At 38.8% G+C, this 144,179-nt stretch overlaps 1 protein-coding gene across 3 annotated transcripts; it reads right to left on the bottom strand.

Moving 5' to 3' along the window:
• Window positions 1–42,660: 42,660 nt before the first annotated feature.
• LOC309584668 (transducin-like enhancer protein 1) lies at window positions 42,661–114,524 on the bottom strand. 3 transcript variants are annotated; one of them, XM_082300830.1, is made up of 20 exons: window positions 114,449–114,524; window positions 113,762–113,862; window positions 112,119–112,182; window positions 111,980–112,024; window positions 92,967–93,029; window positions 91,999–92,073; window positions 72,792–72,996; window positions 72,032–72,048; window positions 63,918–64,034; window positions 60,774–60,827; window positions 59,050–59,202; window positions 58,120–58,219; window positions 57,177–57,367; window positions 55,666–55,742; window positions 47,781–48,030; window positions 45,864–46,111; window positions 44,034–44,181; window positions 43,525–43,675; window positions 43,037–43,113; window positions 42,661–42,874 (listed from the first exon to the last, which is right to left on the bottom strand). In XM_082300830.1, exons 1-20 carry the CDS (start codon window positions 114,470–114,472, stop codon window positions 42,767–42,769), a joined length of 2,268 nt encoding a protein of 755 aa, XP_082156956.1. In that variant the 5' UTR covers window positions 114,473–114,524; the 3' UTR covers window positions 42,661–42,766. The 3 variants fall into 3 exon arrangements, with proteins under 3 accessions (XP_082156956.1, XP_082156955.1, XP_082156954.1); XM_082300829.1 differs by having other exon boundaries at window positions 58,075–58,219; XM_082300828.1 differs by having other exon boundaries at window positions 58,075–58,219; window positions 91,969–92,073.
• Window positions 114,525–144,179: the final 29,655 nt, after the last annotated feature.

A 144,179-nucleotide genomic window follows, 5' to 3' on the forward strand; every position in this document is an offset into this window, starting at 1 on the left:
TGGGACTCAGGTCAGATTAAGATCCAGGTCCATGTGATCTAATTTTCTGAGGTCAAACATCACATCACACTAACAATAAAATAATTTTTTTAAAAAATTGTTAAAATACAGAGGTTGTCCTCTCTATCAAAAACCTCCTTTCCCTTCACTGTCTCTATTACTGTCTTCTGGATCAAAAAGCTAAGAAACTTGGACAATCTGAGAACGTATTTTACAAGTACTTTGGTTTGAAAGACAGGTGTCTGCTAAGGAAGGCAGAAGCCCCCCTTGGAATGGCAGATGCAACCCCCCTTCCCTCCGAGTTATTATAATTTTGAAATCAAGGGGCTTTTAGGCAAAGATGTGGGAAATAGGAATAACAGTTCTTTACTATTATATATCTATATGTGTATAACCAGTCAAACCAAACAACAACAACTCTGGCAGTAACAGCACACACAAACCCAGTGCCAGCCTTCTCGGCTGTCGGGCCCTTTCCCCTCGGGTGCAGTTCCGCTCGCAGCCGGCAGGGGCGCTGGCGGCTCCCGGTGAGCAGGGCAGGTGCGATGGTTCCCCCACGGCTGCAGGGGGCGCTCCGGAGCGAGCTCGGGGAGCACGCGGCACCGGTGCCCTGGGATCCCGGGAAGGGATGGGACAAAGGCTTCACAAACCCCTGGGCAGCTGATCCCAGTGTCCAGCTGGACCCTCGGGAACAGCAGCTGGAACAGCAGCTGGAACGGCAGGGACGAGCACAAATCCCGGGTGGCAGACGCAATGTATCGAAGCGGGGAATCCCCCGGAGGTCTGGGCAGGCAGGGCGAGCACGGCTACAGCGCAGCGAAGGCTCGAAGCAACGGCGGGGGCAGGGCGGCCACAGCCCGGCTCCCAGCGGGGCGGGGAAGGCGGGCTTTGGGATCCCGGGGCTTCTCCAGCGGAAGGAAAAGTGGCCAAAGAAAGCAGCCTCCCTCTCTGTCCAAATGCTGGAGATCGACTGTCCACACACCCAGGTGAAATAAAAGAGTAGCCAGCTCTTTTGCTTTTCTTAATTACCCAGCCATTTGTCCCCCCAGCAACATATATGGGGGACATTCATTTAACAGAAAAAAAAAACAAACCAGGAGAGCTCCTAAAACCCCAACAACAAGTAAGCACTCATTTTTCCTCTCTCTTTTGCTGGGTTTTTAAAAAAAAATTTGGCGTTTTTTTTGGTTGGTTGTTCCTTTTTATATCTGTGTTTTGTAGAGAATGCTTACAGTTCAAGTACCTATTCAAGGACACCAAAATTACTCATTTTCACCTTCCCTATATACATAAACCTTTCCTATATATGTAAAACAGCATTTAGACAAGGGTGCTGACATGCTTCAAAAAACAAGGGAAAAATATTTGTCATTTTTCAACTTTACTAAGAAGAGCATCTCTTTCCTTGCAAGACCTCATTCTGGTGAATATTAGGGACAGACAATGGAGCATGGACATTCAGACACAAGTTTCCTCAACAATTACATTTTCTTCTCTTGTACACAATCCCAGTGTTATTAAATTTTTGCAGACCATTCACTGCAGGAGACAAGGGCACAGCCAATTCAGACCAAAGCCTGGAACACGGATAAGCACTGAAATTCTGAAACTCACCTAACAGCCAAGGGTCTGGAGCCAGGGCCAGAATATAAGCCAAGGCTGAAGCCAAAGACAGGAACTAAACAAGCTGCCAACAGGCAGACCCAGAGCCAAGATAGGATCCAAGGGTTGTGAGCCAGAGCCAAGATACAAGTCAAAGGTCAGGAACAGATGCCAGGGACTCGGATCAACAACAGGCTTCAACCGTTCAACAGCTGAAGAGAAAATACAGACACCACTTTAACACCCAGCAACTAACTACATGGGATGGCCACACATGTGACTGTGCTGCTGAAAAGCATCAGCCCTCTCTCACCCAACAATCTGTAACAGGCTCCAGCTAGCACTGAGCTCAGGCCAAAGCCAGCAGTCCAGGCTCAAATAAATTGTAAACTATTGCATCACAGCTAAGTGATGGGGTACAAGCTAAGGTCTGAAAGTGGCATCACAGTTTCCTTGCCCCCACAGACCCGAATCAGACTGATAACATAGTTCATTACACCACATGCATGTGGTGCTGAATCCTTGTATCTTTGGTAGGGTGAGCAAGAGCATCCACTACTGTCAGCGTGCAACAGGAAATGGGATGCCTAGATGACTGGAGATCAGAGCACAGAAGAGTTACAGGTACAAAACTACTTTTGGGGATAGTTTTATCAACAAACTTGTTGCTATAAAAACAGATATTCCAATAAAGCCAGATGGCAATCTGGACCTTTTTTCAGTAATCAGACTGTCATACTTGCTCAGACAAAATTTAGAAAAAAAAGACAATGAGTAAATACATCCTTTTGCACAGATACAGACAACCACAGCAACATAATTAATTCACTTTCTCCTATAAAGTCTGAAAAGTCTGAAATGAGAATTAGAAGTTTCAGAAAAGAGTAGGAGAACAGCATGAACTACCTTATCACAGTCTTTGGCTAACTGGAGGAAAAGAAAACCAGTAATTGCATGCAAGCTGCAGATGTAACAAGAGGGCTTATCTAACCAGTAAGCTAATAAGCCCAAACAGTGGAAGAATGAACTAAGACAGATAATCAGAGCCCATTGCACTGATGCATCCAAACCTCATTCAATTAGAATTAGAAGCATTGATAAAATAGTGTTGTCTAATTTGCCTTGATTAAATACCTGGCATTTCCCCAAACTTCATCCTCTCTGTATCATGTTTGAAATAAGTTTTAATGAGATACATATATTCCTTTAATTTAGCCGTCAATATTTATTTTTCAGATGCAAAATTTCAGGCTTTGTAGCAAGAAACAAGTTGTATATTATCAGCATCCAAAATCATCAGGAGTCATGGTCTTCAGGCTCTTCCATATTTGCATTAAACATCCTGCTGGCTCAGGTCAGGTCAATGACTGCTTATGAAAGCAAAAGGTGATGTTTTTCACTCCATTTTCTTTACAAATAGTTTGTCAATGCATGAAAAGGTGAATAAAGTTTGGTTTAGAGCTTATAGTAGTTTCTATAGTAGCTCCTTAGGCAGGAGGACGAGAGGTATGGTAATGAACAATATTATTCTTAAAAAGGTAGGATAAGGAAAAGAAAACCAGAATGATACATGTTTTGAAGTATGTTAGAAAATTCAATTGATAGGATGTATCAATCTCAAACCCCTCAAAGAATGGCTGCTTCTCTTGTTTGCTAAAAAAATCCAAAACATAATTCTCAGACTTCAGAACATTTAAAGCTTTAGGCTTCCATGTGGCTGTTGTCACTAGAAAATCACCACAATACTCTAAGAGAAGTCTTCTCAGTGAAAGAGGCTGTGAAATGATTGCAGAGAGGTTTCCAGCTAAAATGTGGGGGGTGGGGGGGCAGAGGAGAAAGACTCATCCCTTCTTTCATTTTTGTTGTGAGACTGTGCTGAGGAGATGGATGTAATTATTCTTGCCAGTGAAGTGAAACTGCTCAGATACCATTACTGAAACCCCTTTCTCTCCTATCCTTGAAGGCCTATATCTTTCTAGTTAAATACTGAAAAAATATCTACTATCAGGAATGCTAATATCAAAAATGATCAAGAATTTGTTGCGTAGGTGTCAAGCATCTCCTGAACAGTACCGTTAAAACTTTATATGGAATTTTTTTTTCAGACTAAAGAAATATCTACGTGTTGATAGGGACAAGTCCTGTGGAGTGCTAATACACTTTGGAACAGCTAGAAAGGATTTACTTAGGCCACCCATAATGCGAAAAAGAGTAAAAGTAGCTTTTAGCTTGTCATTTCGCCTGAGGTCTAAAAATAGTTTGTAACAAGGTTATGACACATGTCCTATAGGCAGAAGATCACTTCTCTACAGGGGAAGTACCTGGCTGCTATTAAAGCTGGACGGGTTATTAACAACACGGGTGCCCCTGTAATTTCACAGCTGCCTGGAGGGTTCATCAGGTATCTCTTCATTTAAACATCAGCAAGTTCCTGGAGGCAAAACCATATGGGGTGAAAAGAGCTCTCCCAGTAAAGTAATTTCTTACTTGTAAATCCTACTAATTTATGACCCTGTGTTAATTCCTCGAGCCCTTGAAGAACTGTTACATAAATCTTTTTAACTGCATTATCATCTCTTGCACACAAATCATAATTTATTCTAAGGACTTCAAAGGTCATCAGTTATCCTGGCTGCAGCTCCAGCCTGACACAGTAATCCATTAAAAACAGAGAGACTTTTACCAACAAAGTTTTTCACTTTAAATTGCCAGATGACTGAAACTGTTAAGAGGTCACTTTCAGACAAATAGTCATCATATTTTTATCATCTTTAAAATCCTCTGTTAAATTCTGCAGTCTACTAAGACACCAGCTATCTTCCCCATGGCCTCTATTATTCAAGAATTATTCAACACCCTCATTATGATATGTAAATGTATATTTGACCTTGATGAGCTCCATCTTCAGTATTATCCCAAACAAACTCTTAGAATGGAGCACACATCAGAGAATATGCTTCTGCTTTGTAAATGTATTCAGAAGAAAGGCACTCTTTTCGAAGTATTTCAAGCAATATTTCTTTGGAGTTCAAAACAGATCTTCCTGTTTCACATCTGTTTATACCCCTGGTTTGAATATGCTCTCTGTATCAAAAGAGTAAAGCATTTGTAAAAATATTTTGAGTGTTTATCATACAAAGTCCAAAAAACAACTCCAGAGGGACTGGAAAATGTAACAATTAAAAAAAAAAAAACAAAAACAACAACAACCAACGAAAAAACCCAAAACCAACCAAACAAACAAAACCCAAACAACCAAAAAACCCCAACAAATTAAAAAGGCTTGAAAGCAAATCAAACAAAGAGGGATTTACCAAATGGAAAAGGCAGCTGTAATGGCTGAACTATTTTTATCAGTATTCTAACAAATAACACCTCCTGTGCTTTAAATATTTAATGTGAAATCCATGGATTTATATAGCTTACAAAATGCCAGAGGCTTATTATCTTTACAGATTGCATGACAGGAATATTCATATAATTTGATTCCACTTTTTAAGACAACAGGAATTCCTCCAGGTGCTAATGGTAGATAACTTGTGCGCTGCTTCAATAATCTACTAATTATAGAATCCCTCAGGTAGAACAATGTCATTAATCTGATTAAATTATTTATATTTCTGGAAAGTAAAATCTTATTAGGTCCTTGGCATTTGACTGTGTATATTATGCAGTTGCGTTTGCAGTTTATGGTGTGGAGGAAAAAGATCTATATTTTACCTAACCATCAGCATATCTGGAAAAGGACCAGAGTCTCTTACAGCCTAACATTGCCGTTCATAAATTCCAGGGCATAGCCTGCATTGCATAGGTTGTCCATTTAGAGCACTATAACACTTATGAGAATGAAGGTTTGTTGTAGGCATTTATTAGACACCTTGTCTTCAGCAATATAACAACAGATATGGATGGATTCTCATCCACCCACTGCATGATAAACATGTTAAGACTAGTGAAATTATCAGACATTCTCATGTAAGATCAGAATAAAGCCAACTGCCAGAATTAAAGTGAGGGTTTTAGTTTTCTACTAAATATAGCAGAACCAACAAAAGCAACATATGTTTGCAGAAAGCACAGTCTGATCCCACTTCAGTAGCTTTGATTTTAAAACAGGAAGGAGAGTAGGGGATTGAGAGCTGGCATTAACTTGTAACTTAGCACGTAATAATGACACTAAAACTGGATTCATTTTAAGTTAGGGAAAACAGAAATTTTGATTAGTTCTTGCAGCAGATAAGATACTTCCTGCAACAAGCATTATCACATCATATGGGATAGATAATGTGTTTTTTAATAGAGAAGCAAAAAATTCCACTGTCATCTCTGTACACCATTGTGCAGTATATCTAACTTCTATTCTGCCATGTGCCTCCATTTGAAATTTATCTTCCTATATTTGTATGACAATTAGACAAGTGTAACTAACATAAATATGTTCCCATAGTAAAGAAATAAAAACAACAATAAATTTTTAGTAATTTAAATATTAATATATTTAGAGATTTCTTAAGGATGTGATTTGGTGTTGCACCTGTTTTAGCTGCTATATCGGACAACTTACAGGTACAATAATTTACTGAATAATATAAAGGTGTCTCAGTAGGTCATTATTCTGCTAACATTTATTTACAGTCAACATAAATTCACATCCAGTTATGGATACAGACAGGCTTAAATGTTAGCAGTATCCCTTCAAGCAAAAGATTGCTGTGCTGCTTTTATGAAAAATATCAACTCATGATCATTTATCTTCTTGCCCTTCTAAACTTCTAGAATATTTAAGTACAACATAAACTGTATAGAAAAAGTTGAGAACACCAGTGTCCCATTTGGTGTCTATTAAAATATATGATCTAACAGTTCCTTCTTGCGTTAAAAATATATGAACTTTTACATTTCATATTTTGCCAAGAAATTCTGTTTTGTTATTGGAAATAACTTATACAGTACATACTGTATGTAGGCAGCCACTCTAAATACTATAAAGCATTATTATAAAACATTACAAGTCCTAACATTACCAAATAAAGTAGAGGTTTTTATTCCTTTATATGAATTACCAAGGATTCCTGCCAGGGCATTACTGTCCATCTATCAAATGTCTGAAAAGGGATTAGAAGGAGCACTTCACATATTCAGCTGATTCCTCTAGCAAAAAATAGTTTCAGTTTGTGAGTCATCTCACTTTCTGGCAACGATAACCCAAAAAAAAAGCGATAACATATTTCACCTCTGTACTACGCAAATCTGGTCCTATAAAATGTAGGATGTTCATGACAGTGAAAGTGAGAAAATAGAGTTCTCTTCACCCTTCTATAGCAGCTCCTGCAATGTGTCATAGCAAAAATTCTTCTTGCATAAAACACAATCTTTCTCTCAGGCCAAATTCTCTCCTAGTTGATCTGGCACAGTATAACTGAAATTAAATAACCATCAACCATTTGTACCATAAGAAAGTTCAGTGCTCTTTTTATTAGCAGGTTTCTGATGTGCCTCTTGAGAACAGACTTTCCCAGGGGAAGCTGGTTTCCATGTCACAGATCTGAATGACAGCACATGCCTGCTGATTATCACCATCTTGGTAGACTTCCTTAAAGTCTCTTAAGTGACATAAATGCCCGTTTTTCAGACACATCCACTTGAGTGATTGCCATAGGAAGTTTACAAGCCATCCTGAAGAATGCTAAAGTGATGAGTCTTCCATCTGCCTTAAATCACAGGGGTACTAAGTATGTTCCCACAATCAGTTCACTGCTCAGTTGGACAACATGCTCAAGGTTTGATGCTTTCTTATGCTTAAGAAAGGCCTCTGCAAAGAATGAGATACATAGATACAAGCACACTTTTTTTGTGACTGTCCTCATTGTTCCTCAGGCCAAGAAGGTCTGATTCATGTTTACTAGATAGGGCATACATCTGCTAAATAGCCAAGTTAATAGAGAAGAGAAAAAGCCTGCAAATCACCTTCAAGTTTAAAGACCTCATTTTCTCCTTCTCTACCGCTACTGTGGTATCACAACGCATTATTCAGCATATATAATGTTTCTGCAAAGTCTACTATATGGAGTGATAAAAATCCAAGTGGGTGGAAAAACAAGATTATTCAACTCTGAATGTGCAGTAAATGCCTGTTAAAAGCTCTCTGCTGAAGAATTTTAGAGTTTGCTCTAACAATGCTCTTATTTGTTTTCCTAGGTCCACTAGCCATCAAATCCCAAAACAATGACTTTTTTTTACCTCTAAGATGTTATATCACTTGTCAGAACACAAATCTAGATTCAGAAGTCACTAAAACCAGCACTGGTTCCTATATCTGTTAGTGGGAAGGAGAAGATTACCAGAAATGACAGAATCAGCTGTAGGTAATGCTGCCACGTTATTCATAGTTCTCAATGCAAAAAGGCTTTTGGCTTAAGCTATCATGCCTTCTCATCTAATGTGAATAGCTCTCTTTCAGTCTTTTGTAGGAAAGATAATGAACTTCACCAGGAAGATAAGTGCAAGAACCCTGCTATTTCAAAAAAATTCTAAGGCTCCACTTACAAAATTAAATTTGCTTTTGCCCTACACAAAGGACCATTTTTACTTATCCTCAAAAAATAGAAAACTAGTAATAGAAATTTTTAAAGATTTAATTAATGCATAGTATTCTTTCTCTTTCACTACAATTTAAATAGGTCCTAAGCTTTCATGCAGGTGCACTCCATTACTAAAAGTTAAACTGCAAAAAGCAGACCAACAGTTCTTCTCATCTGAATGCAAATAGACATACTAATAGAGTGAGCCTAGGGCACAAAAAACTGAGGGAATGCAAGACAGAATGCCATAAGACAGGACTAACAGATAATCTATTGTAAACTGCAGAAACTTCTCTGGCTCTGGTACACTACAGTGGCTTGCACAGCTAAGAGCTCTCCTGGGATGAGAGACGGGAAAGAGGGATGAGACAGAACAAAGTGTCACAACGCCTTGTCAAAACTGGATTTCAGATTTTAACCTTTAGTGAGAGATCTTTGATATTCAGGCTATCCAAGATGGTAGTTCAATGGTGGTGACTAGAGAGGTGAACAATCAAAAATATCTGCCAGGCCAAAAATATCCTTTTGCATTACTAAATGTCTACTCACAATGGGTATTACAGTTGCATTGTTTGTAGGAGGATGAAGGTTACTATTTTGCTTTTTTTCTATATCACTATGTACTTGACTATGGTTTCATGGTTGCCATTAATTTTTGGCAGATTAAATAATTGTGTGGTTAAAAGAAGAATATATAAAGTTGTGAATTTTTTAAAATAACTATTCTTGCAACATCAGTGACATGTACACAATTCTTTAATTACTCATTAAAAATGACAACCTCAGGTACAAAATCATTCACATTTTAGTCACTGAAAAAAATATAAAATCTGATTCTCAGAATTTAAATATGCTCAGGCAAGTCTGCTGCCTCCAGCAAAATGACACCTGATGTCCTTTATAGGATTTAACAACAAATATCAGCAAGTGTGAAGCAATGTACTAGATGTCTGACTGTTCTTTTTGCCTCCATCATTCTTAAGTCTTCATTTCCATCCAGTAAAACAATGATACCAGCATCACTCAGATGCACTCTTGGCTTTGTGTGGTTTTTTTAAATTCATAATGAATATTGTCCCTCCATCTACTTTATTCTCCTGATTAAACTGGTGTGAAACTCAGTAAAAAACCAAACACTGGTAGCCCTAACTAAAGAAAGCTGTCATCTCAGATACCTATAGTCCATTACCTGAGAATCCACCAGATCATAAATTCAATGATCATTTACAGTAAAATCACTATATCACAGAACTACAGACTCATGTAATTCAGAGAAAATGCATAACAGCATAAATTGTAAGTATATCTATATTTATGTATATAAATTGTGTATGGTGGGTAAGATGGGGCACTTAATTTAGTTCTAAAAACTCATCTCAAACATGTATTTTTATTGCTTGGTTTAGTCCTCATATGCTAGCTGAATGCAATGCTTATTAGGTTTTGGGAAAAGAGGGACTAGTCAGCCACAAAAGATAAAGATAAAAGAAAAAGATAATTCTATAGCAGTAGGAATGTGGACTATGTGTATTCTTATCACTTTTTCTATCTCTAGTTTTCATGGTTGGATGGTCAACTATTTATAAATATTGTCTTTCCTCAGAATGCCCTAAGCAACATGTAAATACAATTTCAATGCTATAATTCATTCTTGGTGCTTCAGATGATTCAGCAATACTCCAATCCCCAACCCTTCTTGTGTCACTCAGAAATATCCACCAGTACATATATACAACATATATACAACATTATTCAGGTTAGAAAAAAACCTTTAAGATTGTCACGTTCAACTATTATGCCAGCACTATGAAGTCCACCACTAAACCATGTCCCTAAGCACCATGTCTATATGTCTTTTAAATACCTCCAGGGCCGGTGACTCAGCCACCCACTTGGGCAGCCTATTCCATTGCTTAACAACCCTTTTTGTGAAAGGGATTTTTCCTGATATCCAATTTAAAACTTCTCTGAGGCAACTTGGGGCCATTATCTCTCACCTAGTTGCTTCCTGCTTAGGAGTAGAGACCAGCCTCCACCTCACTACACCCTCCTTTCAGGTAGTTTTAGAGAGTGGTGAGGTCTCCTATCAGTCTCCTTTTCTCCAGGCTAAACAACGCCAGCTCCCTCAGCCACTCCTCACAGGGCTTGTGCTCCAGACCGTTCACCAGCTCGGTTGCTCTGCTCTGAACACACTTCAGCACCTCAATGTCTTTCTTGTCATGAGGGGCTCTAAACTGGACGCATAATTCAAGGTGTGGCCTCACCAGTGCTGAGTACAGAGTGACAATCCCTTCCCTATTTCTGCTAGCCACACAATTTGTAATACAAGCCAGGATGCCACTGGCCTTCTTGGCCACCTGGGCACATGCTGGATCAGGTTCAGTTGCTGTCAACAAGCACTCCCAAGTCCTTTTCCCTCGTGCAACTTCCCAGCCACTCTGCCTCCAGCCTGTGGCACTGCCTGGGGCTGTTGTGACTCAAGTCCAGGACCCCACAGCTGCCATGTTGAACCTCATAATTTCATTCTCGGCCTGAGTCCAGATCCCTCTGCAGGGCCTTCCTACACTACAGCAGATCAACACTCCCACCCAACTTAATGTCATCTGCAAGCTGACTGAAGGAGCGGTTGCTGATAAAGATAGTAAACAGAACTGGCCCCAACACTGAGCTCTGGGGAACCCCACGGGGGACTGGCTGCCAACAGAATGTGGTACCATTCACCAACCTTCTGTGGGCCAGGTCATCCAGCCAGTTTTTAACTCAGTGAAGAGTTCACCAGCCTAAGCCATGAGCAACCAGTTTTTCCAGGATAATGCTGTGGAAAACTGTATTGAAGACTTTACTGAAGTCCATGTAGACACATCCACAGCCTTTCCCTCCTCTACTGAGAAAGCCACATGGTCATAGATCAGGCTGGTCAAGCCAGACCTGCCTTTCACAAAGCCCTGCTGGTGGGACCTGATCCTCTGGCTGTCCTATATGTGATGCATGATGACACTCAGGATGATCTATTTCACCACTTTCCCCAGCACTGACAGACTAACAGTTCCCTGGATCCTCCTTCTGGCCCTTCTTGTAGATGTGGCTAAGACTGGCCAACCTCCAGTCAAACTGGGACCTCCCTGTATAACTGGGACTGCTGATAAATGATGGAGCATGGCTCAGTGAGCACATTCACCAGCTCCCTTAGTACCCCTCAGGTGGATCTATTCTGGCCCCATAGATTTGGGAGCATATAAGTGGGCAAGCAGGTCCCTGTCCATTTCCTCCTGGATTATGGGGCCTTCATTTTGCTCCCCATCCCTGTCTTCCAGCTCAGAGGGCTGGGTACCCTAAATATTACAGACTGAGGCAAAGAAAGCATTACAAGCTTTCCCCATCTGTAGTCGCTGCATTGGCATGGTATTTCTACATGGCATCCTGTAAAAGCTGATCACCCTGTGCTACAACCTAACACAAAGTCTACACCTCACCACGGGAGTTATTTCCTAGTACTTCAACTGAAGTGAAGAAGCATAAATAAGGATAGCAAATGAAGCTCAGATAAGAAGTGAGGTCTAATTCTCTGACACTAACAGTCCCTAAGGGGGCATTATCACCACTTAAAATAAGTGTAATTAATTCTAATTCTAATCCTGCTCAGAATTTGTGTATCAGGGACAGGCCTAAAGCCTCTCTAAAAAAACGTAACATGCCATATAACTGTTGGTCACTTTATGTCTAGTATTCATCACATTATTTTTCTGGAGTACTTGCACTGTTTGGGATCATTTCTGAATGAAGACTTTGTTGTAGGTCTAGTTCAGAAATATCCTGATTAATTGTCTGCTCCATAAACCACCAAAATACCTAAAAGTTATCTTGCCACTTACTAAAACTGATGGCCATTTCTGAACGCTTCTCAATATCCACCCAAAGGACTGGAGCATGGAGCTCCCAGCCTTAAGACCCCCTGAATTCTCAGTGAATCTACTGACCAAAACCACGAACTAGCCAGTTTGCAGACTGCATGGCTGCTCTGCACAGCCTGCAGTGGCCAAGGACATCCCTTATCACTTGCCACAGATCAAGAGGTCCATGTAAAATGTCCAGCCAGGACCACAGACACTTTATGACTCCACAGAACTGAAGGCATGCAAAAACTGTGGCCAAGAGGATAATTTAGAGTTTAGGTGCTCTCATTCCATTTCATATAGAATTTTCTGAAGTAAAGTCACCACCTGATTTTTAAGTATTGCGGTTTAAAAGACAGGTGTCTGCCAAGGAAGGCAGGAACCTTCCCGGCAAGGAAAAATATGACCCCCTCCCCTCCAAATTATTGTAACTTTGAAATTACAGGGCTTTCAGGGAAAGATATGGGAAAAAGAATAAGAGTTCTTTACTAGAATATATATAACAAGAGAAAAACAACAACTATGACAGTAACAGCACACACAAACCCAGTGCCGGCCTTCTCGGCTGTCGGGCCCTTTCCCCTCGGGTGCAGTTCCGCTCGCAGCCGGCAGGGGCGCTGGCGGCTCCCGGTGAGCAGGGCAGGTGCGATGGTTCCCCCGCGGCTGCAGGGGGCGCTCCGGAGCGAGCTCAGCTGCCTCTCTCCACACGGTAATGGCGGCTCGGGCGAGGGGAGGACGGGAGGGGGTTGCCCTTGCAAAACTCACAGGGAGCAGCAGGTCTCAGTGCCACTCCAGGTGGCGAGCTGGACTGTAGCAGGAACCACGGAGCAGCGGTCTGGAGCAGCAGAAGTGAGCAGATCTGGGGATAGCAAATCAAAGTGTAGCAATAACCCCGGTCCAGCTGCAGGAGCAGCGGCAGGAAACCACGGGGGCCAGACGCGAGGGGCATCTAGCTAAAGTGTGGCAAAAGACCACATAGCAGTGGCAGGAAACAGCGGGGGCAGGCAGGTCTGATCGGATCTGGTCTCAGAATGCACCCCGGCGTCACTCACTGGCAACTGGCAGCGATGGTGAAGGCAGGCAGGTCCAATAAAGCAGCTGTTGATGTCAGCAGTCGGTAGAAACGGGAAAAGAAAGAGACGCCGGGAGCAAACAATAACGCAGCCTCCTCAAGGGAAAGACAGGCTTCTGCTTCCCACATCATACGTGGCTGCCATTGCGGAGAAAAGAAAGGGCTGAGCCCAGCCCCTGAGCGCCAGCCAAGTCCCAGTTAGACCCCGACCGCTGGAAGTACCGCTGCACTTCCCAAGAGAACCTCCCAGCCAGAGAGCTCACTCCCCGGCTAAGACATTGCCACAACTGCGCCCCTTCCCCCCCCCTCCCCCAGGGTCATCGAAGTGGAATTTGGAGACACCCAGCCATGTTTTTTGTCTCTTAAGTACTGTCTGTTCACCATCTCCAGGGCAACAAATGGGAAGAAAAGTCCCTGAGAGAAAAAAAAAGAAAATGCCTAACGCCCAACACGAAGATATTTACTTTTCCTTTCTGTAGGAAAGTTTGGAATTTCTACTTCTTGTTTCAGAAAGCTAGAATTTTGACTTTTGGACCAGATTTACCATCTCATGTCTGAAGTAGACAAATCATCATCATAAAGAAAGGAGCACCATGGAAGAGTATTTTCGGTGCAATTCACCTTTCTGTGTTCTCCTACGGGTCCATTTGATGTTCTCAACCTTAGAATTTTAACGTAGTGGTCAGACCACACCATTGCCATGTTCTTTACTTCCTTCTAAAGGCTGCCTGAATGGTGAAGGCAGCAAAGACATGAGGTGGTGCCTGATGCAAGGGGGAACTAGGACCTGTTGAGCTGTCACAATGAGTGTGAATGCAGAGGCAGGTTTTGCCCAAGCTAGTTGGCTCAAGCAAAGCCAGCAGCAGCACCAGCTGCAGCTCAGGCAGCCAGCACTGGTTCTGCCAGCAGCACCATCACAGGGGGACCTGCAGATGATTTGCACAGCTCAGCTCTCAGAAGAAGGAAACATCTAGCTTATCTGGCTGTACTACCTATTCCCCTTTGGAAAAAAGAGGGCATGCTTCCTCAAGGCTTCCCATAGCTGCTCAGAAGAAGCTGATGCAATCAGTACGCTAACCTTTTTTGGCAGCAGTCACCTCATGCATGGTGTCACTTTGCTGTGAGGCAGAGACTCCCAATTACATACTCTGGTCCCAGTTTATTTTCTGCAAAAGAAAATCTTTTTGCTGCTCCACTGTTGCTGTCCATTGTGCATCCAAGAGGGGACAAGACAGCTGCCAGCTGGAACTAAGCTGATTTATATCCAGTGGTGGACATCAGTGGGGGGATGAGAAGATTCAGGGCTAACTAGATTCAGTCATAAGACAATTTTGGTGTTTGTGATCATGTCTGTGATGGGCATTACTCAGAGGTAAAAACTGTGCCAAAAGGAGAGAGAACAAGATTATTGCAAAGCCCCAAACAGTAAAAATAAATCTAAGTTTGTGGAGAGAGATGCACACATTTCATCCTTGCCTAGACATGACTCATTAGTACTCCTCTCTCCATGCAGCCTGAGGAGCTGCCCCAGAGCTTCCCTCCGTCTCCCTCACTTACAAACCATGTTGGCCATGGATTTACAGCTGTATCACTGCACACAGGTGGGCATATTGTGCATAGAAATTCAAGGACTACTGTTAAATAACTTTTTGTGAGCAAATCAGGATGAAATCAGATTAGCCTTCACTGCCTGACCTTACAGCCACACTACCCATCACTTAGAAACAGTGCTTCATTTTCATCATAACATTAATGCAACAAGGAATTATTATAACCATTTTATAGAGGTACAGAGTGGTTAAGCTGCTTGCTCACAGTCAGCAGCAGATTCCATAGCCAAAGTCATAAAACTGAAAATCCCACAACTTAAAAAATACAGAATCATCCATCATCTCTCTCCTTGATTACTCTGATGCTACATGAGAGAGTTTCCATGGATGGTTCCACTGCTTCTTTCTAAACGCAGTTACCATTTCCGGATTTGCAAATAATAGAATGAGAGAGGGGAAACACTATAGGATGAGTTTATCTTTAAGCTTAAGAACAACATACAGATTAGTTGATTGCACAATAAAACCTCAGGGAATTACACAAACAAGTACCACATTGTATATGTTAAAGCAGAAAGATAATATCCTAGTACAAAGGAAAAAACTTCAAAAGTACAGCTGTGGTCAAAGAACTATAAATAAATTTATTTAGAAGTATCTATCGGAAATCTTACTGAGAGATTTTGATCACCCTGGACATAGCCTCCTAGGGGAATCTTCATGCTCCTCTAGCCTTTAAAAGCAAGTGTATTATCATTGCTTCAAATTTCCCCACCTCTCACTCCTGCCCTTGACAGTACATGTTCTATAAGACATCCAGATCAGAACAAGATGCCAACTCACTGTATAACTTCCCTCTCAAAAGAGCTAGTTTAAGCACTAAGACATCTAGTTTCCAAACAGAATTTTAACCCTGGAGAAGGTATTTCCTAAAGAGAAAGGCATAAAAATTCAGCCAAAAGGTTGTTTTTCCAGATATACAGGATGTAACTTCAAGACTTCCGCTGTTACACCACATCCAAGGAAAAACACTTTTCTTCCTCCCATTCACTTTACAATTAGAAACCGTGTGAAATGAGAAGGAGCTACACATGAGCTACACAATTTCAAAGTAAGTATAAGGTAAGCAGAAGAATTTCAATGCTCTTTTCCTGCCTTATTCTGTATAGAGATGTTTTTCTCAGATTTGTTTAATCCAGATCATTTTCCTTTTATTTTTAAGGGGCTAAACTTTTGCCTTGTTTCAGTGCAACAAGTACTTTGAAATGTTATTAAAAGTTTGCACCATTTTTAATTGTTGCATAGGTACATGAGAGAAAAATATAATCTTCTCACCATTTATAAATTCTTTCCACCCCTCTACTCTACCCTGGTGAGATCCCACCTGGAGTGCTGTATGCAGCTCTGGGATCCCCAGCAAAGGAAGGACATAGATCTATTGAAACAAGTCCAGAGGAGGCCACCAAGATGATTAGAGGGATGGAACACCTCCTATGAGGAAAGGCTGAGACAATTGGGATTGTTCAGCCTGGAGAAAAGAAGACTTCGGGGTGACCTAATTGTAGCCTTCCAGTGCCAAGGAAGCTGGAGAGGGGCTTTTTGCAAGAGCATATAGTGAACAATACAAGGAGGAATAGCAAAACTGAGTAGGTTTAGATCAGATATTGGGAACAAATTCTTTACTGTGAAGGTGGTGAGGCACTGGAACAGGTTGCCCAAAGAAGCTGTGGATGTCTTATCCCTGGAAGTGTTTTAAGGCCGGGCTGGATAGAGCTTTGAGCAACCTGGTCTGGTGGAAGGTGTCTGTATCCATAACAGGGGGATTGTAACTAGATGATCTTTGAGGTCCCTTCCACCCTAAGATATTCTATGATTCTATGATAAAAATAAGTAAATTATACTGATAGGTCTGTCATTTTTACATACATATTATTGTGTTTGGTTTGTATAATAAGAAGATATTTCATTTAAACATTGGGTTACAGTGAATAGTGTCACTGTTGGGTGAACTTTAATGCATGGAGTTCAGCCTGGCTGATCTCTAGTGATTAATGAAGATGAGCTCATTATAACTTCAATAAGGAAAGCATATATCACACAAAGGAACAAAAAACAAAGGAAGATGTAGCTGGAGTGTCAGCGAAAATTGCTCTAAGTATGCAGAGTTACTGCATCACATCCTCCAGAGGAAGAAAAAATAGCGAAGGAAAAATACTTTTTTCCATTAAAAAACCCTGCCATTTTTAAGATATTTTATGGGCTTGAGAGCTAGAGGGAAAAAAAAAAGATAGAAAGAAAAGAGAGGGAGATAAATAATCTATTTCAAGGCTAAGTGAAATTTTGGCAAATAGGATTAAGGTTCAATATGTCTCTCCCTGCTTCTTTGTAGTTATTATCTACATAGACAACTTTTAATTGTTTGTGATCTGGAACCCAGAAACCTTTTTCTATGTCTAAATATCTACAGAGAACAAATTTCTGGAAAAACACTTCACAATAGAATAACCTAGAAGGAACAGTGGAAAAGATACCATAATCACTGTCCTTTTAGTGAGGCTTCTTACATTGCTCTAGCTGGGAGATGAAAAATATCAATGTATGAGATCCATGATGGGAAGGATCACCATTCCACTGCTCTGAACGAGCTCCACATGGTATAACTTACACATCCCCGGTGTCAGCTTCCTTCTTTTCCTGTGTGGAAGAGGTTTCATTGTACTCTTTTTCAGCAGTTATGAACAACCCATGTTTTAACCTCCAAACCCATCACAGTATAGCTGAGACTCTGCCTTATGGTTTGCAGACTGCTCACACACCTCATCTTTCACTTTTTTCTCACTGACCCGTGCTTCTTCTGCAGTTGCACAATATTACCACCACCCCACACACCTTTTAGTGTCGGTCATACAAGTGCCTTTCACCTTCTTGGAGTCACTAGTACTAGCAAGGTACTTGTTTGTTCAGTGATTCCTCAGGCCTTGGCTGACATCTTACACTTTCTTCTAATTTGACATCAGGCTTTTCATTATTTTAACATCTTTCACGTGGAAATCCCTTAGGCAAAAGTCATTTGAAGGTGATGCAGTTTGTCTTTTTCTGTCTCATTTTTAAATGAAAATTTCCAAATCCCCTCAATTGTTATTGCTTTCACTGGGTACTGATGGAGCCACCTTTCAGCACTATTGTGTGCAGATCTTCCCACTCAAACCAAAAAAGGACATCACGTCATTCTGATAACATGTCAGCTGAAGAACAGTTTTCTCTTCCTCCTCGCATGAAGATCTCTTGTGTCCATGACACAGACTCATCAGGAACATCTCATGACAAGGGACGGTCACAAATGAAGTTGTGCTAATGCGTGTCTTGGTTCTTGGGTATTAGCTTATTTGTTTTCCCACAGGGAGATCAACCTATTCTTACCCTACAATTTCCTTCACTTTGTCTGGAGAATAAGAAATGTTTGCAGATCTCAAACATATGCATAGCATTTTTCCCCTAACCTCTTTTAAAACAAGCATTCATCATTTAATCTCGAATCCTTAATGTAACATTTTCATTTTTCAGGTAAAAGCAGCCTGAGATGCTCAGGTAAAAGCAGACTGAGATGTAACCATAGACCTCAGATGTCCTCAGGAAATTCAAAGAGCTTTAGCTAAGCTGTTCTCAGTTTCAGTATTGTGGGTGTTTGGAATTAGCACTTGTCACATTTATCTTAGAGTGGTTACAAATGCATCACTAAAACCACGACATTTTAACAAGCTGCCACTACAGATTAGTGCTTCCTAGATTTTACATGGCATTTTAGATGTGAATCTCAAGCATAATACAGAAGATGATAAGCAACATGTCATTAGGCAGACAAATAAGAGTGACAGACAGTGTGGTTAAAAAGCCTGCAAGAGGCTTCTCGGGAAAGCAGTTCCTGACAACTTAAACAGGGATCAGTAACATCCTGAGCCAGAGCGGTCTCTCCCTGCCTGCCAGCAAAACTTCAGAAACAACTTGGAGACACAGGTCCAAAGAGTAGAGTTTCCATGCCATCCTATGGATCTTGAACCCTTTATGCTGCAAAAGGGTAAGGGCAAAGCACAAGGTACCTTGCAAGACTTCATTTCCACAGGTTGGCCTTCTCCTAAAATGTTTTCTCAGTTGCTTTTTCACCAGGAGTGCTTCTTCTGTTCTAGCACACTCCAGTTCCATATTTTGAAACTATTCAAACTAGATTCCACTGCTGAAACCACTTGAAATCTTCCCAATTTGTACTTGAAAAACAAAGAAAGACTCTAATCAAAACATGCTTCCATATGAAAATGTCAGCAACCATCTAAAACTGCGATGTATTTCTTTGGCAGATGATTGAAAAGAACCAGGCTCTTAGCCAGCCATTCTACTCTGCTGTGCTGTATTGTACCTTCCTTCACTAAAGAACACTGAAGCTTTTTAAACTCTAACATTGATAAAAAACAGGTTAAGCAGCAGACAGAAAAAAGAAAAAAACACATTCAAACATCCTGTTGATAGAATAAAACAAAGGTAGTCTATGCCAGTTAAAAAAGCAGGTGGCAAAAGTAGCAAACTCCTAGTTTTTAAAAGCCAAAATTTAAAAAAAATATATATTTTAAAACATCCATGGGAGAAGTCTGGCTTGAATAAACAAAATTCCAACTACATCTTTCAAGAAAGAGAAATCTGTGATGCAGTGCTGGATATCCAAACCTGAACTTCTTGGTTACTTGCAGTAGGAAGCAAATGCATAACATGCATGGAGGACCATGCTTAAGCATCTATGAATCTCTATATATCTGACGTGTTTGAAGACCACTCAAAAGGCATCTCAGAGAGAACTGCAGCACTAACACTGTTTGCACCTGTGTGCCTCAGCACCACATCTTCTGTCTCAGCGGCAACTAAACATTTGCCAGTGTTGGCAAAGGGATTGACATGACACACCATAAGTTTTCTGTTGTGTATCCTCTCTAAGTCTTTTTCAACACTTTGAAGAGTGGATTCATGCTGCTTCAGCCATATAATATGGTTTAAAAGTAACTGGAAGGAGAATAAATTGTAATTTGCATACCTTGAGTACAGCGCTCAGAATGAAAAACACTTTCAGAGCTACTTTTGAATTGTTGGACTTGCATGGCAACTTCAGGCTTCCAAAGAAAACTTACGTTTCCTGCTTAAAATTACTCAAAGTGTTATGAAGAAAAGGGCAAGATAGAGATTAACTTTCAAAGGACAAAAATAAAGTTTTAAAGATATGTTTCATAATCATATTACATGGGGCTTCTAGTTTGAAGATTTCATGTTCATATTCTTGTAGGTAAATCTGCCTAGTTAGCTCATGTTCTCTTATGATGCATTACTTGTATTCAGGGTGGTTGTATTTCCTCCAGTATCCCCACAATGAAACCCAGTCAGGAATTTTGAGCATTAGGAAGAAGAGGAACCTGGGGACACAGAAGACTGCAGCATCTGAGAACAGAAGGAATTGTATTTTCAACAACAAAAATAGATTTTCTGTGAAAAAGATAACGCCGTTCTTGAAAAGAAATTAGATTTTCAATTAGCCTTAGTTACAAACAGCAACCCCCTTTTTATTGGTAGAGGACCAGCAGATATTCTAACTGAATTTCTGTAATTAATCATTACAACAACAAATAACAAATTATCTAGTTAGATAGTGATATGGAAGCAATACACACTTCTAAAGGAATTACTTTACAAATGAGCCGATTAATATATTTCTATATATATAACTACAATTTTCAATTTGCTGGCCTGACAAATAATGCGTACTGAGAGAAAATTATGAATTTTAATGTCCGAGCAATTCTGTTACAACCTTGATATTTAGTGTATGTACACACAAGGGCATGGAAGAAGTGGAATCATTCACTAAATCACACTTATATTCGTAGACCGGGTATTCAGTGTGTTGTATTAAGCAGTAGCTGTAAAAAAAGTAGTAAAGATACCTATTGATATTTCTATCCATGCATTGGTAACTTTATGCATTTGTTCCTGGGTGAAGGGCTTTTTGTTTTGATTTAATACCGTATTTTTTTTTTTTTTCAAAACGAAGAAACTGGCAATAATACCATAGTTTTTGGCTAAGAAAGGATCTCTGTATTGTCTAGAGGAAGAGCTGAAAATAAAAAAAAGATTAAAGCAAGAATGTGATATTCAAAACCTTTAATGGTACATAAGGGGGTACTCATACCACCCCACTCAATTTTATTTTTTTTAAAAAAAGGGGAATGGAAAAAAACCCCAAAAGTAGCCACAAGGACAGTGTAGGATTGTTTATTTCAGCAAACACCGGCATTCACAGCCATCTTATTCCCTGGGCCAGTATTTGGAAAACAGTGTATTCTCAAAGCAGATTCTAAAGCCCCCTACATCTTACAAGACAGAAGAGAGTAGGGAAAGTATCAGTCAGTATTATGACCTATATAAAAGAAATACAGTAAGTAAAATTACTAAAATGATACTCCAGGGGTTACTATACTGAATAGATGTTAGATTTTTTTTCTTAGAGGATGATGGTTAAGAAAGAGTGGTTTCAGGCTCACAGGATAACATTCATGCTACTCTCTCAGTTACAAGCTTCACTTTCGTTTGTGTGCCCTATATCCTGTTCTACAGATATGCTCAATTTTTCATTCCTAGTTTCTTCTTCATAATGTCAAGGCTGCTTCCTCCTTCTTATTCTTTTACTTACCAGTTTCTTCAAATCTTATTAGAGATGATTAGAAAGAAATTATTTTTCTGTTGAACTGAAAGTTGGAAACATTATTCCATAGAGAAACAACAAATTTACTTTCCTCCACAAAGGAAAAAAAAAAAAGGATTAAGTTAAAACATAATTAAAACATAATTATGTGCACTTTGCCAAAAATAGCTTTTTTCCTGTGCTTTCTTAAAAAAAAAAAGATTCTATGCATGCTTTCCATTGAAGTGTGTAGCCTTTCAAACAACAAAAAATGCAATCATTTCCTACCAATCCTAAAAAGTCTCAATGCACAAGAGACTAAAAAAACAGGATAACACAAATCCCACAAAAAACCCACATGAATCAAAAACTTGGCTTCATGAGAACATAACAATCTAAAAGAGCAAAGTAGCCAACATCTCTCTCCTTCAGTTTCTCCCCACTGCCTGCATAAAGAAACCTAGTCCTCTGCCTCTAGTCTTCTCTGGCTCTCTTCCCATTGTTTGTCTTTTCCAGAGCCATTCAGTTCTAGCTCAAATGTGTTTAAACAAAGCTTGAGGTGGGCTGCAGGGAGTCACCTCTGAAGCTCACTGCCTCCAGAAATGTAGATAGGATAAGGTGAGCATCTTTCATGTTCAAAATTATTTTCAAAGCCGTAACTTTTAGATGGAAATGAGGATGGGTGGCAACAATAGAGGTGACCCTTTGTTCATATTTTCCCCCTTTTTAAGCCCTTACCCAACCCTGTGAAGGGATGTATGTGGGTGAGGAAGCTTTGTGGCACATGCCTGTGCTCTCTGCGTAGGCAGTGGCTCAAAGCAAACACAATCACCAAAAGTGGAAGATGTTGTATTTTGGCTTTTTGGCCTCTGGGAAGGGGTGTTTGGCAGGATTCTGGTCATTTCCATGTCCCCTGCTCCTTGGTCATTTTTAGGCAAGCTCCTCTGATTTGCAGAAGAGCAGTTTCTAGATCCTGGAACTTCTCCTCTTCCTTCATCTCCCAATGTAGCAGTAGTCACATAATGAATATATTAAAAACAATTTTCAGATTAGGAAGAGTTAATAGAAGTATTTACACAATTCACATTCCTATTGAGGCTTGGAGTGGCACCCTCCTAGCTTGCTTTCAAATATTACTAAGTACAACCCATCCGGTCATTTCTACATTAGTTGTAACAATGAAATTTTAATGTGTTTTCATTATTTTAAAATTGTTATATATTTCTGGCATTACTTAACCTTGGTTTTGTCAAATGCACCCAAAATAACATACACAATCCCTATCATATCCTTGTTCCCCAATTATCACATATTTAATTCCCAATAACAGGCCTTTTGCCTTACGTTATCTTCAAAGAGCAGTAGAGTTGCAATTAGCAAAAACTTGTGAAAGCAGAGCCATACCCATTCAGCTTTGGAAAAACAGAGCTAAAGTTGTACTGATGTGATTCAGCTTCCATTCTGGAGGCTGACAGCTGTGTAAGATGCCTTTCAACACAGTGAGAACAAGGATTTCCCCTCCTCACTCGTACTGAGTAACCTGGAGATGTAATTTATGATGAATTCACACACAAAATGGTCAGTGGTTCAGTACAAACCAAACATAAGCAGACACATTTCTAAACCCATCCGTCATGCTGCTTACACAATCTGTTGATCCATTGAACAAATATATGTTGAAAGATTAGGCGGGAGTTGACTGCCATTCAGTAAAATAAATGTGGACTAGACTCATTTTCTGCCTGACTTAACAGTTAAGGATTTGTATTAAAGGGGAGGGGGAGGGAATTCCAGCCACCTAGATTTTTGGAATGAGATTACCCTTCCAAGGACCTCACACAGAGGTCCCTACCAGCCTTCTTTCACTTACTGAATCATCTGGTTTTTGAATAAAATTGCTAGGCAAGTGAACTGGTACTAAAGGAGCACTAATTCTGGCTATTCAGGGTTTTTTCTTGGCAGAAGAGAAAAAAAGCAGAAGGATTAAGTTGTATGGCATACACTTGTAAGTTAAAAGCGCTAGCTGTGCTGTCATGGTCTTTGTTATACTGTTGTTTCGCAACAGAATTTCGGAAAACTGAAGATCATTAAGTGGGGAAAAGCACTCATGCTGCCTAGGGCCATCCCCTAGCATGAAATAACACAGTATTTACTCAGCTTCTTTTTGGTGACAGTCACTCTAAAAGCAGCAGAGTTCCTAGAGGAAGACTCCTTGGGTTTTGTCATAAAAATCCTTCACCAAAAGACATACTGGTTTTTGGAAATTGTGTCCAAAAACCGTGTTTAAATCATGATTTGTTGAGATTAGAAGTAGTGCCTAGAGGGAAATGAGCTTGTTTTAGGACTCAGGTTTCCCAGGAGACTTGGGAAATACTGGCATCTCCAGAAAAGAGGGCTACTGAAGGTTTAGGTGGGTGAGCTGACAAGAGCTCCAACAGGCTTAACCCACCTCATCACAAATTCATCATCACAAAGCACTACCTTTTCTGACAAACAAACAAACAAAAAGAAACCCAACAAAAGAAGAAAGTTTCTCATATGTTCTTACAAATCTCTGAGATGCAATTCTGAATATTTCCGGCAGGTCTTCAATAGACTCCTGAAGAAATATTGAAAATAAATAGATACATCTGTTTTGTGGAAACATTGCATAGAAAAATGTGATAAAATTCCAGATTCACTGCAGTCAATGACAACATATCTGCAAGTTTGAATGTATGTATGTTTTCAAAAGCTTACCGAGAAGCCCTCCATCTTTCCACTGTGTGTCTGAAGTTTGAATCCCACATGCTTCTGGGAATGTGTCTTACTGTAATGATTCCAGCAACCTGTACCAGGTTGTCTCTCTTGTGGTCCTAGGTCCCCTGGCAGCATCTCAGAGCCTTCTATCCCATGATACCTGAAAGGCATTTCTAAAGATTTTGGAACAGGTGACAACTTTTTAAGCATCTTGATTCTAACCTCTGATGCTTGCTGCATTCTCACATGAGGCAAAATTCGTCAGGCTGGATATGAATATCATTATACAATCCCTTGTCATGCAATACTCTTTTGGGCCAACACTGGCACATTCCCTTGAGTGTTTTGCTACTTCACAAATAAGAGCAAACACCTTGCCAGCATCAGTGCCTGTTTCTCTTGTCTTATAAAAAAGCTACCCCTTCAGGTTTTTTGTTGTTTTTTTTTTTGTTTGTTTTGTTGTTGTTGTTGTTGTTGTTGTTTTCCAGTTAAAAAAAAACAACTTACAGTTCTTAATCTGGTCTACCACCACCTTTCTGCCAGTTAGTTTCATTATTCTAAAGCAGATCCTATAGCCTTTAGCACAGGATGCCTTTTTGGTTTGCTTGTTTCAAGAAGTGGAGCCTATTGAAATGCTGATTCCTACTGGACACTACTTCAATACTGAAAGCAGCATGTCAGCAAAATAAGTAAGCCCATTGTACCAGGTACAGCAAACACTGTCCAAACATTACTATGGTTGATTGCATCTCACTGACTCATGTGCAAACACTAGTCTCTGAATATTAAAGTTCAAGTTCACTGCAGGGATGGAAGCATCTTCGAAAACAGAAAAGGTTTTGTTTAATAATCGCCTAATACATATGATAAAAATCCCAGGCATACTCATGCATCAGTGCTAGTAGCTTGGTATTTTCTTGGGGTTTTTTATTCAGATGGAATTTTTTTCCTCCACTAGCAGTAGGTATTAGAGTTCCTTTAAAGACTTAATTCTACCAGGATCAATTCACATAACAAAATTTTATTTAGTTCTCAGAATTGCTTCAGCTTTAGCCTACTTTGGTTAATCAATTAAATAAGAACTTCTGTCCCAAATTTTGGATACTTTTGGCAAATCTTTGAAATAAGAAAGAAATCCAAAATAAAAAGAAGGTATAGGAAGAAACAGTCTGGAAGCATGGGTAAAGACATCTATCTTATTTAGAAGCAATGTTTCTTAGTCAATAACTGATCCAGCCATAGTAGGGACAAGGCAGCGACATTTGCTGAATACATTACACTTACAACTTGATGTTATTCAAACATCTAGATTAATCCCAGACAAAACAACATGTATTAGCTATCTCTAGATACCCTAAACCAATTCAGTGTTGTACAGTGGTGTACTTAAAAAAAATAGAAAGGGAAAGAAAAACTAGAGGAGAAAAAGGGGGGGGGGGGGGAAGAAAAAGATTAGTTGAGTAGTTTAAATCCTTCAAAAATAAAATAATCAGGCACTTGAGATTAGTTTGGCAGACCCAGGCTTTTTAACCTAGCTGCTAAAATTATACTAGAAAAGAAAGCTACAATATGGTTCTAATGAATTCACTGGAGACAGTTTGCATTTTAAAGAAAACATAAACTTGACCATCTGGATTAAGTTACGGCAGATTGCTGAGTATTTTTCTTCCTCCAGTCCCACGTATATGACTAGCAACATCATATTTGGCACAGCAGTAATCTGTGATAGGCTCCACGGCTCTTTTGAAAGCCTGCTAGTACCTGCTCCAAAATTACGTAATTGAATGGTAATTGTTATGAAAAATGACAAACAAGGAAAGCCTCATTTAGTAGCTTCCTTTCCTTAAGACAGCCACTACTATTGCTCTTTCTTTTCATGATGTCGTAACATATACTCAGCAAGTAGCATCTACAGACACCCAAATCAGTATATCATACCATTAGTGTCTACAATGAGTATTTTAGACATACACACATACACACAAAGGCAAAATCAGTACCTGCCCGTAAGCTCTATGTTATTAATGAGCTCCTAGGAGTGCAAAATATGCCTAGTTCAGAATAACTACTTTGAATTTATCACACTTTCTCCACTCTCCTCAAGGAGAATGGATGTTCCACCTTTTTCCCTCCTCACCAGAAAGGAGGAACAGACAAGCTATACTTGTTATATCAGGATTAGCAAACAACAACACAGAAACCAACAAATAAAAGTACACAGACAGCACATAAGAAATCCTGAGCTAGAAGAAAGTGTTCACCAGCTATTGAAGTAGCCCAGTTCTCCATTCAGCACTGTGTACTTGCTCTTCACAAGGCACAACAAAATTATATACAGCTGGTACGCAGGTCAGGCTTACCTCTCTAAAAACTTTTACATTTTCTGCCCTTGAACTTGGAGATGAATTTGTCAGCTGCTAAACCCAAGAATTTTACAACCATTTCCTTAAACAAATGTTGAAGTTTCAAACACACTTAAATTAAACTCTTCAAGGATAACAAAAAGAAATCCTGTTTGAAAGACAGGAAGTTGAGACTCAGAGTTTTTCCCAAAGAGGGAATCCCATAGTGCATTAAAATACTTGACCCAGCAAAAGGTAAGCAGTAGCAAGAAGAATGTATTTATTATGTCTGGAGAACACAGAACAGGTCGCCCCTGCTTTCTGTTTGCACTGCAGTGAACCTCAAATCTCCTGGAGCAATTTGTTCACCTGTGTCTGCAAGCTACATTAAGCACTGTGTTTTATCAGGTAGGCCACATTTTACATTACCACCAATATCCTCACATAGTTTTGTTCTATGCTTATTACACTGGAAAAACAGTGTTTCTGCATCACAGGTACTTCAACTTACACTTGACAAGTAGCAAACAATCTATGTATCTCAATACTATTGTAGAGTACATGGTGTCTAGTTGGACAAGAACACAATGGATTTTATAATAGCTGAAGCTGCAAATAGCTGAATAAGGAGCAGAAAATAAGGTCTTTTAGGATCTCTTCTGGTCCATCACACTGCATCTTGGACACATGCATATCTGACAGCACCAACAGCAGAGCTGAGTACTCCCAGGTCTTCTCCAGCAAGCATGCCCAGAGGAATATGACCATGAAAAGGTTGCTATCCTTTTGAATCCACACTTTGTATTATTATCACTAGCCAAGTTATTTCCAGTGTTCCAAGTTCATTTCAATGTTCTGTGACAAAGACCTTTTAGGACAAGTTGAGCACAATAAGAGCTTTCTAGTGATTTTGCCGTTCACCGGAGAATAAGTCCTTCTCCATAAAGTCAGTGCTGCATGCAAGTGCTGTGTTTGGAGTTAAGGTAAAGTCATCTCAGCTGCTGCATGGGAGGGAATGATTTATATACAGAAGAGTTTTAACAGTTCTCAAGGATGGAAACCACAATGGCACTTTTAAGATAAAAATTCCTTCCTCATATAACGAAAGGGGGAAAAAAATATGACATGAATTTACAGCCTACTCAAGCTGAGTCATAATCATGGAGGAGTTAAAATTACCATTTTTTTTCTCCTACCCGGGAGAAATAACAGTCCACAAATCATTTTGTCCCAACAAACTATTTCTGCTGGACAGGGCAAGGCACAGCTCTCTGGTCTTCACAGCAAATGGAAAAGAGGCAGCAGTCCTTATTCCAACAGCATTACAAAAACCAAAACAAACAACAACAAAAACCCCAAAACAAGGAAAACAGCCTCCCGAAAAAACAGAGAAGCCATAATGTGAATAGCTAGGCACTGAAACATGTCATCCAGAAAACATATGGTATCTCTATTCTCAGTGTTAAACAAAATCCAACTGGACAGGTCTTAAGCAACTCAACTTTGGAAAGGAGCTGGCAGAAGGTGAGAAGCCTTTAAGATAAACATCAGCACAAGGATTATGTTTCCTCCTTGGTTTTATTAAAGTAATGAATAGAGATTAGGCAGCAAGAACACTATATAGAGGCCTACACTAAATAAATGATGTAGTTTTATGGGAAAAATACAAGAGAATGGGCTGAAAATTAACTAGATTTTAGCAAAGACTGACATAGATGTATAATAGAGAGACCTACAGTGGCTGTGAATGTGTCATTCTCCCCTTGGTGGAGCCAGTAGGTCTAAAGCGAAAGGCTTTTTTCCAGTCATTTGTTTGGTTTGGTTGTGGTGGTTTTGTTGTGGTTCTTTTCCCAATAAATTTCCTGCTGGATGCTTGAATTGGTAGTTACGAGACGACCTCCCTCCACCCGCAGTGGGAAATCAAGCACATATTGATTGCACAAAATTACATTCATTGCAAAGCTAGCAGAAATAACAAAAAAGTTTCTTCTGCCAGTACAACTAGATACTAACCACTGTGGCCTCCTAAGCTGCCAACAGCCAGAAGATTGAGATTTAAACCCATTTTTAACTAGTTTCATCTAAAGAGGTTAGTCCTAATTTACCTGTTCATGCAGAATAGTCGGCAGCTCAACCCACTCACCACACTGATTCCTCAGGATCGGGTAAGAGAGAAATGGATATTTTGCTTGTGTGCAACCCCAAGACAAATATCAAGGAAGAAAAAAGAGTGGAAGAGTTACAGATGTTAGGAAGGTCTTCCAAATCTCCAATTAGAGATACTGGAAAAAGGAAACGCTTCCTTTAAAAAGCTCAAAACTGAAGCAGAAAATAAATCAGTGAAAGTAAGATCAAATTAAAGCTGTTCTTCTAAAAGGGAGAACTTGATTGCTGTGGGATACTCAGACAATTGCTCAGAGCTGAAGCTGCTCTTACTGTTTAATTTCTGTTTTCTTTCATTTTACTTTTGTAATATGAATTTCTTCACATTGGCATAGCAGCAAGCTACCTCCCAAGGAGCTGGACAGACAGTCAAATAGCTGGCAATGTTTTGCTTTTGATTGAATGTCTTGCTCGAGGCATATTTTCAGGCTTTGGATGAAAGCATGGGAAATTGCTATTATAAGTCTTTGACTTACAAAAGCAGTGTAGTGGTGAAGACACTGCTATAGTACATATTGTGGAACATTTCAAAGCAACATGGCAGACACTATTCTGTCACTACACATGAGAATAACAACTCACATAAATATAAAACCCACTTTCAAGGATTTCTATGGTAGCAGACTTAGAAAAGCAACAATGATTTTGAACAATACCTGCGATTTTCTGTATTATTTCAAAAAATTAGACAGCAAAGAATTTTCAGTAAGATTACCAAAGGATGGTGGTTTTTTTGGAGGTAAATGCCATACAATATTCAGCACTTTGTGACATGGGCCTGTATTAGTTTCAAAATAGGAATTTGTAATGTCACATTATAGTTACATCATGCTAAAAAAGGCAGCAGAGCCTTCCTCTGGGAAAATACGTCACCTGTTTCTTGCTCTATATCCAGGTTCCAAAGTCTTCAGTTTGACTTATCAAGAGTTAATAATCAACAGACTTGCACTGGGCATTTTAAGTCTTTTCTGGATATTGTGTTCCTGAACAGGAAGGTGAAATTCCTTACAAGTAAGATATTTTCCTGGGAACAGAGAGAAGGACCTCTGATGGTACTTACATACAGCCTATTTTCGTTAGAACAATTGCAAGCAAGCTGTCTCAAATAAGAATGCTGAAGTCTCTGCCAAAAGCACATTTTACTTTAACCCAGTTGGTAGCCATTGCCTGGTTAGATAAGACCATTTCTCAGGAACTTACCAAACATGCAGATAAACATTTGCTTGGTTATTTGCTCTTCCACTGCCTTCTTTCCTGAGGGTATTAAGAAAAACTCAGAACAACCAACAGTGAGTTCAGCCTTGCTGTATTTGGTTCAACACAAATGTAATATTCCACCCAAGTATCTTCAATTGAGTAAAGAGTCTTGGCTTACCTTTTAGGTGTTGCATCTTCATTGCGGCTCAAGTGTGCTATTTCTAATGTACCTCCATTTCTTCTGTAAATGGAAAAGTCTTCCCTGCTGGCAGAAAAACAACATTCTTTTCCAATCCAATCCATAGTCACCTTCCTTTCCAGTAAGCAAGATACAGTCCTTCGCCCTGGCTGAAGAAAGGCAGCAGAGCCAGGGTGTGCAATTCCTTTCCCTCAGGTGCTTCAAATCCACTGCAGAGCAGTTTGCTGCAGGGAGGTGAGGGAGATGAGAAGTTCACTGTTAAGTTAGTGGACACCCCCCAAGTGGAAGGAGCTGTGACCAGCCGAAGACTTGGTGTCACCCCACAAACCCCTTCACTCTGGGTCTTTTTCTTCACTTGTCCCTGGACCGTCCTGGAGAGGCCCAGACTGACAAAAATACTTGGTGATGGGGCTGTAAATTATTTATTTAGAAATGTTGGGGCTTATCCTCATCCACAAGAGATTTATGCAAAGTCTTTTGATCCAAATTTCTCACTGCTGATCCTCTCCTCCTCTGAATTTCTCCCAGCAACCGTTCTCCCAACAGGCCTCAAACACTGGTCCCTCTCCTGCACCTCCCTATCCCTCAGTTCCTTGCCCAGCACTCCAGCCCCAGCTCTATCCCCAGCAGCACTGGGGCTGCCTGGGCAAGATGGAGGCTAAGCTACAGCTACTGCTCTGTGTGCACACTGTTGCTTACATTTCCCCACCCCCAGCTTTACTAGGAGTCCACCAGAACATGATACCTCTGCTCCTCCAAACCTTTACTAGCCCTGTCTTGGAGGCCACTGGTCTCTCCCAACTCATGGTCCAGTTGATTCAAAAGGGAGGCTTTGCTTTTCATCTTCCTTCCCTCCACCCTATTTCAACCCACCCCTATACCATCCCAGCATGAAAAGCCTTTAGAAGGGCTGTAGCTATGCTATATGCCTTCTTAGTGCCTTTTTTTAGCAGAAAGACGAATCTTTAATAGACTATAAAATAAAAATTTTGGGATAGTTCACAGAAATAAAACCTTTTATGCTAAATGGACAAAGCTAATTTTGGATTTTGTTTCACAGTGTTAGATTCTTAAGAAAATATGGTGGGGACTCGGTTTACTCTCAGCTAGAGTATCAGAAAGGTATGGTGCAGGAGAAAGGATATTATGGTAGAGTCCAGGAATACTCAGATCAACTGTTTCATAAAAATTAAACACCCAGTAGAAGCCATTGATGGAGAACTTGAAAAAAGTTGTGAATTTTTTCAATGAATGACATGAATATGATTCTGGGTACAATGAATAGTTTAAAAAATAATCATAGGTAAAAATTTTTGCTGGGACTAGAAGAAATGACACTAGCAAAAAATTTGATGGTCACCAGTATACTGCAAAATTAGAACCACCTTATGGTTCTGCAGTTGGAAATTTGAACAGAGATGGATAAAAAAAGCTGCATTTTTCTAATGTGGCAAGTGAGAAACATTACCCAGGAAAGCATAATTAAAAAATAAAAAATCAGGCTGATTAAACAACTTGAGTTTTGTTTTTCTGACTTGTTATTGGCTGTAATCATGCATTATGAAAAACGTGGTCTGACCAAAGTTGGACTGACCAGAGCTTAGATTGACAACAAACTCTCTTTGAACTATCTGCAGAAAAAGGATGCAAGCACAGTTTAGTGTGCTGTCTTTTGCTGGAGCTCATCAACTGTTACAGGATAAAGGGTGCTATTTATGGTTTCCACAACTTTTCCAGTCATTAAGTCTTGGCCGATAACTGGTTTGTCAAGAGTTGTTTCCACCCTCCTCCCCCCCCGCCAATCCTCTTTTAAACCGTCCAACTGTCCAGAGCAGCTTTTGGTGCACTCCAAATTCCTCACAGCCCAGTCTGAATTTTGGCTCTTTCCACAAGAAAGCAAGAGCTTGCAGCTTTGAATTTATGAAAAGAAAGCTTCTGCTTTTCATACAGAATGATTTGTTATCTCCTTGATCTGTGTAGAATAATAGGCTTGGCCTCATTAAAGTTGGAGTATGCATGCAGGTAACAGTGCTTGTGCCATCAGCCAGAAGAAATGAAATTCTGAATACTGTATCACCCAGTTTAGTTTGTCTGTTTGTTACAGGAGAAGGCAAATTCAGTGATTAGCCAAGGCAGATTTTCTGTATCCTTTAAATAGGGAAGATTCTCTGTGTCCTCTAAATATTCTTTGTTCATCCAATATATGTATTGAACTATACAAAAAACCCAGTTTGTTACTAAATGGCAAGGTTTATTTTGAGAATGCAATTAGTATGTAATACCTTGGAAGATGAACAGCTATTGTAAATACAGAATAAAGGCTCAAGCACCATAGCTCTTCTGTGCCTGTATTTGTGTTTTACAAGAAAAGACACACAGCATAACTTCCATAAAAGGTGCTTTAACTAATTTAGAAAGACAGTGCCTCCACGAATTAGCATTTCAGACTGACATATGTGTGCATTCATGATCACAAGAATTCAAAACAGTGGTCTAGAGAGCCATGAAGTTCTCTTGATCCCCTTCAGCTGTGCTTTGAACTCTGCACAATACCTTTTTTGCCATGCTGCCCCATACTCAGCTTCTGTCTCAGCTCTATAAGGCAGGCCACTAATTTTCCCTAATCAGCTGTGTAAGTGTTCGTAAGCCCTCTTAGCTCATTTACAACAGTGGACACTAATACAACAGGAAATGAACCTATTGGTTTCACTTAGATCCCTGGGCAGCTGCCAGTTACCAAGAGATCTCAGCTGAGTTTGAAAACAGCAATGCTCTTGATTGCAAAATGACTTTTTCCCTGCTGCTGCCGCCCTCCTCATACTCACTTCTAATCAATACACCATTCTAATTCACAACCATATCTTCCTCAGGAGGCTTTGAATCAACTAAGTACAATTGCAAGCTCAAAGAAAATGCCGGCATTTATTTTTATGTTGCAAACTAACTCTACATACGCCCTCTCTCAGGATTCACAGAAAAGTTGAGTCTTTTATTGAAAGGCCCTATAAAACTGAGGTAAAGTACAAAATTAGAAAGGTAGCTCTAGTAGAAATGGCAGAGGATGAAACTCATTAGATTTCACACCATAAAGAATACAGGGGAATTGGTTTAAACATGACAGAAGTGAGCTTCCTAGCAGCAAGGAATTTAATGCTAAAATCTACGATAAGTCTTGTGTATCCCATGAGTTTTTACAAAACAGTTCCATTTCACTGTAACTGCTCCAAAATCAAATGTATGATACGTATATACAAATAGAATGAAATAGTCAAAAAGTTGTTCCAGTCTGACCAAGACTCAACCGAACAGAGGCACCTATTAATATTTTTGCAATTAGCTTCATAAATTACCTTTCAGTTTTGTCACTAAACCTCTGAATTACATATGTACCAACATAATTTAAATATGTTATGGTTTTTTGCCCATCTGTACAATGAAATTTCTGTATAAGGCTCTAACATCTCCTCTCCCACCTTCCAATGGGAATGAGCTGGGGGGGCAGCAAAACCTACCACTAATGCTTAAGCTTCCTGGAACAGGCTGACTACAAGCATAGCTAAGATAATAACTCCTTCCCTCCTTCAACCACACATAATACAGTCTTTATTCAGCAAAGTCGTTTCACACCATGCCAAAGGTCAGCTTTTGCTGTATTAATAGCTGCTCTGGGAGGATCAGTGTTGTGCTATCCTACATTTCTTCCAGGGCCTGGAGATGCAATTTCCTACAATCTGCAGGCAATTTCCCACCAATTTTCTTGGGGAGCTAATAGGCTGTGACAGGAGATGGAGCTAGCAAGCAGCAGGCGGCTTCAGAAAAGACAAATTGCATCTTTGCCACCTAACTGGGCAATCTAGAAAGACAAGAGTTTATAGCTTTGTAGTGTTATTGGGCCCCATGCTAACAGCAAATCGTTCAAGCTGCTATCTGAATTTCATATTCTTTTCCTTCTGAATTGTTATCACCACATATCACTTTGTTGCACTTTTTCTACGAACGACAGTTAGACACAGATCATGTGTGATTACTATTTTAACTGCCTTTTAACTAGACAAGCCCTGCTAAATGCTATCCACATCAGAAACAGAGAAATATGCAGTGTCTCTGTCAAACAGCAATATTTTGATTATTTTCATACTTGTTAAGGCAAAGCAGACACCTATGGAAAGGGATTAATTTGTAAGCTAAATTCAAATGAAACAGACAGGGGAAACTATGGGAACATTAAAAGTGTGAGCACACCTATTGTGGTAAGAAAGTCCCACTGATCATATATAGTACAAAATGAAAGCAATAAAGAACCCCCAAATATAACTGGTAAATTCTCCCTCTAACTCTAGTAGATTTTGAAGCCTAAGAAGTTAACCTGAACAGTCAAATCAGTTCAAAACCATCCATGCAACGATTTACCTTGCACATCTAAAATTAGTAAGACTAGTAAAGCTCTAATAATGTATTATCATATCCACTTTGACAGAAATGAAACTGATTTAAAGCTGCTAACCCCACCTAAGATTACAAAAAACATTAATAACTAAAGAAAATTATTCAAAGGCACATAGCACTAGCAACTATTGCAAGTGGTATCTGTCACTGTACTTCCCCTTACTGTTATAGCTTACCCAGGGGATAATTACTGTAAACACATTCTATTACAGAACCCTGTATATCTGTATGTTTTCTTCAAAATATAGAAGAACAAATTTCTGAAGGCATGGAGGTTATTAAAAAATTAACAGTAGTAATGAAATTATTATAATTAGCAAAATTTGCAAGGTTAATATTTTTCCCCTTCCCCGGTCCCAAGAATAAATTAGGTAGAGTAAAAACAATCCCATCTAAATTATTGCTGTCCACTGGGAGACAAAATTAGTACTGAGATGTATAAAATTTTACTATAATTCAACCCTAAGGATTTTTTTTTAATTACTTAAGTAATGAAAAAATGTAAAATTACAGTGAACAAAGTGTTGAAATATTCTAACATGCATTTTAAAACTCTCACATTTAAACCACTTGTCATTAATATCCCCATTTCATATTTGTGGTTTTTAATAAGTTACAGCTAGATAAAATACTGAAGAACCAGGAAGAATTATAAATAGAATATCAGGTCAATAACTTGTGCTCAACAAAGAAGATTATCTACATAAACAAATAAAAAAAGCTATGAAAACCATTCAAAATCCAGAAGTATTTCCTTAAACAGATTCACTGATAAAAATACAAGAGTATCAGGACTTGGAAATCTTGAATTTGACAAATGAAAATCAATGATTTATCTATACAAGTCTATAAGCTTCTTGAAGTACACATTCAAAAATTCAATTATACCATATATTTGTGAATATTCACTCAACTGCAGTTAGAAATACACATCTCACATAATTAACAATCAGAAAGACAGAGAAAAGTTAGAAGTATTATGTATGTATAACTCATTAAAACACCTCTAGAGATCTAATGTATATTCAGGAGGAAACACAAAGGAGCACAGTAGTAAACTGATTTCTGTATGAAAAAGGAAGCTTATTCCAGTAAATAAATTTAATGCGGCCACAAAAGTTGAATCACTCCAAAGTTTTGTTGCATGCATGGCATGCTAAGCAAATACCAGGCTGACATTAAGGACATTTACATACTTAACAGTAGTGTTTGGCTGAGTCATCAGCAATTAGAAAATATTTTGAATTTGCAAAGCCATCAGATTATATATTTACTTGAAATCTAATTTTAAAAAATTGGGTCCAACTGCAAAAAAACCCAATATGTGACTATTTTTTTTAAGAATAAAAAGAATAAATTTTGCTCTGCAAAATATCATGCTACAGCAAACCACAAAATAAGTTACTAGCTTATCATAATTGCAGCCAATTTTTAAAGTAAAGGGGTAATCCACTGTGGATCACTGAAGAAAATGTGACAAAGACTGTGAAATGAGCAGATGGGTTTTATTTTAAACAAATTAGGCTCACTACCAGGAAAGTAACAAGGATTTCTAAGCTTCCACTGCTATGGGTTAACTTTCATTTATGACCCCTTCATTCTGCTTGTTAACTTCTTTAAACTGCCATTAAAATCAGTGCTCGAAAGAAAAACAGATTTATTGTTTGCAGTTACAAGCTATCATCTCAAATTTCTATGTTAATGACAGAGTATACAAAAGGGATAATGATAACAGTATGTTTGATTACTTAGTCTCCAGACTATGTGTTATCTTCACCTCAAATTCATTTTTGGCAGAAAACAGATAGAAACAGGGTTTGAGAGATACTATACCTTTGTACTGTGAACATAGCAAAGGCAATCCTTGCCAAGCTGTACACAATAGAACTGTCTAGTGTTCCTTGCAGCATCTCTTCTATGAATCAACATAACCTTACAAAAATATGGGCAAAATCACATGTGAAATTATAGGAGAGGAAAGATCTCATAATTTTAAGTTTTACTTCAGAAGCCACCACAGAATTTTTCTGGGAAGAGTCAACTCAGCAATTCTATAAACAATAAAAATACAAATCATATAGAATAATGCAGCTATCTTATCTCTGAGTGCTTGTTTTAGTAAGGGAAATCATTACAGCAGACACTGCCCAATATAATCAATGCAGCTATCCACTAAAATATTCAATCAGATTTTCCTGTATTCTAAGTATCATCAATAGGCAACTAAATTCTTACTAATGCATAGTAGAGCATAGAGCCAGAAAGGACACAGACTGTTGTTCAGCTTCTAGGAGTGAGCTGTGAGACCCAGATCTAAGAAATATGGGAAAAAAACCCCAAACCCCACAAAAAACACTGCTCAGATTCGAAAATAACATTTGTCCCCACAACAGAAATTTTTTGGTATTCAGTTTTCTGACCAGCACTTCAGCTTCCAGGAAATAGAAATCCAGCTCTCTCAAGAATTAATGTATCACAGAAGCAGTAGGTTCTTTGCTTTGAGATACAGCATCTTCAACAACATTCTGCCCTCTGAAGACTATTATTCATTCTTCTGATTTCCCTGCATGTTTTCTTGTTGTATTCAATTTATACTTTTAAATTTGTCAGAAGAAAAAAAGAAATAAATCAACACAAAATAGTAAAAAATCACAAACCAAAACAAAAAGAACCCAAGCCCACCCATGTGCTTAAATTGTGTTCAAAACCTACTTTTTGCTGATTTAGAAAATGTTTCAGTGTGTGAGCTCTCCTATATAGCTGAGCAGAAACTCTGCGTAAATTTCGCAGAAATGTCAGTAAGATAGATTTTTCAAGCACCCAGTTTTTACATGTCTGGTTTCCCTAGCAAAATCTACCACACTGCACTAAGCACTTAAGATGCAATGGGACATTTGGGAGCATGTTGCTGAAAATGGGATTATCAATTGCTTAGAAGCAGATCTTGAGCTACAGAAATAAAAGGTAATGGTAAATGTTGGGAACTGGCTGTGATTTAACTCCCTTTCCTCTTAGGATGAGGTGGTTAGATGTTTATGGATGTCAAAGAAATGTCCACTTCCAGTTCAAACACACAGCTCAAGTGTCTTTGAATAACTACGCAGAAACATTTTAACAACTTTACAGAGAAACAGAAGTCAGTGAAATTGCACACTGAAATCTCATTATAGGTGAATTGCGTGGATTGCATGTTAGATTACACCTAAAATATACGTGTTTCTGTGTTCTCATTTTCCGTGTGTGTGCAGTGTGACCAGGTGGCCAAGGAGGCCACTGGAGTCCTGGCTTGTGTCAGCAATAGTGTGGCCAGCAGGACTAGGGAATGGATTTTCCCTGTCCTTGTCACTGGAATGGCTGCACCTCAAATCTTGTGTTCAGTTCAGGCCACTCGTGACAAGGACATTGAGGTGTGTCCAGAGAAGGGCAATGGAGCTGGTGAAGGGTCTGGAGCATAAGTCTTTTAAGGAGTAAATGAGGGAGCTGGGATTGCTTAGCCTGGGAGAAAAGGCTCAGGGGACACCTCATCCCTCTACAGCTCCCTGAAATGAGGTTGTAACGAGTTGGATGTCAGTTAGCCTCTCCTCTCAGCCACAGGACAAGAGGACATAGCTTCAAGCTGAGTCAGGGGAGGTTCAGGTTGGACCTCAGGAAGAATTTTCTCATGGAAGAAGTTGTTAAGCATTGGAGTAGGCTGCCCAGGGAGGTGGTAGAGTCACCATTCCCAGAGGTGTTCAAGAAATAACCAGACGCAGCACAAAATGCTATGGTTTAGTTGACGTGTGATGTTCAGTCAAAGGTTGGACTAGATCTTGGAAGGCTTTTCTAACCTAAGTGATTATGTGATTCTGTCTATGTTATTTCCTGCCATGAACTCTTGCATTCTGGTTTGTTAGGTTCAACTCTGAGTTGCTTCACCTTCCCCATTATGTAATAAAGTATGTCTGTCTGGCAGGACACTATGACTGAAGTCTTACATAGACCTACATTCTCAAATTCCTTCTGTGTACTTGTGGTAGGAGAAAAAAATAAAATCCTTCAAGGAGACAGCAGAGTTGGAGCCAGTCCACATTCTCCAGTGAAGTGATTTAAGGAGTAAACACTTTATCAGTAATGCAAAATCAGAAGTAAGTACTTCTCTTTAGCCCAAAAACTTTAAAATCCACCTTCCTTAATTAATGGAATGGTGGAACTTCCCCATCAACTCAAAATTGCACCAATATAGTAGAAAATATGAAAGATTATTCTAACTAGACTACATAATCCCACAGGCTCATAAGTGGGCTAGTCGTTCCACAAAAATACAAACAAAAAAACCCTACCAAGAATTAAACACCAAAACCAAAAGTCAGTTTGTGAGTTAAAGCTACTTCAGTAACTTGGAAACTTCTGAAAATTCTACTTGTATCATCAATGCAAAAATGTGACCCAAAAATGATGTCAATCATTCATGCACAGTAGTATATATGGGACTAGATGACAGATTCTACATTGATGTTAATATTAAAAAATAACACGTGTTGTAACGGTCTATGAAAATCATATTCATTCAGTGCTCCCTCTTTCCTTTAAAGGAAGAAAAGCCTTTGAAATGCCAAATGAGTTAAAAAGAACTAATGTAGATGAAAATTCTCTCTCAGGTACCAGTGGCTTGTAGACTAACATGGGGAATTATCATTACTTGGAATTATAATCAAAAAAGAAAGTCTGACACACTGACAAATACGTTGTGTGGAATGATACCATGATTTTCTGCACAATTGATTTACGAAGGGTTATGCCAGCGCACATATACAAAATATACATATTAAAGCTGGCAAAGAATTTTCTTCAGTTGAATTGGTATTACCACAAATCCCCTCTTCATCAGTTATTGTATGCACTGACATCCAAAATGTCTTTTGTAAGGACTCCCTGCTTCTATCCAGCACTAGCATTTGCCAGAGTGGCATTCAGACATCTCTGAATACTGAGGGCCACCCAGCACACAAAGACTGTCCCAAAAAAGGGCTAACCAAAGGAATCTTTTAGGACTGTAATTAAATTGACCTCCCCCCCCCCCCCCCCAAAAAAAAATTAATTACCTACGCAATAGTTACTGGCGTACTTCTTTTTCCCATATAGTTTTTCTAGTGCCTTTTCTGCTGCTGCTGCTGATCTCGGTTGATCTGTTTCTTCATTCAACAAGCAATTATTTCCACCCACTACTTTACACAGAGCTACAAGAACTTACAGAAGTTTCAAGCACCACAAGTTTCAAATCTTGTAGGTAATTGCATACGCAGACATGCCAGGAGTTCAGGGAATCTATCTTTTCATTAAAACTTACATCTGCAAGTAGAATATGCTTTACTGTCTGACAAATGAAAAAACCCATGATGTTTCATAAACATTAAATGAAATCTGAAACAACAAATGGAGAGAACTACTCATCCACAAGTATGGATGATGCATCCACAAGTTTTCAGATGCATCCACTAGTTTTCAGACTCAAGGCTTAAAGTAGATATGATGGGCGGGGGGGGGGGGGGGGGAGGAGGGGAAGAATTAATTTCTTAATTACAATCAAGAAATATATGGTACAAATATGATTAAATTCATTCCATGCATACATTTCTGATTCCATAACTGCTCTGACACACTGTGCATTCTAGAAGCCAAGAAAATAAGGTATTTTATGATTTTCCTAACAGTATGATTTTGAACCTCCTGATTGCCAAGAATGTGATCTTACTAGCAAGCACTATGTCGCAACATATAGCAGACCTATTACACTTGTGGTTTTTTTTCAATTCATATGGATATGTTAGAATACTTGCATTCTTGGTTCCTCTGATATCAACTTCAGAGAACAGCAAAAGGATACCTATAAAGTAAAAGCCAAGGTGATAGCAGTTTGGCAAAAATCAAAAACATCCTAACTAAAGCAAATTTGTGGGTGCTGCTAAAGTCAGTGATCACTGGCAGAGCCAGATGTTCAGAGAAACTTCAATATGAAAAGTGTAAAAATCAATAATCTAGTAAATACTTGATTTTTTAAAACTTCACCTTTTAAAAATGGCATGGCACTTCTCAGTATTTCAGTGTAGCAAATATAGTTAATTCTTTGAAAAGCCTGATGATTCTGCTTTTTGCCCCACTATGAAAGCAACATGACCAGCACCTAAACTGGTCTGTCATTTCATACAGATACAAATTAACAGAATAGTAATCAACAAAGATATATATGGATACATATGGATTGAGGCTAATTTTAAATGTATAGGAGACCAGATTATCCTGAATGGGTAACATTCTACATTCCAAATGAAATGTTAGTCCATTAAGGCTATTACACATCTAGATGCTATAAAGTGGTTTCAGTAGAATGGTTATGTAAATTGAAAAGAAAGCCAGTGTCTCTTCAGACTACTAACTGAGATAAAATTTGCCCCCAGATGAAAAATTCTTTATCCAATCAATGCATCTGTCAGTCAAACTTGTTTCTTCCTAGCTATGTGTCTTTGAAAGAGCAGGGACCTAGGCCATTGTCAAATGCTAGCAAAATGAGAAAGCAGCTCTTCTGTCTGCCAGTTTGTGTAATCTGAATTAGTTGTTCAAAGATATTCTTCTGTTCATCTGTACTCTCCATTAGCAATAGAAATTCTAACCAAATTACAGAATGTAGGAAATGCATGACCCTCACCAGTGCAATAGCAAAGTTTGTTGTCTAGCACACAGTGGCAGAACATGTTAAACTGAAAAAATAATAGTTAAATAAAGTGAACACATTCTCTCCTCATCCATTGCTCTTGAGTACACCAAGAAAACTTGAAGATGCATAGCTTTGGTAACTGACTGCTTAGCATGGCTCTTCACAGATGTCACACACTGATGTGACAGTGGAAAGGACTCAAAAGTTGCTCAGCATGAATACATAGAGCCTACAGGCCTGCATAATATGGGACACTCAGGAAAATTAATTCTAATTAATTTGTAGAGTGGATTAGTTGAAAATCAAAATCCTTCTTAGTCAATATTCTCACAAGAAATTAAGAGGCGAGTTTAACTTAGTTTAGGTTAATTCACTTCACTTGCAACCCTGCAAGTATTTAACGTCTTTAAGCAATCCCCTGTAAAACTCACACTTTTGGTAATTTAGTTAAATTTACCTGAGTATCTAAGTATAGACAAGACTTTAAAAAGGAAATGGTCATTAACTACCACTTCTCTGTAAAACATGAAGGGTGCAACTTATCTAGCTTATCTAATCACAGACACCCTCAGTTAACGAATAAAGGCTCTGATGTACTTAGTTGAAATGCAGTCTCACATGAATTCTGTTCAGCTGGGGGAAAAAGGACAGGGAAGTCACCTCCTCTTGTAGAGAAATGACCAAATGAGTTATGATCAGGCACATATTACTGTATCTGCCAAAGAACATATACATGGGACATCAGAATGAACTTTAACTGAACAGCTTTATGAAATGTTCAATTTTTATATTTACACTATAATTAGTACAAAACTGCCTTTTTAAGTTTTCTGTAGAACAAGACAGTATCTACTGGACTTGATACCCTAGTATGTCAAATCAACTACTTTGAAGTATGATAAAGGAATCTAAGAATAGTTATAAAGAATAAGACACCATTTTCAAACTATACATAGTGTTTGCTTTTGCTTCTAAAAAGGTACTTATATCCCCAAAAGATTTTTAATTTTAAATAAGCAGGGCAAGCAGGGAGGGGACAAGGGGGAAGACTGGTTGTTCGTACTAAAGCCTTTACTGTAGTAAACTAAATATATTTACAATTTGTACAAATGTTTGACCTTCAACAAAAATACAAAAACATTTCACAAGATGCAAAACCAGGAAACAAGTTCATCTGAGACACTGCTGCTCTACACAGGATAGAATGCAACTTGAACTGCAAGGAACAGAAAGGTATTTATCCCCCATATTCAGGTAATGAGAACAATTTGCATGAGGTCACAAAGAAAAAAAAATAAAAGGCTCCAACATTCTTCAGTAGACTTGGCTTTTAAAAATTATGTCAAAAACCTAGGCTACATCTGTCCATCTTGCCTCTGTGTTCCATCTGGTCCACGTAGCCAATATTTAGTTGCTGGATGTTGCCTTCTATTTTGAAAAATTGGAGTAGTTTCATGGCAAGGTCTGGAACCTCAACACTTGTGTTCCTTTCAAAAATTCAAAACCTTTCTACGTCTGCAATTAAGAACAATTTTGGCCCAGTTCAACTTCTAAAAGAATATCCCCGTCATATTTTTCAGTAGATAACTTCATAGACTGTAGCCTTTTTGTCTCCAGAGCCAGTGACTATGTACTTATCATCCACAGAGATGTCACAGCTAAGCACTGATGAAGATTCTTTGGACTAGAAGAAAAATAGAAATATTTTTCATCATTAAAAAGAAGTCTGTTGCCCTCATTTCAGTATCCCATTTTGGGTAGATCACATATATGAAGATATCCAAGTCCACTCTTGGGACTCTGCATGTTTTTTTTTTTTTTTCATTAAAAGCAATATCATCCTCACCTGGAAGATACTGGCTCCATAAGGAGTTCTCCATGCATTAAGAAGGTTATCTTTCCCAGTACTCACAAACCATTTACCTAGAATATAAACCAGAAGGATTACAAAAACATGAAAGACATGTCTGACAAATTTTGGGTCTTCAATTCACATCAATCTGTTAACTAATTACCTCTATAGAAGTTCTTACCACTAATCAACACAGTACTTTTGCTTACAATCAATGTGGACACTCTGTGCGTTTACAGTGTGCTACATACTAGGAAATCTCTTAACTCTTCAAACAGAAATAGCTTTTTACACATGAATCAATCCTCACAACAGCCACTAGATAAACAGATGGTTGTTTGTAGATAAGTGCATTTGAATTGATAAAGCGAAGATATTTATGCATTACTTAAGGAACTGAGATGTAATAACTAATGACTATGAAATAACTAATCAGCAATATATGAATTAAGAGCTCCAGTTCTATGTTCAGGGCAACTTACCACAGTAAGCAAACTTGAGTGACAATACGCAACTCTCATGAAGGTGCAGTTGATATTTGTCTGGTTTATTTACATGTAGCACTTCGACATTGCTGCTCTCCATTCCCACAGCTAGCCATTCACCAGTAGGACAATAACCAAGGGAAAATATCTGAAAATTAAACCATATTTACAACTTCTAATTTTTTTCCTACAGATAACTTTTTTCTGCAGTTAAAATTATTTGGGAGAGGGAGACAGAGAGATAAGGGCAAATTCAAGTTCAGTAGCAAAACTGTAGTTCAAAACTCAAGTAACTAAATAACCCATGTTTTTACCTTTTAACTTACAAAAATAGGAAAAGAATAGTGTCAGGCTATCATTTTCTTCTATAATCTAAGCACATAAGAAAGCTGCGTTGTGAGCAGCCAAAAGAAAGAGAGGGAACACTGGGCTCGATCTTACCTTTGATCCTAAGGGTTTCCTTTCCACCCCACACACTGCCCCAAGCAGTAGGAAAATCCAGTTACCTGTGATGTGAAGTCATGCTGTTGTAGCTGTCTCCCTTCTCTCAAGTCCCAGGATCTGACAGTGTTATCCAAACCTCCTGTCCAGAGCTTGGTACCATCATTAGAAATGTCAATACAGCTGGCTCCATCTGTGTGGCCCTGGAATTGCCTGATAAAACAAACCAGATTGAATAATGATTTCCTGCCAGAGCTCAAGGTAAACACTGTTGTGGTGTTAGTTTTGGACTCTGTACATGTGTGTCATCTCTTCTGTGTCTGCTGATGAGCAAGAATCAGCCCCTCCCTCTCACTGAGCACTAAATACCAGTATTACAAAAACATTTTCCAGGTGCTAGAGGAATGAATTGCATCATGGCTAGCTGAATAAAGTCAAATATTTCCTATCAGGTTTTGAAAAAAAAAAAAAAAAAAAAAGACAACCAAACCCACTTGTGAGAATATTAAAATCACTAAGGCTAACTTGGATTAAATCAAAGCAGTCAGGGAATAAAACTTCCGATTTCAGAAACCAGCTCCTGTATTTTTCTTTGGCTGCAAGTCAAGAAGATAAATAACAAGCAGATATACTAATAGAAAGGGATCCAGATAGAGATCCAGATAGTTAAACACAAGCATTGCTGAGCCACAAAGTTGCAGTCTCTGTGGCAGGAGATTACAAAAATCTAAATGGTGTAGTTGGTTTTATAACCTTCTCATTAGCAACTCTCAGCTTTCAGCAACGAGAAGGTCATCTCAAGTTTTTCTTAATCCTTTGGCAAAAGCATTCTGAGGCTCCTGCATTTTTCATCAGCAATTAGCTTTAGCAAGTCCTATGCCTCAATGTGAAAGGTGAAGGGCGGGTGGGGAAAAGACAACTAGCTTGGGAATGAAGGGTATGAATCACCAAGAACCTGCCACAGAAAAGTCACACTGCACGTTTTGTTTAGTAGCTCTGGTCTCAAAATTCCATGTGTTATCAATCAGCAAGATCAGCCAGCAAGTGGTGGGAACACATACAGCAAACATTTAAAAAGCAAGACATTCATAGATGTGTATAGATGCCACAGAGTGCACCTTTACAGGGACTAACTTTGTCATGTGCATTCTGAAAACTTTATAAAACTAAAATTGTATTTATTGACCTAAAAGTTCAACAGAAAGTAAAATTTGCATGCACATTAACATGACTCTCTGCATGTAATTTTCAGCTAATTATGGATATACAGGAAGATTAATTGAAACACAGCAGACTAAGTGTATTCTGTAATTTTTGTGTTCAGAACTTTTCAGGTAACATGGCCTTTCCCTAATTAGACTCTCTCTTCTCAAAATATTGTAAGCCACCACTACTTTGGTAAGCATAAGCTAAATTTTAGCTTATTGTAAGCCCCTGTGCTTTCCTAAAGAACTGAGAGGATCCACCCTTTCAAATATGTTTGTAAGATTAATTTTACTACTTACCATCACTAAGTAAGAATTGAAAATACTCTTCTTTACATAACAAGGCTTAAGACAAAGGAAAAGAACAACCCTCAAAGTGTTCCTTAAAAGGCATGTTCAGTCTATCCCAATAACAAATCAGCAAGGATGCAGAAACCCACAGGAGTTTTTACACTGTTTTTACATTGACTACAGTAGGTGACAGACAACCCATTAGGCCCTGAAAACACATCTTCCAAGACTAGACTGAAGCTACCAAAACTAGTTTCTGCCTAACTGGGGTGTAAACCACTCCTTTGAATAACAGGCACTATTTACTTTCCTGTCATGAACCCTATTCAGGGAGATAAATATTTATGTAACTGTCCAAAGAGTAACTCCTATTAAAATTTTCTGTAAACAACAACTCACCTGACCAGTGTCTGATTGTGCAGATCCCACACTGCAATGTTCCCATCACTGCAGCAGGAAAAGCACACCTTGGAATCAGGGCTGATAGCCAGAGCATAGCAGGCAGGTGCTGAGGATGTCAGTTCTGCTTTGATGCGAGGAGTTGGAGCTGCCAGGTCCCAAATGGATAATGTGCTGGCTTCCCCACCAACAATCAGGGTGCATCCATCGGGCAGCAATTTACAGGAGCGGATGTAGTTATCTCTGTTCTGTACAACACAAATCATCTCAGTTACGTGCCTGCCAGTAATGACCACTAATATAATTCTGACTGCATCAAAGCTTTAAACAGTTTGTTACTTTTTCCATTACTGAAGAGGAACCAGGAGATCCTATAAGGTTTGAAACACCTACTTCTTGTCACTAATTAGAAACTGCAGGTGCAGAAATTAAAACTGCAGACTCCTGTTGTCACAGTCTACTCTGTTTCAAACCTGATGAATGGCAAGGTTTCTATCTCATTACATAAAAACAGAGCCAAAGTAAGCTTGTTTTTCTGCAAAGGTACTCCATCAGTGAAGGTCACCAACAATAGAAATACTAAAGCAAATGACCTTTTATTTGGCATTTAACAACCCTATATGAAAATGTCATTCAAGTCTCATGCCCTTCAGATTTTTGAATTTTTCTTTCAAATACAATTTTGTATTCACAGTATTAAAGTTAAAAGATTAAGGATTCCTGTACTGGTCCTGTATTTATGTTGGTCCTTTGTTGTTCAACGTGATTCTTATTGTACTTATTGATCTCTCATTTGTGATACTGTTGTTGATTTGAGAGGTACTGTGTGGGGAAGTTAGTGACAGAAGACATTTCTACCTTTCCTTATTACAGCCTTCCTTGACTGGCAGCAGTTTTTTACAAAATTGATGGTTAAGATCTGTAACTCAAGACACAGGAAAAAACACTGCAGGAATTAGTTAACAGCATTCCTACTATGATTTTTTTTTTTTTTTTTTAATTTGCAGCAAAGGAGAAGTAAGTAGGGCAGTGGAAATGTTCGCTTAATCAGTCATTACTGCTCCATAACTAAAATTAAGGCTCTGCATCCAGACAGATACCTGCCACAGAACAGAATACCCATTCAACTGCACTGTTACTACTAGGCAATTACAAAATGATAGCAGTATAGAAAGGATAAAGGGTGAAAAACCCCCAAACCCCCACCACATTTAATTGGATCAACACTGAAGCTAGAATTTTCATTTCCAGTACATATTGCTATGCTTGACAACATTAAGTCTTCTCAGTTAACACTGCACAAACCTCTCTGCTGCTTCTAAGTAGAAGCATCTCTTATTGAACTATCACCTTTTTTGAGTTAGCTTTTCAGCTACCTGTACCATTGCACCCAGTCCGTATCCTGCACATGTGAAAACAACTAGCCTGTATGTATAATTAGCGGATCATGAACAAAAGACATAGCAAAACTTAAAGTAACCTTTGGTAGTGTATCACATTATTTCAGTATGTGGTTACCAGCACCTTACAAAAATGAGGTTTTTACTCGTATGAGTGAAAGACCTAGGAAGGTTCTCTGCAGCCCTGCATACAAGCTACATTCCTTTTAAACTCATGCACAGAAATAATCAGTATAACTAGAATGGGAAAAAAAAGTCAAAAACATGACATACACATTCTATTCAAAAATGTGATTTAATCAGTTATTTGACCCTTAGTGATAATTATCATTAAACAAATCAGCACTATTCTCTGTAGCACTGTCATATATGAAAAAAAAAAAAAAAAAAAGGACACCAGGAAACAGATCTGCCTGCTGTTTCCTTTTAATATGAACAAAATCCAAACAAGGATAGCTTTTTTTTTTTGAGTCTCTAAGGAGAAGCTACCCTTCTGCATAAATTCCGGTTCACCTACCAGGCAGTCCAGCTGGGACACAGGGCTCTTGTTGCCAGGCTGACTGATGTCCCAGACCTTGACACACCCCTTCCCACCCGTGTACACGTGTCTCGTGGGATTGCTGATGGTAACTGCACACACAACTTCCCCGTGGTTCAGAGTGTTGATCTGACGGGCATGGCGAGGGATTCCTGGACCGATGAGGGCATCAGGAGGGAAAGGAACTGGCTGCATCTGACCATCTGCAGTAACATGAAAGGAGTAGGCTCTTTTGGGGAAGGGAAAGAAGAGAGAAGACAAAACAATTTTAAAAAGCAGCCGTTGCAGAACTACAGTGCAAGAAAAACACAGTATTTTAAATTTTAATTCTTTGCCAATCATCTCACAAAAATCAGAGCTACAGTGCCAAGTAATATAGGCAGATGAAACCTCAGAAAGAGACAAGGATTCACAATAGAAATTTTCAGCTTGCCTCAGCTGACGTATTTGTGTAATGGCAAAGCAGGTTAAATTCCACCCTTAACTCTACAGATGAAGGTCACAGCTGCTATCCCTCAGCCACTTAGATAATCAAAAGATCTTTCAGGCCCTGGTTTCTAGCTAGCAGTTCCAAGTCTCAACACCACAAGTCCTATAGCAGCAGTCCCTAACCAGGCACTACTCTCATCTTTCCATGAGGCTTGTACCTTTTGCCTTGCAGGACCACAAGCCAAAGTTTTGCTTGATTCCTGCACCTCATCTTTAACATCATCACTCGCTGTGCTCATATACCTCTCTTTCTAGCCGGTAAGTAGTGCTTTAAACAGAAACACATAGAGTGGTTGCACACACATTTCATCAGAAAGCTGATATAATCTTCTCATAAATATGTTTTCTTGAATAAGTACATTGGAAAACCCGAAAGGCTCCATTTTCAAGGTACTTTTGGCACTTCTGAAATACCTTTTATTTGTATTCATTGCATGATTCAAGTTTACAGAAACTGAGGCTTGAGGAAGTGACATTCCAGCACTGAAGAAAAGCACTCTTCCTTGGGGAAAGTACATGAAATTATATTTTCATGGTCACTAAAAAGTTTAAAGTCAGCTCTACTCAAGGACAAGGGCACAAACACCAACTAATAAAGGTTTCAGGAGCAGGGGGGGTTGTTTGCTTATTTTAAATAATGAAAATACTGCTGTAAAAGGCTGATTTTTGCTATACTAGTGAGCTCCTTTTCTGTTACTTCTGTTGTAAGTGAACCCATAGTTCATGCTTTTAATGTTGTTACATTAACAGCATCCTTCAAGAGGCCAAAGTGGAAAAAATTGTGAGAGATGAGTATACTTTTTTTTCACTAATGAGCTGCCATCTCCCTACTAAAACATTTATTTTTCTAATATATTCTTTTGTTCAGGATTTCCCTTTCTTTTCCAAATCTACTTTCTTCCTCAGAAATCTTCAATCACTGTAGCCAACTATTACTATCACATCCATCTTCCAAGAACCCAACAATAGACATTCCTATTTAATCTCCTGTTCTGAATAATAAATTAGTATTTTCAACATATTTTATTACATGTCCCCAAGTATCACACAGTTTGAAATGAAAGAACAAGGAAGATGCCTGGTTCTGGAACAGACATCACAAAGCAACTGAATTTGCTCTGCTCCTGGGCATAAGTATTCCTTTGAAAAAGAGTGAGGAGAGATGAAAGAACACTACAGCTCTTTCATACAGAAAGTAACAGTGGTAACAGTCAATCCATGCAATATCACAGTTTTTTCTTAAGTGAAAGGTAAAAACTGGTTAACAGTAACTGCTCCTAAAAAGAAGAAATTAATAGTGCATATATATGCAATTCCTGTACTCATTCTTGTTTCATGGTTGGATGTAAGAGCAGAAAGCTTGCTCAGAGAATACCCAAAAATAGAGGATGAGCAAGTGCAAAAGATGGCAGATCTTTCTGTCATAGGAATGTCAGGAATGGGAAATGTAAGATAAGAAAGGAAGTGCAAAGTTCACTCTCGTACATTTATACAAGGCACACAGTATATCAAATATATTTTGTCCCATGGGACCCTTTCTGGGTTTTTGTATGAAGAATTATAGTAATGATAAAGGTTTAACTAGAAATCCATTCCTTCCTGTGAAGAATAGAGACAAGACTGTCCCAAAGTAGCTATTCACTAAACAGATCAGTCACAGGATGGGAGAGAAAGCAGAACAGGAGTGGCAACAAGTCTGCTTGAGGCTGAACAACTGCTCAGGTTCATCTACACAATCCAACTGAAGAGTCACAACATTTAAGACACTGAAAAGCTTGGCCTCATCCTGGGCTCCAGATCAAAGTCAGTTGCAGAATATTTGTTAGCAGTAAGAGTACACAGAACTGTGCAACTTTGAAGTTTCAGCCCGCCCTTGCTTTTATCATGGACTGAAGCAAAACAATTAAGCAAGTATTAGGCAATTTTTTCCAGCACGTTCAAGAGAATAATCTACTTGTCCATGACTTTTTTTTATTTGAAGGTTACAGCTTAAATGTTCTGTTCAAGTCAAAATACCTAAATAATTAGTGTTTTGAAGTGCTTAGGTGCATACATAGAGCTTCTCAGTTCTTGCTGAGATGGGGCATGAGGAAGACAATAGAAATATTTTTCAAGTACTTCCTGTTTACTGTAGAATTGTAATGACTCTTATGCTTTGAAACATCAGAGGCCTACCCAGTGTATTTTTAATAATGCAGAATTTCATAAGTATGTCTGTGTTTAAAGTGGGGCTAAACTGATCATAGAAGGAGTCACTCTTTTTTTAGCATTTGCTTCTAAGACTAGTTGATCAGGATGTGTTTGATGGCCTAACAAACAGACCAACGATAGTTTCCTACTAAGCCAAGACAGCTTTTTCTACAATGCAAGTTATCTGCAATCCACTGTAGAAAGAAACAGCTACACTTTGCCAAATCCCTCTGCCAAGACAAGCAAGCAAAACAGTAAATGTTCCTGTTTGCTTGAAGACATGTGGCATGTAATGCTAATATCACCACTGCCAGCATACTTACGGTATGATAGATTAGTGCTTGTATCTGCTAGATATTATGGTATAACTTTGTTACACAATACCTTTTAACCTTGAAAAAACTTGCATCGTTTGCCAGGCTGACACTCCCTAGACAAGGAAAGTGTCTGTCTCCAGAAGAACACACAACTGGAGACAGCAGTGCAAATGACTATTTGCAGCTCAGTCACTGCTGCCCTTGGCTTCCTTTTCATCAGGTCACCATCACAGAGGGCCTGCTACTTCTGGGAAGGACTGGACTTCCTACACCTACAGAAGACTCAATTTTTAATGCACTAGACATATTCACAGGCCTCAATGCTCAAAAGTGACAAGAATTTCCATTGTCTAACCTCAGAAGAGTCAACAGCTAGCAAAATCTGACAAATTCTTGAGTTCCCTAAAGCTCAGGATTTCTTAACAGCCACCACTTGACCTTCCATTTTTCTTTTAGAACTGACCATGTATGCCAGAAACTGCTGTTTAGGCTCATGACTATCACAGATTTCTGTCTCAGAGCAGTCTGCCTGTATAAAAGACAGCTATCCAATCATGGATTACATGATCATCCCTCTTTGGTCAAAGGAGAGTCCTTCCTTGTGTTGGGCTAACAACAAACAAAGAAAATTATCTTATACAAATGCAATTAAAATTTAACATAAAACAAGCTAAGTACATATCAACTGATATGTAAATATACACTTTTAATTAACTGAATATTTTGAAAAGAACAATTACAAGACAAACTTCCATGCCTTTTACTTAGAAGAGTTCTAAGAAATAATGTACTGTCACTTATATTATTTCAGAATAATGGAAATATTCTTCTGAATTACTGCATCCAGAGAATTCTCCTCATGTGCGTGAAAGCAGTACTGAGAATCTGCAGAGTTCCTATGCACAGCAACATAGTTAAGTGATACTAATACAGACCAGTTTCTCAGCTTAAATCTCCCATTTCCAAGTAAGTATATAGCAAGTATCATCTGACATGATGAGGAGAAATCAGGATAATTAATTCACTACCCAAGAATATAGCAAATTAACTAAACTACCTGCCAGCTACACTAAGTATTCAGATTGATATACAGATGCTCACAATTCCTGCCTACTAAAGTACCATGCCTTAAAACAAAAATCCCTCAAAACTTCCACTTCATCCCTTCAAGCAGACTTCTTTGACTAGCACAACAATACCCGACAGCAAAACGCAAAAGCAAAAAGTTCCTTCCACTCATGAGTGCATTTTGCTTTCAGCTTTTCTTTGCACTCCAGCTCATTTTTAATTGTAGTTATCACAGAAAACTGAATATCTGAGAGTGTTGTTTCATCATGTAGAACAAAATGCCAAGAAATAAGGATAGAGGTTTTTGTACAGAAATAACTGAATCTTCATCTTCATACATGTCACCAAATAATTCTAGCCAGAGATACATGGCAGGGATGCACACACCCATAAATCTCCTATAATACAGTAAAATTAGCCTTCTTTTACAATATCTCTCACTGTACATTCACTGTGCAAGTATGAAGATCTGAAGACCAGAGTTCAGTTCAGCAGAACTGAAATCTAGCAATTCCAAAAGAGTATAGTACACCTCTCCAAAAATACAATGAAAAGTCATCTTACAACTAGATGGAGAAAGATTGAACATTTACCACGTAAAGTTTCCCTTTCCTACTAAAATGAGAAACATGTATTTTCAGGTTTTTTTACTGTCTGGGAAAACATGCTGAGAATATATATTTGTCCTCAATACTACCATTAATTCAGAATTTTAGACACCAGTGAAGCAATACTGTGGACATAAATCTTAACACTAATCTTGAAAATCTATCTTTAGTCCACGATCCAGCTATTAGAAGGCATGGTTCACACAAACCAGAAATCCATAAGAATGTTAATTTAGCAGCTATAGAAAACTAAAAGCTAGGTACTTGCCAGAAAGACCATGCAAAGCAAAAAAAAAATTATTAGATCAACACACCAAAAACTTATAGTCCAGGGTATAATTAAATGCGTTAAAACAAGAGTTCAGGACTCAGACACCACATATTCATGTCCAAGTGGGTTTTTAACGGGCTACTAATTTTTCTAACAAGCAGGTCTTGAACAGATCTCAGAATGTACAAGGGTTAAAAAAACCTGGGTGCTATCAGAAGTGTCTGTCCTTCTGAAACAAGGGAATATAATTTTCTTTTGGGTGAAAAAGCAGTATAAGCATAACCGTTGATAAAAAATGTGCAGCCTTAAGCATACAGGAGTGGGGATTCAATAGTTGAATTTGAAAATTCTCTGTACCACTTGCAACAAGACTCACTAAAACTTCACATCTAATAAAAAGAATTCAATGTGACACCGTATTTGCACTCAAGAAAAAGGCCTACTTTTAAAATAAACAAGGTGTACTCCACCAGTTTGCACAATTATATCTGCTCTGTACAGAAAATACAGGAGAAAAACCTAAAGTAGGTGAGATACTCAGAGATGCTGCAGTCAGCAGACAGCTTCTAGCCAATCTAGACTAAAACAGGAGATTATCTTATAGCTGTCAATGGAAAGATAACAGATGAGTTTATGGAATTTTAGGCTTGCTTCACTACAATAAGCAAAGAAGTAATTTTAGTAGAAATGTACAAGTAACATGACCACAAAAAACCTCAAACATTGCAGAACACATTAAATGAAGTGGAAACTAGGGAGTATGTATCAAAGTAGGCAGTATATGAAGCAGTGAGAATAAAGTGGTAAAAACATTAAAAAAACCTAAACAGCCCCCACACAGCTTCCTGCTCCAGACAGTAATTTAGCTAAATTACCAGGATACAAAATAGGGTTGCATACATATGCTGTCCTTTTGTCTTCAACAGTGTAACAACTAGAACTCAGTCACAGAAAATTTCTTATTGAACAAAAATAGGCTTCAATAGCTTACAATATAAAATATTGCAAAGCAATAATGACTGAAACATTTCATATATGCTGCTGAATTTTATTGCAACATCAATGAGTCACAGCATCACTGAAGTATTTTATTTAACAACTGCTTCATCAATAACTAAAACATTTAAATAAAAAGAACTTACTGTGAAAACTCTTCTACATCTACGCACTACCTGCTCCACAACTGCTTCATCATAATAATGAAATACATCATTGAAAGCTTATGAATATACTTGTCCAGAAGTAAAAACTTACAGCCACTTGATTATGCGATTTCAACAAGCATTTTATTTAAGTATGCCAAATTCCATGAAAGTCAGCAAGAAAGTGTCTGAGTTTTGGGTACAAAGCCTGATCCTTACTGCACTAAATTTAAATACACCAACATTTGATACACAACACCAACTCATTGAGCCCTCACTTCAGTAATCTTGTCAACACACCACCAACTTTAAGTAAAACCATGATTTAACAGGTTTCTCACACTGCCAACAGATAGCTAACCCTGTTCTCAGAAGTACGGTGGATAACCACAAAAACACATTCAGGATGGCTTTCCAGACTTAGTCTGCTGCTTTCTTATTGTTATAGGAAAAGATCAGAAGAAAAGATACACTTTTTTGCCTCTAATCTGGTATCCTTTCAAGGATGTTTGCATTGCAAGACTGACATTACAAGGTATCACTAGTTACTAATAGGAGTCCAAAATTAAAGCAAACAGAAATATGTGAGTATACGACTTTCACCACAGCCTGATAACTTAGACAGCATCCTAAAAATAATAGTTTCTAAATGTTTTGTGAAACTGCAAAAGGAAAAATTAGATTTAGATTGGTAAGTAGGCATTATGCAACATGAACATCCTGCACAGAAAGTGCAAAGTGTTAAGAAAGTTTCAAAATTATGTAAGTACCTAGGTAGAGAAAAACTACTCTAATTGCAAGTTCCTGTTGAAAGAGAAGTCAGGACTGACTGCCAAGTATGAACAAAGAACAGGTTCTAACAGAGTGTTGAAAAAACTGTTAGAATTCTCTCTGCCTCATTCTGTCCAGAAGAACAGCTGAGTTACATTTGCTCTGTTAGTACCCACTTAGAATACTTGTCCAGAAATACCTAAACATTAATTGCATATTTTTAGAGGTCATGCATGCATGAGTCATGCTCATGCACTGGTAAAGCTTAGGGTCAATGGTCTAACAAAGCCAGATGACTGAAACATTTCATATATGCTGCTGAATTTATTCTATTGCAACATCAAGAAGTCACAGCATCACTGAAGTATTTTATTTAACAACTGCTTCATCAATAACTAAAACATTTAAATAAAAAGAACTTATTGTGAAAATTCTTCTACACCTATGCACTACCTGCTCCACAACTGCTCCATCATCCTTTTGCTCTCCAGCTGCACTCACACAAACGGTCTAAATAGCTTGCTCCATTATGCAAGGTGTGTTATCTACTGCTGAAGTAACCACTCCAGATACCCACTGTCATCAGTTGCAGACTCCCATGCCTGATAAAAGAAGTGCCAGACAAGGAGTCTGCAAGTTTGCACTGCACATTTATCCTCAGTGTATTGCAAATTCTAGTTTCAATATATTTTTATCTAACACATTTTACCACTATTTACCATTTAGTCTGTAGTCCCCTTAACTTCCCCCAGAAAGGATGAAATAAAAAAACCTTAAAGTATACCTTCAACAACTTTTCCTTGGAAATAGGTAGATACACACCTGGTTTGGGATATGACAACCACCATTTCAGAATTTTTATGCTGCAGGTTTTACCTGGAGAAGTCTAAAGCATCCTCTTAAAAACAACCAGACACCATCCCCTTTCAAATCCCGGTTCACTGACACAATATAACTTCATTCCCTCTAAATACTGCAGATGTTACCAAAATGTTAAAAGTTACTTACGGTTTTCCCCCAGGAATCCCTGCTAGATTTGGAGGGATTCCAGGTACTCTCATGTGAGGAGGAGGATCAAAACCAACCTGACAACAAAAAGTGAATTAATCTCAAACTTGGAATTTCTCATCAATTTCTCAGCAAGCTTCTTTTCTCCAATCCCAATATATTATGCACTTAAACAAAAGGTGGCTTTTACCCACAGTATCAGATAATTGTGTGACCCTCCATTGGGGGTGCAAAACCCAGATGTTTTCTCTGAGCATACTTCTGATAGAAGCACTCATATGAGAACAGAAAATAATTTATCATGCATTCACACCACTGAGCATAACAAAGCAGTCCTGGTTAGCAGGGAGAGTCCCGTGTTAGCCGTGGAATTACAGTCCATGTCAGCACCAAGCCATGCCAGTGCTCTTTACTCCTGAGAGAGCTAGCACATACTCAGGCTGGCACAGTGTGGTGCTGGAAAGCAGCCTTGGGCCCCAGCTAGGATCTCACTGCCTCCACAGTGTTCTGTTTGGGCACAGCAGCTGAGCGATCTCTCAGAGAGCCACACTGTGGGGTGCAAACAAATCTGTCCACAGCTTAAAAAATGACATTCTCTTTACATACTGCAATTCCACTGAATTTTTATACCCTGAATAAGTATGTACATCAAATAATCCAAGCAGAAATTCTGGACCAAAAAGACTTAGTTTTTCTTCTGAACATTATATTAAATATTGTTATTGCTTTAAAAGCAGGGTGTATGCTATTTAGAATTTGCACATTTTCATGTAAAAGCCCTGTTTACCAGTTTGAAAAAAAGTGGTCATACAAGCAATAATGAGAATTTGACAAGCATAAATCCAATTTTCCAAATTTACGAGTAGTAAGTTTGTCTATGCAGAAAGCTGCCATCAAGCTCATGTTTGCAGAACCAGGCCCCTAGGTTATTTTGTGTGACAGCCACTATAACTACCAGGCTCCATTTACTTACTACACCCACAACAGCAACTATTCTTAAGACACCTGATCTCAGAGCTCCAAAATGACCAGCTTCTCAGGTTGATTTCCACAAAAAAACCCCAACAAAAAACAGGGACAGAGGCCCAGATAAAAAGACTTTTACATGCTTCAAGATTAATTTGTTATGTCTATATGGAACACAAATGTGGTTCAGCAACAAAAAAGCAGATGTCCACAGCTACAGTGAAATACCTTGTGTCTACCAAAACTACTTTTTCATTTACAGCATGAAATAATTTTCTGGCACTTATTCATCAGTTAAAGCACCGATGGAGGTGAAGAACAAAAAGAAAACATACATTAATACACTGAGATTCTTTGTTTTCAAGGTGCAAATTTGTTTCTTCAGCCACACAGCAAAGTGAAGCACGCAGTGAAGCACGCAGTGAAGCTGTCAAGCCTCTGGCAGTGTTATGAGTTGGGAATTCCGCAGTGCTAAATGAAGCATGTAGCTTTTCTCAGTGAACCACAACTCACAGGACTGAGATTGCATGCAACGTATGGCCTACCATAGGAGATCTTCCATAGGCAACCACGGCAGCTGCAGCAGCAGCAGCACTCATCTGGGGTGACATATTGTGCAGACTGGCATAGGCTGCCCCTGGACTGGTTAACTCTCCGTTCATGCCAGCGTGAGGTACCATTCCAAATGGAGCAGGGTACGGTCCTGGTACTGCCAATGGTGTCCGCAAACCTGCAGCTACAGAATAATGAAATTAAGTGGGTTTATTTATGTATTCCTGCATATAGGAAAGAAAGCAGCCTTTTTCCCCCCCCCCCCAAAACATCTCACCTTTCCCTCTCACATACACACAATGTCAAAAGACACTACCATGATCTGTCAGTACCACCAGCTCTTTTCAGTGTAAATAAGATCTACTGAAGTCTGAATTTGCTGATTACTTCTAGCAATCTCTTCTAGCATTACCTATTTCCATTTCTGTAATATTCCCCTGTTTACATTAATCTCTTCTTTGCCAAATTAAGCAGTAAAGCTGACAGACATGGTTTACACAGCTCATGTCTGAAGCAACTGTGTGTACCAGCCTGAATAGCAAAAGTAAACTTCCCCCAGCATTTGTCAAGCTGTGCACTGCAGCAAATATTAGTAGACTCACACAAAGAAGGGATTGCATGAAGAATAAGTACCAGAAACTTCTGAGAAATCTTTTTATATTGCATTCAGTCTCTGGATTATTTGCAAAAAAAGATAAAGACAAAAGTAAACAAAGAAGACTAAGAGAGAAAGATATTCAAACTCTTGATAATCTAAGCATCTGCTTCTCATCAAGCCTTCTCTTGATATCAAGAACAAAGCAATATATTTACTTAACAGTCACAAAGAACTACATGTGTAAAAAAAGATTCATTTTGGAACCATAAAAACACATGAGGTAATGCATTCACCAGCTTGGTTAACCAGAGGGTCCATTGTTGGAGGTTTGCCAAGGCCTGGACGGAGTCCTGGAGTTGCACTAGTGCCTGGGGTTGGCACGTCACCTCGAGGAGTTGGTGTGCTGGATTTCAGAACAGGCGTGCTGGCTTTTTCATGCTGGTATCATTAAATAAATTAAATGAGTATTATTTTTAATCCAGGCCATATTATACAATTTATCACAAAAGCAGCTGGGCTGCTGGGCACCTACTACCTAGTCCCTCAGCCAATTTTCATAAAGTCACACAATGCTGACAACATTAACTTGTGAGAGAAATGCTGACCTTTTTGATTACTGCCAAAATTAAAATAAGAAACATAGAAAGTTATTTTCCCTTTTCTACTGACATAAAAAAAAGGAATGCCTGAGCTAATTTTTTTCTTCAGGAAAATATAGTATGCATTACCAAACTATTTTAGCTTGAAATCATTAATATTTCAATTATTATTTCATTAATATTTCAATTATTAATTAAATCTAACTACAAAAAGAAAAGACCACCATAGTTGATAGTATCAAAAAACCACAACACAAAAGTTACAGAGAATCAGATCAAATTATTAGTGATTCTGCAAGAGAAAGTCTTCAAGGAGTAACAGCTTACTTAGAAGAGTTTAACAAAAGCCTCAAGAACTTCTTCACAGGCCATGTTAAACTATAAGTTATTGTTCCTAAAAAAAACCAAACCAATGCTTAAGCAACTCTTGTTCTTTGCAGCAAATTTGCAACTCATTTGACAGAAATGTAGGAAATAAAAATAAAAACAAACCAGAAAATATTGCTGAGGAGGAAAGCTCAATAATACTTTAAAGATCTGGAAAAACAGTAGCCAATTTCAGCTTCAAATGTTTAGTGCCAGGTAATTTGTGCCACAAGTAGTTCCTGAAAAATGGAGAGTTAGATTTTACAAGAAAAAATACTATCTGGACCACAGAATGCTACCTACCAGACCCATTTCTTTTGATTTGAGGGAAGTGGAACTTCCTGAAGAGGCTGTAGATGCTGGACTGCTGGAAGCATCCTTCTTCAGTAGGCGGGTTTTATCTATACCGTTTTCACGTGGTGAATGAGTGGGACTTGCCCTTGGGGAAGAAGGATCCTAAAACAATGGGAAGGGAAGAACAGCGCAGAACCATGTCATAAACAGGTACACAAACACCACTAAGGAGTCTATGGGAGAAAAAAAAACAAACTAGAGGAATTTAAGCAGTAAGTGCAAATGATGAGACATTTTGTCATCTTTATAGAAAAAAAAGCTGAAATCCTTTCATCAGTCTAGAGAAGTAAAGTCACATAGTTAGCAATCTGTTTTTATTTTACACTACATGTAATCATAAATTGTTTCCAAGCACAAAGCTTGCAAAGCATACCTAAGTACAAACTAAAGCAAGTGCTTAAAACGTGGTAAAAGTAAGGAAGACCAACAGAAACTGCAGTAACTTGACACTCTTATTATCATGTACACTCTCCATGTTCCCGCTAGTCGCAATAAACATTTCAATAACCTCTTTTAGTTGATAAACACCTTGCTCATCTCTACTTCAGAAGAAGAGACAGACGCATGCCTTCACAGATTTCACAGAGTATTTTGAGTTGGAAGAGCCCCACAAGGATCATCGAGTCCGACTCTTAGGTGAATGGCCCAGACAGGGATCTTTATATGCCATAATAGCTGTCACATTTTTGCTCAACACCATCTGTAATTGCCTTGCCACTTAAATCTACAGGAAAACTGAAACCGCCTCTCAGGTGATTATTTTTCTCTGTTCCAGAGGCATTTTCTGCATTTACTTTAACTTAAAATAGCCAGCCCCATGAGTTACAATGCTATCAGAGCTCTGCAGGTTCTCCATGCTCCTTTGGCTCATAAGAATAGCACCAGGGAGAAATCACACCTCACAAAAGGGCAATAAGTCTGACTGATTATTAAGCAGTTTCATTGTAAGCCAACCTTCTGAAAGGATTATGAAAATCACTAGTTGGACACCCATTTTTCTACTTGGCTGACATTGTTTGGGCCCCTGGAGCTACTGAGGACACTTCTCTATCAGCTTCTCTCCCTGTGTTTTGCAGAGAGCTGAAGAACCTCACTACCATATTCAGGCTTCCTAAATCTGTGTGTTGTATGAAATAAAAGATGAAGAAAAGGGAACACCCATCCCTTCACCTTGATGCCATTGCCAAATCTCAGCCCTGGAGAAAAGTGTCTACAATCTCTGAAAAAATCTTCTGAACTAACTTCATTCTAAAAAACCAGCATTTCTGGAAAATGTCTTTAACCAAGGACATTAAAATACAAGCAATTTTTAAGGCAACGTTTTTAATAACAACCTACTACTAAATACAACATTAGATAATGTCTTCCCTTTCCATTCAAAGACAGTAGTTGGAAAACCTCAGCCTTCCACATGCTCTTCAGCACAACCCTCTACACTATAGAGCAGCTGTGAAGTGTCAGAATGTTAACTGCAGAGGGAACAGACCTGGACAAAGCAGCAGAAGGAAAAACCGAGAAGGTAACCAGATAAAGCTCAGAGGAAGACACAGTAACTGCAGTACTAATAAAAAGGAGAAGTTGTGAATATTTTAACATATCCACACAGAGGATTATTTTTCTTCTAGCTTTAACCTTTGGGCAAACGTCAAGACTACAAAAATGAAAAAAGTTACCTCATTGGATACATCTACAACCAAGTTATCGTCACTCTTGTCCCCATCACTGTCCTATTAAAAATAAATAAATATAGTGTTCATTTCAATTAGTACAATAAGAGCCCAGAGAGAAAGACTACGCATCTACTCAGACATTTGTTGTTTTTCCTAAACAAAAAACAAACAGCCTTTCATTAAGTTATTAGCAATAGGGAGAACAATTAAAACAAACACAACACCTTATTTCTACTACAATAGTAAAACCCAAGTATGGTAGAACTAGTTGAAAGATGACAATCTCACCATCAGTGCAAGATGGTCCAAAACCCCTCCTTATTACCACCACGTAAACAGTGTAATCACTACTCCTAAAAGAGAAAGGTACTCTGTTCATACACTAATCTTGTGTTAATTTAGAGAAAGTAATGCTTGTGCATACCTGGAAAAACACCAAAAAACAGGTCTCAGGAAAATGGAGCTTTTTGACATATTTGATGAATTGTCTTCCTCAAATTGATAGTACCATTTTTCCCCTTTTCCAGAAAGGCAAGTTTTGAAATAAAAAGTTCTGGGGAAGAAAAAACTTCAAAAATGCCACGGCATTTCAACATTTCTGCCCAAGAAAACCAAAATACTTGGGCATTCCTGAACAGAAATGTTCTACTGCAGCTTGTCAAGCTGCAGTTCGACTGTTTCCCTTATATCTATGTTCAGCTGAGCTGTTTTACTAACTGTTGCTGTTACTGTAGTGCCTCCTGGTCCCTGTCTCTAAGAGAGGCCAGGATTCTCCAGTAGACACATTCTGATATGCAGAGGTCTAGTGATTTTCACAGTGGTTAAATCAGAAAGTGAGTCTTGACTCAAAACCAAACAAAGAAATTAAATTAATTTAAAAACTTTAAATTTCTGTGGGAACAAGTCTGATATTTCCAATAAAAGTACTTTTAGTTAAAAAGTTTCTATGCAAACAAACCAAGATTATACAATAATTATACAAATACAAGATTACTCAACTGTCTCCCATCTCTTCCTTTCAAAGTGTCTGAGCTTTCACATGTAACACCAGATCCTTTCTCTCACTCAAGGCCATAATGCTTTAAAAAACAAAGCAAAACCAAACCACCCAAAACCAACCAAACAAAAAACCCCAAACCAACCAACCAACAAATCAACCAACCAACCACCCCAAAAAATCCAACTGAAAAAAACAAAAACCACCCCAAACCAACAGGTAGTTCCAACCCTTCCCTTCTGTTAATAGCTGAATCTTGCTCCAAGAAATACACAAATATATTAGGGATCCAAGAGTGCCACTGGACAAAGAGTGGTCACTCTATTTGCTACTCAGGACGCTATCCACCCAACAGGTGCAAAAGAAGGAAATGAAAGCTTTAGCTCCTGTTATCTGCCACCTCTTGAGAAGCATGAAGTACCCTGAGTGCTTGAACAGGTAAGAGAATGTGGGAGAACAGTAGATGGGACACTTGTTTGCCAGAGACACCACTCTGGAGGAGGCAAAATTAGCTGCAAAGCAATGCTTAAGTGAACTCCGCTGACTTTGTCATCTTAATAAATAGAAATTTACTGGGATTATCAAAGGCATCTCCTGTAACTTCTACTAATATCAGAAGATTCCCCTCACTAATAAAGCCACACACTGAAACTACATAGGTACGAATATGAAAATTAGCGCAAAGTTAAAAAGGGGGAATAAATTCATTTTGTAGTCTTTTTCCGAAAGCTACAGGTCCTATAACTCATTTATGCCCCTTTTGACAAAAGCAGTATTTCTTTGTCCCTACAAGGGCCTCATCTAAAATGAGCTCAAAACCAGCAGCTCTGTATTTGCATAATTGGTGGACCTTCAAAAAAAAAAAAAACCTGTATTCAAAATTAGAATAAATCTGGAACTTTCAAATATCCTTGCTTTACTCAATTTTTTATTTTGATGCTGCCTTTAGCTGTAAAGTCCATTTCAAACAAACAGTGGGCAGAAACATATTTAAAATGTGGATTAAAACAAAGTGCTTCTACTGTGCAATAACATCCTTTACATTTCTTTACAGTAGAAACACAGGAAAAACAAGCAAGTTAAGCTTCTCCTTCCTTTTTGTATCAAGTGTAGCTTGAGAATGCTTAATCTTCAAATATTTAAAATTAAAAATGCCAATAAAATATCACGCCCTTAAATTTGAGGGAGTGACATGGGGAAGTTTGCCAAACCCTTCTCTAATCAAAATATTATTATTAGAAAGTGGTGGAAATACAACTTGTAAAACCATTAACAGCACTAAAACATCCAATAGCTTCTCAAAGACATTATCCAAGTGGAGAGAAATTAAAATTACCCTACTAAATAATGAGAAAATAAAATGGCACCTAATTTTCTCTTGTGTTTCAGTAACCAAGAATTAATTAGTGATCTAAATCACATAAACCAGACAATTTGCCACATTATTGCTATGTCAAAGTACAGTATGTTCTCCTAGATTTAAATTTTGCTTTTCAGTACTCTCTCACACCAGTCCTAGTCCCTTAGGCCTGTTCAAGTACCATCCTGTGATTTGTCTGAGCATTTAGACTTGAAGTTGAAAGCCTGTGTGAACCTTCTGAGGTTCACATACATTGTTGTACTGAAGTGTCTCTTTGAAACCAAGCAACAAGCAAGCTAGTCAAAAATGCAGAACACAAAACTGTGAACTTTCAATATTTCAATTTGCTTTCTGCTGAAATTGCTGTTTCAGCCAAAAGCAAACTTCAGTTAGTTGGTACAGCTTGATAACATTTGCAATTATAACTCAGCATGGTAAGAGCTAGTTATCAATAAAATTTACCAAACCCCTCTCAATAACAAAATCTTCCATTTCAAACAAACCTGAGTTTAGAGCAGTCCAGAAAGAATGTCACAAACTCTGAGAAACGCTCCAGGGCATATGTGAATCCCAAACAATTACTTCTGTTGAGGCCTATAACTTAACAACATCCCAAACTACTGAGTCACTACTCTTCCCACAACTTAAATCTTGTGTCCCTCTGGCACATATATTCATGTACTACTTCAGCCATAAGAAAGTTGCCTTGTTCTTCACAGCTCTTTTACTCCTCATACAAGCACAGCATGTGCAAATAAATTAATCATTTCTTTGACACAGATTTGCTTACATAGTGGCTGGAATCCTTATCATCCACCTTTCTCTTTTTGATGTCATTGGCGTATTCAGGGCCATTCCTGCGTTTATCTGTGCTTCGTAGACTGTCCGGGACCAACAGAGAATTACTCTGTAAAGACAAAAAACAAGGTCAATCAAAAATCCCTTTTAGGATTGCTCATATATTCTTACAAACTCAAACTGATGTGATAGATGCTTTAGAAATGTGATACCTGCTTAGTCTTCAATTTAATTCAAAACAAAGTCCTCCAGGCAAACATGTACAGCTTCACGCATTCTAAGGAGCTTGGCTTTTCATTGTTCAACTTATCAAAAGTTTAGTTCACTTGTCAGTCACCATCTATTTAACTAATTAATTCAAGTGAATTTATTGTTTAGGAGAGACAGGCTTGCTGTTTATTCATGGGCAAGTAACAACGATTTTATTATTTTTTTAAATACTCAGATCCTATCTAATAAAAGAGATTTACTACATATAATCTGATTGATAAGTCACTTCTAGAATATCAGAAATAGATGAAGCTTTGGTATGCCTACACCTGCAGGTATGGACAATAAATAACAGCTTGCCTTTAATGCTTAAAATAACAAGTATTTGCTGAATACAGTTATGCAGTAATCAATTGTTAGCTGGAGTAAACTCCAATTGGATTCCTTCAACAAATGTATTGCAAACAAAGATCAAATATTTTTACTTCCAGCATAACATTCACTACTAGTGTGAAATTAAGGCTAAAGTCTTGTTTAATCAGACTTGATCTGAAAAACTGAGGCCAACACACACACACAAAAGACAAAAGCAAAGACTAATCTTTTCCTCAAACTACATGGACTGCTTTCATTCAAGCAAAGTTATGCTAAGTACAAACTGTTGACCCAAAGAGCATTTTAGACATTTTTCAGTCACATGACAATTTGACATGCCTGTGATTCCCGATTCCCATCTCCATCTCAGTTCCAGCTAAAGCATTAAAATGTGTTACAATGAGTTCTTTTAAGTGCAGGATTAGCATATGCAAGAGGGCAATTTGTTCACTGATGTGTTAATGCTGTGAACAATACTGAATGAGTTGAGAAAAAAATCTCCTTTCACAAAGACCTGGTAAGCCTAGATCCTAAAAGCCAAGTACATGCTTAGATAAATAAATACAGGCTCACATAAATATATAAGTAAACACGCGTTTGCATCCATACACATATCTCTCTCAAGAGAAAAGTCTAATACCAACATGTATTTCAGTGTAAGCCCTCAAAGAACATATTTAGATCTACCCAAGAGACAGAGATATTTACTTGTAATATATCATAAACATATACTAATAACCAGTGAACTGTGCACTGAATAGCTTCCCCTTTAAAACCTGAACACTTCAAGGTAGTTTTGCTCAGACACAAATGTTTAGCCCCAAGGAAGAGGACAAGGAAACAGGGTACATAAGGCAATCTGAATCCTCTTTTTCCTAATTCAGAAGCTGCACTTTAAAGCCAACTCTAAGCTCTTTTATTCATGACTATTCAAGCTAAACAAATGCCAAAGGGCTTACATAAAGCATATAGGAGGGTCTATTGAAATTCAGTATAAAGAAGCTCAAAATAATGTCTTTACCAAAATGTTTTGTACTAAAAGGTGGGCTTGTTGGATCATTGAACTAATTGCCTTGACAAATACAGTCGGAATTTAACCCCTTATCTCCTCCCAGATGCACACAAATTCAGGCATTCACTAGTCTGAAAACCCTTAAAACTAATTTTAAACATTTTAATACTGAATCCATCATGTTTGTGGCAGTAGAAACATCTTAAGAAACAGTAGAAACACTAAGAAGCAAGGTGGCAATTCAAACTTGACCAGAGATGTTTTCCTCTTCTGGAGGAAAGCCATTTAGTTAAGAGATACTTTCCTTAATAAAAACAATTAAAAATATCTCTTTTACTACTGAAGAATTTAGAATAAAACCATAAAGCAAATGCAGGAAAGAGAATAAAGTCAGTTCCTTTGTTTAATTTTCTAAAAAAAAAGTGTGAATAGCAGAAAGGTGGCAAAGGGGCAACAACTTGAAAAAATTTAGCAAACCTACTATTTGGAGTTACAGCTTGCAAATTTTTGGCAACCCGTAGGTGTAACTACAATATCTGATCTTTTTTTCTTTTTAAATTTAGTCTACCTAGACAATGTTGACAATATTTTATACTGCTTGTCTTGTAGAATTTCAAAACTGTGAAACATATGCAGGAAATCCCAGCTCTCACTGTGTCCTAAATGCCAAACAAAGATTATTAGATTTGTTTTTTTCTTCAAAAGACTGATGGTTTCTCACACAAACATGTAATTACATCACAAGCCTATTCTGCAAAACATATCACCTCTGGTCATATTTACACCACCTTTCTATAACTTACCACATTAATTTAAACCACTGTTCTTTGTGATCAGAGTATCCACACTAGAAGTTGTTGTAGAGCAGCTCATTTCCCAATAGCTACATGAGAAATTGCAAATAAGATTGTGCTCTTTTTATGGCAAAATCTATCAGTAAACTCGAAAATTAAAAAGTTCCTGTTTTGTTTCCCACAGAAGTTCAAGAAAGTTCTAACAACTGTGACTAAAATCAGGTAAAGAAAAAATACCTTGCTACTGTAAGCTACTACCATAATTCAAACTACCAAAAATGTAAGAATTCATTCAACAATGTGAAATTATGAATCTTTTAAAGTAGTGCAAATGGTAAATCCTGAATACTGAAGAACAAATTAAGTAAATGAAAATACAAACAAGAACTGGTAAAGAGATGATCATTGGGCTATTGATATCTCTCACCCCTGTAATGTTAAGGTTCAGGGAAGAGTGAGGGCAGCATACCAACAGCCACCTTTCCTCATTTCAGCTCTGGTGGTGTTTATATTTGCTATATGTCCGCTATCAAACAGGATCAGCCAGAAGACAGCAGCAACAGTTTCACAATATCAGAGTCTCCTTATCTTCTCTTTAGAAGAGTAATCTGTTTAGTTCTTCTAACAAGGTCTACTAACAACTGACTTATTTTCAGAAGTAGGACAAGAATTTTTATTTTGGCTATAATATTTTTTTAATAACTCTACAGAAATTTTCAGTTGGAATTGATCTTCAATACTAACCCTCTTATACAAAAAGGGCAAAAAGATATATAGATGCATAGTTGATATCCCTAAAGAGAAACTTCATGGCATCAATTTTTATTTTGTCTTAATTTCAACAGATTAGATATATAACTGAGGATATTCCTTGCTTTCATACTTAGAGTTCAGTCTGTTAAGGATTAACCAACGCAACGTTTGCAAATCATGAAGCTCAGATCAGAGCAAGTTGTCAAAATCAGTATTTTGTGTTTTCCTTTTCTTTTGATCATATTTTTTATACACATGAAGCCCTTTTCTTCAAATAAGTCCCAAAAGAAAATAAATACGTTAATGTAGCACTGCTTCCTGTCAGAATTACTAGATGGCATAAATGCTATATAACAGGCAACTTATGGTCCTAAAGCAACTCTGCTTCCAGAAAAAGTTAAATACTGAAACCACCAGAAGGCAAATGTGAAGCAAAAACCCAGTCGTGATGCATAGAAAGAGGGCAGGTTCCCTACTAGGAATATAATGCACATTATTCAAATGCACCTCTTTGACTGCCATACTGTTCCACACAGGAACCACTTCCAAACCTCAAGTATGTGCACCAGCAGTACAGGCTGAGAGCACACAATATCTCATTTACCCCATTATCCCACTTGTAATACAGCACAGACAATTCATATAGAATAGTACATACAGAACTGACAATTGACTTTATGCTGATCATTACAGCAATTAAATAACAGTATTTACATTACATCTGTGCACATGGTTCAACTACACCTGGTCCCAATTAAGATCTTCTCTAGTGCTGGGCTCTTAAGGTCTCTCACTCCCCTCTCCCCCAAAGATGTGTACACACATAGGCTTGCTCTGTGCTTGGTGATTCCCTGACTCTCCATACATCCGTGCGAAGGACAGCCACCAGCCATCACAGCCAGTTACCACAGCTAACAACTTGGCCTTGCCTGCAGTGCTCAGCCTCTGTGTTTATTTTACTTCACCATGCACGGGACCTCTGCCCTGCCACTGCACCACACACAAGTGCTACCTACAGATAGAAACAGGTGCAATTCCTTGCTGAGTAGGCAAAACAGCATCAAGTCTAACAACTACACCAAAACCATCAGTTACTCATTGTCAGCAGTCACTGACAGGAATACAGGAAATGGAAGATGTACTTCAAAATCCCCCAGAAAGGCAAAAGAAGACTGGGCTCAAACCTATTCTGCTTCAGAATCATTAACTTCAGTTTGTTCAATACGCTTATTGCAAACACGCATGTCTACAACCCAAAAGCTGACTTAAAAAGTCAGTAGGTTTCATGTCAAATTACTTGTGATGGAAAGCTACTTGACTTCACCTTCTTTTCACCCACCATTTCAAGTTATATTGATTTTACAATCACAAGACATTAACAAGGACTAGGACTTCTGTTGATTTCAGTATTTTCTAGCTAATGTTTGTCAAAATCAAGGTATCCCTAAAAATTTATACCAGACCACCTCAATCCCCTTGTCCTTTGTTATCAACCTTCTGTCTTCTACTGTCATGCTGCCTTCTGTCACCTACAAACTAAACTGCAACACAGCAACACACAGCTCTTACATGAGCAACCTCTGCTGAAGATAATTTGTAGTCTGAAGCCATTCTTTCTTCACAGAGTCCAAGAAACATACTTGTGCTATGCTTATCAGTACACTATACTTCCATATAACAACTTTTATGATTTTTCTCCCCCCTTTAAAAGACTTAAAACACAACACAAAAACAGCTTGCACATAATATCACTCAAAAAGTAGCACTCAATTGTTCATGCCCCATTTCTCCAAGACTGGGAGGTGAAGAATAGGATAGAGAGCTCAGGGCACAGAATATTTTTCTACTGTAGGAAAAGAGCATTTGCTTTACAAAACAATAGCAACATTTAGGCTTAACAATGAAGGCAAAAAAATGTCTGGAAAAATTTATGAATGCTTTCTAGGTCTTAGAAAATAAGCTCAGTGTTTTTCATGAGGACAAAAGATAAACATCAGCTAATGTAAATCCTAAGAACACAGTGAAGTAAGATTTCACTGTCTACAAATTACTACTGTTACAACAGAGTGCATCAAACATTTGCATTTCTGTGCTGTCCAAACAGGATACTAGAATAGTGGGAAAACAAGTGATAAATGAACACCTATAACGAGTTTAAAAAAGGTTGCCCGGATGTTTCCCAAAGAAAAAAGTGTGGACATCAAAGTTCTTTTGTATTGCTGTCTCTCAAAGCTTTCAGTTTCAGTTGCAAAACTTGCTTCCTTTGCCTGGCTTCGCTACCTGCAGACAGAATTTGCCACATTAGAAGGGATACCTGCATTTACACAATAACATGACCCAGTTTGGGACAGTTAGAGATACATCAGCCAAAACCCACCAGCCATTATTCATGTAGTCACACAATTTAAATTTGACAAAATAATTTTAGCATTCATGTAGGAAGTATACTATTATTAATAACTTAAATGTTATATATTACACAAACACGCATTTACCAAAAAACTTTTTTTCATTTTGCCTTCTGGAATTTAAGCTAGTATATAAAAGAAAAATGCAGCCCTTGCTATTTAGATATAACAAAAGTATTTACACTGGTCAAAATAAAAAAATAATGAAACCATGTCTTTATATTAACTTATAAATACAAGAACTTCACTACTTTTGTTGTATTTCAAAACATACAATACATAAAAGCTTGTGACTGCTTATTTATCTAAGGAGACTTTAAAAAAATAAACCAAATCTAATTTAAAAATGAATACGCTCCAGTCTGTCACAATATGCTTTAACCCAAAGTTATGTCCCAGAAACTCAATTTAAAACCCCATAGACAAGCAATAAATTTTAATTTTTCAAACTTCCACATTTTAAGCTGTTAGCTTCTACTGATAGTGCTCGAAGGTCATGCTGGACATATTTGATGGAAATCATACTGCAGAACTGCACAGTATTTTTTTAGCAGCACCATTACTTTTAAAATGCTACTCTGAAAATCAAATTGATTTTACCTTGATGACCCAGATGTCATAAAATGATTTCAACCACACATAATAACCAAACAGACCTGCTGCTATGCCTTGTGTACTTGAGATCCATTTCATATTATCCTTAAAAATATATTTTATATTTTAAAAATTCCATTAAAAATACAAGAGAATTAGAGAAGTTTGAACAGCCCATAATTCCCAGCTGATCATTTTAGCCACAGAGTTGAACTTAACTATCTCTTAAATTATGATTCTTTGTTTGAAGATATAATTTACTGTTAAATCAAGATTTTGATGTAACACTGTATTTAAACAATTTTAAGTTCAAGTTCACCTGTATTCAGCTATTAAAGTCAGCTATGAAGTATTATCCTACACTGAGACCAAAAAGAAACTAGAATGACCATAGTGTAGTATCCAGAACTCAATATATCCACATGGCAAAATTCCTTTATGATATAAAGCCTCAGATTATTTAAAAGTTAATTAGTGACAAACCCAGCATAAACCAGTCTGCTTCAGGTAATAACCAAGCAATCATCGGTTAGACATATGGAGACAGAAGCAACTACAGCAACAATTTTATAGTTTAAGTAAAATTTACATCTATAGTAAACTAAGCAACTGATCAGCAACTCTCCCACAACACAAAAGCCAGGCTTAATTTTTGACAGTCCTCCTTCCATAGGCAAGGACTATTCTCAGCTACAAGATGAATTCAGAGTCCAAATTTCACAATGCTAAGCATCTGATTTTAAACTCAGACCCTTGACCAAATTGCATGATGGGCAGGGGAAGCTGGGACCAGGGCAAGGACAGGAAACATAACCAAATCAAAACACAGAGCCATCACTACCACATGTGCATGCATGTGTGCACAGACACACTCTGCAGACTTCCTTCCTTAGCCCTTAAGGAAAGTTATTGAGATTCCTGCAGTCAACTAGCAGCACTCAAAGAAGTATGTCCCACACAGAGGAAAAAGTCCTTGGTAAGTCAGAGACTTCATAAAAACCCAGCTTAAAATTATTTCTGCAGTTACACTGTCATTAATAAAATTAAGCAAGCTGAAATGAATGCTTCTTGCTTAGCAATCTAACACTAAAAGACTGCTGCAAAAGATATTCAGATAGTTTCCAGTAAATAAATGTCAAGCAAGTCTTGTATATATATTAAATAAGCAGCAATAAAAATCAGAAGTTTAGTGCTGTAAAGCTGTCAAATAACTTTTCCTAGTTCTTGTCTTTTCTAATTGAGAAAAGGAGTAAAATAGAGCCCAAATTCACTTATGACATAAACAAAGAGAATTAGCTTTGTTGCTTGAATTGACATTAAATTGCACATGACCATCTCTAACAGGTTAATACAGCAATATCACTCGAAACAAAACAGTATGAAAAGCTGCAACAAAGTAGTTCTTTAGAGGGCTTTTCAGATAAGACCAATTCTATTACATCTTATGTCTACAGGGAAAAAAGTATCGCTGTAGAAGTTACACCTGAAGCACAAATTAAGCAGTAATGACATTAGTATCGCTTAAACAGATGCAGTTAAAAAAACCTCCTAGGGCCAAACACCATCATGACACATTTAAAATTATCATATTTAAATTTCTCACCTGTTCTCCAGGTCTAAGTCTTCAAAATCCTAGAGACTAAACATCTTTACTCTGGACTAAAAATTATGTATTTCCAGTGATCTTTTTGATTTGCAGCTTCATGCCCTCTTTCTGCCACCAATAAGCAAACTCAAGCTCGTTTGCCTAAAAGCATTCTGCTCAGAAACAAAACTCTTTCACACAGTCCATCAAACAAATGATCTGGTGTTCTGCATAAACCAAGACATACATTAACAGAAAACATATACACCTTTTATCATAAAAATGACTAAAAAGAAGACAAAACAAACAAACAGCACAACATATGATTATTGCATTATTGGAAATGGAAATGTTAGCAGGAATGTTGGTACTTACTGTGCCTGGCTCTCTGTCTGCTCCCGCAGTAACCAAGAAATGGACAGACATGCCCGTTCGGACACAGAGGCAAGAACAGAAATAAAAAAGGGGGGAAAAAAAATTAGAACACAAGCCACGAACAGTTTTAAAATGGCTTTTATTTATATAACTCATTGCACATTACTAATACAGTGATTTCCTGAAAATTACAGTATTTTGTAAACATGATTTACAGTTTAACCATACACAAAGCCTAGTTTTGTTTCATGACAGAATAAATTATTTTCTTTTCAAAAATTAGTCAAGTGCAATTTTGCCCAATATTTAACTAAGTACTAGAATTTAAGCTTATGAAACTAAAGTAACAGATGCAATTATCTAAATCTTTTTTTTGAACGCATTCACTTCAAAATTTAACTTCTTATTTCCCCTACCTTCCCACTAACCCATTCAACAACATTACTTTCTTTGAAATAAATCACCATTATGCAGTTTAACAATTTTCCACAATATGGTGCAGGCCACTGCTATTACAGCTAAGCATTTACCAGGATGTCAAAAGGCCCTGCAAAGTACAGAGCAGGTGACACCTAGTGATCCCCTTTAAAATATAAAAAAATTCCAAGCTGAATTTTGCTTCAGTGGTATATATGCAGACATTTTAGTTTGCCAACAGTTTTTTCTCATTCTATATAATTTGAATTCTTTAGAGATGCACACAATTTGCAGCAATGCACAAATTTGACAATGTCCTAATCAGGCCTGCCATGCCTCTCACCTCTGTGGTGGTCTGCATCATGATGTTTCTTGTCATCTTTTATTGCCAAGTGAGACTGCCCACCCAAAGCACTAGAGAGGGCAAGAAGGCCAGCACTGCTTCCAAGTGGAGGGATTCCTGGAGGCTGAAGTCCTGACGGATGCGGCGTTAGAGGCACTGGAGGTCCATGGCCATGGGAGAGATGCTGAGCCTGCAACTGCTGCTGCTGCTCCCAGCGGTATCATCATCCCCAGAAGACAAACATATAGCACACAGTTTGGGAAGGATAAGGTAGAAGTTTGGTTAATTATTGAGAATCAATAGTGGATTTTGATATTTATTTGTTTCTTCTTCATCTAGCCTCTCCCCTTTAACCCACCACGCTATATACACTGCGTTATATCATGCTGTCTGTGGACAACTCTGCTCATGTCCCATTACCCAAAAAAGGCTAGCTGGATACTTATTTTGCAGCCTGACTAATAAGTTCAACAAGTATAGGTTGTTTTGGGCAGTTACTGCCTACCACAGCATCTCTGGCAACAAAGAACAGCAGCAGAAGACTCAAACACCTTTTTCTTTCTATAGAAAGGCTTATCACTGCTCTGGAAAAAAAAAGTTTCAGTGGCAAGATTGATTTAAACTCTCATCCCTCTCTTCCCCCAGTTTGGAAACAAGTACATCTCTATTCTGAATATTAAAAAATGTAAAAGATATGCTGAATTTCATATTTAGTAAAGTTTAATTTTCATTTTATTCTAGCTAGGGTTTTTAGGGGAAAGAGGGGGAATTATTAATGACGTAACAGCCTGTTTAGGAACCAGCTTTGAGCTTAAAATCCAGGTATTCCAGATAGTATGGAATTCTCTATTAATGAATACCTCCCCCTGTTTTAAAAGGAGCTTGCAAGATCAAAATCATAGACATATAACCCTGTAACCAATGTGCTAAAATAACCTGTAAACAATTTTAGAAACAGAGTTTTTACAATAGAATGTCTTCCCCATAGTTTAAATTTTAAGATATTTTCTAGTTAAAACTTTCATGGTTTTATTAATGTTTACCAAGTTCAGCTATCCATTTAATTTGTTCAAAATGCTCAGCACAGGCTTTTTTTTTTTTAGAAAATGAAGCTTCAAAACCATCTTTAGCTTAGTCATAGCTCCCATAATCTGCTCTAGTTTAACGGATTTTCTTCTGCTCTCTCCTGCTTCCTTGTGTCTGGGCATATGAATAGAAGACAGAACAATCCTCTCCACCTTGGCCACTCTCCACTATCCCTCTGCTCAAGGCAGATACAGCTACAGTACGATCCAATTCATGGGATCGAAAAGGAGACAGATAAACACATGTCTGAACAGGGTGAACTCAAGTTTGACCAGGTGAATGTTAGTAGTCCTGTAAGAGCAAGTAAAATTGTTACAGTACCGCTGGCAGCTACTGAAATAATACCTAGACTGCAGCTTACAATATTTCACCCATTATTCCAAAAAAAGCCTCAACTCAAAATAACGCAGAAATATTTTATGTGTTTCCATAGGTGTGAAGACTTTTCAAGACAAACTGTCAGCAATACCTGTATAACATCTACTGGCATATAAATGAATTTATTTATTACTATTTATATATATAACTACTGCACTCCTACACTTTTACTTCTCCTAACCCCATCCCAAGACGTGCCTTGAGCTGTTTATAAAATTATGCAGACACAGGGGCTGACATTCAAGAACTCTAGACTGGACGATAATTTTTCACTTTCCTGCTGTCCCAACTCTCATGCAGCATTTACTTATTTTGATATACAGGAAAAATCTTTAAATTTACCACAATCCATTTAGTCAATTTTTTAAAGCCACACATTTACCAAATCTCTCACACCATGTATCAGGAATTTATTTTCAAATGCCACATAAACAGCCTTGCTTGTCTAAACTTCAATACATACATCTGATCACCACCCTCTTTAGTATGTTTAGAAAGCAAGGTAGAAGTGAGGTACTTCTTAGTCTTCTCATTCAATGTGTTTATAACACAAAAGTAACACTTTGAAGAAAGCATTAAGAATCATTTTTCTTTTAAGTAGTTAACACAATAGACCACTTTCTAAAATATCAATCAGTTATTGCTAGTGAAGCTTCACTTAACTGAAGAACTATCAGTAAGAAGCACTGTAAATTCTGACAGGATTGCAGGGGTTTGATTTGTTTTTTTGGATCCAGTCTCTAAAGAACAAGAAGACATCCCTCTTCTCCCAGACTTTAACAATACTTAGTAGTTTCTAGCACATTTCCTCAAAACAGGAGATAACCTGGTATTTTGGCAGCCTCTCTCAGAGATGGTAATTTAGCCACCTCCTTCCTCATTGACCGCTTCAGCCAGGTCAGTCATCTGCACCCTAGCTCTGAGACAGCATGAATCAGCAGTGCTGTGCAGCATTGTTGGCATTGGTCTTACTTGTCCCCAGCTGCACTATCACCCTGTATTACCTAGTTTTGGTGTGCAACTGCCTAAGTGCATTTACTCTTTCCAAACCAGTTTGGAAAAAAAGTGATTTACTCCTTCCAAAGCAGTTTCACAGAGAAAAGCCTCCTCCCTTCTCCAACAGTAAGCTCAAGTTAGCTTCTTTTGCAGTGTGACCATGGGAAGGTCAAAACAAGGAACAGGAGTTAAACTGTTCCCATTCTTGTCTCTACTCTTCAGCAAGTATATGAAGATAACCCTTATTCATCTCTCTTCTGCTTGGTTTAATTAGCAAACAAGTTAATCTACTTGATTTCAGGAAGCATAGGTTAACGTTTTAAGAAATGTTAAGAGCACATTACCTACCATTTCCCTGGCTCTGGTTGTAGCCTACACACCATGCATTTTGAAAGTCTGAGAAAGGAGGAACAGATTAATGCTCTATAAAAAGTTCTGAAGCTGAGAGTGGGAGGGTTGTGTCCTGTGTTCTCTGGTGGTATTGCACACAGATAGTGGGGAGAAATGGGCAAGGTGTGCTATGAGAGCTGAAAGTGCATTGCAAAGCTGCTCTGCACCTCTCTGTAGATTTGCAAATGGCTACTAAGGGGCATGGTACACAAAGATCCATAAATTTGTCTCAAACCGGGACAATGGCACTATATGAAACTGACTTAAGACTGAAATCCTGATCATGATCTTTTAAGCCACCCAAGTCATACCATGATTTCATGTTTATTATCTGAAGTTCACTGCTGTTTAGGACTTCAGCATACTTATTTATTGCTTATATAAGATTTATTCATAATAGATTTAAAGTTCTCCCTAAGAGATGAGGAATCACCCACAAAAATGATCCTTTCCAGAAGTTCATATTCTTTTTATTTAAAAAACTTTGATTTTTAAAAGCACATTGTATTATCTTTGTAGAAGGGATAAAAAGAATATGTGCTGCACACAAAGTAAGAAATGAAAGACCAGGGAGAGGGATAACAGCAATGTTTACCAGATGCATTTATTAATTAAACATTTGCCATAGTAGATCCTACAAACAATTATGTTATGCATATAATCACTTTCCCATCACTTCAAAGACACTAATGCCTGCTCTGTAACCTTTTAAGAGCTTAGCAGCAGTGAGATATAAAATGGAGTAGGTTGGCAGCAGTATCATGGTCTACTAGGCATGTTCATTAGCAGTTAATTAAAAACTAGACATCTGCCACAAGAAATGTGCTCAAAAAAGGATGAGTAACAGGTCCGTTTTAGTACCAATTATTATCTTTACTTGCAGAGCAAAGGCTGTGTCCACTTTCAGAGGAAAGTGAGAAGGTAGAGAAGAGTGCAATGATGCATACTTAAGTGACTGCACCAAGATAATTAGCTGCAGCAGTGATTTTAAAAACATTGGTAGTTCACCCACCATTTTGTTGCAAACCCAGAAGTTCTTCATATTTGCAATGGGAGAAAAGGAATTACAAACCCATATTACTGTACTGTTTAGATGTAGGTTTTATTGCCTCAGATTTTTATTTCCCAGCACCTCCATAACCAAACCATAAAGTCCCAAAACTCAGCATACAAAAACCAGCATTTGTGTCTCTGAGCAAGCACTCCCTAACAATTTTAAAGGTAGTACAGCTTTTTACCTCCCACATTTTAGGTAAAGTCCAGCTATAAAGAGATCTTTAATCAGGACTTAAAATGTGGAATTATATTTTTAATCTCTGACAAAGACTTCCAGAGACAGTTAGTATGTCTTTGTGAAATAGAGTTCTTATAATTAAAACGTGACAGGTCTCCTTTAGGCTCCTTGCTCATAAAGATAGAGCACAAGCTCCTACAATCCCACTCCTCACCTTTAAGCAGCTCTGTTGAAGTCTCAAACACCGTATTTTAATTAAACACTTTTTAAACTTAAATATCTGTTTTTAAATTCCTATCATTAAACAGAGCATTCTTCTGTTCTTAAACAGAACATATGTCTGATGTACTCTTCTGTATCTCTTGAAAAGCACTGAATTAAAAATTCAGATGTGATTGTAAATGAACAGTGGAAAAAAGGTTATGCCTAGTCCCAAACTGCAATAACTGTCTTCTCTTGTGCTCTTCTAAATAAACACTTGAAAAATAAACACAGAAAAAAAATTCGAAAATCTTATCAGCACTAGCATCAGTAATACTATCAATAGATGCCCCCAAGCTCCATAGAGGTGTTCTGAAAAATATCTGGAAAATACATAAGTAATTTAGAGATCTAAAAAGACACTATTTCATATCAACTTTTGTAAAACAGAAGAAATGTGATTTTATTCAACTCAAGCAGGCAGAAAGACGTGAGAGAAAAACATGTATTACTGAGTTCAGTTTCATTATCATATTCACTTCCTTTCCAAAGGGACATCTTCTGGTTTTTCATGTGCTTCCTTGAATTTCATAAGGAAGTGAGAACCTGCATCAAATGTCTGTGGCCAACAAACACAAGAGAGCCACTGTCTGAGCACATACAGGTAGTTGATCAAGGAATAACCTTTTCCCTCACTGTTTAGAAATACACTTAAAACCAATATTGCAAATATAACCTTTCAAAAAAGGAAGTAACTCAAGACTATACTCTTGTCACATCCAGTTGTTCCCCTCATCCTAAAAAAACCCTGCATGCACAACCTACAGTACCAGCAGTCAAATCTGGCAGGAGGAAACTCATTAGACGGTCTAAGCCATTAATTAATACTTGCATTTAAATTTCTGTAAGTACTTTCCAAAGAGTATTTCAGCTATATGGGAGGACATATTGCAGGACAACAATCAATCTCTCAGAAGGTTATATTCACATTCTTCTGAAAAAGTGACTGTATCCATGGACATGGGAAGGGTAACAGATACTATCTATTTAAGACTTCTGGAATATCTTTGATATGGTCCCCCACAAAATTCTTGCCACTCAAAGAAATAGGGCATTGAGGGATGGATTATTACATGGATGAGGAACTTGCTGGATGACTGCATCTGAAGAGTCAATGAAACTCAACCCAAAGAATCAATGGCTTCACACTTCTGTGGAAACCAATAACTAGTGGTGCCCCTCAGGAGTCCAAAATGCGACCAACACTACTCAACATCTTCATCAATGGCACAGGTAATGGGACTGACTGCAACCTCTGCAAGTCTGCAGATGACACCAAGCTGTGCAGTGCAACTGATTCGTTTAAAGGAATTGGTCACATCAAGATGGACTTTGACAGCCTGAGAAGTGGGCCCATGTGAAACACATGACATGAGGTTCAACAAGGCCAAATGCAATGTCTGGCACCTGAGCTGTGGCAATTCCTAGACTGGGGGACACAGGGCTTGGGAATGGCCCTGCTAAAAATTCAGGACTGGGAGGTGCTAGAAGATAAATCATTGGATCATTGCATCTGCAGCCCAGAACGCCAACTGTGTCCTGGGCTGCATCAAAAGAATTTGGCCAGCAGGTCAAAGGAATTGATTCCATCCCTCTTCTTCCCTCTACATCATGAGATGCCTACTGGGGTACCATGCCCTGCCCAGGGGTTCACAGTGCAAGAAGGACATTAACCTGCTAGAGCAGGTTCAGAGAAGGCCCACAAAAGTGATCTCAGAGGGCTGGAACACCTTGCCTAAGAAAAAAAGACAAGATGGGGTTGCTCACCCTGAAGGCTCCAGGGACACCTTACTGTGATCTTTATATACAATGTGGGTCTGTAAAAAACTGGAAAGAGACTTTTTACCAGGGCTTGTAGCTACAGAACAAGAGGTTGTGGTTTTACACTGAAAGATGGAGTTTAGATTGGACATAATGACAAAACTTTTTATGGTTGAGGGGGGTGAGACACTGGATGCCCCATCCCTGGAAGTGTTCCAAGATAGGCTGGATAGGATTTTGAGCAGCCTGGTCTAGTGGAAGGTGTCCCTACCCATGGCAGAGGGGTTAGGCTTGATCTTTGAAGGTTTCTTCCAAGACAAACCTTTCTATCATAGATGAACAGATTTATTTATGAAATACCAAATATGCACTGCTTACTGCTTCATTTCCCAATTTTGCTTTGGCAGCAGCTGTCATGTTTCCTTCTCAGTGCTTCTAGATGTTTCTTTTTCCTTGATAATATCACCACACAAAATGTGTTGATAGTCCCCACAAGACACTTCCTTTTGACCTATTTCAACCCTAATCTTCAGTACCACTGCAGCAATTTACAAAACTAAGGTCCGAGTTTGCCTTCTTTCACTGACACAACACAACTGAGAAGAGTGGCTGATACACCAGACAGCTGTGTTAACATTCAAAGAGAGCTCAACAGGCTGGAAAAATGGACTCACAGGAATCTCATGAAGTTCAACAAGGGCAAGTGCAATATCTTACACCAGGAGAAACAATCCCATAGACTGATAAATGTTGGGGTCCATATAGCTAGAAAACAGCTTTGCAGAAAAGGTCTTTCTGTATCAAGTTGTGCATGAGCCAGCAGCAATGTTCCCTTGTGGAAAAGCAGGTGAATGCATCCTGGGCTGCATTAGACAAAGTATTACCAGCAGGTCTAGAGAGGGGATCCTTCTCTGCTTATCACTATTGAAACTACAGCTGGATTGCTATGTCCTGTTCTGGATTTCACCTTTCAAGAGACATGGACAAAATGGAGAACATCCAACAATATGCCTAGAAATGGCTAAATAGTCCCAGGTCTCTCAGCTCCTCCTCATACGACATAGCCCAGTCCCTTATCTTTGCAACCCATCACTGCACAAGAGGCAACGGGTACACACTGAAACATAGGAGTTTCATCCTGAGCATTAGGACAGATTCATTTTTGACCGAGCCCCTTGCACAGGCAAAGCCTAGGGAGCTTTGGAGTTTCCATCCTTGAACACAAAAGCCGTATGGACACAGTCCTGCATAACTGGATCCAGGTGGTTTGTTTGAGCAGGGACAAGTAGATCAGATGAGCTCCAGTGGTCCCTTTCAACCTTACCACTTCCATGATTCTTGGACTGCAGAATCACAGAATGCCTGAGGCTTCAAGGGACCACAGGGGCACATCTGGTCCAACCTCCCTGCTCAAGCCAGGTCATCCCAGAGCACATGGCACAGGATTGTGTCCAGACATTTCTTGAATATCGCTGGTGAGGGAGACTCCACAACCTCTCTGGACAATGTGTTCCAGTGCTGAGTCACTCACAATAGTGAAGAAGTTCTTCTTCATATTAAAATGGAACCTCCTGTGCATTAGTTTGTGCCCATTGCCTCTTGTCCTATTGCTCAGCACCACTGAACAGAGCCTGGATCCATCCTCTTGACACCCTCCCTTCAGATACTGATAGACATTGATGAGGACCTCTCTCAATCATCTGTTTTCGAGGCTGAACAGGCCCAAGTCTGTAAGCCTTTCCTCATAAGCGAGGTGCTCCAGTTCCTTAATCATCTTTGTAGGCTAGTGACAGGCCCGCCAATAGACTCTGTGCCAATTCTTACTGCATACTGTTGTCTCCATATTTAAACAAGTTTTGGAAAAATGAATCTGGTACTATATAATTTCTTAATTCCTTTGAAATATCTGTTTATTTTGGTCAGTTTGGTTTCCTTGCTTCCTCATCTTCTAAATCCTGTCAGAAAGAAAGCCACACTATACCACAGTAAACAAACTTTAAAGTTCCCACCACAGCATGTCTAGCTAATGAGCCAAGCATGTGGGTTTGTAGAAGTTGTTTGAAAACTATCCTTATGTGAACAAGCCACAGTGCCTAACGAGGGAAGAGAATGTCCCTTCAGAAACAAAGTGTCTTCAGCAAGTCTCTTCCATCTATAAACCACATGAAATGTCATTGTCCTACAGAAATTTAAGTCCATAAAAGGACAACATTGGCAAAAGCTATTCAAAGCTGTATATTTCACACATACAGAAGTTGTGTGGCAGTGGCATGATTATTTAAAGGCCTAACTGTCTCATGGGTAAACTCCTGTTCCTTTCTCATGCTTTATTAACTAAGATGTATAGGGTAGCATCCTGGGGTCTTCACATTGATTTTCCACTCCCACAAAAAAAGCAAACAAAATCCCACAATTTTACGGGGAAGGGAATTTATGTCAGAAAGCAAATATCCAAGTCAGAAAGAAGATATAAGTTAAATAAATTTTGTTATATTTCTGAACAAAAAGCTCTTCAAAGTTTTTTCCCATTTCCTGTTTTTGCTTGTTCAGACAACACAAACCACACTAACAAGTACCAATTGCACAATAACTTCTTTTAATCAGTAAAGGGTTGCATAAGTTGCCTCTCATAAAACAGAAAACTGATGCTATACTGGGATAAAGGCAGCTTGCCACACACATTCCCCAAACAGTCCTTTTTTCACAAATTAATTTCAGCTCTAAGGTAACTGAAATAAGGCAGAGAAGTTTTATTTCAGTGCTCCACTGATACAGTGATTTTAAGTACACTACACCCTTGTGTCACTTAAACTATGAAAAGAAAATAAATCAGATACAGGAGACCCAGCAACATGCTCAAAGTAATCCATGATGCTACTTCAAAACAACACGAAGCCTAGTTGGAAGCCTGTCACTAATGGTGTACTCAAAGGTTCAAAATAAGTCCAGTATTGTTTAACTTTTTCGTCAGTGACTCGGACAAAGGGACAGGTGCCTCCTCAGCAGGTTGCTGATGGCACAAAGCTGGGAGCAGTGGCCAACACCCCAGAGTGTAGCCATTCAGAAAGGCCTTGACAGGGTGGAGAGATGGGCACAGTCCTGTCTGAAATCCAACAAAGGCAAATGCAGGGTCCTGCACTGTGGAGGAATAACCCCAGGCACCAGCACAGGCTGGGGTCTGATCTGCTGGAAAGCAGCTCTGTGGAGAAGGACCTGGGGGTCCTGGTGCACAACGAGCTGTACATGAGCCAGCAGTGTGTCCTGGTGCCCAAGAAGGCCAATGGTGTCCTGGGGTGCATTAGGAAGAGCACTGCCAGCAGGTCAGGGGAGGTGATCCTGTCCCTCAGCCCTAGTGAAGCTTTCACCTAGTGAAATTATTAAGGTGATTTTGGAAATGGAGCACCTGTGGTATGAGGAAAGACTGAGAGAGCTGGGCCTGTTCAGCCTCAAGAAGAGATTACAGAGGGGACCTGATCAATGTCTGTGAGTATTTGGAGGGTGGGTGCCAAGAGGATGAACCCGGGCTCTGCTCGGTGGTGCCAAGCAATAGGACAAGAGGCAATGGGCAGAAACTGATGTACAGGAAGTTCCACCTGAACATGAGGAAGAACTTCTTTACTGTGTGGGTGATCAAGCATTGGCATGGGTCATCCAGAAAGATTTTGGAATCTCCCTCAAAGGAGATATTCAAGAACCATCTGGACACAATCCTGTGCCATGTACTCTGGGATGAACTGGGTTGAGCAGGGAGGTTGGACCAGATGTCCCCAGCGGTCCCTTCCAACCTTATCCATTCTTTGATTTTGATTCTGTACATGTATTTTTTGGCTTGTATTCTAAAATACTTTATATTTTTATGAGAAATTTTAAGTTTTTTCAATGAGAAGAGAACAAAAAGGTCTTCCAACACAGAAAGGCTTGGGCTGCTATTAATTACATGGCCAATACCAGTACTTTTGCTGAATCACAAGATCACATTTTAAAATTTTAATACTGTAGTTACCTTTACACCTACAGAACTGAGAAAAAGGTCCTTAATGCTTCCCAATATAATTCAAAAAGCATTTAAAAATTAATATTCAAGGGTAGGTTATTAACCAACCATTAATTAGTTTCTACATTACCACTATACATTGCGAGGGAGAAAGGACTCTTCTCTTTCCCTTAGCATGAATCTGAGCAGCAACTCTTATCTTTGCTGCACCTCCCTGTCTTTCCATAAACAGCTAGGTTTCACTGCCTTTCCTTTTGGCATCTTCGAGGGCAAGCCCAGGCACCAGAATTAGAAAGATAAGAGATAATGCACTTCAGATCACTTTTGTAAACAGTAAATGAGATGTGGGTGACCCCACCCAAATGATTTGCCACCGCACCCAGTGAATAAGCCCATCAGCTGTTTTTCCACTAAAGTGATCAGCAATTAACTATTTAACAAACTTTTAGCGATAATTCTTAAATGGCAGGATTTCTAACACCCTATTAACATAGAGGGAAAAATTATATGGCACTGCCAGCACGACTCGTGTTTTCACTGGAGTAGGTCTGCACTAGCAACCTCTCTATGCTGTGGATCATCCTACCCCATGCAGACAGAGCCCTGCAGTGAGGATGTGGGGCATCACCAGCAGATGGAATTCTTCCAGTTCAGTGACATCTTCTCCCCAAGATGCATTAACACTCCGCTGGTATAGCTGCACCCACACAAAGGCTTTTGCCGATAGAAGAGGGTTTTCTTCCTTCCTCTCTGCTTTTACGCACTGCAAGTCAACCTAAAACTCCATAGTTGTACCACGTGCAGACCCACTGAAGCATGAGCAGAGCTTGTATTAGCAGCTATAATGGCAACACAACAAGCAGCCCACAAACTAAAGAAGCCCTTTTGCTAGTATAACCTTTTATGTATGTACAAACACACCACATTTTATATGATACATACACAATATTTTACATCTTAACATATCACTAATACATTGTTACACATGACATATACTATATATTTTACATACTGTTCTGTATATGTTACATATATATTGACTGTTTATACTTCTATGTAAAAATATAGATCTTTGGTGTGTTTGTATATACAGTTATTCTTCTAAAAATGAATATTCCAGGGCTGGCTTAAGAACAGTTCCTGTCTCAAATACTTCATAGCGAAAACCCCAAAATTAAATAGAAATGAATCAGAAGACCATGCTTTTAAGGGCGCTTATAATAATTATGTTATTTGCCTTGCTATTTAACTTAGATAAAATTACATTGGTTTTTTCTTTTTTTAGGCTAAATTCTGAAGAAATAAGGGATAAACAGCAAAGCTGAAGGCAACCAGGAGAAAAAGACTGCACCAATGGAGGAGCCAGACAAGCCTTTGTAAAAAACAGATGCCACAGGACAGGAGGCGTAGAGTCAGTTGCCACAGAAAAAATGATCCTTGCTCGGGAAAACATGTCTCCACCAAAGGACTTCCCAGACTCTAAACAAAAGTAACAAATTCAGAACCACAGTCTAAAAGTCACGGAAGATGACCTTATCTCCTGGTCCAGGCAAGACAAAGGCTGGCTTTCTGAAACCATTTGCATTCCTCTATCACTGTCAGTCTAAGTCAGTTGAAGAACAAAGCTTTTCTTTAATTTTAGACAAGTACATATTGCCTTCCCTGAAGACTCAGATGCAAGCCTGAAGTCTCTAGAATGAAGCTGTCAGTGCACACTGCTTCTGGTCTGCAGAAACTGCCAGCACATTTCATTTCTGCGGCAACCATAAATTCCTGCTATTACTCACCTTCTAACCTCAAATCTGTGTATTTGCCTTTTTAGCTACTGTTAGCATACCACCACCATCTAACAACACTTCAAAAGCATGCTCCTGCTGCACAGCTGCCAAAAACAACTAGTTCAAGCATGCACCAATTTGGAAATGACTTACAGATATTACTCTAGAGGGTTTTATTACTGATGTATGATTATCTAAAAAAGTATTTCTTTTCCTTCCAGGCTCTCTTAATCTCCAGAAATTTAACTCTTGCCGAACATGACAGAAATGATTAAGTAGCAAAGCTTTTTGGTAAATTAAAATGCAGAAGTTAAATAGAGGATTTGAAATTATACTCACCACCCTTTTTTCCCATCAACTACTAACTATAAAAACATTTCAGAGACATCAAAAAAAGAAAAATATGACAGTTATAAGAAAAGCATTACACCAATCTTTATTTACTGTTCCAAGCCAAGACCAGACTCTTGTATGTTTTGTCTACATTCCGTAACGACTTTGACACACCAAACAACAATCATTTCTGAACATGCACTTAAGCACTTTTGCTAATTTGTGCTTTTACTTCCTCACTACTGCTGCTTGTAAGTATTCGATTTGCAGAGCCAGTTAGCCAGCACCATTATAAACAGTACTAGATACTGTTTTAGGCAGCTCTGTATTACTTCCAGGCAATTAACTATTATACAAGATAGCAACCTTGGTAGTTCAGCAAGTAGTCTAAAAAATTCAAAAAGAATGCAGTAGCTAGATAACAGAAATTCTGCAATTGAAACAAACTCTTATGCATCTTGAAGAGTTACAGCAAAATGCTGTGAAAACTGTGTCTTTGTTCTGCCTTTACTATTTCCTAAAGTTATCCTAACTGCCTCTGCTAGCCTCTCTCTATGCAAGAAAAAGGAAAGCAAGCTTCTTGTCTTGTTCTCCCACACACTCCCTATCTCAACAGTCTGTCATGCTCTTCACCCATGATAAACACAGCAAGCAGGCTGCTGTTTCCTTGCACATTTCCAATATTTAATATTTACAGTGTCCCCCTGTACCTTCTTCCACCTGCATCTTCCTCTGCATGGTCCTACTCTCAGTGACTCCATCGTTGACACTGGCACCTAGTTCGAGGTGTATTTTGCCTGTGCAGTCCACATCACTCCCATCCATGCAATGGCTACTATTTCTCCTCAGTTTATCAGTGTTTCCTTCTCAAAATCCGTATGGCTCATTCTCTGCACCACTTTTACTGCAAAGCAGGCCAACTTAGAGCTCTACATCATTCAACATGCTAACTCCCAGCAACTTTCTCTACTCCTACCCACGCTGGGATGGGCCAACTCCGTGAACATAACCATCCTTCACCCCTACTCCACTAACTTCTTTGCATTTAATTTCTCCTCATATGCAGGCCAAGCTGAATTTTTCTTTTGTTTGGACCAACCAATTCACCTCTCCCACCCAACTCCTTCCTTCTCCAAACCTTCCATATTTCCAACTACTTTCCAGACAAGTACTGAAGGTTACATCGTATTTTATCACAGCCTACTGACTCTTTATCTACTCCAATTCCCACACATATCTCACTAAATATAAACAGAAAACAGACATTTGTAAGAGGAAAATTATGTCCATCTCTTCATTTTGTCTCCTTTTACTTAATAACTTTGTTTCTATGAATATTATCCACTTCATCACTATCTTCAAACATGGTAAGCTATTCTGCCTATATACTTGAATCAAGAGAGGTGAATTGAATCACTTTCCAGAGGAAGTAATCCTTTCCTCTAGGATTAAATAACTTACCCTCTACCCATTACATATATGAATACACACACATACTGCTCCAACCACATTCTGCAAATTCTTGCTTTCAATTGTGGTATTTCAGCATTTTTATCCAACTTCAGTCCCTTACATTCCACCAAAACCATTCTTTCCAAGCCAGTCTAACAGAATCATTTGGAGACAAGTTCACAAAATTAATTAATCAACACTTCACTATCAAATCCTTCTATCTAAGCCTTCCTGAAGCCACATGTTCCACTGAGACTCTTTCGTTCATTATTACCACACGTTTTTCCAAACTTACCATTCACCTCTGCTGCAAAACAAACCAGTTTTGAGGTCTACACCATTCAACATATACATGCCATATCCCCAACATCCACTCAGTAAAAAGGAATCTAGCAAGTGGTACCAATTCACATTTGGTACTTCACACGTTATCTCATAAGAATCTACCTTCTCTCTGCATTCACAGTTGCAGCTGCATATCCATCAGCTTCTAGCAGTAGTTAACAATATTTCTGTTCAACTGTCATCCTTCCACTCTTTCCTGAAAGCTCTTAGGCTTCACAAATTTGCAACTGTATACTTGGCCTCACCTTTGACTTGTAGTTTAGATATTAGATCTAGATGAGAGCCACCTGAAGTTCTTTTGGTTTTGTTTTTGGGCAAGATCCAAGGTGAAGATTTTTCCATCCACCCCACATGAAGCCTCGCACAACAAAGGAGGTCTGGCCTGCAATTCAATTCCATTTGACTTTTGGATGCAAATTTGCCCTCTCCAGAATGACTAATACCTTCTTCTGCAGAAAATTGTCTTGTTTAGATACCACCTTCCTCTATATTGCTGCTCCAAGATTCTTCATTTCCCCATCAGTCCCACAGAGAGTGTGGGGGTGGGAGTAGGGTGTCAAGAGGAAACCAAGTTTGGTTAACACCATCCTTTCATATTTTATACTTTCTCCCAGATTTTCTCTTTTGAGTAGGTCAAGTTACCAATACACATCAATACCACTTCGTTACTTTTCCTCCAAGCTTAGTAGCACTAACAGTAGAAATCTGACCATTGCCTGGGGGCTGGTATTTCGAGAATACTGATTACCATGCTGACAAATAACTTCCTCCCTTGCTTTCTATTTTAAACTTGTAAACTAAGTCAGAAGCCTTTGTATTCTAAAAGCAGCCACCATGACAGAATCCTAGGATAAAACTAAGGTTTCTATGTATCCTAAAATATGAAGAATAACCCAGGATGTGCTGCACAATAGAGCTCCTACTGCCAGAGTTCAGTAATTTGGACTTGTGGTTAGGGAGTTCATGTTAAAAGTGAGGAGAGTGTCTTGTGTTCAGTAGATCTCATTTTATTTAATTTAAAAGAACTAGGCAATTTCCCCTCCCTCAGCACATAATGCAGATCATGGCTGAGAAGGATCTAAAGTAATGCTACAGCTGCTTAGCTCTTCCCTTGCACTAAATTCTGCATTCATTTCTGCTCTAGTCTGTATTTCTATTTTATAATGAAACATACAGCCTAGTTATTTATAGGCTTTCTAAGGATTAACTACACACTCATAAGAATAAACCCTCAAGAGGTTAACCTCATCCTCTTAAGCTTCACACACTACAATCCCAGAGATAGCTGGCAACCACAGCCAAGAGAGAAAAAATAATCCCACATCTTGCTAATCCTTTAGCCAATCAACTCATGCAACAGTGGAGAGGCCTCTCAGAGGCCAACAACTCAATCTGTCTCAAGAGCACTGTCAGTCCAAAAGATACATATTTCACAGAATCATTAGCAACACACCTCAAAAGGCAAAATAAGACATACCTGGCTTCTCAGTTGTATGCTAAAATCATGCATCAAAAATACAGTGCTGAAGAAAGTTTCCAGTTTGCTGCTTGTATTTCTCATTCAGACATTTGTATATTCTACACATAAAACTAGTTTATTGATTAGAAAGTAAATCTAATCTTGTATTGTTCACACCTAGACATACCAATTTAACTGTCACTCATACTTCCTAGCATGAACCTGTTATTTTCTAGACATATCTCAAGAAAACAACCCCACAAAAAACCAAGCAAACAATGAAACAAAACACAAAAAAACCCTCAAACCACCCACAAAGAAGTCAAAACAACCCTTCAAGTTAAACCATAATATTCTACCTAATTCTTTCATACCATGATCTAGATTATTCCTTAACCCCAGAAATGGACACAGCCTGCAGCTGCAGAAATGCCAAGGAGTTAATGGGGGCACTTATCTTTTAGTTAAAGGTTTCTCCTTCGTTCATTATTTATCTAGCAAAATTGCTACTTCATTCCACTCTAATATAATAAATATTAAATGGTGCTATTTTTAAAAAAATTGAAGAGAGATTGTTTAGCCACACTTCTACCCCACAGCTGAAAGTTAAAGCCTTCAAGAACATGTAGGGTAAGTGTAAGGCCAGAAGTATGACTATTAATAACCAAACATCATCCAGGGTTTTTTCCTGAAGTAAGAATTTTTAATCAACACAGGGGATTAGCACTGCTTACAAGCTCACTGAGGCCAACTATATTACTTTTTTTTTTTTAAAAAGTGTCAATTTATTCATTCTGTTTTGTATGTGCTATACACCTATTCCAAAGCCTGGCTTTTGATTTTGTAGGCAAATTCTCTGAAAAATCACTGTCCTTTGAGACTGTAAGTCTCTATCCTCATAGTCCGTTCTCTAATAGGCTTCCCTCTTTTCAACTGGAAATAAAAAGTATAAAATAGATATAGTTGAAAATCATTTTGTATTTCAAAACATTATTCCCAGTAATTAAAAAAGTCTTTGTACCCTTCCAGAATTCACACATCGTGCAGGAGTAACAGGAATTGCTCTAGCTGAAGGAAGCCAATTGGGAAACTCTTAAATCATCTGGTGCCAGGAAACAATGACCCTTAAGGACAGAAAGGAAGGGGAGGAAAAAAGGCAAATCCTGGCAAAAATGCAGAATGTTATGCAGTCAAGAGAAACCAGGCAAGTTAATACCAGCTAGGAAAATGAAATTTCCCTCCTATTCTCAAGATTTATACATGTATTTTAGGTAGTGTGACACCAGAAGCCACTCGATTGCATCTTCTACTGTTACAGACTGGTCCAGCCGATTTGCACTCTGAAAAGAAGTTTGATGATCTTTCATGCTCATAATAGGTGTCTAAACCGTTAAATTACTATATCTTTTCTTATCTTGAAAGACACTGCACTTTAGCAGCATGGCCCTTCCATTGTTCTTTACACTAAGTCGGGTCCCTGAACAATACTGACAGCTGCTATCAAACTGTGCCGTGCTCACCCTCAGTGCAGCTGCCGCTTGTAGGAACAGACAGGCTTCTGATGTGTCCTCCCCTCTGGGGAAAGGGCTTGACACCCTGAGTGCTCAGTGAGGGGGAGCAAAGGTCCACTGAATTGTCAGCCTGATTTTATGCTATTCAGATTTTCCAGGACGTACACCGTCCCTTTCAAACAAAACCAAGCATATGTCAGAGCATGAAACTCATTGTGTGGCACAAGGTAACTATTGATTAATAAGACTGTAAAAGATCACTGGGACATACATCTAATTTTGGCATTATGTAAGTGCATGCATCTACATGATCAAATAAATTTTGTGCCCAGCATGTTAATTTCCTCACTCAGAGCTTTGGATTTGTATGGCATCATTCAGAAGTCTTTCATAAGACACAGGAAAGTATTTCTTCAGGTGACTTTAGGATAATTAGAAAGCAAAAATGGTAGAGGCTGCTATTCCTGCTTCCAAAGAGCTTCCCTTCCCCACCCCCCCACCAAAAAAAAATCCAAAAGTTCTTAATGGCATGTGGTACTTCTAGATCCTATGGCTTTTAAAAGACTGTATTGTGCAGACTTTAAAAAGAATTAGATTACATGCTTGAGATAGCAAAATTTGGTTTGTCTAAGTAGCACTATTTTAAAGGTGAGAAAGAATCTTTAAAAATATTTTTTAATATGTTTCCTTTTACTACTTAAACTCTTCTTTAAAATTAGTTCATAATGAAGGGTTTTCCATTCCATTTTCATCCTTAAGAAGCAATTTGTTTTAAAAAATGCAAGAAAGTACAGTTCTCTAATCTTTGCTAATCGAATACCACAAATGTACATGTTGTGTATTTCAAAGATCAAGTCAGGTATTCATAAACTAACTCATTACACAAGCAAAGCATAGAGAGATTCTGACAAATACAGATGTAATTGTGTGGGTTTCTAAGATGTGATTAGCAAATCAACTAAGTAACAGTCAAAATTTGATACGAAGGAAAAACAGCACAGATTTGAAGGGGGGGTATGTTTATGCAAAGCTAATCTGTCAAGTGTAATAAAGCAGCTTGAATAAAATTTAAGCTGAAAATCCACTGAAGCTCCCCATTTCAGGGAGGAAAAGCTATTAAAAGGAAATGAAGGTCACCCTCCCAGTTTATTTCACCTAATTGACTGCCAATAGCTTACCACAGGCAAACCGACTGCAGATCTGCAATTGAGAAACTGATGAAAGGAGCATTTTCAAGCTGAGGCTCATTCTTTTAATCCTCCCTCACTCCTATTTTTTTTTTTTTTTCCATCTCCAGTTGGGATGTAATTTTAAGCACAGATGGATTAACTGGTTCCATTGTCTGTAGACGTCATTGGACTATGGCACTGTTAATCCGTACAGCAGCATGTCTAATTATCATTACAAAGTGTCTGAGGGAACTATAAAGACCAGCAGGGCATCTTCTCACAAGCAATTAACATAAATTGATAAATGAGTAATTTGAATCCGCTCAAGGCGCTCACATATGAATAAAATCAGAAAGGACAGGTTCTTGTTTCGGCTACTTCTTTCACTTAGTCGGAAGGGCAGAAAACATGAGAAATATTCCAGACTTAGTGGCGGGGGAAATGAACTCATACAGTGGAAGGAATGTATGGTTCAAAAAGTTCATTAATACAAAGCAAATGACTTGTGATTGACAACCAGTCACAAGCAAGTAGTATTAACTTTTTTAGCATATTTAAAAGCACATTCTTGGTGAAAGGCTATTAGAACACTGTGTCAGACAATTAATACTACTTCAAAAGCAAGTGAAGTTTCTATTCAGTAGCTTGCTAATTTAAAATTCATGAAAGATTCACAAGAAAGGGAAAGAAAGAAGAATGAATAGTTGTATAAGCTCCAAGAACTCAAGTGTCACAAAAAGCATGAGGAAAAAGTATCTAGCTCAACTGACATACAATCCCCATAAATAAACAAGCAGCTCTCCTAAAATTATAAAATTATATTTCTTGCAGAAAACATTTTGTTACATGCAGCACTGCTGGACAAAATTATGTTCTGACAAAGTAAACTATTACCTTTAGCTCTGCTAAAATCTGTATTAAGCAAAAACACTTCAGCAACACTGGGCATCAAAACAGTGTTAGCTATCAAAACATTAAGTTTATTTTAAAAACAGCAAAGCAGTAAGATATGAAAGCAAGTTATACACACTGTAGGAGGTAGACCTGGAAGGCCACGTACCCCGATGATGGCATTCAATTCAGCCATGGTCACTTGTTTGGCACGTTCTACAGCTTGGGCCACTTGTTGCTGATGCTGTTGAAAGAAGAAAGGGTATAGGGAGGAATTTGGGTTAAAGTATTGACCACACCATATCAAACCAGGATCACAAATACTTGAATAACCAGTTTGTCTGCAGAAGCCCACACTACCCATTGCAAGACATCGCATGCAGGTAAAAGGTAACAATGCCCTATTTTTCAGCTGTTCAGAAGGAAAGAAGAAACCTCAAGGCAGCCAGTTTCTCTCTCACCCCACACCACTTCATTATTAGTTTTCTGGCAGATGAATAATAATTTTTAATTGAGTTGACAGGACAATAATGTCAACTTTACATTAGTGTCAATTTTAATGTTTATAGACTCTGTGCCCACATAGCAAAACCGACTGAAATTTCAAATAGGGAAAACTGACTCACTGAAATCAAGAATTACAAATACTCTTGGTAAAAAATAGTTTGAAAATAACAAGCTTCAAAATGTAACAGCAGCTGCCTACAACATGTTAAAATCACAGTCATTCAGACCAAATGTAGGTTTACAACCTTAAACAGTGTTTTCCATATGAGCTAAATACTCACCTTTGATACAAATTATGTAGAGAACATAAGCATGCTTATTTCACTAGATCTACGTTTGACAACTGAATATCTAATAAGCAATCACCATGATTAGGAATGAAAGCACTTTCGTGTATTGCTACTATTTTACAGACTCCCACTCTCCTCAGGCAATGACTGAGGCTGAGCCATTGTCACTAGTTTGAACTCAGATTTGTTAGATCAAATTAGCAGGGGGTCTGCACACTTCAGCTATAACAGATGTTCCTTACACTTGTGTATTGTGATAAAATTAACATCTTAAAACTAGCTAATTTGCAAACAGAAAAACAACATAATTGCACTTTAACAGCTGAACAGTTTTACTTACTTCCTGAGACAAAAATGGGATGACTTGTGCACAAATTGTATTCAATCTCTTGGCAATTTCTGTCTACAGAGGAAAAGTATTTTGATTAAAAACTACATTTTAGGAGGTTTGACATATTAACTATATACAATTTTTATATTAAGTTCAGACAATGAAGAAAGTAGCAAAAAAATTACCCGTTTTTCATACTACTGCAAACATAAATACTAAATATGTAAGCCCAGACAAGGAAAGAGATTTCGTTAGCTACTCTAGGACATCTGCCATGTCTAAAGCACCTAATCTGTATACACATTTAGGCATAAATCTGGTCCTTGTATATAGTTCATTAACAAGCAGAGCATTTTTGAAATCCATTAACTCCATGATAAAGCCTTTTAAAAGGTAGATTTATTATTACTGAAATTATCAAGCAGCATAACATGAAGGCAACAGGCGTAGAAGAAAAATGCTTTTTTCATGATCAATTTTATCTGCCTATTAGCAGGTAAAACTAGTTTTACTGTCAGGAATATATCATCAGGAATACAAAAGAAATTCTAAAACAGAAGTGAGGAAGAATGGATACAAAAAGCACAGACTTTTAAAATCTATAATGAAAGAGAATTAAAATAATGCACACAAGGAAAAGAAAGATCAGAAAATGTAACGGTCTATAACAGCAAATTTGTGAAACCATGACCAGCAAGAGAACAAAGTTAGGAACCAGTAAAGAACAGAACAATCCTTCAGTGAAATCAACAGATTACAGCAGGACAGAGAGCTTGAGTCCCACTTTTCAGCAGCTTTATGTATCTTGTACATCGTATCTCCCATTTTGGCATGTCAGCTTAAACACTGGATTCCTGGTGGGGTAAAGGGATCTTTTTCTCTCATAATTCAGTGTTACCTGTGTTCACAGATTTTCAGACCTATACATCTGCCCATAATTCAGAACCACTATTATAAGTAATGCTCAGGGTACCTATACAGCTTCCTCAGTTTTCCTTAAAAACAGCTATTTCAGTCACTGTAGCACAGTTGCACAAAACCAAAATCAGCATCCAGTCAAGAACACAGCCTATGACAGCTCCTGTCAATCTCTGTCATACAATTAACCCATAAAGATTTTTTCTTGGTTAGTTGGGGGACTTTTTTATATTTTAAGACAGAAGAAACAAGAGGTCACTACTGTGAATCATTAGGCCTTCTATGCAACGTATTAAAACTGAGCAAAGATAAACTCACTTAAATCAGACTAAAACTGTTAACTGTTAAACCAAGTCTTTTCCTCTACCTTCCCATAATTCTGAGTTTTTTTAAGTAGACACTGTGATATGTTCATCCTTATACATCACTCACACAATAATTAGGATACAAAATCCACCCTGTAGTTTTATCTTAGCAGACAGGTGATTTGGAATCTAAATATAATTAGCAAGCTTTAACACCTCTTTCCCAATCTCTGACAGACACAGACAAAATACATGATAGCATCTTGGCTTGTAAAATACCTCATCTCTCTGACATGATGCACTCCACCTGACCAAATCTTGATATTTGATACATCCACTCTATAAAGTTTTGCAGAAGCTTCCAAAGAATTCTGGGATGGTTTCTTCCTAAGGATAAGAAGGTTTCCCTTAACTAAGGACAATGAAGTCACAGTTGCTTTACAGGAAATTTGTACCCCCTGTAACAAGGTGAACATATATCTATTCTCAACTGAAACATTTATAATTTCACAGAGTACCACAGTGGTCTTTTCAATTCTGTTTGGGCCACAACCATAAAATATCCATAATTCCATGTACTATACGTACTATATACGTAATAGCAAAGTTAATACTTGGAAGTTACCAGCTTAACTATTACTGGTTATCAGACTTAACTATTACCAAATCTGTTTGTATTTCTCTGTTAAAAGAAAAAAAAAACCAAACATGTGTACTAAAGGGCACTTTTCCATATACCTAGTACATCTCTCCAGAAAGCAGGGTACATCAGCTGTGGAAAGGTAGTCTGTTACACAGCAATCCGTTTGGCTGATGTTTAGCTAAGATGTTTAGAATTCAAGGAGTTAATTGCTCTAGACCAATGAGATTAACTTTGTTTTTCAGGACAGAAACCAGTATGAATCATAGCAGGTGACAAGAGGGGATAGAGAAGGAGTAAAGTAAGAAACTCACTTGGTGTCTACTGAAAAGTTCTTTGGCCTGTACGGCCTATACAAAAGTCTCCCTATTCTGAGGTAAGTGTCCTTATTGTTGCTATAAGAAAACAAAACACACACCTATTTTCAGTAAGGTCTGTAAAACACGGAAATTGTCCATATTATTGGATTTTTCTACCCCAAGTCCCAAATATCTGAGCTACGCTGTAATAACATAGCATACACGACATCATATGGTAAGATAAAAGAATGCAACATCATGAGCATCACATTATAATTACCTTCCAGTGAAGGTCAGTTAGATGTTTTCTTTAATTTATTTTCTAAAAAAGAGGGCATAACCAACTTTCTTGCTTTCCACAGTAATCTTCCATTAAAATTATTGTCTCAGTACTATAACACCTGACTTAATATCGGAACAGAAAAAAAAAAGTGTATTCCTCTTAGTTTGTCTTTACCAAAGCTGGCACCACTGATGACCATATATGAACAGCAACCTTAATTCAGCAACAGTGCTAGGTAAACTTAAATGTACATGCTATGAAATAAGTTTTTTTTGAGATTTCTTGCTATTGTTACAAGGGCCAGATAAGAGATATCTACACGGAAAACTAAAATGCCTATTCTATTAATCATAAAAAGTCTGCTTGCATTTAAAAGGCAGTTTGTCTAATAGAGTTATTTCAAACCATTTAAAGTACTTAAAATTATGTATCTACTATGCTATTTCACACACCTCCTGTTCACTGCCCTCAAATATTAAGTAAAAAATATTTTTATTCACAAACACATTAAAAAATATTTTTGTTGTCTAGCAAGTAGTGAAAGTTAGGTTTTAATGCACAATTCATGCAATTTTGCTGATCAAGAGTTGCAAGGGGTTGTTTTCAGAGTTGAGAAAAAGGGACATTTGTTACTTTAAATATAAATGCAACTGCTCAATAGACAGTGTATGTGAAACACCCTTGAGTACATACCCGAGTGCCCGTGAGTGTATACACATTCACTCTGGAAAGCAAAACCCCTTTCTGAAGGAGTCAAGGACAGTTCTGTTAACCAAGACTAGGTATCAGTAACTGGTGTCATTAGAGTACGCCCCCAGACCTGGGGCTCATGAATTTGAAAGTCTTAAAATAAAGGTACTTATCTCCTCTTTATAGAGGCCTTCGAATATAACATAACTATTACCTAACTGCTGATCTTGAGATATATAGAGAGGTCCTAAGGATGAATAAACAATGGAAACTTTGCAGAAAGCTGCTCAAACATAGACAAACACGACTAATTGCCCATGTTCTGTGGCTCCTTGGTAAAGCAGACTACAGAAGCCTGCATCTCTCATGAAAGTCCTCTGAGCTCTATGACAGCTCTTAGCAAAGCATCTGAAGTGCCCTTAACTGTTTGTGTTCTTAATGCAGAGCCTCTTGAATACATTCATTTTTAATAGAGAACTTGAGTGTGAGGCCCATCAAAGAATAACAAAACTACATCATTCACTGGTTCTTGCTGCTGTAATGATTGTCTTTTGATTTATTTGCAAATGACTAGCTTGTCAGACCCCTGACTGAAGTGCTACCCTCCTTTCTGAAGTATCATTAAAAATTAACATGAAGGAATTCAGCTGCATTTTGTAAAATTAAGTTGAGCTGATGGATTTTTTTTTCCTTTCACTTGTGTAATTTTTTTGCCTCTGTTCCATTTAGGTAAGGACTTAAATGTTTTGACCTAACCATTGCCAAACTCAAGTGTTTGTACTTAAGTTTGTCTTGCTCACTTGTTAAAAGTGAATTCTTAACATAATGACAAAGAACAAAGCAGCCAGACTAGTTACTAAATATAATACTCATTTAAACAATGCATTTTACTAAGGACTTAAGCTTGTTTGTATAATTGAACTTTTTTTCCCTTCTGCATTGTTAAAAAAAGTATTGACCTGTTTCCTTTACAATAGTCTAGTCCACGTAATTTTGCATTTTGATAGACTGTACTTTCCAAAGCTCCATGTAAGGTATCATACTTAAATCACCATGATTTCTTGAAAACAACGGATTTTTGCAATGAAATGGAAAGGAATTATAATACAAGTATCCAAATTCTATTTCACAGCATAACAAACACCCATGTGTATTTTAGTTCTAATGTAAGAAGCCCTAGCTTATGGGAACCAGCAGTTTAAATTCTGAATGAAGAACACAGACTTCCTCTGAGGAGAATTAGTTAATCTCCTTTCAGCTTCAGAGGTTTCAACAGGAATAATTTTGGGTTTGCTCCAACCAGTGTCTACCAATACCCCAGCAGTAATTTTAGCTATAGCATCCATGGTGATTTAAGGCAAAATTAAATCTTAAACCACATTAGTTTTAACAACCACTTGTGCTGCAACAGCTGTTCTATTATTATTGCTGAGACTCCACAAAGCTGTCCAGACTTTTACAAAGGCGTGCTTAGCTAAAAATGTCCATTTTTTGTCAGAAGCTTGTTATTCTTTCTTGCACCGAACTTCCAGTATCACAAAGTTAGAGTGCTTTCAGATCTGATCTATCACCAGTTCTGAAGGATGGGCTTATGTATTCTTATTTATTACATTTATGCCATTATTTTGATCCAATTTTGAAAATCAAATTGGTAATTAAATTCAGAAAAATACATCTTAGGAACAACATGATTAAAAGTAAAGCAAAAAACCCAAAAGTTCTGATAATACCAAAGAAGCATGTCCTAATTCATTCCCTCAAGCAAAAGAATCAGAGAATCAGCCTTTAATGCACAGAAAGGAATATGCTGTTAAAACACATTCATAAAAGCTTTACCAGGTGAGCACTCTTAAGCACTCTGCCTCCACTTACACTTTGAAGACTTAGAAAGCCAAGTACAACACTGAACTCCTCCTGGAAGGACAAAATGGACTTCCTACCGTTTACAGCATGCGTTTACAGCATGTAACACAGTAATCCATTGGGAAGTAAAGGTCAATGTTGCACTTTTGGTCATTACTGAATCATTTGAGATTATCTGGGGTGGGGATGAGAAGAAAATCGAAGCCTATGAGAATGCTGCAAATGGCTTGACCTCAGCCCAATTTTCATCTCCATCTGTCTATAAGGCATGTGAATAAAAGCCCTCTTTATGGGACATGCTTTACCATTTTTTTTAATCCCTGCTGCAAGCCAGACCTCATTCAAATACCCAAAGACTTGTGAAATGCAGTAAGAAACTATCTTTTAGTCTTGTGCTGAAGTTTAGTATCCATTTAATATTTTAATTTCTCCAACAGAATCATTCAAACAAGCAGTGCACTAAAATGACAAAGCTTTTATTCTTTTTGTGATCAAGATCTTCAAAAACAACAGAAAGCACACACATTCACAGAGCAATTGCAGAAAAAGAAGTATTTCACTGTGCTTAGCTTTCTGCATGCTTTGTTAGTACTTGCTAGCAAGACTCTAGCACCTCCAAAAATTTGTTGCTAAGAATTCAGGGGATCAGGGGATGTTGGAGATATAATTAAATCTCAAAACTTAAACACTCAAAAGCTTCAAATGATTAAGGCTAGCATTCTGTGAACTTTGCTGTTCATGAGTTATTGAATCCAGGTTGAGCACAGAGATATGCATATATTATGAATGCCCTTTTATTTAAAATTAATACACTACATTCCATTTTGGCAATGGCTGCAAAATAAAAATAAAAAAAATTAAAATAAAGGCAACATGCCATTTAAAAGTTTAGACCCCCATAGTATATCAATGTCAAACAACAGCGTGTCAAGCAAAGATTCAATTCAGGTAAGTGCCACTGCCAAATTTTCTTGTTCCCAGACGTGCTTTAAGATTATTTTATTGCTTAAAATTTAATTTGTTCCGACTTGCGTTTCCATGACAACGTTGGCTAACCCTGCAAATCATTTGGGTAATTGGATATCTTATCTTTCTATTGCTCTCAAATCCAATGATTCTGGAAGAACTGCAGCAGCCAATCAAATTTACAGGCCTCCTGAGTAATAGACTTGCACAAGTAGCCACATCCATCTCCCCTTTACTGCTATATTAACCAACCTGTGACAAACTGCGGAAGTCGGCCTTCCAACTGTATTTTAAATTATAAACACTGTCATCACTAATACTCTCACCAATAGGAAGGAATGGGAAGGTTTATTCTCAACAGATACTTGATATTCAAACTGACAAGCAGCAATGGGTAGCATTCATTTCAACAACAGGAATAAACTGTATTTTGGGCATAAACTTCAGTTTAATATGACACATCACTAATAAATACAGTTTTACCTCTGCCCCACATATGTACTACTCATTTTAATTGTGAGATCAGTCACCCACAAGATGATGATATTAAAATCCCAGAAGACTGGGATGCAAAATCTTTAGCAATGAAAAAAAACAAAACACTACCATATCGTAAGTGGGAGTAGGGAAAGGAAGTAGCAGAAATGTTAACAGAATAAAAACTTAAAATTATAAAGCCACAGAATGGTAAATAGTTTCCAAAGTGAAATTAGAGGGCTTTAATTCAGTACCTAAATTACTTTTACCTGATTCCTCTTAGATGTTCATTAAAATTACAGAAAGGTCACATTAATTTAAACATAAACTACATATGATACACAAGACAACAGCTACACTTGCCAAATATCTACTACAGATTTGGATCCCATTCAAGTATAAAGTGACTGGATATATTTCAGATGTCTAATTTCAATGTTTTATAATAGAGAGAGGCTGTGTGCAACTCTCAGTGAGCCACTGTACACAACTGCCCACCCCATTTACAGCTGTAAATCCTGTTGAAACAAAGCCAACTGGCAACAAAGAATCTTTTCTCAGGATGTCGAAGTGCTCCTTTCACATATCTTCACTATGTCAAGACTCTTCTTAAACTTGGCTAGAGGGCAGTTACCACATTTCTCCTTTAATCTAACTTCAGCCCATCTTGCTTAAGCACTTACAACTACAAAAGGTGTGTTTATCTAAATTTTAGTTCCATTGTTTAGTTTCCAAGCCTAAGCTAACCTTAAATACACACAGAAGTATTTAAATCTCTGAAGTGAGCACACAGCTTTGTTTTACTTTCAAGCTGTTTTCCAGGACACAGAGTTCCCACTTTAATTTAGATTCCAAGAGATGCTGAGCAAATCAAAGGCTGACTCCAGTCCAGAAGAGGTCTTTGTCACCTTTTCCTCCAGGGACACAATTTCTTTGAACCATACTGGAGACATCTAGCGACCTGCCAAACACCTCAACAACTAGTCAGGCAGAAAATATTACTATAATACAAAATGGGAAAGGGCCAGCTTGGTGGACCACTATGTCAGGGAGCTAAATAAACTTACAGGAGGCATCCATCCGGTTGGAGAACAGCCCAAAGTATCAGGAGAACCAAGATGGGAGCAGAGATTTTTGTGAGAAACGTAAGCTATCAACGAATTCCCCTCTTCTCATCTGACTACACTCTAATGAGCTGTTATGGTGCTCTAGAAGCAGCATGGACTCCAAAATTATCCAGCATGCTTTGCAGTATTACCTTTAAGGTCATTAAGAACTTGATTTACTCTGGACAACTGAGCAACACTGCATTACACAGTAACAAGAAGGAGACAAAGAGAACAGAAAAATTTTTTATGGTTTTTATGCACTTTTATCTTTCTGTAACTGCTACACTCCTACCAAGAAAGAGCCCCAGTGACTCATTTAGTTTAGGATGTTATTTCAAAACTACTTCCTATTTTGCTCTCACTGCCATAAACCACATTGGAATTTCTGCAAATATCTTTTTAGTACTTGTCACATTGAGCCACTTGATTGGGATGGCAGTAGAAAGTCAGAATTCTTAGGCAGCTGGAGAAGTACCTGGAATAACAGAGTTTCTAAAAATTAGAGCATAAAGTTCCTCAAACCAAGCACATATGTTTACAGTATTCAAGTCAATAACAAAACTCCCAGTCAGGATTCTGTCCTTATCAGCATTCAAGTAAGACTGTAACAGCAGTAGAACCTAGACCTTACTAGAATGATAAGCATGCCATCCAACAAAAGAGACACTTTAAGACAAGGGTCTGAATTATGGGGGGGAGGGGAAAATAATCACTATGCTACAACCAGACTTTAGAAAGAACTACCAAATTAAGCTTACCAAATAAGTCACATGTACTATTCTACCTTAAATATAGTTTCATCATTTTAAAATACTTAGTATATTCACAGCTCAGTTTCAAAAATCTATCAAGTCAGAAAAACAATTTAAACACGTATTCATATCAATGCTTCAGGTGCCATCAGGTGACTCACTAATGAATAACAAGTTAAGAGGATTGACAACTCCTTTGATATTAACGAGCAGAACTACCCACCACATAGGATTTGCAAGGAAGGAACTACCCACCACATAGAATTTGCAAGGAAGGTGAAAATAATGGATATTTTCACTGCGTGGGGGAAAAGGTTCGCAAATCTTTCAGCAAAACTTTGGGAACATGACACTAAATTCCTCACCCATTTTATTATTTTTTATATATATTCTGTTGCTTACAGAATAGAAACAATAGTAAAGAGACCATCTAGATTGCATTCTAATAGACAAGAGCTGACTGAAACTGCCCAAACAGAAACAAATTCTATTAAGCCTGCAATCACTGCAGGATTTATAATGATTGGGAAAGGAAGGAAATGAAAACCAAGTAAAAGTTCAGAAAAGCATATGCCAACTGGTAAGGTCAGCTTTATAGGACCTGCTACTGATGAGGGAGATCAAACAGCATTAAGGAGAGAGGACATTTTCTTTTTGAAACAACATTAGGACCTAGGGTAGCACACATGGAGGCAGAAGGGAGAGAAGAAAAACAGAAAGGATGGAATCGTGCCAAGAGACTAAATCCCAGATTCTTCACTGACTTCACACAAACAGGAAAGCATACATGAAGTGGAAACTAAATCCAGCAAGGCAGTGTAAACATATACAGCACAAAAGCATATATGCCAGTAGTAAGAAACAGCTAAAGTAAAGCTTCTGCTTTCAGATTGGAATAGTAAGGTTTGATCCCTTCATTTAGAAAAAGAAAGATATGGCCAAGGACAGCAAGAAGGCCAGAAAGTCCATACTTTTTGCATGTATCTTAACTATATCAGAATCATTACAAATCATTTATCATAAATTACTAGTTATGTAAGGTCAACACTGCAGCTTAAACAGCAAAGAAACATGAGAGGACTCCAAGTAAAATATCTTCATATTGACTAGGTCTGATGAAATACCAAAAGCATATTAGTGAATACTGAGCAGCTAGTGGACACCTTGCAGAGCCTCAAAAGTCAAATGGATAGGAAACTATGAAAGGACAGTGCCTAACAAAACACAGTAAATGAAAGAGCAAAGACACTCTAGCTCATTACTCAAATTTAGGCATTAAAAAGCCTCTTATGCATAAAAATTTAAGTGAAACAGATTTAAACCACAGTTCAGGAATATTTTTCAGCAGAAAACATAAGAATTACGCAAAGTCCAAAAAGGAAGAATAATTACAGATAAGAGAGGCAGATGATGTTAACATTTTTGCTAAGAATCTGACAGTCATAACGTTATTAGGAACAACACTAGCAGCACAGCGAAAACTTCATGGGAACAAGGACAAAACTGCTTGATTATTAAACCATGTATGGATAATTTTTTTTTTTTTTTGAAACTAAGGAGTTCTGCATTCATGATCAGCCCAGTATTTTTTAGTATTTCCTACTAACAAGCATAAAGATCTCTTCATTTACCCTAATCCTCAATTTGCAGTGAGTTTCAAGCTGAGAAAGACAGAATATGCTGGAGAATAGCTTCAGAACTCACTTTACAGTGAATGGAAAAATGGACTGAAAAGTAAAAAGAAGGACATGGGATAAAGGCCCATAGCATGCCTCGACAGGAACATAAAGGAAAGGAAATAATGGGCCTTAGGAATGAATCTCCCGGTCACAGAGGATCAGAAGTTGAACATAAGTCAATGGCATGCTGTTGCAAAAAAGGCCGCCACCCCAGTAAGCTGTATACTAAGTAAACCTTCTGTGCTACTCAGCACGGCATTTCCTCCCCTGCAGTACGGCACTGTACTTCAACTGGGCAACACCATTCAGAGAATGAACACTCGACTTTAGAGCTATGCAGCATGGTTCTGGATGGCAGGGGAATGATTTGCTCTCCTTCTTCAGGGTGAAGAAAATGCACAGTAAAGAGCTGAAGCTGCAACAGAGAAGACTGAAACTGTAACTGAAGAAGCACTTCAACAGCAAGGACATAAAAGCTATCTGTTACCTGAAGAGCGTGAGCATTGCCACTACTGTTGATGTCTTTGCTAACAGATAGAACAAGCACCCTATCAGCAATGACACTGGTATAGCTGATCCTGCTAGGAGGACACAGGGAGGCATTAGGTCCCTGCTAGTGATCTGATTCAACAGTTCATATATCAGTTTGAAGAAACAACCTAAAAGCTTTCCATAGGTTTTGTTGAAAATTTTGCTTTTGTTTAACTGACAATTTATAGTCAGCATTTGAGGCCACAGACAGCTAGTCTAGTTTACTGTCTGAAAAGTAATGGCTGGAAATCTTATAACCAGCCACAACAATTGAAACTCAGAATTACCTTATGCCCTGGCATCTTAAAGATAAATGTTTTACTTTTTCTTAACAAAACAAAAAACTTTGTTGTAAATATAAACTGTTGGGGCAAAAGTACAAAAGAAAGATCTTTCTGTAAGTCATTTTTCCCAAGAAAGTTTAGGGTTTTCATTCCTTCTTCCCAGCTTAATTCAAACCTCTGTACTTAAAGCTGAGATCATCATGTCTTGAAGCAGAAGGCATGGCATTTCAAGGGTTTTAGAACACTTAAACAAATTCATAAATAGGCAGATTTTCACATATCATAAAACCCACCCCGTTTCAGATGTCCTTTCTTTTTCTTGAGCTAACAAAAGCAGGTTCTCATAGACTTAATACCTAATCAAAATGCAGCTGAACAAGCACACCCATTCTTGCTCCCCTTCTCCAAAATGAAAGCTATCCTTTGTTTTTCCTTGCTAATCCATAGAAGCCTTTAAAATGGCACAAATAGAGATGGCAGCATTTTGTTCTCTAAATCAATTTTATCCTCAGCCATCAACTAGATGTTCCAGCACACAGAAAGATCAGTCCTTCCCTTCTAATTCAAAAATCCATACTACCATTGCCCTTGCAAACTGCTAAACAAGCAGTATCGGCAATGCACTTGTGTTCTGTAATATATTTACTGCAAATCCCACCGGCTTGCCTCCTAATGCAGTTTTCTATTGTGTCTGTTCTTGTCAATACACTGACTGGTCACCTTACAAGTAAGTTGCTTTGACCAGCTATTTACACAAACATCAAAAAGCTTCAAGAGGAAGAAAAAAAGACCAAACAAAAAAAAAAAGAACATGCATGCTGCTGAGGGAGAGGGACAAAAAAAAAAAAAATCCAAAAACCCAAACCAACTAAGAAGTCTTAAACCAAAACACAAATTAACCTTAGTTTTCTGTTTTGTTATCACATAGCCAAAAAGGCTAGTTAGCTCTTCAGATCATGTAAGAAGTACATACAAAATACTTTCAAATAGGCAGCCCTGACACAAAGCTTACCTACCCCTCAAACAACTTTAATCTGTAATTTAATCATCAGGGCTAATTTGTTCACAAAGAACAAATGTTCTGAAGAACATAAAGAAAAGGTGGGAGCAACTTAGCCAATCACCAATTAGTGACTAGAGTCTTCTTAAACACTCTGCAATTTCTCATTAGACACAGAATATTAACATCATAAAAATGTTCAGGGACACTCACCAAACACATTAATTTCCTGAACTGATTTCCCCGTACTAGGAAGTGTATTTTATAACTAGGCTTGCTAACAACTGAAATAATACTCAACACTCAAAACCAAAAAAACCCAAACAGCCCACCCTGACGCTTTCAAGATTCATGTAAAGCTATGGAAACAATACTGAAATCTCTAACTTGGAAATATAAACACAATACTTTCAGGTGAAATTAGAATGGAAAAAAGCTTATAGCATTATCTCATGGGGTTGTAGTATTTTAAGGTTTTGTTTTGTTGCAGTTTTTTGTTTGTTTGTGCAGCACTAGGGCTTCTTTTTTTAAAAGAGACAACCTCAGGAAATAACTGATTTTTAAGTCTAACCTGATTTAACTAGAGTTCGGTTAAGATTAAACTCAATTTCAGCAAGCTCTAATCTACTTTTCAATCACCTCCAGCACAATGCCAGAAACAGTTCACTGGTAGAGTTTCACAGGGGCTTTTCCTGCAATCTGTTTTACTAATATGATCAGCAGCAGAGCCTGGAAAAGACAGAAAGCGGTGGGGAAGAAAACCTGCTCCATAAAAGAATTAGAAAGAAAGTAAATACAAAGGCTTCAAGGAAGTAGAAATACATTATTTTATTCCATGGGAAAGTAAAAGCAATGGCTAAAGAATTGCAGAGACCTTACTAGAGTAAATGGGCAATGGAAACAATTGTACATAAACAAAATTTACACACACTACGAGTAGACATCCCCAGCCATGTAAAATGATGGTTCCTGAGATTACAATTAGCATTCATGAGCAAGAATTCAAATGTGAAAGGAATCTCCAGCAGTTCAGCACTTCACGGCAGTCAGAAGCAAAAACTTGGAAACTTAACCAAAGAAGAAATAAAAATTTAGAAAACAAACAAAAAACATCCAGGAAACAGAAGAAGGTGGTAATACAAATCTCTGGTTCACCAGCATCCTGAGAACTGCATAGAGTTCTAGTTTTCTTATTTCAAAAGCCTAAGTTAAAAATTAAAAAGGTTGAGTGAAAAGCAAGGAAAGTGATCAAAGAAAGCTACACAACTGTTTAAGCTGGGACTTCCCAGCCTGAAAAGGAGTCAACACAGATGGGTTGCAAGAGGTGTTAACATATCGACTCCATTTCAACTGCAGCTAGGCATCAACAGCTTCTGTCCTGAAAAGCAGCAGCCATCAAATAAAGACAGTGGAAATCAGGTTCAAAGCAAACAAAGGTTGGGAGCTGTCCTAAAGCAGGAACAACCTTCTCCACAACACAGCACAGCAATGGTGGAAACACACTAGAAAGCAGTTTTGCAGAGGAGGGCTCTGGAGAACAAGTTGAATATGCTCATGTGCTGATGAAGGCCACACCTCATATGAGGACACAGTATAATGACTGTAATCAACTGGCTGGTTGAAACAATTCCCCTTTCTGTTCCCCCCATCTGGCAAGAAGGAAGATGTTGCTAAACTGGAGTAAGTCTCTAAGTGTCACCAATAAGGTGATCAGGCAATCAGAGCATACATCATACCAAGGAGAAAATAGATTTGATCAGCTTCAAGATGAAGCAGAGTAACAAGACCTCATTACTGACAAAGAAGTGATTATGGAGAGGACTATGTCAGCTCCTTCTTAGACGTGCACAATAGAAGAACAAAAGGCACACAGTGATTACCAGTGCGGAAAGGCAAACTCCCAGTTGGCAAGGATAAAATTCTTCAGCATAAGGGCAGGTCAAACACTGGTAAGCGTTGTCCTGACATGTCACACAATATTACCTCCAGAAAGCTATTTCAAGTAGAAATCTGATACTTAGAAGAACACGGGTTGCAAATTCAGCTTGACTATGGGACCAACTTGCAAGAACTTTAAAAGCCATAGCCTAGATGTAATCACAAGGACTAATCTGCTAAACTAGATGGTTTGACAATTAAATGCTGACAAAATTATGAATTCTCCCCGCCTTTGTTTTTCCCCTGAGAGGAACTCTGTGAGCAACTATTGTTCAAATACCTACACGCAAGAGTCCAATTAAGAAGTGTGATGCAGAAGGTGACAATAGTAGTGTTTGACATAATTGCCATTAGATATCCCTAAATCTTACCCCAAGTGGAAAAGTAATTTCATTTGTTCCAATCAAAGCTGTTATCATTTTGAAAGTAGGTGCAGTTTTCTGATAAGTACCAGTAGACCCAAAATTTGCTCTAAAGGCTTTTACTGTATGCCAGTGGTGATCTATCAAGCCTAAAGGATCCTAATTTTCCATTCTGCACAGGAGACACTGCAATTTTAGCACTTTGCTACAAACATTTAAGTAGAGAGAGAAGAAAGGCAATTCAAATGCTCAGCTTTATTTGGTATAACAACCAGCAGACAGAGAAAAACCATTAAGCTTTCCCCACGGAATCTCTTGTGACAAAAGGATATTGCACATTGACAAAGCATCTCCCTCTTACTCTTCCCCTTACCCTGAAAGTTACCAGGACTTTTTTTCCCTTTCCTCCAACTGAGCAGATACACAAAGTACATCAACAGACATGTGGCAATGCAAGCTCCAGCAACGCAAGGGAAGTCTAACAATGTAGCTGGTAGAAATAGTGTTCCTCTCTCCAGCTCTGTGAGGAACCTGAAATCTGGTAGACTAAGTCTAAAACGAGAGACGATCAGGCACTATGTAACATATGTACAGTGTTTACACTGTGACACACTTTTGAATTAAGTTCTATATGGAGCTGACATAATAGATGGTATCTGACAACATGGTTATGTGAAAGCCACATGGAGATGTACTTCACAGTGCCCTGAATCTGTCAGATAATTCCTTCACAATAATGCTGGCCTCGAGCTTGAAACATGGTTCAAAAGTCATGTAAGTTGAAGTAATTATTCCAGTTTCTTCTTTCAAACTAGCAACTCTATTTGTGGTTGAAATGGCTAGGCTGCTGACACAACTGTACTCATTTAGAAACCAAATATTTGTAGAATAAGTACAATTTTTAGAGAGAAAAATACTGTCACAATCCTACCATTTTCTCTTTTAAATAAAAACAATTTTTGCATGTCGTTTTTGGCTGTGCCAACTGTAAAATGCTCTTGAAACATTCACTGCACACCACCAAAACCTTAAGGAGTTTTTCAATCCAGTAATTAAAATGTAGGAAAAAAGAAAAAAATTAATTTATCTTTAAATCCCTTTCAACAGCAAAGCCATCCTTCTCAGGAGCTGTAGAGAGCTAACTAAGCTCCTTAATTCCCTTCTGTTTAACCCACTCCTGAAGACTGATGCTCTAATGAGATATCATTAGACGACTTTGTCCTTTGCTGTAAAGCATCAGAAATGATTCCATGGAACAGTCCAGGATAAAACGGATGTGTAACTCTTGTACAACTGGTTAATGCAATGCAGGTTTGGAGTTTGTGTACTTTTCTACAACAGGCAATCTACTGAATGACAGGTCTGCCTCCAGGCAGGTCACAGAGATCAAAAAGACCCCCCCAAAGAGAAGGAAACCTTGCCATAACTGTTGGGATAGCAGAAACCCAGACACTGTAGTAGTTTATAAGTCTAGCACCTGGTTCAGCACTGATGAATTTTTTTCCTTTGGCTGCCTGCCAATGAACAAAAGATAATCTTGCACCTAACCAATCTAGACATTAAATGCACAGGAAACCTTATCTTCTGACTTATGACAGAAGATGACAAGCAGAGCTGGGGAAAATAAAGACACACTGCCCTAGGAGCCCAGGGCAGCAACTCTAAGTACAGCAGGATTTTTAACACCCAACCGGCTCTTCATCTGGGCACTAGCAGTTGGTTCATCTGCTTTGCCAGCCACAGATGTCACACTGGGGAAAATCTCACTTGGACAATATAATACAGAAAAGAAACTTAAGACCACACAATGTTCTTATTCATTCTGTTTTGACACATATAAAAACAACATCTAAATCAACCTACATCTACCTAAACAAATCCTCAGGTGGTTGTTTCTGTTTCAGGAATGCCAAACTTGGTCAGTAACTATTCACCTTAAAATAATTTCTAAGAACACCGCATAAGTGTCTACATAAAACATGCTCTTAAGAAAAATCTTTAAAATTCTTTAACTAAAGAAGTTTAAAAACCTACACAGAAAAAGAAGGAAACAAAACAAACCCAAATCTAAACCAGACACAAATGTGTCAAAGAGATTATTTCCTGACCACTGTTCAGCCAGCAGACTGAAATGCAGCAGCCCCTTGATTTAAGCACACTTCATGCAGTTAAACACTGCAAAGTGCCAAAGGTAGATTTGTGAGGGAAGCCTTACCATGGCCATTTCTGGATTTAAATGCAACATATTCAACTGGAAGGCTCTGCCAGTAGAGCTGTTTGTGCATGCAAAGTTCACCTCAGTTAAGTCCGTTTATAACAACATTCAAGTCTTGACTAACTTTATTTTAGTTAAATTGTAATAGATTACTGAATTAAATGAAGACAGAACTGCTGACACAAATCCATCAGTACAAGAACTCAAATTCATTTACATGCAGGCTAACTGCAAGTACTTCATTTTATCTAAGTGACTGTACCTTAACGGTGATGTACACACCAGACTCCATAAATAAGCTCTGCTGCAGCGTAATTTTATTTTTCAAACAGCAGCCCAAGCAGTCTGAAGAGTTTCACACAGAGCAAGTACAGCATCCAAACAGGAGGAAGACCTTAAAAATGTTAACGTTTGTTCACTGGAAAGTTTCCCCATCACTGCATTTTCCAGTAACAAAGATGTTGTCAGAAATGACAATTTTTTGTGTCCCCTGATGATGCCTTGCTAGCATTTGGTTATAAGCCATAAAGCAGGAATAATTTCAGCCTGTCAGGAGTCTAGCTAATGCCCAGTTTCCCCCTAGAGAGAATTCCTGTCAAACGTAATGAGAGCTCCAAAGGCCCTTTCTACAACATAATGAGCACTTAGGCCATGCTGGTGATCAGCCAGCAAAAAGCATCAATTTGAGCCTGGCTACACCCATGGGGGTAGACGTCACCAGTTAATAAGAATTATGATTACTATCTGTCAAAAGCCTCCTCAGAACTTATCGTTAGCAGTGGAAATTCAGAAGAATGTCATTGTTAGGCTTTTTTTTTTTTTCTTCCTGTAATCTAAGGCCACCTACATACTGTACTGCAACACCATTTGGCATCCTCACTGCAGGCATCTAAATCAATAGCCTTTAACATGAAGGTGCTACTTTTACTAGAAATTAGAATTACTTAACATGTAAAAGCATAGTATCTGAGACTCACATCCAGAGAAATGTGTTTATGCCTTCAAAAACCTATTCTTAACAGCACACACAGAGCAAGTGTGCACTATTCTCCCCAGCTACAACTAACACAGATATATAATGCTCGGTCATAAATCTTAAACACTTGCGAAGTATCACTGCCTACAGGGTACATAATTCTAATTGCCATACATACAGAACATTAAACCTTTACACATATGTTAAGGTCAAAGTGGAAACCTTAGCTCTCACACAATTTAATTCTGTGGGTTTGAATGATTTTATCTGAAGTTAATTCCTAGTACACAAACTGAAATCACATATTCTCTTCAAAGATCTCCTGAAAATAACATCCATTTTGCAGCAAATGAGCTTCCTATACAGATACTGGCTTCCTCACAGGTTACAGTATGCCAAGAAGTTGTTGAAGAGAAAAAAATGTAAGAAAAAGAAATCTCAGAAACACAAAGCTATGAAAAGTCACCTCAAAGGAAAACTGACATTATTCTAAAACACAAGCCACAAGAAAATTAGTTAAGCTACAGTACATAACCAAGTCAAACACTAAGCTTACTGTTCCATCTGGTTATGTGGTACATTATTAAAAAAAAAAAAAAAAAAAAAAAAAAAAAGAGGTTGTCATGATACTACTTCTTTTAATGACATTTTGAATTGAAACAAGCATATCGCCAAAACCCAAAAGAACACCTACCCAGATTTGCAGATAGAAAGCTATCATGGAATTACAATGCCACCTTACCAAATATAATATTCTTAGGCAAAAACAAAGCAAACAACAAAAAAAAAAATCAAAGAGTTCAGAGTTATAAAAGCAAAATTCAACTCCGTAATTCACTTGCTTAATGAATGTCTTTGAATATACTGAAGATCTGAAGCCTGAACTAATCAATTTCTTCGCTGTGCCCTAGCCGGTCAGCCATGCTCTTTAATTTAATGAAACAAGAGTTTTAGATGAAATAGCACATACACATCAAGAAAGAATTGTATTGTTGCACTTTGAAATGTGTCCAACTGTGCAACTTCATCTAATGATAATTTTTTTAAGAGGCCATCGATTTCTGAAAGACTTATTGTACTAGCATCTTGATGAAAAAGTGAATGTCAGCATATCTACAGAATACTTACACCCTGCCATTAATGCTTTATTTGGCAGACAATGACTACTCAATTGAGGGTCCTCTGAGCTGTGCAATCATTTAGCTTTTCTTCTCTTATGAGGTCCTTAGTGTCTTGTTCCAGTTCAATACTCTTTTTATTCGCCATTATAGTTGCCATAAGTGTGAATTTTATGGGAACTTGCAAACTCATAGTCATAACTAGAGCTTTCCAAGTCACTAATCTCTTCATACCTTTATAAGGCAAGGATTTGCGTAACTATGACTACATATGCTACACAGACATAAGATCAGTTCTACACATCACAGCCTCTACCACTAACAAAACAAACAAAAAAACCCAACCCGAAAAAACCCAAACTTGTAAAGTACCGAACTGCATTTTTAAAACCACAGACCTTCCCTATTTATGCCAAAGTTTCTCAGGACCAATACCAAAAAGGCATTTAACCTAATCTACACCTCATCTGACAGGAGGTAGGCAAAGGTCTACTAATCAGGCTACAAATCAGGCTATTGATTCAGACACGATACAGTCATCTGAGCATAAACAGCAGACCTACATTTAAATACACCAGACTGCAGATTTTGTGGCTTAAAAAAACAAAATGTCTTACCTGTTTGTGCATTTCAATGTTTAATCCATACGACATTTCATAGTACTGCAAATAAATGAGCATACATTATTTTCTTATGCTGATGAACATTGCATTAGGAGATATTTACTGAAATAAAGATAGAACCAAATATACTTACCATCACATAATGCCTCTGCATTTCCGTCTTTTCACTAGCCAGCTTCTCACATTCCAATTTAAGGCTACAAAATAGATCATGCTTTAATGTAACGTCATTTTTTTGACATCTACCCACTCTATTTGTATTTTGACAGAAGCTGCTAATTAAAAAAACCTCAAACTAACTTACAATGTAGAAAGACTTAATTCATACTTCAAATAAAAAGTCTGAAGAGGAAACGTAAAGAACTTTTCATGGGTGCTCTATGAGGCCTGAACTATCTCCAGAATCTAAACATATCCACCTTCATAATTTGACAAAGAGCTGCTATTAAGTGCTACAACTTACAAGTTAGAATAGGATATTAATTTCTCTGAAGTACTTCTCAGGAGTAAAATAGATAAAATAGAGGCATTTCTTTCTACACAGTATTTAGTAAATTACTGCGAAGAAACATCACTCCCATTTACAGTTACAGCTTGAGTATAATTCTTAACTTAAATACACTCTAGCAAATGCTACCTTGCCCTGTGCTTGAAAACTGGTAACTGACTATCATTTACTGGCAAGTTTCTTTTCCATTTTTGTTTTCATAAACAAAAGTAAGTTGCATTTGGCACTTGCACATCTCATCACAAACAGTGGTATAATTCTGACTACTTTCACTGAGAGCCTCAACATTCCCTTTGTTTTCTACCAAACTGATTTTTTTTTTTAAATGATACTTGTGAGCATCCTATGGAACAGTTAGTGTGCAAGCAGTATTTTTCACTTTAAATTACAATACTGAGTTAACACTGTATTTCTTAAGCAATAAATAGCTTAAACAAGTTAATGATTTTTGATAAGACCACACTATCATAGGTAAAGGAAGAGGAATCGTAACTAAAAGCAAGCAATTCTCAAGTGGGAAATCCATAAAGCTTTTACTTCTCTCCAATTATTCCAGGTGCACGTAAGTATAAAATTAAGGAAGATTAATGCTCCTTAACACCAGTTGCCCAGGGTCAAAAGAACCTGTACACTAAATCTCTGAAAGGACGTCAGCAGCAAGCACACACACACCACAAAGGTGAAGAGCAGCGCAGCAACGACGAGCGCATCCCACGGCTTCCGTGGATTCTGGCAAACTTTTTGTTACTACTCCAAGTACTTGTGTGCTTTAACCGTCCTCCCTGGCTCTTAACCACAGGACGCTGGCGTTTTACTAATTTTTGCATTAACACCACACACAAATAAGCAAACAAGAGAAGTATCCTCTTTAACGCGCTGTGCCACAGAATTTGAGGAGGTCTTCCCTTGATATACTGAAATGACCCCTCCACATACAGGTTCCCAAGACATACTATATATTTTTCGAATGCACAGAGGTGCCGAACTGTCCAGCTTCGACGCCACCACCCTTTCGCAGCTGCCCGAGGAGCACGGGCCCGCGCAGGGCAGGGCTGTGTCCCCGTTCGTGCCCCGTCCACCCGGCAGCCCCCGCCCCCACCGCGGACCGGGGCTGTCCACGCTCCCCTCATCGGCCCGTCGGGGTCTCTCGGCGGGGCTCTGCCGCGCCGCCGCACGCCACCGCCTGGACGCGGCCGTTCGCTGCAGCCCCCCGCGTCCGGCCGAGGACCGGGCGGTACTCTGTTCCGGGGCGGCCCGCCGGCGCTCACCTGTGGTACTGCGCCTGAAGGAACTGGAACTCTTCTTTGATGCGGTCCAGCGACTCCGGGATGGTGAATTTGAAAGGCTGACCCGCAGCCTGGTGCGGGGTCTGGCGCGGTGGCGGCACGGGAGAGAGATGCACGTTCAGACATAGCGCGGCCGCCCAGCGGGGAAGAGGAGGCGGCGCTGCCCATCGCGGCCGGGCCGGAGGGATGGAGAGAGCGTCCGGCGCGGTCCGCCCCCGCCCCGGGGCGCTGCGCACTTGTTACCCACCTTCCCGTCCCTCATCTGCGGTGGGGCCGAGGTTACCCGCACTCCGGCTCCGACCCACCCGCTCCTGCCGCCGCCGTCTACACGAAAGCGGGGCGTGCCGGCTCCTCCCCGCCGACCCCCGCCGCGGAGGCACAGCCAGCCCCATTCCGAGCGCTCCGTTCGCCGGATGTTGCCCGGCCCGGCGGCGACCCCCCGCCGTCATTCCCAAGGCAAATAAGTTGCCCAAGCAATAAAAAGTAGAAAGGGCCGCTCCGGCAGGCAGGATGGAGCCGCTACACTGCGGAGGGAACGAACTTGTGAGGGCGCCTTCCTCTCACTCCCCCCAGCTCTAGCCGAGTAAGCGAGCCGAAGGTACGCTCCGGACCGCCCGGCCCTCGCCCCGCGCCCCTCACCCGCGGAACGGCGGCCCCAGTCGTACTTACAGGGTGCCGGCTCTGGGGGAACATGGCTCCGGCCGCGGCGGGTCTCCCTGGCAGCGCGGTTCTCGCGGCGAGACTCCCCGCCCTGCCCCGGCTTCACACTGGGTGCGCCAAGGGGACAGGAGCGGCGGCACCCGCCGACCGCCTTCCCTCCGCCGCCGCGGGCAGGAGCGGGGCGAGGCGCGGCTCAGTGCCCCCGCCGCGGGGACATCCCCCAAACGCGGCGTCTTTTGTTGCTGTCGTTCCGAGGTGGGCTGAAGGTGGCCGGGAAAGGCGGACGGGCCGCGCTTGGGACGGTCACCACCGCTCCGTGCTCCTTCGGCGGCGCGTCGACCGGCGGGCGGCGCCCGCAACGCCCGGGCGCGGCGGGACGGGACCCGACGGGGCGCAGGGGGGCAGGCAACAGCCGCCCCTCAGCGGGAGTGAATAATCCCCTTCACGGACTCGCAAGTCGTCGATGCGATTGTAAGGCCGGAAACCCCGAGCGGAGGCGACTCCTCTCTCCACTTCTGCCCCTTGTCAAAAGGGGAAAATCCAGCCTGAGAAAGCGGGACGTAGTGTCAGCGGCAGGACGGTCGCAAGCCGAGGGGCCGAAAGAAAGTCTCCAGGGAGGGACGCGCTGCTCCCAGGCGTCGGCGGAGGGGTCAAACCACCAGCAAGACACAGAGCGATGAACAAGGGAGAAAGGCAGGAGGAGGAGGAAGGAGGCGGGCGGGAGCTCTTGCACAGCCGTCCCCGATCGGAGCAGGTCCAATAGCACATGCACGAAACACTGGAGGACAGAGGAAAGGGTACCACACACGCAGCAGAGACTCTTCCGTTAGTTGCAAAGAAGTCCCTAGGACAAAAGGAAAGCAAAGCCCTCAAGATGCTCGCTGGCCTTAGCGTCCAAGCAACCAGCCCCGTTGGGGAAGATTCGGGGAAGGAAAAAAAAAAAAAAAAAAAAAAAAAAAAAAAAAAAAAAAAAAAAAAAGGCAAGCGTCCGTTTGAGGTTTAAATCAGACGGGAGGCTCCTTCGCGCAACGGCACCACTACAGCCTTTTCCAGGCGGGCGCGTATCTGGGAGCTGCGCGTCTCACCAGAGCCCCCCGAGCGCGATACATCGCGGCGACATCAGCAGCAGCATCATCCTCATCCTCGCTCTTCTCCGCGGTCGCCCGCCGCTCCTCGTCAACCCGGGATAAAGTTCTCCCCTATTGAAAAATCCGAACTCGAGCGTACGGGAACACCACTGGCTTCCTTTTCCCCGTTCCCTCCGCGCCGGCCAACAGCAAGGGGAAGCCGAGGCGGCAGCCTGGCGGGCGGCGCTCGGCGGGACCGGAGCGCGGCCGTGGCCGAGCTGGACACGCCGAGTTCGCCCGCGCCGCTTACATTAGCACGCGGTTTCACACTCCGCCGGCTAACCAGCCGCGCGGCCCCGCCCACGCCGCCGCGCGGGGGGGCGGCCGCCCAATCGCCGACCCAGCCGCCAACGTGGGTCCGTGACGCGCCTCAGCCGCACGGGCCAATGGCGAGAGCCGGAGTCGCGCCGCCTTTCGGCTTTCCCTGGGAAGCGTTTTGCGGCGGAGCGGCGGGAGCGCTCCGAGCTGGCCAATGGGCGGGCGCGGGGCGCGCGGCGCCGCGGGGGGGCGGGGAAGGTCGGCGGGAAGGAGAGCGGGGAGGCCGAGCTGTCCATCAAAGTAACGTGGGGCTCCCGCGCGGGCGGGGCTGCAGCGGCGTGCGCGCGGCGCCTGCGCGCGCTCCTCCTCTGCCGGAGCCGCGGGTGCGGGGCCGGCCCCGGACAGAAGGCCCGGCATAGTGGGGCCCGGCATAGCGGGGCCCGGCACAGCGGGGCCCGGCACAGCGGGGCCCGGCATAGCGGGGCCCGGCACAGCGGGCCCCGGACAGCGGCCCCGGCACAGCGGGCCCCGCACGGCGACCCGCGCTGACACTGCGGCGGGCGGGTCGGGCGCGCGGCCCCGCCTCGTTCGCCAAGCGGCAGCGGCGGGGCCGTGGCACCTGCTGACAGTGCGCCACGGAGAACGCCGAAAGCAAGGATAAACCCTCCCGCCAGCTGCTGTGTGGGTTGGAATGGCCCTCTGATCAGACGGAAGTTGTCGTTTGGGGAAAACCGGCTTATTTTTAAGAGGGGCCTGATAGAGGAAAGCTGTCAAGAATTTTAGTTTATAGGCCCACTTGAGATAGATTAGGGTCAAACAAATTCCACAGACTGTGTGTGCTTGCTGAGGAGATGACAAATGGTGACATAGCTTGCAGTGGGAAGTAAACTTCAAAACATATCCTCTATTAGCAAGCACCTTATTCATAGCAGAATTCCACAATGAAGTGTGAAATACCTTTGGACTTAAAAGGGTGCCTTAAGACACACTTGTGCTGTTAGTATATACCTGTGTGCTACCTAACAAGAGGTCTTAGCGTGTTGAATCGAATCATTTAAACACGGTAAGGGTGATGTTATAGTCTGCATTTTCTTACAATTCCTCACTAATGTTTACTAGATACAGATTACTTCCTTAGAACTGGGTTGTGGTTCATCTCGTATCCTAAAGAAAGCAGTATGTGTTTAAAATAGGATAGGAAATTTGATGTTTTGCAATATCAAGGTAAAGCTCTACTCATTCGAGAGTGGTAACTTCCCATTATTATTCCCAGAATATTCTGTATTCCCACTTTTACTTAAACATAACCAACACAAAAGGAAATGAAACTGTCTCAGTCTTCCGCAGTGAAAAGTTTGGACTTCGTTCCAGGACTGCAGAGTTTTGTCAGTGAGCAGTGATACGTCTGTGTCTTCATGCTTGTCTGTGTACATGTATATATGTACATGTAATGGTGTCTGTACCTACAGGTGTACAAATATATGTGTGTTTCTGTTTATGTATAGGGTGCATATGTGCATCCTGGGGAACACATGAATAAATACGTGGGCTTTTAATGGTTTTTAAGACATGAGGCAAAATACCCTTGATAGTGAGCTTTGATAGACTGTGGTTCCCAGGATGGGAGTGTAAACTTCTCTGGTGTTCCACCTGCATAAGCAAAGCTAAAAATCTTGCATTCTGTTCCCAGCTCTTCTCTTGTTCTCTTGGACAAGCCAACTCTCTACTCTGTTCATAGCAATGGAAAGCTTAATTACTTAATGCTTATTAAAGTACTTAGATCTTCAGATGAAAGGTGCCATAAAAATGCAAACTATGATTATGCACTTTGTGTGTGTACCTAGTAGCTATGGAGTCTATAATAATGTAACACTTACCTAACTTTTGTTGTACTTTGCTTAACCTGCTGGCACAAGTTGTTAATGAGATATTGACAGATATGACATTAAAACAACACTGTGTTTTGGAACATAAACAAAAAGGATTTGGTTTTTTTAAATTGCTCACCTAAATGAAAGTTGAAATGTCTTGTTACCTGTATTTGTCAACATTAAAACGTCCAAGGCATGTTTTAACAGAAAGAGAAAAGCTCTGTTTTCCTGGTTTTTATTAGCAAGTGCTTTTAACCTACTTAGCTTCTGTAATCAGACACTTAAGGGCATTTTGAATCTTATCCATTATATTTGAAATAGAAGAGCTGTACAAGCAGGAGCAGAATCAAATGTGATGGCTTTTTTTCAAATGAGAGCCACTGACATTACATAGCAGGAGTAATAACCAACACAATCTGATATTTAACTAATTTATAATGCATCATCATTGGCTCATTAGAACATAAAAAAAAATCTTTTTGTTGGATGGGTATAAATCTGGATTAATTCCAGGAAACTGAACATTCTCATTCTGTGGCAATATTCACTATTTACACCACAGAAAGGCAGCAAAGTATGGCTAAGCATGCTGTATTCCAGTAGGTAGCATTTTATACCAGATCATTATTCCATCATTACACACTCTACAAAATTCTCCAACTGGATTAAAAATAATTGTTTTTAAATCTCTGTCTCAAGTTTTAAAAGTAAAATTAAAATATTTCCTTCAGTATTAACCCCCCCAACCATGCTGCCTAGTCATCCATTTGACTCTGTTGTTTGAAATCAGTTGTTTTTTACTGTAAGAGTTTTAGTGTAGTCTTCCTACCTCATACAGCAAAGGGCCTAATCCTAAACTGGCTATTTACTGAAAACTCACACTGGAAGTAGTTGAAGCTTTGAGTGAAAAAAAAACCACTATTGGGTCCAAAATGTAGGTTAAACATACTGAGAGGGTTTCAGATGTAGTATCCATTTCTTAGGGAAAAGATGTATTGTATGATGTTCTGTTTAATGCACTGTTTATTATTTTTTTTCTTTCACTGTTCACAGTACTGTTTACAGGCAATATTTTTTAACTTTGCACAAACTGGCTCATAAAACAAAAATGTTGATAATCACTAGGAGTTAGCTGCAGGTGGGCGGTAAACAATTTAGCAAATATGTGATTTGTCCCACTCTTCTACTCTCTATATAGTGAGAGCAAGTCTATGGAGGAAGCAGTTCTAAAATTCAATAGAGTTTATGCTTTCAAAGTTTTAGATGGATCACTGGATTTTCAACTGAAAGAGAAACATGCTCATGGGCAGGGGGGTTGTTCTATTTGGTTTTGCTTGTTTTAGGGTTTGGTTTGGTTTTTTTTAATGCCAGTGTGGTGCAGATGAAAGAGAAAAAAAAGTACCTGAATCATACAGTACATGTGGTACAGTAGTGACTGTCAATACAGTTGAAAGAATAATAATTATTGTATATGCAAAACAATATCACTTTTAAAATATTCATTTATTTATGAAGTGCAAATGGTGTGAATAGGGTAAAGCAATTACATTTTTAATTATTTGCTATCTTTTGGCTAATATCCATTGCATACCCTCTTTGTAATTTGATTTCTTTTTAATTAGTAGCTTTCCTTGTAGGCAAGAATGTTCAAAAAGTTGCACTATGTCATTTTACCATCATGACTGTATTCACTTCCCCCATTCCTTCACCCTTAAAAAATCCCTGAGTTGAATTTGAAAAAAACAAGTCAGTAGCAGATCGTGTAGCAGTAAAACCTCAAATAGAATCAGATCCAAAGAATCCCTTTTGGGTTTCACACAATATGGTAAAATTAGAGATTGCAGGAAACCAAAAAAATTAAACTGGGAACATTTGAAAAGAAATGACTGGGCTTTATGAAAATGACACATTGACTGGCCAGTGTGTTTTTTTATCGACCATTTCTTTGTTGAGGCATAGATCAAAGAAACCTGCATATGTTTTCATTTTGTTCTAAGTCTAACTAGAAAATTACATCCAGATGTTTAATAGGCATTCTGTTGGTTTTCTGCATTGATTAGATATGTTGGTACTGTTTGCTTACAAGTGTAGCCGGATCATTAGCTAATGCAAAGAAATGTTTGTAGCGAGTTGCTAATTAGGTCTTTTGGAAACTCTCCATACTAAGGAACAATTTGTACAGTGGCCAGAAAAACTTGCGGTACTTGAGAAGTTGCTTTCCCTTCTGTGTCTGGGAAAAAACAGTCAGTCGCTTTCCCTAATCTTCTTTTGCCTACAGGGATTGCAGCTTGATCCCAGTGGGTTGAAGTGCAAATAAATTAGGAAGAGACCACACACGCGCACGTGCGTGCGCGCACACACACACACTCCCCACACACACACTCCCCCCACCCCCAGTCTGCTCCTTTAGTCAAAATTTAGTTGTACAATCTTACAAAAAGCTAGCCAAAATGGAGTGCTTAAAACTAAAATGTGTTAAATTCTCAACATTCATGTTATCAAATACACAGCATTTTTGAGCATACTTTAGAGACAGATGGGGAAGCCCTTTATGATAAATGAGTGTACTTGAATTCATTACTGTGGTACTTATAATTAAAGTAGCTCTTTCTCAACTTCACTACTTCTGCAGGGTACTTCAAGACAAAGCTTGGGGAAAGTGTATACATGGATGACAGAGGGGTGAAAGAGGCGCAGAAGAACTTTAATCATCTGTGTTTTGTTAAGTCCAAAAAGAGGTCAGATGTATTACCTGTTTACAATATTGACACAGAAATTGTTGTAGACTTCATGGCTCTGGCCTGATAACCTTCTAGGTGCAATGTCACCTTCTAAAGGATGCTTGACAGTGTCAATGACGTTTCTAATAAAGACCACTTGCCAGTGTATCACACTTCAGCCTGTAGCAGAATGAGGCCCCCATCGCAGGAGGTGACAGCTAAAGGAGCAATGTGTATATATTTTGTACAGTAAATGAGAGCGCATGATCATACCAGCTCCCTGATCCTGTCATCACACACATGACAAAGTTTTACTCCTGGAAATAGTCCCTTTGAAGTCCATGACAATACTTACTTGAAAAAAGGTACCTTTGTGTCAGACTTCACCAGATCAAGGCTGTGCATACAAAATAGTATACAGAATAGGTTGTGTGTGACATACATATGCAAAACACATGTGTTTTTATCAATGATGCCATGCAAGTGTAGAAGTTTTATCCCCCTCTTCAGGAACTACCTAAAAAGGAAGGTTTCCTCAAAGGTACGTTAATTACTAGTCACTTCAGTGGAGTAGTTGTGGGATACTATTTTTCCTTGCCTGGCAAAATACTGAAACTTTTCCATCCCATTTTAGTTCCATATATATATGGTCTTTTGACAAGATTAATAGAAGTTTTTTTTCCCTTAAGCTGTCAATAACATTAGAAAGAGTCTGCAGATCACCAAAGACCCTTAGACTTAAAACCACTGGGGAAATAGCATTGAGACAAATGGTCTTGTGGAAATGATGCTTTCAAAACATTTGTTGAAATGGCTGAAGGAAGTTTCATTGTGCAAAGAAAGGGATTGTCTGAAAGGGAGAGATGGCTCCAAGTGCACTAGCATTTCAGGATTAAGAACAGCAACTTGCTTGCTGCTGCTAAGGTACATGAAGCCCTATCTTTTATCCTAGTATCTGTTCTCCATGTATGAAAGCAGCAGCCTTTAGGAATCTTTAAAGTACAGATGTGATACAGAAATATTGTGTGCGGAGCCATGGCTCTCTGTCAGCCAATAGGAAGCAGATTAAACTGAAAGTTGGGTAGAGTTTGGCAGCTGTTGCCTGTAATACTTCTGCCTCTCAGTCCTTCAGAAGAGGTTCTTGCCTACTGAGGTTTTAAACATCATATGAGCTGCTCTTATACCAACCTTCTACTCCAGACCTCAGATTTCAGTCTGGTAAAGTCTAGATGAAAGCAGATTGTCCTGTCCTGCTGTCTCTTTGTAATGCAGATGCTGTAACGTGCTGGCATGCTGCAGCTGCAACGTCTGTGGAGATGCTCTTCCAGCACTGGTGGCAAAAAGGCATTAAGTCTGCTTCCAGATTTCCCCATCCCTAAAAGCTCTGGTCTCCCATATTCTTGCGGGAATGGAATTAACAAATATGTCTTTTAGGACCCGATGAGAAGTAGAGGAATTATGTGAAAGAAGTTGCTGCACAAGAGTAGTGATGAGGAGGAGAAATGGGGAGAGGAATTAAACAGGGACCAAACATTTCAGTACCGGCATGATGCAATTCTTAACAAATGTGGAAATTTCCTTAGTAAAACACCATTGAACTTCAGGCAAGATTGTAAACAGTAACAGTTACTCACAGGATAAAAAGAAAATAATTAACTATCTGAGTCATCTAGCACTGTCCACCTCTCTGTTTTTCTACTTACACAACCCTTCCACGACATTCAATGCAGGTTTCTCAGTTTGTATCCTGAGGGGCTAACATGTAATGACAACTGTGATTACTAATAGAGTACATCCATTTTCCAAAATATGAAATAATAAATTCCACTATTTGACATACACATAGAATTGTCACTAATATGTATCATCTACTTAGTCCTCAAGTGAATGTCCACATGAAGCATCCAATCAAAAGGCATGACTTGCCTGTCCATTTATTGTGTGTCCATCTATGTCCATCTATTCTGATACACTCAGAATATGCTCATAATCATTGGCATCACCCAGTAGAAAACTGGTAAGGAAAGGAAAAACAGATCCATCCTCTTTAATTCCATTCATATATTACTGCCTCTAAAATACCAATATGCTTTCTACTGCAGAAAATCACATCATGATTACATAGACAGTAGAGTAACTGTGGTTAGTAGTCCAAATATCTGAATATTTAGCAGTAAGAAAGCATGATGAAGAGTTAATAATAATAGTGTTTGTTGAGAAGAGTGCAGCCAAAGTCACTGAAAGGATATCTTTTGTGAAAACAAGAGAGCTAATAAGTACAGTGTAGTTGGGATGTTGAACACTGCTTTGGTGTGGAGGGGATGGTGGGGGCAAGGAGGGGTTATGTTACATTGTTTCAGGTCTCAGTTGGTTTTTTGTTGCTGTTTGGTTGGGTTTGGATGTGTCTTTTGCACAAGAATGATTTTCCATCTATCCACCTGAGCTCAAAAGCAAATTAAAACTATGCACATATTCATAATTTACTATTATAAATTCAACAGTTGGTAGCAAGACATTTTCTACCCAGCCTCTCACATTTTCTGCTGTAGTTTTACTGTTAATGTGCTTATGCATCCTCAGGTGCTCAGCTGTCTGAGTTAAGTAGCATCCATGCAGAAGAAAATCTCAATGCAGCATGACTCTAGAGCATAGCTTAGGAGAATGTCTATGCCCTAAAACTGGCAGTAGATTATACTTTGGGAACAGACTGAATCTCATAAGTGAAACCATTATATCTTCATTAATTTTGCAAAAAAATAGTTTGCAAATCTCACCCACGTAAACCCCAAAAAGCAGAGAGTAAGCAACACAAGACATACAGGAAAAGAGGTGCACATGCACCATTTAGCATTATTATACATTGAAGTAAATATTCTTATATTGCCCATATTTAGTTTTTGATTAAGGCGTTTCACTTAAATGAAAGAGATACATGATTAGTCTTCTGAAGGTGGGACAATACAAGACCACTTTTATCAGTTCTTTTCACATCTGCAAGTGAAGTACCTCCTCTCCTCTCCTCTCCTCTCCTCTCCTCTCCTCTCCTCTCCTCTCCTCTCCTCTCCTCTCCTCTCCTCTCCTCTCCTCTCCTCTCCTCTCCTCTCCTCTCCTCTCCTCTCCTCTCCTCTCCTCTCCTCTCCTCTCCTCTCCTCTCCTCTCCTCTCCTCTCCTCTCCTCTCCTCTCCTCTCCTCTCCTCTCCTCTCCTCTCCTCTCCTCTCCTCTCCTCTCCTCTCCTCTCCTCTCCTCTCCTCTCCTCTCCTCTCCTCTCCTCTCCTCTCCTCTCCTCTCCTCTCCCTTTGTTTTCTTTCCTCTATGTTTTTCTTTAGCTCAACGAAGCCGAGAAACATTTCTCTAACAAAAGAACAATGTGGATGAACATCTAGGGATATTTCCTACATGCATTTTGTACAGTGTTGCAGATCAATTCAGAACGTGGCATTTAATTTTCAAGAGAAATGTACTAACTGCAGTGAAGAGCAGTTACTTCAATGCAACTCCTTTAAAAGAGCAGAGGTACTTATTTCATTTAATTATTGTGGCAAAGCTTTGTCCCTTTTGGTTTTATTTACATGATTTTATTAGGAGCTTAATTTTGCCTCTGTTTCTTAAAAATTCTGATGTGTCTGAATGTATATAGACACCTGAATGCCTATCTCAAGTCTCCATTTAAGAAAGTAGATTTTTTATTTTGAAATCACACCTAGTTTGAACATGAGGGTTGTACACTTTCTTTTATTAAACTATCAGTTTCATTGGCAGGAAAAATAGAGCAAATAAATGTAGGGAGAAAAAAAAATCACAGATGATTGTTGACCTTTAAGTCTGTCTTAGTCTGAGATACTATGGGAAGAGAAAAGACTGTGTTCTAAAGGATTTTTCTTTAAGTGGTTCACATAGGGCTCCTGCTGAACTGGTCAGATGGTGCAGACAAGGTCCCACATGTCTTTAAATAAGTTTTGAGTATTTGTTGTTTCTCTCTGAACTAGCCAGCCAAACCACAAGACAACTTCTGAACTCACAATTGAGCAAAACTCCCCACGAGCAAATTGCTCAACAAAGCCTGGCATATTTTGCCCCTGTGTTTGAAAACAATAGGAAAGAGAAGCATGTTTACTTCTATCCCAATTTACTTCTATCCCAAGTTGTTGGACACCTCACAGAAAGTCCATGAAGTGCAACAGGTCATTTCCAGAGTATTGCACAGGCATGGTCATCTTCTAATGGTTTCCCTTGAATGTGGGACATAAACCTCATCTCTTTTTCTCTGTCTCACACATTATCCTACCTTGTTTAATAGGATAAGTCGAGCTGATGTGTGCCCCCGTCCCCTCAGTCATAAAAGCATGAGACACCTCAAAGAATGAGGTACAGAGCTAACTATAGGGTTCTATGCATTCAAGAGGTCCCATTCACTTCAGATGAGGCAGGATTTCATATAGTTTAGTAAACTATACTGAATGCCCTAAGATATATTGAGAGTTTTCCTTTTTCTCAGAGAGAAAATCAACCATCCAGAATCACCTATGTTACCCTAATTGTCAAGCAAAGCTTTCTTTTCAAGAAACCTGGGCAATTGTGGAAATATTTCTGGGTGTAGAATTTCACTATAGGGAAGATTTGTCCCTCTTTGCCCACTCTTTTTATTTTAAGGTCTTTCATAATTTTGCTGCTCTGCATTAATATCTTCTTTTGCCTATGAAGGACGTGGGACTGGTTTACTTGCACAAAGAAGTGCTAGAATAGACTTTATCTGGAATACAGTACTAGTGTTGGGGTTTTAGGAGTTCTCCTTTTGTTTTTTTTTTCTCTCAAAGAATTTTCCCCATTCATGTTGCTAGGAGACAATAACGACTGGATACTTAAGAGAGACAAAAGATCGGGCCACAGCTCAGGTGGAGGGGTCTAGCTGGCCACTCTTTTACCTGGGGTTTTCTTGTGTAGGGCCGGGATGACGAGAGTTTTGGACTGGGAAAAAGGGGCTGGGTGGTGCGCCTAGGGCTCTTGTTCTCTCTGCGTTCGGAGGCAGGAGAGGCTTCAGTCGCTGTGGGGAGAATTCATCACCACTGCAGGGTTCTGCCCTTTGCTGCCTTCCTTCTACTGTGACTGGAGCTTGCTCACTGTAGCGGCTGTTGCACTGGGACCCTATTTAACACCCTACCTCACTAAAAGAGGGACCTTTTCACCATCTGCTCAGGTGCCTCAGGGGACCCCGGGATGCCAAGGCCGCCTTTCCCTGCTCTGCCAGGGGCCGGGCCGCCGCTGCCATGCCCCCGCCGTTCTTTTGCTGCTGGTCTGAGCCTTCGCTACACTCAGCTCCGCATGCCCTGCCTGGCCAGATGTCCCGGGGGGTTCCGCTGCAGCTCCAGAGTTTGGTGCATCTCGCCTGCCACCCAGGATTTTTTGTGCTCATTCCTGCCGTTCCAGTTTGCTGTTCCCAGAGGTCTTGCTGGGGCACTGGGATCGGCTGCCCAAGGGTTTGTGAAGCCTTTGTCCCATCCCTTCCCGGGATCCCAGGGCACGGGTGCCGCGTGCTCCCCGAGCTCGCTCCGGAGCGCCCCCTGCAGCCGCGGGGGAACCATCGCACCTGCCCTGCTCACCGGGAGCCGCCAGCGCCCCTGCCGGCTGCGAGCGGAACTGCACCCGAGGGGAAAGGGCCCGACAGCCGAGAAGGCCGGCACTGGGTTTGTGTGTGCTGTTACTGCCAGAGTTGTTGTTGTTTTGTTTGACTGGTTATATACATATATATATATATATATATATATATATATATATATATATATATATATATATTAGTAAAGAGCTTTTATTCCTATTTCTTATGTCTTTCCCTGAAAGCCCCTTAATTTCAAAAGTATAATAATTCAGAGGGAAGGGGGATTACATTTTCTGTTCAGTGGGAGGCTCCTGCCTTCCTTAGCAGACACCTGTCTTTCAACCAAGACAACTAGAAAATATTTATAAGCAGCTGTTGAGTTCAGAAAAAAAAAATTATTTCTCAAGTTAACCTTCTGTCATTTACTTTCATTTACTTTTATTTGGGTTTTTTGGGGGGTTTTGCTTTGGTTTGGTTTCATTTGGTTTCTTATTCAGTGGTTTGGATTTTTTTATTCCACAGAGTTTTTAACTTCTAGTGGGAATGTAGGAGAACTTTAAAAACAGAAATCTTCAAATCGATCAGCTTATTATATTGATAGTGCCCTCAACTTTTTTTATATCATTGCAAGTTATCTATACTAAATCTCCAGTAAAAATGAAGAAAACATTTATTGGCATAATAAGTATTTGAAAAGCATGAGAGAGTGGAAAATAGAGTTTAATTTGTCTTTAAGTGCGGCTTTAGACATTTTCTTTGTTAGATTTTTTTTTTCATTGAAAATATTTGAGGAATCATTACATGATGTCTTGGGCCTAGTTAGATATTTTCTTAATGAGTGGGAGATTATTACAGAAAACTGGACTACTAGCATCTGGCCCAATTCAGGAAGATTTTTCCTCTATAGAAGGCAGATTGTACTGCCTTAAGCCTCTGATTGAACTCCATCTTCTATCTAGTATGTGACTATTAGTTGCCCATTTATGAATGAGACATATCAATGTGTTACTTTAATGAAAAAGCAAATATTAATGCTTTCCCGAATTTTCTGGAAAAGTATATTTTATAAGTATCCTGAACATATGAAATAATAGTAAAATGTATAAATGTTATTCCCAGCTTTCTCTTGCATCAGATGAGCAAAAAGGGAAACTCACAGGTACTGTTTAGATCACTAAGTGTGATATATACAAAATTATGGATAAGACACAAAATATTGTATGATTCAGGGTATAATTTTGTTTCTTGATTGTTTTGAAAAAACAATTTACTGTTCCTTGGTAAATCAGAAAGTTGTTTATGCATGTGTGTATATATATATATATATATATACACACACATACATGTGATTACATTCATGTAAATGTAGACATGTACATATACAACACCATGAGGTAAGAACTGATCAGTTTAATTCCCAGGCAAGGCATTCAGCGAACATGAAGGGTTGTGAAGGGAACCTGATCCAGAAGTGTTAAACTTTCAGTTTATGCCATGATTCATTGAAGTCAAACCAAAGTAACCTTACTTTTTTTTTTTCCCCCTTTTCCCATTCGAAATGATTATGCAAAATGCATATGGTCTGGTTAAAAGTGTCCCTCTTAAGAGCATCAAATGCCAGGGAATGCTGCTGTCTTTGCTGTCAGCATTTTAGATCTTCTGTTCCTCAATATAAATGGCAAACTGCTACTGGCACCTGAAAAATAGTGTTAAAATGCACTGAAAGTATTGGCGTGACATTGAAAAATGCAAACAGCCTGCCCAAAGGAATATCACCTTCATTTAGATCATCTGTTTGCAAATGTGTATATCTGTGAAAACAGGCATATTAATATAGATTTTACCACAAAATAAATACATGGAGAATAATTTAAATTAAATCATAAATATCTGCTGATCTCTTAGGAGGAAAAAAGCTTCTGAAGATAATTCTGTAATCAAGAGTCCAAAACACCTTAACCTTTTATCATATGATAAGAAAATGGCGGAACATTCTTCTTGCAGATTGAGTTCCTGTTATTTTTGTTTTTCCAAAGTTTTACACAAATGCAAGGCAAAATGTATTTCCTCCTTTTATTAAACAGTCTGATTTTATTAAATGCAAACTAAGATGTAAAAGTAACACCATATAACTGATTCAAAGTTGTGCTTTAGACATTTTGTGGATTTTTTGCTTACAAGTCACTCTCTCCATTTCTGGGGCTGTATGACTCATTCAGATGGGTTCTAACACCCATGTTTTTAAATATGAGACTCTGTTGTCCCAAATTTCTCTTCCTCTGTATACACAAGTCTGCACACTCACATACATTCACACAAAAAAATACATCACAAGTAAAATGATGCTTCATGACTATGGAGATGCAAAGCTGCTGGGATTTGTGATCAATTTATGCAGAATAGAAGAAATTATAAAAGTGTTTTGGTTGTGTTTTGGTGAAAAGGGTTTTCTAGTTGATAGGTATACTTGGTCCCTTAGCTTACTGGATGGGAGGCTGACATGATGTTTTACATTTATAGCTAGGAAGCAAACAAGCTGTGAATTTATCTTCATCCTTGAGTCTGGTTAAAGGAGAGCATGAGAATAGACATACCCTTTGTCTATGTACAAAGGGTAAACTGTGAGACCATGTAGATGTCTTATGTGTGGTTCAGTCTGGGTCTGGTCACCCAGAGCAAAGCTGTACTCGGTACCAGACTGAAATTTTTGTATAGTGAAGAATGACATGTTGGAGCTCATATAGGATGGTGATATGTCTGTATTTTCTATCTTAATTCAAAACTCTCCAACACTGTTTTTAGAATACATTATACTCTTTTCCACACACCGTTCTGTCTTTTCCCATTTGAATTACCCCCACTGCCTACTTACTGGTGAGAGGAGGAAAATATGTGTCTTTCAAGGCTGCAGAAAATCATGGCAGGACATACTCAGAAGTTACATCTTGCTCTTCAGCTGCTGCACAACAAAATGAAAGAGTCAGTGGTTCACTAGGGGAATCCAAAAGCTTCCGCTGTGATGTAGTCCTCAGGTTTTATGAAAGAGCACTGGAGCCAATCAATTCAGATATTCCTACATCACTTCATGTGTATAGTGGTGTTGGTTTGGTCCCACAAAATAATCACTGGTTGGCTTTTTTTTTTTTTTTTTTTTAACATACCAAGTAACACCCTCAGGTTTCAGGATAAAAACAGCCACAAATATGAAACCCTGTTTCATCCAGTCTTGTAATTCCAGATTGGAAAAAAAAGTTTGGCTTGGTGTCTATCCCATTTACTTTAAAGGGAAGTCAGAATGTTTCTGTGAAGCAGAGAATAAATTAGTCAAATAACTTTTTCCATTATATTAAAAATATTCTAATTCAAAATCTTGTTTTAGTCAGTCTAGATCAAAGTGTCTGTTGTTGTGTTATCACTTAAAACTAATATTTTACATAAATCTGCTGAATATTCATGTGTCAGGGATATTTTAAGAAAAAGAATTTAGTAAAGTGGAGTTATTATTTTGTTGCAAGTAGGTTGGGCCCACTCATTTCTCTGATATTTGTAAACCCAAGCTTTTATCCATGGGTATCTGAAGGACTAAGGGAGTTCTGTCACTGAGGATGGGGCTGGTTATGTGTCTAGTGATTTTTTCCAGTTCAGTAAGAGCTTAAAGATCCAGCTACAGCTCACTGCTAAAAGACCTCTCCTTTTGGTTCAAAAGGAAGAAATCTGTAATTTGTAAATTAAGTATCACGGTTCCATAGGTGTTGAAGGTTATTAGAGGGAAGCAGTCACAATAACAAGGTTGGAGTTTATACCTTTTGGTTTTTCTTTTTCTGCTTAAAGAAACCTCATAGAATTTCATTTTAGGGCTTTATAGGTTTCAACTAGAATACAATAAAAACGTTGGCTAAAAAACCCTGAGTACTTCTTTTAAAGTACTTTTTTAATAACTGCTTTGGAGTATTTTGCAAAATGCCTAGGTTTTAGCTTCAATTACTTGATTATTGTGCAATATTTGTAGGAAGATATTTATATTTTTCTTTCATGTCATCAAAGGTGTGCTTTTAAGGGGCAGAAACAAAGATTCATGTGACCAAACTGTTGTCCATAAACCCTATTTAAGATTCTTTTTCAAAATATTTGGGTCTATGCTCATATCAGTTGTGGAAAAATTTTAAGATAGAATTGGAAGCATGCCAAAATACAGTAAAGAGGCACTGACCTGCTTTGCAATTAGTGGTCCAGCTAGGTCACTTTCAGTGTCCATGCTATCTCTTTTAGAGCTTGTTATCAACCATGTGCTGGGTATTTTGGTGGAAACTGGTAGTACTTGAAGTGCTTCTGCAAGGAAGAAATATTCTGTAATTGCTTGTAATTTTTCAGTACACTGACTTCCCTTCTGGAGTAAGGGTGAAGTAGTTCAACCCATTGCAATGGGGAAGTTGCTGTAATAATCACAAAACAACCTTGAAGAACTGAAGAAATATGATTGGGTGCTAATGTCATATTAAAATAATTTTCAAAGAGCACACTCAGACCTCCACTGGAAAAAAGCAACTGTCAAAATGATGCCTTTTCAAAACATTGAATTTTTCATTTAGTTGAATTTTTAATTTGTCGTTTGCAACTGCTGGAATACAGGAATAGCAACCATACTTTATTGATCAATGCAAACTGCTAAAATAGCACTAGCACAACTGGATAATATGCCAACATATTGGCATATTATGAGAGAGGACCAACAGCAGCCATTGGGAACACAATCTTAGCTCTCCACAAAATATAGGGATAGCTAATGGGTACATCAAGAGAAGCCTGCTTTTTCAGAAGAGAGTGGTGTCGACATTCCTCTTAAAGAAACACTGCCAGTGGTTCCATTCTCCTTGTGTCAAGGGGGGTGCTATTATCAGGTACTTTCACCTGGTAACTGCATAAAGGTGCTTTTGACGTGGAACAGTTCTGGGTAGGCTCCTCTGCACTGCCCCAATTTCCTCTACTTCATGAAAAATTTGGGGTGTGTAGTCAGATGTGACCATGAAGATACCTTTTACTTATTTGGTTTTGTCAAATATTAAGATTTTAGTCAGAAATTCATGATAGAAAAGAGGTGCAACTGAAAAAATAGTAAGAGGCATTTGGTGTACCCAGAGATTTATCAACTAAGCTAATATGAGAAGAAAGAACTCCAAGCAACATGAATCACAGCTTTGTGCTCTTATACATCTAGATCTAATAGAGCTGCAGTAACTCCAAAGGAAGGAGCCACATCCACAGACAAACAGATTTTATGCTAGCCACCATAGGCTACATTGATAATGTGTGGTCATAAGCACTGTCTTTTTTCTGGTGGAGTTTCTCCTAATCTTTAGCCAAAAACAACTTTAAAACAATCTTTTGCTGGAAGTGATAGCAGTTTGGGGAATATAAGCAGACATTTCTCTACAGTGTGCATGGTTTGGTTTATGTATACTAAAAAGCTCTGTTTTATCTATACTTAAGTGATAAAAACTATGGAAAGTATGAAAAAGTCAATCAATCTACATTTTAAATCAAATATATGTTGAGCTTTCCCATAAACAGCAAGTCCCAGGCATTTCTACATGTTTATATGTATGTTTGAAATAATGAAACTCATTTAATGTGATTCGCTTCATGCTGTAGTTCAGGTCCTACATTATTTATAAAAGCAACTTCTGGAATTTTTTTTTTTTAATATTATCCATTTTATGAATATTGACTCAGGTTTCTCAGACCTGTGATGTATCTTAGTGAGAATTAATAAGCTTTTCTTAAATAAGAACTATTGCAGCTGGTGATGGGTCAGTAGCTCTGACCGAGGAAGAGGTGACCGGTCCGGGGAGATGGTCCCAAAAGGAATCGCCTTCCCGAGGCCTGGTGTCTTCCCTCAGCTTCTGGCTAGGAGGGCCCATGCAAAAGCTGTCAGCTCTTTAGTGATATCAGCTCGTGATTTCAGCTCAGCTCTGCAGGGCGGCCTCCAGGCCAGACCAGGGAGAGATGAGAGGCTCGTGCGGCTGGTTCCGCACAAAAGGTAGCTTTATTGTTGGTCCGTACTTCGTCGACGGGGAAAGCCAGGGATGAAGGCTCTCTGTCTCGCAGGGGCAGAGGGCTAACTTTTATAGGGATACAGGGGGTGGGTGCCAGAGGGTAAAGGCCAATGGGTTACAAAGGATCTGCAGAGGGTCTCCCAGAGGATTCTGGGTCTGTCTTTTCTCGCCATAAGTGAAAAGTTAGCTGCCTTCCCAGGGAGTCCTGCTGGGAGACTGAGCAATCTCCTTATCTCAGCAGACATCCCTCCAGGGCAGGGGCTGGGCATACCCTGCAAAGAACAAAACCCAGTGGCTGTAAGTTGCTGGTAGAAGTCAGACTAAGTTATCTTTCACTTCTACAATACTCTATTTACCAGATGCTCTTTTGAGCATCTACCAGGTTTCCTTCTTCATCTAGATTCTAACACCTGAAATGCAGTGTACTGAGGAAAAGAGAAGACCTAGTCTGTCCCTAAGAAAGTCTGATTCTTTTTAGTGCGCAGAAAAAACCCCTCTGTCAATCACATATGATGTTTCCTAAGGACTGAGACTTTTTATAGTAGTGTCAACTGGAAATAGTAGATTGGTCAACAAATGGTCTTCTATAGCTTCCATATATTCTTGAAGACTTCTTTGCCATTGTTCAAGGTTTCCTGTTGAAAAGATCCAGTTGAAAAGATTGCTTTAAACTTGAAAGAAAAGGTCTCTCTTTTCTTTGTTTCTTTGTTCTTATTATGAGAGGAAGAAAGCATTAAAAAGCAACAAAAGAGTAAAGTAAGGTATTTCTGAGAAAGCACACTACATTTCTTTTGTAGCATGCTGTATTCCTACCTAGTAAATGAGGGAAAAGCTCTGGATGTAGTCTACCTGGACTTCAGTCAAGCCTTCAGTCCTGTGTTCCACAGTATTCTCCTGGAGAACAGGCAGCCCATGTCTTGGAAGAGTGCACCCTTTGCTGGATAAGTACTGCATGGATGGCTGGGCCCAGAGTGTTAGTGAATGGTGTTACATCCATCTGACAGCTGGTCACTAGTGGGGCTCCCCAGGGCTCACTGTTGAAGCCAGTTCTGTTTAATATCATTATTGATGACCTGAACAAGGGGATCAAGGGCACCCTCAGTCAATTTGCAGATCGCATCAAACGGGAAGAGAGTGTTGATCTGCCAGAGGGTCAGAAGGCTCTGCAGAGGATCTGGACAGCCAAGGCCAGTGGTATGAGGCTCAACAAAGCACAGTGCCTGGTTCTTCTCCTTGGTCACAAGTGTGCTTCCCAGTTCCCTAGGGGGCAGATCTCTGTGAAAATGTCAAAGCAGTGGCTGCCAAGAAAGAAGTCTATGAAAAATAAGAAGCATTCCCAAAATCCATAGACAGTTGGTGGCTGAATAGGCAAGGTGAGGCATGTGCCTTTAGGCCTTGCCTGTTAGGTGGAAACACCTCTTAAGAAGACTTAGAAGGGTTTGTGCAGAGAGGGCAGGCAAGACCAAAAGACAAATTGGAGATTGTGTAGGCAGGCCTCAAAAAGTAGAAATACAACAGGAAAATTTCATGTCTATCATCAGAATAAAAAGTAATTGATGAATTTCTCATAGTGCTGGGGGATATTTAAGAGCAGTACATACTCAGGCACATGGCTGGGAAAAAAACAGTCTTCGTTTCTTGTGGTAGATCTGTCAGATTGGAACTACTGACCAAGGTGATGAAGTGGCCTCTCATTCAGTTTGTGGATGACACCAAGTCAGGCAGAAATGTTGATTTGCTGGAGGCAGGAAGGCTCTAGGATAGAATAGATCCATGGGCTGAGGCCAATTATATGAGGTTCCTAGCTTGCATCTGACATAGTGTGGCCATCAGGACTAGGCAAGGGTTCACCCCCCTTCACTCTGCGCTGGTGAGGCCACACCTTGAATCCTGTGTTGAGTTCTGGGCCCCTCATGACAAGAGACATTGAGGAACTAGAGAGTGTCCACAAAAGGGCAATAGAGCTGATGAAGGGTCTGGAGCACAAGTCTTATAACTATGCAAAATCACTTATTTGGAGGTTTTGTGCCGACATTTCTGGCCTAAACTATTGGTTAGTGCAAGGAAAATAATTATTTCTCAATTAAAAGAGAAAAGTCCACAAGTAGGCAAACAGGCAGTTGTTTGCTACTGCAAAACCTGGAGCATGGATTCAATTCCTTTTTAACCAGTAGCATATCTATAAGAATCTGTTTTATTGTCTAGATTGTCAACTTTTATCCCTTGTTTGTGGAACATGTGATTTGATGTTTAAATAGAATATTTTCTTTCAGATTTTCGGATGGTGATTACTAGGGTATAATTTATCTTATTAATCCTTTCAGGTTGCCTTGTTTACATGACTAATGTTCCTGAGTCATGCATGTCTGATGCCAACCCATGGTTCTGTTTTCTCTTTGTCTTCCCAACTAAGCTTAAAATCAACAAAGAGCTGTTCTATCTTTTCAATCTTGCATTTCACCTTACATGCCATTCAGCTTTTAGAGGGTGTGTGAAACTCCTTTGGAAACAAAGTAGTAATTCATGTTTACCACTGAGAGAAACAATTACCTGTCTCTCATTTCCAGCAATCAGCTTCTATGAGTAAACACAGTTTTTAAAAAACACTGCCTTCATGCAAAAAGAATTAACTTACTTGCTGCTCAAAGCTTTTTATTAGCAATAATATCTGTTTATATTTGTTGTGAGATGGTGAGGAGAGAGGAGGGGAGGGGAGGGGAGGGGAGGGGAGGGGAGGGGAGGGGAGGGGAGGGGAGGGGAGGGGAGGGGAGGGGAGGGGAGGGGAGGGGAGGGGAGGGGAGGGGAGGGGAGGGAGAGGGAGAGGAGCAGGAATAAGAAATTTTGGTGGTGCTCAGGGAAATGAGAAAAGATGGTAGAAAGGGACTGCCTGGATCAATGAGTCCCCTGCTTCCGTTTATACCACACAGTAGAAGTACCATACATGAATAATAAGATTAAATTGTCTGTCTTGAGAATTCTGTATTTAATAGTTAAACAAACTGCCCATGTACAACTTTAAGTTCTGAGTATCACTGTTACAGCATGGGACTTCATTATGGTATATTACAGTAGAGTTTTGATTGATACTTAAGGTTAGTTCAATTTACTTAAAGAAAAAGGAAGTCTTTGAGAGTGGAAGATCCTTCAATTTATAATAAAAATTTAATAAATTAAAGATTTCTTATGAACCTTGTATTTACCTTAGATATTTTTCCTAATCATACTTTTAAAAATACTTTTAAATATTGCGACTCAGTTTTGGATTCCATTTGGAAATAATTACTAAAAGAATCTTGTTTGCTTATTTCAATTGCATGGAACCCATTTTTCATGGGTTTGAGATTGCCTATATTAATTTATACTTTCACATTTTAATTCATGAGGTTGTGAAAATTTTGCAGGCATTACAACTTTCCTTACCATTGGCTTCTCTTGTTGTTCTCTAAAAATAGCAATTGTTTAATGCCGTAAAAATAATAGATTCTTACGTGGATAATTGACATTTTATGCTGCAAAATCTGTGCTCATATAATTGTGCTTCTATGCGCCTTTCACAGAAAGTCATTAATGTCTCCTTTTTGTACTGAACTGAGGTGAGGCTTGGGATCCATTCCTTTATGATAAACACAACACCACAAAGAAAAACCAAGACACTTTCTGCCTCAGAGATTCACGATCTGAAATTAGACTTATATTCATCTGGAAGATTTCTCTTCTTTTCTAACAAATAAATAAAATCTGATTAGTGTGAAAGATGCAAGGTAGGGAAAGAAAAGGGAAAGGTACTATTGTCCTAAGAGTTTTTCCATGAACTGCACAAACCAAATGCATGGCAAAATTCCATATCCTGCTGTCATGGACCATTCAGCAATGCACATAATGAAGAAATACTGGGTAAACTACTTGAATTGACAACACTGTTGATGTCTAGATCAACCATTATTATGAAATCCAGTGGCAAAACATAAAGTGTATAGCTACTATGTAATTAGGATGTTATCTTTAAAAGATTTTAGCAGTAGTGCAATTATTTTAAAATGGGAAAGAAGTAGGAGAGGAAAAGAAATTCTGAGTTATTCTTATGTCTATTCTGACTTTGCCTTTTGATGATTTTTCAATAGTTGGTCAGCTACTGCATGGAGCCTAAAGCTCTGCCCAACTAAAAGTCATTGCTTTTTAACACCAGCTTTTCCTGCAGTAGATGCTGTGTTGGAAATTAAAGGCCTATGGAGTCAAACATCTTTTGAATAGTATACTATCTGATGAATAATATAATAAATGTCTCTTTCTGTAATTCCTTTTTATATGCACAAGAATGTTTTTGCATTGTTTGACCTGCAAGAACTAGCTTAAGAATGTTAAGGAGATTTTTTCTCCTGTAGTTTTGATTTGTCTCAGTGCATAGAAGGAAAGTAGTTTCTTAATTTTCATCCCATTTAAAAAGCTTTAGAAAGTCACTAAATGTTAGAGAAAATGTCTCATGGAAGGCATACAGAGCAAACTCCTTTGTTTCCTTTCCGTAGTAAACAGTCTGAGTGGTGTCATTGTAAGGGCATTCTGGCAATGAGCGGGAGACTGAACATCATAATTTTCATTTCTGCTTGTATGTCAGCCTATCAGGGTCATGTCAGCAACAGTGCTTTTCTTACTGTATGACATGTTCAGAAGAGGAGTGGCAAATAGAAATACTGCTCTGAATCAGAAAGATGACACCTGGGAATGAATTTCTGGCAGATGCTATAAAAAATATAGATATTTTTTATAATTTTTTGCAGGCAAGGAGACTTTTGAATAGAGGGACAAAATTTAAATGTCATTGCACACACCCCTTCAATTTTGTCACCACACACTTTCTCATGGAAAAATGTCGTTGATCCTCCTAGGGAAAGTGACAATAATTAAAGTTACTTTTAAACACAGTAACAGTATTAGATATGAGCCTAGCCGTCCATAGTTAAAATGCACTGCTTCTTTTCTGAGTAGAACACTGTTACACTGTACCAGGACTGCCAGATGGTTATTTTTCACTACAACAAGGCTAATCTTGGCTCTGTGCAATGTAGTGCATGGTGCTAAGATGAAGGCCACAGTTACAGGGATTTTGAAGAATGTAGGAAGGAGGATAATTTAAAGGGCCTTCTGAGTTTAAAAATTGTTCCAAGAGTTTTCAGTTACACCTTCCACCATTTCAAGTGAAATTGAAGCCTTACTCATACTGCACTGCGATCCCTTGTTGAATTGTGTAGGGATATGGCCAGGCCCTGAACTGAGGCCATGGATCATGTGGGGATTTGGGACTTTTGACAACACCTGGGCTTAAGCGCTTGGTGAATATGCAGTTTGGTGTTATGCATTCCAGCTATTGGTACAACGAAAGTGAAGAGTAAGGCCCATGGAGAACCCTAGAGAGAAAACAGAGCTGCCTGATCCTGGACGTAGGGAAATTTCAGGACAGTTGATATCTCAGTTTCTATCTCAGTCTTCTGCTTAGGTTTGGGATTGAGGGGATGTATTTCTCACAAGGAGCATCTACACCCATAGCTCAGGACACTAGCCTTTTCCTTAGGCAGCTGGGAAAGCCAGAGTCTCTTAAGTGCATTGGAGGAATAGAGGGCAGACAGAAAGAGTAGAATTTCATTCCCTGTTTTTCCAGCAGAGCACTGTTTCAGTTGAGCACCAGTCATCAGAATTTCAAATCTATTCTCGTGTAAGTATACTTTATTTTTTCCTTTGCTCCAGCATATGTAAAAAGGCTGTGTGCTACAATGTTCACAGGTTGTAGGGTGGGAAGGAACAACTTTTTTTCCTTTTCAATCATCAAGTTATGAGACGCCACTCTGTGTGTATATCGGGCAATTATAAATAATTAAAACAGTCATGTACTTCAGAAGTAATGAGGGACACCATCATGCTTTCAGTGAGAAGCTTGGCTTGGAGCTTCTTTACTTCTTTGGACAAACAGAATTTCCACTCTAATGTTGCTGTAATGTTGCTTTCAAGTATAGTTCTTATACATATTTCAGTCTACCTTGCCATTGTTGGAGTGGATTAAAAAAGATCCTAGCTACATTTCAACTTCTATAAGTATTTCTGCATCTTCTGATGAAATACTATTTCATAACCACAGCAGCATTTCTCAGAAGACGCGTCTTACCCTTCCACAAATAAGAATATATTTCACCAGACTATTCTTGTTCACATAGGCTCTGGCCAACAAACAAACTGTTGTATCAGAGCTGGTGAGCTGTTCATGTCTATGGTATTATTGACAAACTTTTAGAGACTGTGTTTTGTTATAAGCCTACTCATAAAACTTTGATGAGAAATCCTGTCTAATATCCACATCTTCTGGCTAGAAACTAGTGCTTCAGATCTTCCAGGATTTCACCAACAGTAACTATGGAGGTCCAGTTACAAAGGTAATGATGGAAATACTCTCTTCCAAAAAACATTGTTCAACTTTCTAAATGTGCTTGTTTATATTTTTTATGACTGCAGTATGAACCAAGCAGTAGGTCTGCTTGTTAAAACAAGGAAGTACATACTGAAATCAAATCTAGTGTAAGAGGTAAAATATCACTGATTCCTATGGGGTTGTACTGGGGCTGCATTTGCCCTGACTATGGAAACTTCATGTAAGTCATTAAGGCACTGAAGGACTGTGGATTGTTTTAAATCAGCTTTTTCCTACAAACTACATTTAAGTAATATAATTTCAATTAGTTAAAATTAGTTCCTCCTTTTTCCTCTTGAAAGCATATTGCCAGCATTATAAAACTTAATTTTGTGAGATTTTACACACTCTAATTATTTAATAATATTTTCTTTGAACAAGAAGCTGAAATGCCATCTGGTTCCACCAGTCCTGGTAAAATATTAATGATTTAGAGGCCTTTTGACATTTCTTTATTAATTATATACTGATAAAATTCTTCCACAGAAGTAATCACACAGGATTTCTGATCCCATGGCTTGTATTTTTCCACACTTCAACTTTAGACTGGCTGAGTATTTGTCCTATTATAACCATGAACCATGCAGTCCCTTACAATTCATAGATCTTATTTGTCTCTGTAATGGTTTAGGAATGGCATTCCCACTGAAATCATGTGTTGCTGATCTCTCTCCCCCTCTATTTTCCCCGTTCCCCCTGTGGCATGCTGAAGAGGAGAACTGGAGACACGAAAGGCAAAGATCACGGGTTGAGATAAGAGCAATTTACTGGAAACAGCAATGAGATAAGACAGGGAGCAGTAACGGCAACACAATCAGTAATGAAATCTACATGATGGGCAAAAAATTCACGTGTAATTGCTTGGAACCGGGTTCCCCCAGTGCTCCCTTTGCCACACTTACTCAACCAGAGGGACACTTCTCCCTGGAAAAGATTCCCTTCCCCCCATCCTTGGCAATAACACGGGGTAGTATAGAATAACCTCCCAGTCCTGACTCCTCCAGGGAGAGAGGAGCTATGAAAGCTGCCTACCAACAAGAGATCTATCATTCTTTATCTGAGGGGTGATGAAGGGTATGGTGTAGAGTCCCTTCAGTAATGTTAGAGGTGGGATTGATGGTGAGAACATTAATTCAGAATGAAAATTTGCTCCTGGAAATTTCCGTTTATAAGGCAACCTCCTCAGAAGCCTGTAAATTTCGTTTGCATGCCACTTTATGCCAAAGGGATGCCGGAACTGGCGTGGCTCTTTTTTCCATTGTTGGTTTGCAAGTTCAGGCCTGAAAGCAGGAATTCAAAGATGCAATAAAAGAAAAGAGCTTTGTTTCCAGCAAAATTCAAGATAATTCCATGAAAGAATAAAGATTTTTATTCAGAGGCAGTTAAACTGCCAATGAGCTCCTAGCTAAAATCCAGGCAGAAATACTGTTAGCATTGACCTTGGATCAGAAGATTAACTTTAATGGCAAACTATTGTTCTGAATTTGTGCTTTTACTGGCCAATCCTATTAAAAAGCATTATATTACAAAGTCCTTGTTTGCTTAGACCAGCATCTTTTATTACATGGGATTTGCCTATTTTTTTTTTTTTGTGGCAAATCTTTTTAACTAGTGTCAGTATCTGTGCTTGTATAGAGTCCATGAGTACACATTTCTATTTGTATCCTGCTTTACAGGTTACTTAAAGTTAATGCTAAATTTCTGTGTCTAATGTAGATCCTACTTCTTTGGTTATCACTGTATAGTCTAGGACATACATTACTGCGTTAGGATACAAAGAAGGAATTTTAGTACATTTTTAAAATGATGCTATTTTAAAATAATACCATTATGCTTTCAGGTACCTCTGCTGTTTTACATGTAAGTTTTTTGCTTAAATCATGTAATATTATGACAGTTTCCTCCCACCTCCCATCTCCTTAGGTCATAACATGCTGAAAGAAGCACCAGGCCCATTTTCAAAGAAATAAGAACTGTGCATTTTCAGTGTTCCAAGTCTGAACTGAACAAGTTGTTTCATTATAGTTGTTCTGACAATCATTCACCAAAATACCATATGTTGCCAATAAATAAGCCTTTGCTAGATAGCCATTGCCCCCTACAACAGACATAAGCACCTGTTAATTAAACCTAATTAAGCCAATAGCATACATAGTAGAAACACATGCTGACTAATTTGCTAGCCAAAGTTGGCTTGTGCAAGTCTTCAGCTTTTCGCAGATAGCTGGCATCTCAAAGCCATATGCGTTAAGGAGAAAAAAAGTCAGGCTATTTGGGAAGAAGGATGTGAAAAAGGTTTGTACACAGACACAACCCTCATGTCTGTACAGATGTAAGTCTAATTTTTTCTGTGGCCTGAGAGCCAGCAACTGATCCAATTGACAGAATTCAGTCATAGAAACTGTCTCAGAGAAAAGACAAATCATTCTTCACCACTTTTTTGATGGCTATGGGGAAGAAACACCAGTGGGTGTGTGACCAGAAGCATTGTGCCACTGCAAACTCACAGCCAGGCATGTTGCACCTCCCAGTGAGATGTCAACAACTGGTTCACTAGAAGTACCTACCCACCAAATACTGTAACCCATTTAGAGAATACGGAAAGTTTCTATAAAACCATATGCTCTTGGTTCACAGGTGTGCTTTCCAGATCACTAGCAGGTCTCTTTAGTTTTTTCATAATTACGTTAATACTGTAGGATCTGTATCACCCTTCAACACATCAGCAGGCTACTTTGACATGAGAAACAACAGGGAAACAATGTATAAAGCTATGTCACAGTTGTCATTTTGCTTAAGAGTTAACAGTATTGACACAAATATGACTCCACTTAACGCTCGTTTTAGTTCCTCCACCATACCGTTCACCATTTCAGCTGGCTGGTTAATGTCTTATTCACCCAGGTATTTCAGCTAGTACTTCTGCAGAAAGTCTGCCTGATCTCTGTCACCTGGGGCAGTCAGTGTGGAGAAGACACCTGCAGTCACCTGTGGGCAGTGGTGGAAAGGCTGTCTTAAGCCATATCGCACATTTGTTAGTGTGTTAGTGGCTTTTCTGCTTATCAATAAAGCTGCCTGATAGTTGCCATGAAACAGCATTTCTTCCTAAGCATACAGTACACAAAAGAGTGAAGTGGACTTGCGTTTTCATGAGGTTATGTTCCTACTTTCAAATAATTCTTATTTTGACTAGTGAATTTACTGGTCCCATGCCATACCTGCCGCCTTTCAGAAGCTGTGTGCAGCAATATACCATGGGCAAGCTGAGGATGCAAGAGATAGCCATGAAACAGAGACAGAATTAGAAACATTGGCATGAAAAATATGATTGCCACCACCAATCATTGCAGTTTCTTACACAGAGGTAAATTTTTATAGTATAAGTTGTTAATAAGACTGAGAAAGAGCAATATGATTATGCATCTTCTGATATTATAGTTGTCTTAATCTTTCTGTGTGAATTCATTCATTTTTCCAATGTCTAGTATGACATTTTAAACTTAATTCAATAAAATGAAGGATTTTTTTTAATTCAAAGCAAAATTTAATTCAGATATCTCATATGCAGCCAAATATTTGTATGAAATATCCTGGGTTTATGAATATTATATTAGGAACATTTATTAGTTGGCACTTTCAATTAGCCTATATTTACATATGCAATATTAAGCCACAAAATTGCATAAGTTTCCAATTACTGTAAAAGAACTAAAATTATTTACAATGTTTAAAGTAACAGCAGGGAAGTTATTGCATTGGAATAATGGGAGAAAAAACTTCTGTAATAGCTATGGATTCCTTAGAGGGCTGATTTACACATAATTCCCTTCACTCAGGAATCAAAAAAAATATTGGAGTACCTTAAAGTTTAGAATATGGTGCCAAGAGATGCTGAAGTTATGACCAGATGATGAATTTGATCACAATACCACCTCAGACAGAGTGATGGAAGTTTGCAGAAAAATGTCCAAGCAATTCATCCTACTGAAAGTAATTTGAATTATTTCCCCTCCACATACAAAAGGGAGATTACAACAGATCCAGGAGTTTCCACTGTAGTTCTAGTTGTCTAGAAGTTTATGACCCACTAAATGCATGAATATACTGCAGGAAAAGTTAATTACTAGTACTTTTTTACCTTTCCTGATTTTTGCAAAGCAGCAAATGAAGTAACTTTTCCAAACCACTTTTTTTTTCCTCTGGTACAATTTGAATAGAGGTAAGGACAAGCTTAAGATGACAGAATATTTATTTAGGCTTTTAGTAAAAACATTAGTACTCATTGCTTTCTGATTTTTTTTTTCTCGAAAGGGTAATTGCAAGATAAAACCTTAGCTCTAGCTGTGATGTTTTCTCCAGATTATAGCACATCAGCATTTGACATGGATGATCTAAAATAGATAGAATTAGTAGCTAGTTACAGAAGATTGTGGTTTGGTAAGGTGTTGGAAAAAGGGATTCAAGATCCTTGGTTTATCTAATGAGTCTTCCTTGAGAAATTCTCTTATTTACTTCATCAGTTAACTGTACATTATATGTACAGTTAACCGAAGTTATTACACAAACTATTTTAAAACAAAATGTATTTGAAATTATTTTTAAAATATGCTGCATTAGCTTGTATAAAGGCTCTGTGTGTCTTTTGCAAACTATGTGTATGACTAAGTTTATGAATACAGAAACTGTCACAAAAGAACAGGTTTTGGTTTTAGGGTTTGCAGGTACAAGATATGCTTAAAACTATATGAATTTTACTAACCTTTGAAGAACTTTTATAATATATGCTCACACAAGATAATTTCTTGCAAGGAGGTGCAGTTGAAATACTGTGGCCTTTATCATGCCATTAATGTAATGTCCATTGCAAATCTCTGATGGATAAAATTGGATTGGCATTAAAGTAGAGGGTTTTTCCTCCTCACTGTATCATTTTCATTTTGAATCTAAAGATTTTTCATCGAAATTTGATGACAGATTTCCTCAGAAATATCCTTATTTTCAGGTCAAAATGACCATTCAGTAGAAACCATTGTAAAGACACCGCACATAACAGATGGATGGATAACCGGAGGAATAGAGCCTAATTTGAATATTTTGCAGACCAGATACTAATATTTTTTTTTCTTCAGATTTTTAGGTCATAAATGTTTACATAATTTCTATTTTTCATTCCAAGATGAAGGCAAAAAGAAGTGAAAACTTTAAAATTCTTGTGGGAATTATCTTCCCAGCACCATGCAGAAATTATACTATTTTTCACAAGCATTTTCATCACTTTTCTTAAAAAGTAGATGTTCTAAGATTGGCTATTACATTTTTTCATGTTTTCATACTCAAGAATGCTATACCAGCCTTTTTTCATAATAATCTACCTGAGGTCGATAAAAGGATCACTGCTGTATGATTAAATTTAGCTTGAGTAAAACAGCTTGATCTCCCTGCTTGTCAGCAGTTTCATCCTTAAAAATCCTTAAAATCCTAAAATAAAGTAGTCTTTATTTTATAAATGCTTGTAAAAGTCTGTTTTGGTCACTAACTCTGAAGATTTTTAAGAAATGCTAATAGATCTTTGTACCATGCATGTGAAAACTATTCATCTAGTAAAGCCTGGTCCTCCAAATTCCTGCCAGTGAAAGCTTATTTGCTTCTGTAAGAGTGCTCCT

Source organism: Coloeus monedula (assembly GCF_965178545.1).
Source record: "Coloeus monedula genome assembly, chromosome: Z".
NCBI classification, from domain to species: Eukaryota; Metazoa; Chordata; class Aves; order Passeriformes; family Corvidae; genus Coloeus; species Coloeus monedula.

Bases quoted from the DNA above. Each gene is read 5' to 3' on its own strand.
- LOC309584668 (XM_082300828.1), bottom strand. From the start codon at position 114,472: ATGTTCCCCCAGAGCCGGCACCCT. The intron at 112,183-113,761 runs GTGAGCGCCGGC...TCTATTTTGTAG, and splicing joins CTTCAGGCGCAGTACCACAG to CCTTAAATTGGAATGTGAGA. The intron at 55,743-57,176 runs GTAGGCCATACG...TTTTGTTGTCAG, and splicing joins CCTATGGAAGATCTCCTATG to GTTGGTTTTGATCCTCCTCC.